General features: G+C 40.8%; 1 protein-coding gene across 2 annotated transcripts; it reads left to right on the top strand.

Annotated features, from left to right (window-relative positions):
- The first annotated feature begins 378 nt into the window (after positions 1–378).
- Positions 379–80743, top strand: PRELID2 (PRELI domain containing 2). Of its 2 annotated transcripts, XM_069592327.1 has the most exons (7): positions 379–730; positions 15668–15725; positions 18087–18160; positions 19693–19853; positions 43046–43151; positions 75862–75931; positions 80283–80743. In XM_069592327.1, the coding sequence occupies exons 1-6, from the start codon at positions 656–658 to the stop codon at positions 75919–75921; spliced, it is 534 nt and encodes a 177-aa protein (XP_069448428.1). In that variant the 5' UTR covers positions 379–655; the 3' UTR covers positions 75922–75931; positions 80283–80743. The 2 variants fall into 2 exon arrangements, with proteins under 2 accessions (XP_069448428.1, XP_069448429.1); XM_069592328.1 differs by lacking the exons at positions 75862–75931; positions 80283–80743 and adding an exon at positions 63028–63796 and having other exon boundaries at positions 456–730.
- Positions 80744–121896: the final 41153 nt, after the last annotated feature.

Genomic DNA, 121896 nt, shown 5'->3' with positions numbered 1-121896 from the left:
TTTTTAAGTACTTGAGACGCAACCTAGAGCCTCAGAGGCAACTGCCCAGGTCCTGTGAGGAATGCAGTCGTTGGCCTCTGCCACACTGAGCTGGGCAACACTGAGGAGGGTTATATCACAGTCCCTAAACTCGGAGGGAGGGTAGTTTATGTATTTATTACATCTTTTTAGTGCTGCCAGTAGCGGCTTAAGTAAGGCTCCAGGCGAGGTGATGACAAAAACCCCAGCTGCAAGGTTCAAGACTCCCCAGCTCTGAGGTGGAACCTTGGGTCCGCAGAGGTGCGCGGGCGAGGCCGTGGGGGCGTGGCGAGGCCATGGGGCGTGGCGTGGGGTGGGCGAGGTGTGATCGGACCGGGGAAGGGCGGAGCCGGAGCCAGGGCGGGGCGGGGCCGCTTCTGACGCCTCCAGTCGACACCGCCCGGGGGCCCAGCACCTCCCTCGCCAGCAGCCCAGACTGGCGGAAGTGGACGGGGAAGGGAAAGTGGGTGTGCCAACTGTCTGTTTTTCCGAGTGGACAATAAAGTTTCGAAAGTTTGAAAAAGGAAGAGAAAAAATCCCCACGCCCCTTAGGCTTCCCGGGCTTGGACGCCTGCGGCCGGGCTCAGACGGAGCTCTAGCGGTAGTGTGCTGGCGGAGGCGTGGTTGGCGCGCCGGGATGGGGGTCACCGTGGACGTGCACGAGGTGTTCAAGTACCCCTTCGAGCAGGTGGTCGCCAGCTTCCTTCGAAAGGTATTCCGCCCGCTCGGTCTCGGCCGGGGCTCGCGTCTTCCCGCGCTGCCCCTGTGGCCAGGCCGTCTGCACTCCAGGCAGCATCGTCCGAAGTTCCCCTCCTCCGTTCGGCTCCCTGCTGCCCGCGCGGAGGTCCGGATCCAGCTGCGGGCTTTGCCTCTGGGATGTGCCAGGCGAGGGCGGGGGTGGATTTCCTCAAAGGCTCCCCCTCCAGGATGAGGGAAAGGCTCGGTGCTTGGCATCACGTTCACACCCTGCCGCAGCTGGAGGGAGAGACGCGGGGAGCCCAGATTCTTGACCCCGTTGAAGTTGCACAGGGCTTTTCGATGTCTCCAGTAAATACATCATTTACTGAGTCAAAGCTAGTGGGGGCCGTTGATGCCGCCATCCTAGTTTACTCAGCACTGTCGTTCTACCACGTCACCCCTTTCTCTTTTATTAACAGCTGTGGGACTTTGGGCGCCTCCATGCCTTAGTTTTGTAATCTGTAAAATGGGAAAAATAATAGTACCAACTTAGGAGTGGTGAGTATTCAAGTGAAATACTTCCTACAGAGTGCTTATCACAGTGACTGATACTTGCCTAGTAAATTCTTTGAAAGGTTATGGTTATTCGCGCTACTGTAACTGTCCCCTCTAGTCTCAGTAGTCAGTGGCCCTCTTTATCTCAAGGGCTTTTCTTGGAACTGTGGCTTGTAACGGTGGAATAGGAAATTCTTTGAAAAATCAAGCATCCAGACCTAGGATATGGGACCCCTGGGTTCTAGTCTGGTTTTACTTTTAGTTAGTTCGCTTGATGACGTTGGTCAAGGGTCCTCTTCTCTCTTGAGGCTTCAGTTTCTTCGTCTATTAAAAGAGAAAAGCACAGCCTAAGAGTTGAGAATTAGATTTTTATTGGACAGACTTGCTGAGTACTTAAGCCTGGATATAGTCGCTCAGATAGCTCTGAGGGATTGGCCAGAAGAGGTTAGGGAGGAGCCAGAATATATAAGTTCAAACAAAGAAAAAGATAGTTGACTGTCCAAAGATTACTGCTATTGAAAGAAAACCAGACATCTAAAGTTAATGGAATTAATGCTTTTCTGTGTATGGAATAATTCAAGAATCTGGACTCAATTGAAATTCCTTTGATAGGCTCCTTAACTGTCTAGGGTCTTTATCCTGTTTTTTCTCTGTCCTGAATGCCCTCAGGGAGTACCCTCAGGGATGGCCTCAGAGGCTGAAGGATTTTTATGCCACAACATTGTGTGTTTACTGAAATGGCAGGTGACATTCTTTGTCCACAGATGAGAGTGTTATATCAGAAGATCTTTCAGCTTACACATCTTAAGGAAGATTTGCAAGAATTGTATTTTATCTTGGGCAGCCGCCACTGACACTACTCTCTGGAAGCCTGGAGATGGGTTTTTAAATATTAAAAAAAAAAAATTACTTGACTGCATCCAGTCATAGTTGTGGCCTGTGGGATCCTTTTCTTTTTAGTTGCGGCATGTGAGGTCTAGTTCCCTGACCAGGGAAGGAACCCAGGGCCCCTGCATTGGGAGCCTAGAGTCTGAGCCACTGGACCACTAGGGAAGTTCCTGGAGATGTATATTTTTTTAAAAGAGATAAGACCTGACCTCCATTAGAAGAGGTCATACTGTTGGGGGCCCAGATCACAGAGGAGTGAGTGGGACCCTGGTTATGATGGGGTTGCTATGGAGGCCTTTTGGGGGTGGAATGCCAGCTTGTTGACATTGTTAATTGATCTCATATCTAAAATAGTACCTGGCACTTCCTAGGTTCTCAGTATACATCTGATGAGTGATGAATGAATAAACAAATATTTATTGATCTGATGTAGACTTTGCCTTAGACTAGGATTCTGGGCCCTAAAGAGAAAAAGCCACCACCCATTTTTTGTTAGGACTGGCGGTTTGAAATGTGAGTTCTCCAATGCCACTGCTCCTTTGGAAAGCCTTTCTGGGTTGTCCCCATCACAAGGTAATCTCTGCTTTGTCAGAGCTGGAGGGACAGGTTGGGCCTCAGTGACCATCTTTGACAGTGTTGGATAGTTCTGCATGTGTCTTTTTCCTCATTAGACTCTAATAAGCTTCCTCGGGGTAGGAAGCTTATTAGTGGAAGGAAGCTTACTGCAGAAGCACTTAGCACAGGGCCAGACTCATTTAGAGAATACTTGGCATGAGTCAGGCTTCTGGGCTAAATGCTTCTCTTGCATTCAGCAGGTGTTTAAAGACACTTTTCTTCTGGGTGGCAGGCTCTGTTCTGGGTATGGGGCACCATAGACAGACCCTCTTCTCAGGGAGCTGATGGTCTCTAGTGGGTGTGACTAACACGAATAAATGATTAACAAGCGAACAGATAACTCCAGCTGATGATGTGTGTTTACACAGGGAAAGTACACCGGTGTTGTGAAGTTTGGAGAGTGCCATTAGGGAAGGCTTCCTCGAGAAAGTGGCGTTTGTGAAGTTATGGCCAAGGCATGAGAGGAGTTTCCTAGTTTCCTAGGGGTAGGGGGAGAAAGTGCTTCCCTACATTACCCTGTTTATTCCTCCCAGCAGCTTCTGGAAGTAGTTATGGTTGACTTCCATTCCATTGTCTGGAAAAGGTGAGGTTCAGAAGAGTTTAAGTAACTTTTTCAAGTTCTTGTAGCTAGCAAGTGGGAGAACCAGGATTTCAACACATCTGAATCCAAGCCCATACCGCTAATCACTAGACTGAGCTACCTTGCACATAGTAGGTACTCAGATAATCATTGAGGGAATACAGTGTTGCAGACTCAGCTTTGCTGTGCCCTGTATCCAGTCACAGTTTCTCTTTGCCTGCAATCTGCACTCAGGGTTTATTCATCTCTGTGGACCCCTTATGCTTGGTTTAAGGGTATAGCTTTGAAGATAAGAGGGGGAGAAAATACATTGTTTCAGTTATCTCTTTGTTGTTGTTTGGTCAAATATGTCCTAGTCCTACTCTTTGTGACCCCATGGACTGCAGCACGCCAGGCTTCCATGTCCCTCACCATCTCCCAGAGTTTGCTCAAACTTATGTCCATCAAGTCAGTGATGTCATCCAACCATCTCATCCCCTTCTCCTGCTGCCCTCAATCGTTCCCAGCATCAGGGTCTCTTCCAGTGAGTCAGCTCTTCTAATCAGATGGCCAAAGTATTGGAGCTTCAGCTTCAGCATCAGTGAATATTCAGGGTTGCTTTCTTTTAGATTGACTGGTTTGATCTCCTTGCTGTCCAAGGGACTCTCAAGAGTCTTCTCCAGCACCACAGGTTGAAAGCATCAATTCTTTGGTGGTCTGCCTTCTTTATGGTCTGACGTTCACATCTGTACATGACACTGGAAAAAACATAGCTTTGACCATATGCACTTTTAGTGGCAAAGTGATGTCTCTGCTTTTTAATATGCTGTCTAGGTTTGTCATAGCTTTTCTTCCAAGGAGCAAGCATCTTTTAATTTCATGGCTGCAGTCATCATTCGCAGTGATTTGGGAGCCCACAAAAATAAAATCTGTCACTGCATTTTTTTCCCCATCTGTTTGCCATGAAGTGATGGGACTGGATGCCATGATCTTAGTTTTTTGAATTTTGAGTTTTAAACTGGCTTTTTTACTCTCCTCTTTTACTTTCAAGAGGCTCTTTAGTTTCTCATTACTTTCTGCCATTAGAATGGTATCACCTGCATATCTGAGGTTGTTGATATTCCTCCTGGCAATCTTGATTCCAGCTTGTGCTTCATCCAGCCTGGCATTTTGCATGCTGTACTCTGCATAGATTTTAAACAAGCAGGGTGACGATATACAGCCTTGTTGTACTTCTTTCCCAATTTTGAACCAGTCAGTTGTTCCATGTCTGGTTTTAACTGTTGCTTCTTGCGATTATCTCTTGCTGTGTAACCAATCACCCTAAAATGTTTTATTGGCCTAAACCAATGGTAAGCTTTCAATTCTCACGTTTCTATGTTTTTGTGGATTGACTGGGCTCAGGTGGGTGGTTTCTAGGTGCCTTGTGTTGTAGCTGTGGTCACTTAATCTAGCTGGGTTCAGTTAAGATCTGGAAGGATTCTGTTTTAAAATTAATTAATTTGTTTATTTTTGGCTGTGCGGGGTTTTCATTGCTGTGCTCAGACTTTCTCTAGTTGCATTGATGGGCTTCTCATTTGGGCTTCTCTTGTTTCGGAGGACAACTCAGAGTCTTAACCACTGGACCCCCAGGCGAGTCCTGGAAAGAATTCTTATAAAATACTTAGCAAAGTGCCTGGCACATAGTAAATAAAGACTGAGGAAGATATTTGAAAGGTAAGGCCAGGCGAAGAGGAGAAGAGCACCTGTAGAAAAGAACACCCATCTAGAGATGGGTCAGTGCGCTTCTAGCACAGTGGACACTACATTCTTCTAGTCACAAAGCAGTCCTTCCAGAGATCCCTGGATGGGGTTATGTGACTGTCTCTAGGAAGTAGGAAATTCGTTTGCTGTGAGAATTTTTACCTTCATTTAAAGTCATGAGCTGGAAGTCAGTAGACCTGGATTCCAGTCATTGTGCTTCCTTCAATACGAGCAGTTTTGGGGTGGCCTTGGGAAAGAGTTTCCACCATTCTATACTGTGCCCTTGTGCAAATTAGAAAGAGGCATCATTGCAGTGGTTTACCCCATAAGCTCGCAGTAAATGGGACTAGTGGGAAGTATATGGGGCTGTTAATGCACGTTAGAAAAAAGTGCTCCTTCTTCTGTGTGGTTGTAGCCCTGTGCTCACTGGCCTGCTTGGCTGGAAAACCTTGTGCAGTGAGCAACATGCACAACTGTGTGAGTCAACCCTACTGTCTTAATTTCTTATATGTGAAATGTTATGCTATGTACCCCACCAATCTCCCAGTATTTTTGTGAGAATCAAATGTCTAACAGTTGACAAGAATTTTTTTTAAGCATAAGGTAGTAAGAATGATCCTTTTGGTGTAATACAGTTTTCTTTTTCTTTTAGTCTTTATGTATTTTTTGATTCAAAAGAAAGTGCTTGGCAGAAGGGACAATCATCTGAGGATCTCTGGGAAGCATTTAATCTGATTTTGCACAATGGTATGTTTGAAGGCGCTACCGCAGTGAGGAAATTCTATTTTAAACGGAGTTGACTGATCTCTGGCTTTTGGTATGTTAGAGCTTGCTTTCCAAGTTATAATATCCTACTATTTTTAAAACCTTAGGAATGTTTGCTCTTCTTGCACCTGCCTGTTGGATACCACAGGCAATATATTAGCTACATGCTTTCAAAGTTAAGTGGCACCTTGAAAACAAACACCTCGATACTCTTTGTTTGTGGAGTGTAATATGTCTCAATGAACTCTTCATGGAGGAATGCTGTGAAAACCAAAATGGTTTATTCATCAGATGCTAAACTGTGCTTTCTGTGAACTACAGTGTCAATGCTCTTGACAGTGTGTTTTGGTTTGTTTCTTTGTATGACTCTCAGCTTTGCACTTCTCATCATTTACAGCTGCTTCCTTTCTTTTACTTAAAACACCCAGTAACAGCACACTACTGTATAGGCAGATATGGCAGCTGCTAGGCTGCCCCAGCTTTGAAACCTCATGTGGGCTCTTTCATGGGCTTGCCTTGCATGGTGAACTGGATTCCTATATTTTTTAAAAGTTTTTTTCTAAAAGATGTCCTAAATTTTGTCTACTTGGAATTGAAAGTCATAAAGAAGGACTCAGAGAGCATTGATTGTGCCTGGATTTTTCTTGTTTATTCTCAAATGAAAGCAGAGAAGTTATGGTTTTTCTCGCCATCTAGTTGTTCAGGTTCATTGTCTGTGTTTCTTTTCTGTTTAATTGTTTGGCCATGTGGCATATGGGATCTTAATAGTTCCTGGACCAGGGGTGGAACCTTCACCCCTCTGAATCGGAAGTGTGGAGTCTTAACCACTGAACTGCCAAGGAAGCCCTTCAGGTTGATTTTCTTGTTACGCTATAGGCAAAAAAGAGCCATTGTGAATAGAGTATAAGCTTCATGCGTGGAGGTTTTATCATCTGTTCTTGATGTATCTCAAATATCCAAAGAGATCCTGCAACATAGTAGATAGTCAGCAAATCCTTACTGAATGAATGAGAGAAATATTCTCTTCTGGGATTTAGCCTTATGCAATTTCAGGCTGAAGTTGGTGTGCGATTCAGTAGCATGTCCTTACTTTGGGAACTGTAACAAAATGGACAGAGTAAAATAATTTCTTTGCTTCAACACAGTGGCTTCAGGTTTTATTTATTCTAGCCAGGATCCTGATGTTCTGAACAAAATGGTTTGAATGTTTACCCTTAAACTCATAAAGGAGATTTATGAATGGCTATTTCCATTTAGAGTAGAAAGTTGATTGGGTAATTAATAATGTTTCCATTTCTGATCCTGTCTTTTCTCCCTTGCAAATCTGGCACTTAAATGTGTGGAACATCTCTCTGTGCAGAGTTCCTGAAATATTTGAGGTGGACCTGTATTTCCAAAATAAGTGATCTGACAAATGACAGGCCTGGGTTAACATGTGGTTATTTATCTTTTGGTTCACACTGTGATAGTCCTTCTTCGCTTTTAACTTCCTCTCCTCAATTCTGTTAGAAAAGTAAGCACAACAGGAAGGAGAAGTTACAGAAAGGAAGAGCATGGGCTCTGACATCAGCTGGGGTCCGCGAGCTTGTAGTCGTGAATTTGGTTAAGTAAGTTCACTTTTCTATGCCTCAGTTTCCTCATCTGCAAAATAATAATAATAATATCTTCTGGAGTCATTGGGAGGAAGTAAGTTAGATAATGAACACAGTGCATACAATATTCATAGTTTAAAGTAGCCACATGGTAGGTGCCACACAGTATCTCTGCAGAGATATTTACTAACTTGGAATAATAAAAGGGAGAAAGTGGAAGTGTTCAGTCATTCAGTCATGTCCGACTTTTTGTGACCCCATGGACTGGAGCCCACCAGGTTCCTCTGTCCATGAAATTCTCCAGGCAAGAATACTGGAGTGGGTTGCCATTTCCTTCTCCAGGAGATCTTCACAACGCAAGGATTGAGCCTGGGTCTCCCACATTGCAGGCAGACTCTTTACTGAGTGAGCCACCAGGGAAGTCAGTAGTGAGCATGAATAAAGGTGTGCACTTGAATTATGATTAATTTTTAAATTGGCATTTAAATGGTATCAAAGCATACTTGGTAAGTCACCTAGTAGAGATTATGGCTTAATCAGTGCCTGAAAGATAGGAGATTTTTAACTGTCAACTAATAGTTAAACATTCTTTATATGTTTTCTAATAGAAATTCACAATGGATCTGTGTATCATTTGGCTTCTGGGAGATGAAAAGCTAAGTAAAACATAGCCCTGGCCTCAAGGAGCTTACTGTTACAGGGGATAAAGGGAGATAAGTTATTTTGTATTTTTTGTGATAAGTGCCTTCTTAAGGGCATATCACAGACATACCCTGTAGGGCAAGATTGATGTTTAATTACAAATCTACAAGAGCTTTTAGAGTACAGAGTACTCTCTGCTCCACTGTGGTGCTTTCCTTCATGCTTGTGGGCAGGAAATTATCTGGGAGTACTCATACAAATTATGAATTTGTTAAAACATGAGCTTGTAAGGTTTTACTAATCTAGAAATATAAGAAACATCTTCTATTAATTTTTGAACAATCTTTTAAATATATCTGGATTGCAAATGGATACTAATAATATACTTAATATCACACCACAGTAAATTACAAGATAAAGACTGAAGTCTTGAAAGGAAGTTTTCAGAAATATTGATTCTTTTTGTAGTAGCAAACCAGTAAGGTGCCCAGTGTTACACTTTACATAAAGTTATTTCCTTGAATTCCTATAACAGCTCTTTGAGGTATGGACTTTTTGTTTTGTTTCATTTTTTAATTTCACAGATGAAGAAACGAAGGCAGACTGAGATAAAATAATTTTTCTGAGATTCCCATAGGTGGGCTTCAACTCAGGTCTCTTGGATTCTAAAATCCTTTCTGTTTTCCAGAGTGTCTTTATTTTAATTTTGTTTGTTTCTTAAGCTTTCATCAGCTTACAAAATGTTGCAGAACCAGAAATTTCCAGTATCCTTAACTTCCCCAAACTACTGTATAGTTTATAAATTGAGGGAATTATCACTGATACCATGTTAACTCTTATAACAGACATTATTCAAATATTGGCACTTGTTTACTAATATTTTTTTTTCAGTATAGGATTCAATCCTACGCTGTGGGATCTAGGATCCCACATTGCGTTTAGTTGTGTCTTTGACTCCTCCTCAGTTCCTGAGTGCTTTCCTGAATCATGGTTGCTTTCGAACAGTACCTATCATTTTGTAGACATTGTATCTCTAAATGCGCTGGGTTTGTGTATGCCTCTAATGTTTAGGGAAGAGGATTTTCCTTTGTACAATTGTATAAACGATTCTTTCTAAAGAATTTCACTATGTCGTTGCCCATCACTGGGACATTTTGGCATGAATGAGGGTGGCTGGCCATTGTTTAGAATCAGAACTTGTCCTACCAGGAGGGCCTTTGAGGATCATCTGGTGGTCCATCGGCCGGTGTTCACAGGTGACAGCATCGCGGTCTGCAGGTCCTGGCTTCTTGTCCTTTGTTCTTTCTACTTCATCCTCCTACTGAAAAGGCCAGTGAACAACCATTTGAAATGTCTGTTGACTTCACTATGTGTAGTCTTTGATATTGACGTTTTGATTAATCACTTGATCTTGGTATTTTATGATATTTTGTTTTACAATCAACTGTGCTTTTCTTCTAAGATAGACTGTTGCATGTAGCTCGTAAAGGGAGTTTGGCACAGCCCATGGTGATTTCTTTGTGTAACTAAACGCCAAATCTCTTTCAGCAGCTCTATCCCTCTGCATGCATGCATTTGGCAGCAGCCTGGGTAGTAAAGATTCCCTTAATGCTTATAAAAGTAATATGTTAACATCCCAGACTGATTTTAGGTCCCTATGGCCTTCTTTGCAGGACTAATACAGATATATCAGCTAACTGCTTCCTTGTGCTTGTGCTATCTTGGATAATGCTGTTTGCAAGTTGGTAAACAATGGCTCCTTTGGAGGTCATTGACTTTTTTTGGTGTGAGTTTTATAAAAGGCAGGCACTGACTTCTGACTTTTGGGGGAAGTTGGCATTTTATTTAGATATTTATTAAGAAAATTTTTTGGCTGAGCTGAGTCTTTGTTGCAGCATGTAGGCTCCCTCTAGCTATGGCCTGCCGGCTTACTTGCCTGGTGCCATGTGGGATCTTAGTCCCCTGGCAAGGGATCGAACTCATGTTCCCTGCATTGGAAGGCAGATTCTTAATTTGGACCACTAGGGAAGTCCCGAAAGTTGATATTGTAATAGCTCCACTCTCTTAAGAGTGAGCTTTATGGAAGCTTATTATATTTCTCCCTCATGTAAATAAGAAAGGTAAATATACCCTATCTTCATGAATCTACTCCCAGAAGTATATTGACTGTTGTTCCTGTAGTTAGATACTCTTTCTTTGCCTCTCACTCTTTATAGTTAAGTGTTTGTTTTAATGTTTGTTGTGTTTTTTACCTCTTATTTTGCAGTTTTTGGCTTCTTGCCTTTTAATATGTAAAAACAAATGAAAGCAAAGTATATGACAATGTAGGAGAAGTCTGCATTTTACCCTTGTTAGACTTCAGTTCAGTTCAGTTCAGTCGCTCAGTTGTGTCCGACTCTTTGTGACCCCATGAACTGCAGCACGCCAGGCCTCCCTGTCCATCACCATCTTGCGGAGTTCACTCAGACTCATGTCCATCGAGTCCGTGATGCTATCCAGCCATCTCATCCTCTGTCGTCCCCTTCTCCTCCTCCCCCGATCCCTCCCAGCATCAGAGTCTTGACTTACATACATATAATATAAGCAATGATATTTGCAATACATTTATATCTTAAGAAAAAGTAAGGACTAGTTTATATATTCTGTGAAGAAAGTAAAAATTGTAAGGAAATTCAAAATGATCTCAAATATACCTTGAAAAATCCCTCGTGTCACCCAGAGAGTTTGGCAAATGTGCAAATCTCTGTGTGGTAGTTCTTAGCCACTGCAGTCTGTGGTCCATTGGATGTACCAGGTCCAAGGACGGTAAGGGTTCTTGGCTGATATCTGGGTCATCAGACCGCTTTGCTTCCATGAATGTCAGTGTGAAGTAGAAACCGGAAGATCCCAGGGTTGCCCCGCACATGTTCAGGCTTTATGCCGTTATGGTTTTTTGTTTGTTTGTTTCTGTTTTATTTTAAAGATTCTTTTTTTTTTTAAATGTGAACCACTTATTTTCAAGCCTTTATTGAATTTGTAACAATACTGCTTCTGTTTTTTGGCTGTGAATCATGTGGGATCTTAGTTCCCTGACCGGGGATCGAACAAGCACCCCCTGCCTTGGAGAGCAAAGTCTTTGCCGTTGGACTTTCAGAGAAGTCCCATATGCCATTATGTTTTCAACATGAGACTCCTTATCTTAATGCATTTTAATAGATCTACTTGTTTTGAGGAGGATGAAATGAGGTATAATACATATGGCAACCTCTGCATAGATAAGAGATGCTCAGTAAGTCTTTGGTGCGCTCGGTCACGAGCTAGCTTGATCCTTTCCACTGTCACACCGTGCTTGTAGAGGTGTCCAGAGAAACCTGGTCACCTGCTTCCTGTCTTCCCAAATTGGTATTCCTGGTGGTGACCTGCTCTGAGCTGGCTTCCCTCTCTGGGTCCTTTGTTATCTGACTTCAGATAAATGTTTGTGAGTTAAATCATGAATGTTCAAGTTACCACAAGATAGTGTCAGATCATTTCAAGTGATGCCAGGTAGGGGGAGCCTCAGCACAATAAATCTTTAAAGAAACTTAAAATATATGCCTTTCATGTCACAGTATTTAGCTTTTGTCAATAGACCTCTGATTTCTTTTCCCATTCTCCTATGAAAGGGAACTTGAGGCTCCATATCTATTCAACTGCAAAAGTAGTTGCACAGGAAAATGACCTGAGACTTGTAAATGAGTTTACTGAAGTGAATAGTCTGGGGCTTCTTGTGTTTGACTGAGACAACTTCCATATTACTTTGTAATTTATAAGAATTGTCTAGTTAGTGACCCTTAAGCATTTTACCTAGGGGAGGGCGTGGCTACCTACTCCAGTGTTCTTGCCTGGAGAATCCCTATGGACAGAGGAACCTGGTGGGCTACAGTCCATGGGGTAGTATAGAGTTGGACATGACCCGAAGTGACTAAGCATAAATATTTTACAATGGCCCCTCTTCATAATTCCCATCCTATTATCCCTTAGTCTGATTTATTTTCTCATTATTTTATTTATTTTTCTAACATGTAAATTTTCTAAGAATCTACGGTTTTGTTTGTTTTATTCCTTTATCCTTAGTTCATGGAAGAGTGCCTGCATAGTCAAGAAAATTGTTAAATGAAGAATATTTTTGCTATTATTTAAATTGAGAAGGCAATGGCAACCCACTCCAGTATTCTTGCCTGGAGAATCCCAGGGACGGGGGAGCCTGGTGGGCTGCCGTCTCGGGTCGCACAGAGTTGGACACAACCGAAGTGACTTAGCAGCAGCAAACCGATACCCTTTACCTTAGGGGATTCCCTGGTGGCTCAGACAGTAAAGCGTCTGCCTGCAGTGCAAGAGACCTGGGTTCGATCCCTGGGTTGGGAAGATCCCCTGGAGAAGGAAATGGCAACCCACTCCAGTACTCTCGCCTAGAAAATTCCATGGATGGAGGAGCCTGGTGGGCTACAGTCCATGGGGTCGCAAAGAGTCAGACACGACTGAGCAACTTCACCTTTACCTTAATAAGCAAATATTAAAGTTATAGAAAAGCATAAATAGAGCATTTGAGTTTGTTGTTGTTCATTCGCTCAGTCGTGTCTGACTCTTTGCAACCCCACGGATTGCAGCACAGCAGGCTTCCCTGTCCTCCACTATCTCCTGGAATTTGCTCAGACTCATGTCTGTTGAGTCAGTGATGCTGTCTAACCCTCTCATCGTCTTCTGCCCCTTCTGCTTTTACCTTTAATCTTTCCTAGCATCAGGGTCTCAAAAAGTCGGCTCTTCTTTGAGTTTGTAGTCTTTAGGAATTTCATTGCTAATTTTGTGCAGTAACCAGAACTTGGGAAATTTTTATCATGAGCCTTCTCTGGTGATTACATTTACAGCTTCTTTTGTAATTTAGTTCAGCCCTCTTCCTGCTATTTACAGTGTATTTCTAATATTCATCAGTCAGGGTATATTGATGAATATAAGACAATGTGTAAACTAGAATTAGAATAGAGGCAGTATTCTCATGCTTTGATTTTACCTTAGTAGAAAAGTTCTGATGTATACATACACACACACTTAAAAATTAAGGGCATCTGTGTGAGTCTCAGATATCTTGCTAACTTCAAGGGTGTTGGTGAGGCCCCCTTCCTGAGAAACACAATAGTTAAACCTGATCCCTGTGGTGAACATTATCTTCAAAAAAACACTGAAAGTTAAACTTCAAGGAAACAGGCATCGTAGTTTTGAGCATTTTTTTTTTCCTGTGGCAAACATGAATGAATGAATGAATAGATAAATATTTAAAAAGCCATGTTGGGGAATTCCTTGGTTGTCCAGTGGTTAGAACTTGATGCTTTCAGTGCCAGGGTTGGGTTTGATCCTTGGTCACAGAACTAAGATACTGAAAGTCTTGCGGTGTGGCCTCCCCCTAACCCTCCCAACCCCCCCTCCCCCGGCCCAGAAAAAGTGTTGTTGATTAGTTCTCAAGATTGCAGTTCTCCGGATGGAAGTGTGACTGGCAGAGTTTACGGCCTGAGGTCTGGTTTGGCTCTGAGGATGCTGAGAATGGAGCCCACTGCCCTCTTCATAAACTGGTGCCCTTGGTCCCTGAAGGGGGTAAGGTTTAGTTTCCACATCGATCCTGAAGGTCAGTGAGGTTTATCTTCTAGATGGTTCGTTCATTCAGCAGATATTCATTGAGTGCCTACTGCGTGCCAGGCACTGCTAGGTGGTGGAGGTAGAGAAGCCCTGCTCTTTCAGAGTCTGTATTCTAACCCCTCGTCTTTTGGGGCCACAGATATCTTTAAGAACGTGTGAAAGTGATGGACCCTTTTCCCTGAAAATCAGTCAACCTCTTATATGCACATACATACACACATGGATGCTCACAGGCACACAGCTGCTGCAGGGTTGGGGAGAACCCTGCTCACTGAATTTCCTTTATCATTTCCTGGGTTTAGAAGGCTTACAGCTCAAGCTTACCAAGTGGAGGGCCCTGTCTCCTACCCATGCCCGCACCTGTCTGCTGCTCTGGTCTCCCCCTCAGCACCTTATGCTGCTTTGGGTGAGACTTGCATGTGATTTTCCTTTTGGATTAGATCTCACGATGAAGCAGTATGCCTCTGGGAACAGAACCTGAGAGGCGCTTAGCAGGCCTGGTGGACAGCCTGCTTGTCCTACAGCTTTGAGGACTTCTACAGTCCGAGTCTCTTTTTTTGCATCTGAGGCATGGAAAGGGTGGGATTTGAGTGACTGAGATATTTGAAAATAGGTTAGGTGGGCAGGCCTTGAAGGCAAAGGAAAGTATCTGCGGCTAAATTAGAGTCTTGACGCTCATTAACTGATTTTAAGCAAATTACCTAGTTTATCCAAGTCTTACTTCTCACGGGTGGAAGGGAGAAAAAGAAAAATACCCCAGCATGTAACTCAAGGAATAGTTTTGAAAATTAAACTGAAATAATGTATTAAGCTGCTTAGGACAAAAATGGTAGCTATTATCAGCTCTTTTAACATCCACATTGTGTTTCAGGGGAATTTAATCCATGAATAAGGTATCCATTTTGCATTTTTTTCTTTATTGAAATATAGTTGATTTACAGTGCTGTGCCAGTTTCTGCTGTGCAGCACACTGATTCAGCCGTGCACATGTATACACTTATTTGTTGAGGACCTGGCATAGAATCCTGTGATTACATTCCTGTGATGCTGACCCAGCCCACCAGGCGACAGTAAAGGACAGTAGTGAAGGAACGCACTGTGTTTCAGGCCAGGTTTAATTCTGTGGCTCTGCTGTTAACCAGCTGGGTGACCTTAAGTTTTCTGATTTTCTTTAGCTTCCATTTAGTTTCCGAAAGACAGTGATATTCTGTGACCCAGTCACAACAGAGAGGCTGATTTTAAAAAAGATCATGCAAGTAAAGCGTTTAGCACAGTGCCTCATGCAAGGAATGCTCCTGAGTTATGTAAGGCTGGTTCAAGATCATAGTATTATTATTGTTGCTGTTTAGTGCTCAGTCATGTCTGACTCTTTGCGACCCCTTGGTCTGTCCACGGAATTCTCTAGGCAAGAGTACTGGAGTGGGTTGCCATTCCCTTCTCCAGGGGATGCCAGACTCTTTACCGTCTGCGCTACTAGGGAAGCCCAGTATTATTAAGCTTAACCTAACCTAACCTTCCCTTCAAAGACAGTTTCTCTAGATTTCATACAGGTACAATCGATAACAGCATCTCACTTATCTATTCTGAAATAGTAAAATTAAGAAATTTGATTGCAAACTGGCCTTAGAGATTGCTTGTGCATGTATGTGAAGTCACTTCAGTTGCATCAGACTCTGTGGCCCCATGGACTGTAGCCCACCAGGTTCTTCTGTCCATGGAATTCTTCAGACAAGAATACTGGAATGGGTATCCATTCACTTCTCCAGGTGATCTTCCCAACCCAGGGATCGAACTTGAGTCTCCTGGGTCTCCTGCATTGGCAAGCAGGTTCTATATCACTAGCGCCACCTGGGAAGGCCCTAGAGATTGCTTGGAAAAGATTTACAGTTCGTGCAAATAAGTGGTTGCTATAAAGTAATTCATTTTGCCAAAAAATGAATGGTAATTTTTGTGTGTTTTTATTTAGTATCCAAACCCCATGGATAAAAATGTCATCTCCGTAAAAATTGTGGAGGAAAGAAAAGGTAAGTATTACTGAGTTTTGTAAAGATGTGTGTCTGTGTGTGTGTCGCCTGTGATATTTTAAATATCTATTAACAGGTATAGCTCTGTATTCAAGGTGGCTGATCGGAAAGAGCACCCAGCCTTTCCAGCAACAGAAGACTTGCCGTTTATTCTTGTCATCTTCTCCATTAAGAGTTGATGACAAGCTGTGACAGTTAACATTTTTCAATACTTAATGTGTACCAGGCACTCTTATTTTTATTAACTTCATCCTCAGAACGATATAATTCCTTTTTAATGAATGAAGAAACCAAGGTATAGAGAGAGTAAGTAACTTAACTGAGGTTACATGGCTACGTCCTTTATATATTCACATATCATTTTATGACAAAATAGGTGTGACTAATAGCACACATATGAGATGTGACTGTAAAGTGATTGGATTATGGAGTCAGAACTGTGCTTAACAATATGGTTCAATATTGACTGGCTTGACAAATTATCTTTGTGTTGCCTGTTGTAAATAAAGTTTTATTGGCACCCAGCTATGCCCATTTTTTAATGTGTTATCTGTGCCTCTTTCCTTATCATAACAGTAGATTTGTAACAGACTGTATGGCTCACAAAACCTAACATATTTATTTATTATCTGGCACTTTACAGAAGGTGTTTATTGACTGCTGGACTGGAGTGTAGGGGTCTTTCCTGTTCTGTCATTCACATCTCTGGCAGAAGTGTTTTCACTCTCAGTGTTTGAACTCGAGAGTTGGGCAATGAAGGAAGCTATAATGGTACTCATTGTCAAAGTATAAACCTTTGGAGACAGCCAGGTCCGGTCTACCAGGGCTCTTGAACCTCTTCTAGGAAAACATGAGATGCTACTCTTCATTTCGTGACTCTGAGGCCTTCTCTCTGCTTGGTGAAGAGAGAACTATCTTTGTGAGGGTCTTTTCTGCATTTCTATAGCTCTATAAATACGATGGAAAATGATTTTCTCATGTACCTGCACTCATGGGAGAAAGGTTTTACATGGTATTAGAGAAGTTTGATTTCAGGTCCTGATTTCATTCCTATCTACATGACTTAACTTCTTGGAGGCTCTATGTCTTCATCTTTCAAATGGGAAAGTAATAACAAACAGTCTGTCTTTAGGTTGTTGAGAAGAATCAAGCAATAGAACAGCATGCATATTCCAAAGTGGTTAATTATAATTTCTGCCATTGACAGGGACATCTTCGCCTCCAGGAGTGGCTCATCCATTTTCTCTATGTGTGCTGCAGACTTTGGATGAGATGGCCAGAGGGTGCCAGTGGGCAGAGGAGATGAACCAGGGTCATCCTCCCAACAACTTCAGTGTTCAGGGTGTTTGCACCAAGGTTCAGGGCTGTTATAGTGTTATAGTCCAAGCTTTGAGAAACCATGAAGGAACTTGGCTGAGTTGTGTAATTCACAGAGCAAAAGACAACACTTCAGAGTTTATATTTTTCTCTGATTCGCTTTCCCTTTTTTCAACTCAAATTATCACATTTTTTTTAATGCCCTTAATGCTACTCGGTAAACTTTTTCCCAGAACAGAGTAGTTCCAGCCACAGAGAGTCTGCTTCCCTATGACAGAAGAGTGTGCCCAGTGTAATTAATAATAGGTTTAGATTCGTAGCCAGAAATTGGTGCTTGAAAACTCATTTGGTGCAGAAGGTGGCAGAATTAGATCCTCCATTGTTCTGTTAAAACATGTTAAACATTGGCTGTTGCTGAGCAGAAGGCTCATTGGCCGTGGCCACTGGAGTGTTGACATTGATAGCCCAGAGCAGTGAACAATTTGTGTCTTTTTAAAAGTCTCATTGGAGACTTCAGAAATGGACTTTCTTATTTTATTATTTTAAAACCTTTCTTTTGGCTGTACCCTGCAGCATGTTGGGCCTTAGTTTCCAGACCAGGGATGGAACCCGCACCGCCTGCATTGGCAGGAGTCATAGCCACTGGACTGCTGGGGAAGTCCCCATTTGCAGTTCTTTTGTCCTTGACTTTAGAATGTGCTTCGCTGGTGGCTCAGATGGGAAACAATCCGCCTGCAATGCAGGAGACCTGGGTTCGATCCCTGGGTCGGGGAGATTCCCTTGGAGGAGAGCATGGCAACCCATTCCAGTGTTCTTGCTTGGAGAACCCCATGGACAGAGGAGCCGGGTGGGTTCACAGATATTTGGAGGGATTTGGTCAAGGAAAGTGGTCAGGGAAGCTGGGTTTTGAGTTAAACATTTTCTTTAGGAATTCTCCATATAGAAAATTGAGATTGACATTAAACATTTTATTGACATTAAAATAAGAATACATTTCCTTCAGCTTTTTTTTTTTTTTTGAGTGTAAACATTTTCTGTTTCTAGATGTGTCAACAGGGATCATCTATAGAAAGAGGATTGCAGTCTGTCAGAATGTGGTTCCAGAAATTTTAAGGAAGGTAAACGCATTTCAAAATTTAATCAGATTTCGTGTAACACTGGGTGATTTTCAAACAGTCATGAAAAGAAATAGCATTTTCTGATGTAAAGAAGTGTTAGAAATTTCCCAGTTCTCCTGTTTCCTAGCCTTTCAAAGGAAGACATCTGTCTCCTCTCCAACCTCAGTTTTGATAGGTGCTACCAGAGATAGTGTTTTTTCCTGTATATTTTGCCTCTCTTTTGTGGAGGGCGCTTAGTGTACATAGAGATGGACTGCAATTATTTTAAAAGATACTTTGGCTATTTTGCATGAAGTGACCATCTTTTCTGATCTGTCCATGGTTAGATAACGACTCTTAGGTAAGAATGATCAGAACTGGGCAGGTGGTAAATATTTCATCTGATCTTCAATAAGGAAGAGAAAAGCTTCAGTTTCCATTTCACTGTCAGAGAGCATGGTTTTGGTAGTATAATGTTCTCAGCACCCTCTGTAAGTCTTTTTGTGTGTGTTTCTATAAAGTAATGGTGTTGATGATGAAATCTTCATGATAGCAAATTGTTTTTTCTCTTTGAAATCCTTAAGCACTCTGATGATTGCTGGAAAAAGGTGAGTGGAAAGTTTTAATCACATTGCTTTAACCATAGAGTGATTATGACAAAAATCCTTAGAATCATTAGGGAATACGAGGAGAACGTCTTGATGCACATTTTAAAACATGTTTCATGTGATCTTTTCAACCCGGAAGTGATTGTATGTGTGATGTAAAACCCAAGACTCCTGCCAGGTAGCTTGCAAATTGTTTAGCTGTGCTGTATATAGAAAACATGGCAGCTTCCATCACTTTCTAAACATGGATGAAGACTGTCACTTTCTTTACTGGAAAGAAGACTGATGTTACGGTGAAAATGAACTTTTATTTTCCGGATAGCAGTATATTGCAGTATATGCAGCAAATTATTGCTGGCTTTTTTCACAGAGTGTGCACCCTCCCTTTGCCCTGTATACACGCTTTGAATCTATTATTTAAAAAGGCATTCAACTTTGTCTTGTGTCTCTATTCTTAAATAATTTAAGGACACCTCTGACTTGTACGATTCTGCCTTTGTAGTTTTCCATGTTTCCTCCACCCAGGAAAGCATACATTTCTAGATATTGGACAGAGTTTAAAATGAAGAAAATATTTTATCCTGCATGTGAGTCCGTAAGTGGGCCCAGTTAGAATCCGTCAATTTAAGAAGGCCATAACCAGCCCTAGAGGAGACATGAGGGAGGCTGATAATTTGCTTAGTGTTTAGCTGTTAGGGAAATTCGGCCAGAGACTGTATAGCCTGCATAAATTCTAGGCCATTTGCATGTCCCTACCAGCCTTTAGTAAGGTCATTGTATGTTTGATTATCAGGGACTTATAGCCATTGGTGAACCATCATCCATATATCAGGATCGCTTGTCCTCTTAATTCCCCAAGATTGGAAGCAACTCTGGACAGAGTCTTTATACATTAATAGCTTGCTCTTCCTAAATTCAGAAAGCCGTTCTCCCTCTTTTGGACAGGTGAACATTTTAAAGGTACCTAATATCCAGTTAGAAGAGGAATCATGGTTCAATCCTCAGGAAAGAAACATGGCTATAAGGAGTCACTGCCTTACATGGACACAATATGCATCCATGAAAGAAGAGTCTGTCTTCAGGGAAAGTATGGAAAATCCAAATTGGTAAGATCACGTGTGTGTGTGCTCACGTGTGTGTGCACTTGCATATGTGTGCGTGCATTTGTGTATGTGTAGGTAGGGTGCAGGGAAGCACAAATGAGCACACATATTAAAGAGCTGTGATTTTATTCTTACAACCTTTGCTTAAAACTCACATAAATTATATAGTATTGATTTTTAATCACACAAGTAATCAGTAAATAGATTTCCCTTTGGGGGGAAAAATGACAGCTCAACTCCTTTCTGATTGTCCTGTCTAATCCTGGTGCCCTTTTGCCTTCTCCAGAGGAAGTGAATGTTTTCAATGCATTGAGTATTCTAGACCCTTAAGAGATAACTTTAGATACTCATAAAACCTGTATAATATAGTTTTGTTTATCCTTTTTACATACATGCATTCATTCTGCTCAAATCATTTTGTACTTATCTTTTTCATTTTGTAGAACGTTTCTAAGCCTTATCAATTTGATGTCTGTAAAATCCAGATTTTTTTCCTTTAGACTGTTGCATAATGTTCAATCCTATCATTATACTACATTCTCTTTAGCTTTTCTCCTTTTTGACAGATGTTCAGATGATTTCTAATTACTCTTGATTATAAGCAGTACTACTCTTTATTATAAACAGTACTATAATATTTGTGAAGTGTATGATCCTTGAATATGCTATATGTGAATGTTTCTCTGAAGGAAAATTGATTTCTTTATTGAAATATAGTTGACATACAGTATTATGTTAAAGGAGAATTTTTAATTGTCAGGTTTATTGAATTATTATTTACAAACAATGAAGTTCTTAGCATACAGTTCAATGAGTTTTAGCAAACACACACGTATAGAGTTGTGTAACCACTGTCACAATCAAGCTTCAGGTAGATTTTAAAGAGCTACATGCCAGGATAATTTGATGCGGACAGAGTATTCTTGCACAACTGGATATCCACCTTCAAAAGAAAAAAGATGGACCTTTGCCTCATGTCAAATACAGAATTAACTCAAAATGGATCAAAGACCTAAATCAAAGAGTTAAGACTATAAAACTCTTAGAAAAAAAATAGGGGTAAATCTTTGTGATCTTGCATTAGGCAATCGTTTTTTAGTATGGCGCCAAAAGCCCGAGGAACAAAAGAAAAAAAAAGATAAATTTGACTTCATCAAAATCGAAACTTTTCTGCTTCAAAGGACACCAAGAAGGTGAAAAGACAGTCCAGAGAATGGGAGAAAGTATTTGCAAAATCTGATAAGCGTTTCAGTTCAGTTTGTATCCAGAATATATAAAGGACTGTTATAACTCAGTAATAAAAAGACAACTCACTTAAAAAATGGCTAAGACATTTGAGTCGATATTTATCCAAAAAGGTATACAGATGGCCAATAAGCATATGAAAAGATATTCAGCATCTTTAGTGTTTAGGAAAATGCAAGTTAAAACCACAGTGAGATCCCATTTTGAGCCTACTACGATGGCTTTAATAAAAAAGACACAATAGCAAGTGCTGGAAAGGGTGTAGAGGAACTGGAAGCCACACACACTGCTGAAAGGAATGTCAGTGGCATAGCTGCCGTGGAAGATGGTTTTTCAGTGCCTCAAATAGTTAAACAGAGTTATCACTTGACCCAGCAGTTCTACACTGTATTGTCCACAAAGATTTGCAGGAATGTTCGTAGCACCATTATTCCTAATAGGCAGAATGTAGAAACAAGTCAAACGTCCACCATCTGATGAATATATAACCAAAAATGATATATCCATACAATGGAATATTATTCAGCCTTAAAAAGAAATGGAGTAATGATTCATATTACATGGATAAAGCTTGAACACACTATTTTCAGTGAAAGAAGCCAGTTACAAAAGGCCATATATTGTTTGAGTCAGTTTATTTTAAAAGTCCGCAACAGGCAGATTCATAGAGACAGAAAGTAGTTTTAGTGTTTGCCATAGGCAAGGAGGGCAGGAGATGGAATTTTCTGGGGGATGATAAAAATATTCTGGAACTAGTGTTGCTGGTTGTGTAACTCTTGAGTATACTAAACCCACTGAACTATATACCTTAAAGGGGTACATTATGGTATATGAATTATTCCTCAATAAAAGAAAGTTATGTGATGGGTTCTCAGGGTATGCATATTTTAGGTTTATGTAGATTATGTCACCAATATGGCTTTTAAAAAATATTTATTTGGCTGAGCTGGGTCTTGGTTGCAGAGTCTTTGTTGAGTTGTGAGGACTCTAGTTGTGACATGGGCTTAGTTTCCCTGCAGCATGTGGAGTCTTAGTTCCTTGATCAGGGTTTGAACCTGCATCTCCTGCATTGCAAAGTGGGTTCTTAGTACTGGACCACAGGGGAAGTTCCTATGACCAATATGTTAATGTGTTTACACTCACATCAACAGCACATGAAAGCTCATTTCCTATAACATTGCCAGGACTTAACATACTTTTTTATTTTTTGCCAGTATAACAGGTGAGAAATGATTAATTCCTTTGAGGTAGGTTTACAAACAAAAACAAACTATAACAAGCACCAAATGTTAATAGTGATGATTGCTGTGCACTGATTTCAGAGGATAATTTACTGCATGTTTTGCTATTCTGTATCGTTGGCAAATAAAGCCTCCAAACCCAAATAACTATTAAAAACAGAAGTCTAAGATCCATCTGAAACCCCATCACTTGTGCACATCATTTCTGCTCCCCATAATTTTGGTCCTGTAGTGACAATTCTAGAATGCTCCAGCAGCACACTGATTATGAATGCTAAGTCTTATTAGCATCTCAGGTGGGTTTACTCTGAACCACCCACTGGCTTTTTTGCTTTTTTTCCTGTCAGTCTCCTGCATGCCAGGAACTTCATGCAAGTCATAGATGTTTGGGACTAACTATAAAAATTATAGATAAAGAATAGAGCTCCCCCACTTTTTTTTTTTTGGTAGAAGTAGTAAAAGGACAGAGTAGGCTGATTTTATGTAAAAAATACAGAAGTCTTTCATTTCATATATTAGTATCTCAGCCTCATGTTATCAGCTCTCTGGGCTACTGAGTCTGAAAATCTTTACTAAAGCTTCATCAATTCTTTATAAAATGAAAATTGGCCCAGATAATCCAGGGAGAACATCCTTCAGGACCTTTTTCCTTTGTGTGTTTTTAAAAATTGTTTTTTATTTTATTTTAAATAGTCTGATTCTGGAAAAAAATGATACATGTGTCTTGTAAAAAATACTAAGCAATTCAAGAGAAAAAGAAGCAGTTTTCATCATCTAACAGTTGTGCCTATTTGCATAATTTTCTTTGTCCAATCCTAATTGGCATTTAGATTGTTTCTGAATTTTTTGCTGTTATAAACAGTGGTGTGATAAAATTACTTTGTTGTTGTTTCCTTGCTAAATCTTGTCCAACTCTTTGCAACCTTATGGACTGTAGCCTGCCAGGCTCCTCTGTCTATGGCCTTTCCAGGCAGGAATACTGGAATTAGTTACCATTTCCTCCTCCAGGGGATCTTCCTGACACAGGGATCGAACCCGAGTTGAGTCTCCTGCATCTTCTGCATTGCAGGGAGATTTTTTTTTTAACCACTGAGCCACCTAGGAAGCCCTGATGAATTCATTGTACTTACATATTTCTGCACTTGTTCAATGACCTTTTAGAGTAGATGGAGCAAGTGGAATTTCTGGGTTAAAGATTATGTACATTTTATATTTTGATACATATTATCAGATTCCTCTCTAAAAAAGCTTTGGCCAACTATACTTTCTCCTTTCTTTGGTTTTTTATGCTCTTGTCCTCTGCAAAACACTCCCCTTTTGGTTACTGACTCTGACTATGTCAAGGTCAGAGCTAGATCCTTCGCCTGTAGTGTTTTGGAGCTCAGGTTAAATAACTTACCCAAAGTGATAGCATCACTAAGTCACGGAGGTAAGATACGACCCCAAGTGGTGAGGCAGGAATATGGATAATTATAAAAGGATGGACTTAATCTCAAACTGTAGGTTGCTTTAGGTTCCAGGTTATGGAGAATGGGTTTTGTTCCTTTGGCAACAAGTGGTCACACAAAGGTTTCTGAGCAGGGCTGATGATAGCTGTGATCCAGGCTCTGGGAAACTTACATTTTCTTAGGTCTTGATGTGGATTTAGAAGGGTGTTTTAGGCAAACATTCTGAATGACTGGATAATCTTGGCGGGGGCAGGGGGGCACATCAAAGAAGGAAGGACCCAGTATTACTTCCATTCCCCTCCTTGGCAGAGTGTGTGAGTAGTGACTAGTCAGTGCGCCCAGAGGATGAAATGTGGACAGTCCTTTTATAAAGAAAAAAAGAGGCTGTCACGGCTGCTGAGTCTAAAATTAGACCTTCAAGCTGTGTGTTAGGTAGCAGGTGTGGGCGTGTGATGGGAAACCAGATGTCATTCTGTCCTGTGCATGGCCTGTCGGCTCAATTCAGAGACGGCGCACAGTGAGTCTCCCGTAGACTCTGGCTAAGCCTTGCTCCGTGTCTCTCTACGTAAATCCAGTTTTGGCCTCCTGCTGATGTCTCTGCAGTTGTGGCATCTTCTGGGGCAGAGCTCTATCAGTCTTTCCCTGTCTGTGTATCACACAACTGGGTATTTCTAATATGCTTTCTTCCTTTGTTAACTTTGTAAGACATTTTCTTCCTGCAGTTTTTATGGAATGAAATTGGCATCCTTTCCAGAGCCTGGAGTGATGTGATATTTTGCATTCATCTCAGTTTTTCCAGAGTCCAGCTTAGCACTGCAGGCTTCAGAGATGTCCTCTTATACTTACTCTTTACTTATTCTGTCCCCTCTTCTAACCAGGGTGCCTTCCACAGTAAATTACAGACACCCTGACTCATTCAGCCATCACTTGTATACTTTTGTTATATGCCAGGCTCTGTTTTAAGTGCTTGATGTATGTATGTATTTATGAATTTATATATGTTAATTCACTTAATCCTCAGAGAAACTCCATGAGGTTAGAACTATTCTTATCCCCCTTTACAACCTGAGGCTTAGAGAAGTTAAGTAACTTATACTAGCTAATATGACCAGTAAGTGTCAGAATCAGCTTCAAATCCAGGCGGTTTGGCTCTCGAATTTATGCTGCTGGCAATGACACTACCCTTCCTCTCAGTAAGGAGCTCTGTTATCTTGTAACCAGATGGGCTGCAGTTTCATAGTTGTTCTTGGGCTCCACCTTTCCCTGTATATCTAATTTTTTTCCAAGTTGGGTTAGCTCTTAGCTGTCAGGAGCAACTAGGGTCACACACTTATTTGTCCTCATTTTTTTTTTCTTTTTTGTGGGTGCTTCTGACTCATGTCTTAATTTATTTTTATTTTTTTAAAAAATTATTTATTTTATTATTATTATTATTTTACTTTACAATATTGTGTTGTGTGTATCTGCCACACATCAACATGAATCCACCACAGGCGTACATTTGTTCTCATTTAAGTGAGGGAAAGAGACCTGTAAACGCAAGAGAACCCATCCCAACCATGGGGAAAACAGCCTTTCTCTGAGTCTCTGAGTCAGCCTCGATCACCCGCTCCTTCCTGGACCAATAAGAGTGGTCAGAGGCTGATACGGGCTGACTGTCCCTCGCCAGTCAGCATCTGCCCCTAGAGCTGCAGTGCGGGAGTTGGGGAGGGGGTGTCCTCCTCCCTCTGAAACACATGAGCTGCGTAGAAGACGGAAGGGCGCCTGCACGCACACCACTGGATGTAGTAAGAAAGACCACAGCACACCTTTTCTCCTCTTCACGTTTCCTCGTCAGCATGGTACTCATCATCTCCGTTAGGCTTTGGGAAGTGATGGAAACATGCTTCAGTAAGTGAATACAGAGGTAGCTCTGTACCAGTCATCAGGCCTCCCAAGAGACAGGAACCAGGAGCTGGAAAGCAAGCCCTAAGGCACCCTCACAGCCTCTCATCTTTCCATACCTGTCTCCTTTGTTCATACTATAGATCTGCTTCATTGCACAACCAGCCTGGCTCCTCCAGGCCTGTGCAGGGTCTTTCCTGTCCTGTGTCACAGTGAATGACTAGATTCTGGGGTTAGAAACAACCTTGGAAACAAAATATATGTCCTTGCAAAATGTACTTCGCTGCTCTAAGCCTCAGTTTCTTCATCTGTATGTTGGGGATAATATCCTTATCTCAGAGGGCTGCTGTGAGGATCAAATGAGATTATACACACAGAGAGCTAGAGTAATGCTTGCCTATAAAAGTGAAGTGAAAGTGAAAGTGTTACTTGCTAAGTCATGTCTGACTCTTTGTGACCCCATGGACTGTAGCCCTCTGGGCTGCTCTGTCTGAGAGACTTTTCAGGCAAGAATACTAGAGTGGGTCTTCGTTCTGGCATGAGGACTCCAGAGCACATGCTCAGTAGCCCCACAGCATGTGGGATCTTAGTCCTCTGATCAGGGATGGAACCTGCATCCTCTACAGTGAAGGCAGATTCTTTACCACTGGAGCACCAGGAAAGTTCCTCCTGGGCAATAATCCTGGAGTGGGTTACCATTTCCTCCTCCAGGGGATCTTCCTGACCCAGGGATTCAACCTGTGTCTCCTGCATTGCAAGCTGATTCTTTACCGTCTGAGATAGCAGGGAAACCCAAGCCTGCCAATAATGGTCAGTAAATATTAGTGCTCAACATCATGACTTTTATTGCTGCCATTATCCTCATCTTAAAAATTCATGAAACTTTTGATTCTAATCCTGAGCGTGTACTGTTTTAATGTTGAAACATTATGGTTGTTTCCCATTATGTTTCGGGGAGGTATTTCATGTTGTGATTTTGCATTCTGCAGGCTCACCATCTCTGGGGCTATAAGTCCCTCAATTCGAGAGCCATGGGAGTAGGAACCCTTCTCTTTTAGCTCCAGTGTGAGATTGAAGCAGTGAAGAGCATAGCATGCAGGGGTCGGTGCAGGTGTTTGTACGTGTGTGTGCATGCTCTGTCACTTCACGCATGTCCAACTCTCTGTGACCCTGTGGATGCCAGCCCGCCAGGCTCCTCTGTCCGTGGGATTCTCCAGGCAAGAATACTGGAGTAAGTTGCCATGCCCTCCTCCAGGGGATCTTCCTGACCCAGGAATCAAACCTGTGTGTTCTGCATCGCCTGCATTGCAGGCAGATTCTTTATCCACTGAGCCATCTGGGAAGCCCACAGGCGTTTGACTCTAACTGAATTGCCCTGGATTTGGGGTTCTCTTCTTGGCTTATGCTGTGACCCCATCTGCTGTAGATCCAAGGCCGCATCGTGCTCTAAGGAACTGCCCGGATTTTCAGAGTCAGGGATACTGGGGGCAATGCACTGCACAGCTTGTGACACTTGGGCCGCATCAGAGAATGGAAAAATGAATCCACCCAAGATAAAAAAGTCAACTTTTGTGGGAATGTACTTTATTATATAAAGTAGGATACAGGCATTTACTGGCTTCCCAGGTGGCACTAGTGGTAAAGAACCCACCTGCCAGTGTAGGAGAAATGAGAGATGTGAGTTTGACCCCTGGGTTGGGATGATCCCGTGTAGGAGGGCATGGCAGCCCACTCTAGTATTCTTACCTGGAGAATGCCATGGACAGAAGATCCTGGTGGACTATACAGTTCATGGGGTTGCAAAAGAGTTGGACATGACTGAAGTGACCCAGCAAGCAGGCACAGGCATTTATTTACTCTTGGAAGTGGAGAATGAAGTGTTTTGCTTTAGATTTTTTTTTAACTTAAAGTGTTATTGGCGTATAATTGCTTTGCAGTGCTGTATAGTTTCTGCTGTGCAGAATAGTGAATCAGCTGTACATACACATGTATCCCTCTGTTTCGTATTTCTGTCCCGTTTGGAAGACCCCAGAGCACTGAGTAGCATTCCCTGCGCTGTACAGTAGGTTCTCACTAGTTGGCTGCTTTGTACACGGTAGTGTATCTGATTCAATCCCAGTTCACCCCACCCTTTCTTTCACCTCCTTGGTGTCCATACTGTACCATTTTTCTAGCTTCCGCATTGCGTTAATATACAGTATTTGTTTTTCTCTTTCTGACTTACTTCACTCTGTATGATTTTTCAGAATGAAAGGTCATGGTTTCTGCCCTCTGAAACCTTCCATTCCAGGATAAACTTATTAATTTCTTGCTAATTTGTGTTTGCTTCTAGACTTTAAAATGTATTTCTGTCAATTTCTGGTTCTTATTATTAACAGGTTTTTATTGTACCATGTGGAAATGTATTTGATATGCACAAGATTTGGTTTTAATAACATTTACTTTATCCAAGTAATGTAATTCTAAAAGAATCATCTTGTAAAACTATTTTCTTGGGCTTTGCGCTTTCAGCGTAACGGTGTGTGTTGGGTGGTAAATAAAAAGTCCCTGTTATCGTGAAGCAGAATTTAAGTTATCACTGTCAGTGGAGACTCATGCTGTTCCTGATAGTATAGAGCTGGGTTTCTTTTGCTTTTGAGTGACAAGACCATAATCCCATACTCAGCATCAAGCATCGTGATGGCCCATGTCTTCACCTGTCCATGTCTAAGAACTTTGGCTTGTCCACTGATGCTTGCAAACCTTATTTCTGAGATACGGAGATTTCAGCCTAATAGCATGTGTGTTAATAACATTGGTTATGTTGACTCACCATTTATAAAATATCCAAAATTTCACTCCTGGAATATAGTAAAAGAAACAAAAAAGCCCAAATCAAAATTTTAAACACAGATTAAATGACTGAGATGACTAGCATTCTTAGTTCAATAAGTTTTTGTTACTATTGAAGTTACTCTTCATGCTGTTAAATAAGGTATATAATATTTTTACTTTTTAAGTTTCTGGATTAAAACATCCCAAGTCTCAAGTATTCATTTGGTAATTCAAATGAATAATTATACAAATAGTATAATTAATTTGCATGTTTCTAGGGACTAATTGTTGGGCACTTCTTGTTGTGTATCTATTTTTTCCCTACTCAGATGTATTTCGCCCCTCCCCCCCAGGAGAAAATTTGACAGGTAACTTCCTTGTGTTTGTTTGACAGTGGCCTTTTTAGTTGACCTCCAAACTTGTTTTCACTGAAATATATTAAAATATTCTGATTTTGTCAACTTTACTTAGAAATTATTTCTAAGCCTTGATTGTGATGATAAAGGGCTTGAGGGTATTGTTATCTAATAAACAATAAAACAAAAAAACCCACTGTATTCATGCTCCCAAGCAAGATGCCTCTGATTATATTGATCTTAATTTCCCATGTATCAGTGAGTGATGAGACAATTAGCAGAATGAGCTGCTAGTTATTGAACATGGAAAACCAAGGCCTTTTCTGTAAATATAGCATCTGGACAGGAGCCTTATTTTTCACTCAGTAAGAATCCCCTGCAATAGATATAATTGTCATCCATATAATCAGGGTCTTCTCTACTTTCCCATCCTGCTGAACCCCCACCTCTGGCACAGTGCAGGGCTCACAGAGATGGCTCTGTAGCCATTTGTTGAATGAATGCCAGATAATCCTTCTTATGAGCTGAAAAGGGGACATGAGGAGGAGTGAAAAGGGCACTGGCAGGAGGGACACGTGCAGATCAGGGAAGCCTCAAAGGGTTTGTTGGGAAATTCGGTGTAGAGGGAATGTTGAGCTCAGTAATACAGAATGCCTCTCTTCCGCTTTTTCCTGCTTAGTCATTTGCTTGCCGTTGGACTCCAGGAAAAGGGCTCAAGCTGGGCTGAGCTCCCTCACAAGAGTGAATCAAAGTCGCTCAGTCGTGTCCGACTCTTTGCGACCCCATGGACCGTACAGTCCATAGCATTCTCCAGACCAGAATACTGGAGTGGGTAGCCTTTCCCTTCTCCAGGGGGTCTTCCCAACCCAAGGATCAAACCCAGGTCTCCTGCATTGAAGGTGATTCTTTACCAGCTGAGCCACCAGGGATGCCCTCACAAGAGTAATGTGGAGATTTAATAAGATAATAAATGGGAATGCTCTTCACTTGGAGAGTATAAAGCACTAGATAATATAGGTTGTAATGGTGAATAAATGCTGTTTTCAGAGTGGTGTGGTGCCTTAAAGGTACTAACTTTGACAAGTGCAGTAAGTGTTTTATTGAAAATGGAGGTGATGACTGAACTGGAAACAATGGTGTTTAGCCAGGAGAGCACTCTATGCCATTTACAAGTAAGGGCTTTTGAAATATCTTAGTGAAGGCCTATTGATTATTTTTCCTCCCCTCCTCCTTTGCCCTTTGGTTTTGTGTTGTATATTAGTGCAGCATTGAGGGGTGTTTAAACATGTGGATTCATTGTGATCTTGTTTTGCTGGCCTGGGCTGGCTCCTGGGAATTAGTATATTTAATGTTTTCCAGGTAAGTCTGTGGAGCCTCTAGATTTAAGAACCTATAGTAACTCATCAGTGTCCTGTGGTTCCAGTGGAAAGCAGACATACAGCTGGCACTCGTTTTGCAGCTCTGTTTTCTGCATAGTCCCTGTTAATCTTATACAGCAGGACCAGTTGATAATCTGGCTCTCCAGCAGACAGTTAACACTTTTTGGCAGAAACACCCTGTTGAAAAGTTTAGCGAAATTTAAATGAACTCCTCTGAAATCTCTTATGGAACAGAGGTGCCAGTTTAATTTCCTTCCTCCTCCCTCCCTCTCCCTTCCTTCATCTCTTTCTCTTCTTTTTATCTTTATCCCTTTCCTTCCTTTCCCTTCCTTTCTTTTCCTTTCTTTCCTCCTTTCCCTTCCTCCATTCTCCTCTAGTAAATAAAAAAGTTTGGGTGTTAAAAATTACAGTGTTTCATTAATATCAACCAAGAATTGATGCCATGCAGAACCACCTAAAGGTCTTTTGGGGCTGTAGCCAGGAACCTGATGGCAGTCCACCTGGTAGACTTTAGGGATCAGCAGTTTGTGCTTTTCCCATTACTCTGGACCATTCTGTGGTAGGAGAGTACTGCAGTTGCTATAATTCATTTACTTATTCTGCAGAACAAATCATTTTTACAGACATGTCACATGCTGTACGTGGTATTCTGACTTTTACATTAATTTAACATTACCTTTGGGACTGCCTTTCCTTATTAAATGTGTCACTTTAAAATGATTTTTTAAAATGGCTTGTTCAGTTTATTGGATAAAATTATTCTAATGTGTTTAATTATTGGGAATTACGTTATTTGCTCTTGTAGATAATCATGTGATGAGAATCTTTGTAGGCTGGTCTCTACCCTCATCTAAGATTTTTTTTGCTCAAAGCCCATTGTTAGAGGTAGATATTATGGGTCCAAAGGTTTACATATGTTTGAGGGTTTTATTAGGTATTGCTAAACTAAAGTATGTATGTCTAAGCATCTCAGAAAACTTCCCAGGGACTTGGTAGTGCTGTACAGACCAATATTTGAAATGGGATCAGGAACGGCTACATAATTTGCAGGAGCCAGTCCAAAATGAAAAGGCAGAGTCCCCTGTTAAAAAAGAGTTAGGAACTTTGAAACAGCGACAGTGGCGCATTCAGCTAAATGCGTAGCCCTTCTGATGGCGGAGGACTGTGCCACCCTGTAGAGCACACAGCCTTGACGCCAGCCTGAGTGGGATGCACGTGATGGTGGGCCCAGTATTCCAAGACAAGCCTCCAGTAGACCAGTCCACAAACTTGTATATTGTCAAGCTTTGCCCATCACTCAGGATGCCAGTCAACTTGCACTGAATAGGCACCTTCCTAGGTCGCATGGTTGTGGGAAGGGATGTGTGGATTCAAAAAGTGGCCATGTACTTACTTTTGTGTCACCTTAGCCAGTTCACCTCTCTGAGCCTCAGTGTTTTCGTCTGTAAAATGGGGTTAATATTATCTATGTCCTAAGATAGATGGTGAGAATTGAAAGACATGTGTATCGAAGTTTTAATACAATTCTTCTCCACAGCAGGCTAATAATAAGACAGATTGTGAAAATTAATGCTGTATTTTAAGAGGCTGAGTCACCCTGCCTGTAATATAGACCCACTCCTGCAATCCACTGTTACTTACTCCCTGCTGCTGCTCATGGCTAATCACTTAGATAGCAACCCATTGATTCCTAGAACAGGTTAAAAGAGAGCAGCTCAGGGGGAAAGACTTTAGGAGTGGAGGTTATAGAGGCCAGCAGACTGTTTGGTCTCTGTGACCACTGAGCTGGCATTTGATATGTGATAAGAGGGCTTCCCTGTGGCTCAGTGGTAAAGAATCTGACCGTAATGCAGAAGACCCAGGTTCGATCCCTGGGTTGAGAAGATCTCCTGGAGGAGGGCATGGCGATCCACTCCAGCATTCTTGCTGGGAGAATTCCACGGACAGAGGAACTTGGTGGGCTACAGTCCATAGCATCACACAGAGCTGGACACGAATGAAGTGACTCAGCAGCAGCAGCAGCATGGGAGAAAAGGCTGGAAAGATGGAGGGTCTGGAGCTCTGAGGGCCTTGAATGCCAGCACAGGGAGGGAGGGAGTCCCTGCCAGGTAGTTTATGAGGATTGAGTGCCACCTAGATGCTAATGGACTGGAAATACTTTGGAGTTTACTGGCGCTGGATTTCTTCTGTGGGCATTTACTTTCCAAGACATTGTACCCCTCTTTTTGCAAATGTGGTAGCAGGTTAATAGCATTATTACTACCAGTGTTAGTGTGATTAACTAACTTGTATTGAATGTTTACCATATTGCCTTGAGTATTACCTTACATATTATCTTATTCACCTTTGGAACAACCTCTGAGTAGGTGTGATTAACCCCATTTTACAGAGGAGACGGTGCTTCAGGAACTTACCTATGTGGACGAGTCCCATTCTGTGATAGAGAGGAGATATGAATCCAAGCCATCTGACTGAAGGAGCCACATGCCTCATCCATGTCCTGTATAAATATATATAAATATACATGTATATATGTATTTAATACACATACAGATATAAAATGTAAGCAATGTGTATAAAATTATGTGGGTTGTGGTAAGGTTAAAAACTGCTTAGTACTTACTGAGAACCCTGTAAGTTGAACTGGGGCCCTGAGGAAGCACGGTTTTGTTGGTGGATTTGGTAAGACTTTGAGGGGACCACGTGTCCTCGTGTGGTGGAATGCAGGACAGTCTCTGCAGCAGTGTTGGGCCCAGGGGGTTAGGAGGGCATGGGCAGGCAACCTGACCCTCAGACTCTGCTTGTCCCTTGGGCCACCCCTCTGTGTTGGTTACAGAATGTCACAAGCATCTCAGTTAGAACTGAGATGTCATCACAAGCATATCCATGGAATCTTTTTTTCTCATCAAAGACACTTCAATTAAATTCCCATTGTGAAAATAATTAGGCCAGATTTGCCATACCCAGCCAGTCAGTAACTCAGGGACAAGATCTCATTATGAGCTTTTGCTTTCCTGGAAACAGCCATTTTGTATATTCCTTGCTGGTGGCTGCACACCCTGGGGATTAATTCCTGATCCATATTTCCTCTGAACTATTTCATTTTCTCCAGTTCAGAAGGAACCACATTTTTATATGACCCCAACCTTGGAGACTGATGGTATATACTGTCATTCACTGTCACAGAGGAGTTGTGACCTTTGAGCTGTGTGCTCCCTGTCATGATTCCAGTGTGCTCTGTGTAGAATTCTGTTTGCCAGTGGACAAAGCAATAGATGGGACTCAGGTTCGTGCGTGCTCAGTTTCTTAAGTCGTGTTTGAGTCTTTATGACCCCATGGACAGTAGCCCACCAGGGTCCTCTGTCCATGGGATTTTCCAGGCAAGAATGCTGGAGTGGGTTGCCATTTCATTCTCCAGTGTGTCTTCCAGACCCAGGGGTCCAACCGCGTCACCTGCGTTAGCAGGCGGCTTCTTTACTGCTCAGTTATATATGGCACCCCGCTCCATTACTCTTGCCTGGAAAATCCCAGGGACGGCAGAGCCTGGTGGGCTGCCGTTTTTGGGTTCCACAGAGTTGTATGCGACTGAAGCGACTTAGCATAGCATATGTTTGTCATATGAGTGAGTGAGCCTCCTTTTTAAACAAGTTTCCAGATATCGGGCTAGCTGATCTCTCAGCCAGGTAAAGGCTGCCTCCTCCTGACAACTACGAGTGAGCTCCTGAGACATTTGATTCAATTTCCCTGACCAAGGTATTGAGATGTACTATAAATTTCTCCTTCTTTTGCTTCTTCCCTACTTCTTCCTTACCCTCCCTCCTCCTCTCCATTCTTCTGTTCCTAATGCATTATTGATTTCCTACCATGTGCTAGTCATTGCAATTGGAAATGATACAATAAAGAAAAAAATATATATAGATATTGGGTTGGCCAAAAAGTTCATTTGGATTTTGCCATATCATCATGCAGAAAACCCTGAATGGACTTTTTGACCAACCCAGTCCAACCATTTAGAAAACCATGGTATTTTTTTAAAAAAATTGAAACTGTACATGTCCAGTGACCCAGGTATTTGACCACTAGGCAAATAGATGGGAAATCAATGGAAACAGTGACAGACTTTATTTTCTTGGGCTCCAAAATCACTGTGGACAGTGACTGTAGCCATGAAATTAAAAGACACTTACGCCTTGGAAGAAAAGCTATGGTAACATATTAAAAGCTAGATAACATATTAAAAAGCAGAGAGATTACTTTGCTGATAAAGATCTGTATAGTCAAAGCTATGGTTTTTATAGTAGTCATGTATGGATGTGAGAGTTGGATCATAAAGAAGGCTGAGTACCAAAGAATTGATGCTTTCCCACTGTGGTGTTGGAGAAGACTCCTGACAGTTCCTTGGACTGCAAGGAGATCAAACCAGTCAATCCTAAATAAAATCAGACCTGGCGGTTTCCAGGTACTCGGCCTTGCTCTAGTATGTTCAGCTCGGCCTCCAGCTGCTCCTGGTGGGCTGCCCATAGCTGGTGCAGCTGTTTCATGGGAAAGGGGTTCATGTTGTTGAAGGCGATGTGCATCAGCTTCCTGGGGGAAGAGTGAAGTCAGAGTCAGCGGGCATCCTGGAAGGACTGATTGGACGGACTGATGCTGAGGCTAAAGCTCCAATATTTTGGCCATCTGATGTGAGGAGCCAACTCATTGGAAAGGATCCTGATGCTGGAAAAGTTCTGAAGGCGGGAGGAGAAAGGAATGAACCGAGGCTAAGATAGTTGGATGGCATCACTGGCTCAATGGACATCAGTTTGAGTAAGCTCCAGGAGATGGTGAAGGACAGGGAAGCCTGGCATGTTGTAGTCCACGGAGTCACAAAGTGTCAGACATAACTGAGCGACTGAACAACAGCAAAGACACTCTAGAGACCCTTGTGTACGTGTGTAACTGGATATGTTATAAGTGATTCCTTTACAAAACTCCAAACTGAGTCCATATTATATGTCCATCTTTGGGAGAGCGGATAGATAATCTGGAGTATTTTCAAGCAATAGAACAGTATACAGCAGTGAAAACTAACAACAGCTTCATGTAACAGTATGGGTGCATCTCCGCTAAGCAAGTAAGTTTTATTCTCTGTGCCTTGGTGAACAGAGATAAGATCAGGATGTGCTTAGGAAGCTGACGGGGCAGTGTGAATTATGGGGACCCCATGCTGGAGGCAGGAACCCCATCAGGAGGCAGTTGTGGTCCTGAAGAGACAGTGCTGTGCTAAACTCAGGCAGTAGCAGCAGCAAGAGAGAGAATGGAATGGACTGTTGAGGAACTTGAGAAGTAAAATAAACACAGTCTGGGGACTGAGTGCATGTTTGGATGGATTAGAAAAAAGAGCCATGTAACCTGTTGCTGAGATTTCTAATCTCATAGCCTGGGACGATGGTTGTCTCCTTCACTGAGATAGGGGCAAGGCTAGGGTTTTGAGCCTGTATATGTGTGTCTACATGATGCCAGGCTATGACCTCAGGCAAGTTATTTAACTTCTACCACCGTTTCCTCATGTGTAAAAGAAAGAAAACATATTAAGAGTGACAACCTTAGAAGATAATACTGTGTCTGATATATAATACACAATTTTACTGTACAGTTTTTTGAAGAGTGCATGTGACCCTGAGTATATAACATTGTGAATGGATGCAGTCATTCCTTTAGGCTGAACAGAGACAGGTGTAGGAAAACTTGAATCATCTTTATATCTCTTGAGTCAAACATCAGATGCTTTAAGCTTGGGGTCAAGGAGAAAGTCATAGGACAAAAAGCACAAAGAACTGGAGTTATATAGTGTGGGAAAAGGAAAGCTGAGAGTTGACTTCATGAGACTTTAAATGAAGGAGTTAAGTCAGAAGTTAGCATGTCCCTGTGCTGAAAATGGTTCATGGTTGCACAGAGCCTGTTAAAGATGACTGTTTATATGAAAATGATGCTTAAGAATTTATTAGTAATATTTTTGTTGATTGCCGAGTAATACATCTTTATTACAGAAAATTAGTAAAAAGAACAAAGTAAATACATAGCACCTATAATTCTAATGCCCAGAGAGTCTGTTCATATTTTAGCTCTGTCCACTTGTCTGTTCACATGCTCATCCATCCATCTTATCTTTCTCTCTCTCTCTCTCTTTTTAAAGAGCTGAAATTAAACCATAAGTTGTTGTGTAAGCTACTGTGTTTTGTGTTGGAACTTAAATGGAGGCTTACCTAGCGTGAGGGATTTAGATTAGCTATGTGTATTAAGAAGAATATATCTGATATGCTTTGCCAATGGGTTATTGAGAGAAAATACAGCAGTTCCTTCTATGAAAGTCTTAAAATATAATAGGATAAGCTTGCATCTCACTGATGGCAAGGGCATGACCCTGCTTTACTGCCCTGTTATTCTCTGATATGTGGATAAGCCTGAGAGTGCTTTTCTGAGCATTTACTTCTCCCAAAAGTGGTGGAAAGAAATATTGGTTAGAATATGATGTAAGTGAGACTTATATTAATCCCTCACCTACATTTTCCTTGCAGACTGAAGAGTACATTTCTCCCTAGAGTGTAGGACTGCTCAACTTTTCATTTTTAAATATTAAAATCACTAAAATTCTACTCTGACTTAATCTGGAACAAAGACAGGAAAGATTAATGTCACTAGGATATAGTTTTACATGGGCAAATCATTCTAAATAGGCTTAGATCTAACAGGTGGAAGCTGCTTTGCCTAGAATATTTGTGAGATTGGCTAGGATAGCTGTGCATGTATGTGAGAGAGAGGAGGAGGGAGAGACGGAGGGCGGGACGGGGAGAGAAGTGTTCTGAAGGTTTCCTTTTAGTCTGTATCATCTAAATGTGGAGGCTACTGCTATTAGACATTTAGAGAGATCTAATTAAGGGTTATAGTAACTATTTTTACCCAAATCACAGCTTTTTGGTTTCATAATTTTCTTAATATGTTTCTTAGTGAATGTGCTCATATATACATATACACACAGTCCCAAGTATACCTATGGGAGATCCGGCTCCCATTTCCTTTTCTTAGAGATATAAGAACGTAGGGGCAATATTTTTTTAGTATTTATTTTTGTTTATTTATTTGCCTGCCTGGTCTTAGTTGTGACACACGAAATCTTTGATCTTTGTTGCAACATATGGGATCTAGTTCCCTGACCAGGGATTGGGAAGCATGGAATCGTACCCACTGGACCACCAGGGAAACCCTTGAATAGTTTTGATTGTAAAAAAATTAAATGTTTATCCATCTAGCAAATACTCATTGAACTCACTGAGTGTAGGCAGTGTGCTGAAAATGGAGGATATGGGCTCATCTAAAAGCATTAAGCAAAGGCATCAAGCCTTTTATTTAATGGTGCACATGTAACTGTTAATCTGTACCTATTATTTGGTAGCCTCAGATAAATTCCTTGTCTTCAATGTAAAGTCTAAACTCCTCAATCTGGGAAGACCATTTGCAATCTGGTCTCCATCTGCCCTGATAGCCTTATCTCCTAGCGTCTCCCATGCCTACCTTATACTTTTTTACGGAAAGAATTTATCAGCCTCTCACTAAGTACTGGGTATTTTCTGATAACTAGCTCTTCAGATATTCTCTGCTCCTTCACACCTTGTCTGGATCTTTGTAGTTTTCTGCTGGTGGAACTCTTTGCCTCCATTTGCTGGGTGACACTCACCATCTTGTCTCTCTTTCCCACTAGTCAGCGGGATTCTGGAGGACAGATCCTGTCCTTCCCTGTGTGACTCTTGCACCCAGTAAGGTGCTCAGCGTATTGTAACCACACTGTCAGTGTGTGTTGAACAAATGAATGAATGAGGCAGAGTCCAGTCTCTTGTGGTGGTGAACTCCCTCAGCTTTTGTTTATGTGGGAAACCTTAATTTCGCCTTTCCTTTTGAAGGATAATTTTACCAAATATGATATCCTTGGTTTTCAGGTGTTTTTGTTTTTTCTTTTTCTTTTTTTTCTTTAGCCCTTTGTATCTTTCTCCCTGTAGTCGTTAAGTCATGTCTGACTCTTGAGACCCCATGGACTGTAACCTGCCAGGCTCCTCCATCCATGGGATTCTCTAGGCAAGAATACTGGAGTGGGGTGGCATTTCCTTTACCAGGGAGCCCTTTGAATATATCATCCCAATTTCTTCTGGCCTTCTTAGTTTCTCCTAAGAAATCATTGAAAACTTTATGGGGGCTCCTTTGTTTTATTTTTCTCGCTGCTTTTAAGATTCTCTCTCATTTTCTGTGACTTGATAATTTGGTTATAAAAGTCTTGATGTGAGTCTCTTTAGGATTTATCCTATTTGGAATCACTGAGTTTCCTAAATTTGGATATCCATTTTCTCCCTCAGATTTGGAAAGTTTTCTGCCATTGTTTCTTTAAATAGGCCCTTTGCTCCTTTCTCTCTTTCTTCTCCTTCTGGCACTTCCATAATGTATACGTTGACCACTCAATGGTGTTCCATAAGTCCACAAGGCTGTCTTCACTTCCTTTTTCCCCCCGTTCTTTCTCTTCTGATTTAGTAATTTCAAATGACATATCCTCAAGTTCGCTAATTCTTTCTTCTGCTTGATCAAATCTGGTGTTAACTGTGCTAGTGAAGTTTTCAAGTATTTTATTCTTTAGCTCCTGATTGCTGACCTCCTGCCCCCTTATTTTTCTTTTCTAGTTTCTATCGTTTTTTGGATAGTCTCATTTTGTCCATGCCTCATTTCCTGATTTCATTTAGTTGTCCACTTCTATTCTCTTTTAGCTTATCAAGCATCTTTAAGGTGATTGTTTTGAATTTGTCAGGTAATTCATAATTTCTGTTTTTTTTAGGATTGGTTTCTAGAGATTTATTTTGTTATTTTGGTTACGCCTATTTCCTTGTTTGTTTACTTTGTGACCTTTTGTTGAGACTTGGGCATTTGAAGAGACAGCCAACTCTCCCAACCCCTGCATGTTTGCTTTGCACAGGGGAACACTTTCACTCATCAACCTGAACAGGGATTTGGGGTGGGGGGCCCTCTCAAGTCTTAGGATGTTTCTTTTTTAGGCTTGTGTGTTTAATTCCCTAGTTAGAAGGTCTGCTCCTGTTTTCAAGAGCTCATATTCTCTTGGTGAATATGTGCTCACAGTGTCTGTCTGTGGTACTACAGATTCTCTGGTGCTATAAGAAGCCACCTTGGTTTTATTCTTAGCAGCCCCCTGATATCCAGAATATGCTGCTGTTCCCTTCAGCATTCTGAGTCAGGCAAGACAGAAACCAGTTCTTCAGACAGCACACCCATAAAGCCAGAATGTTCGCCATACATTCCACTCTTTCCTTTTCTCCCAGAGGAGCCAGGAGTTAAGAGCTTTCTCCTGATTGTGCTGCACTGTGCTGGATGCATGGGGCTACGAGTAGGTCAGTGCAGCACATTATTATTCACTCTGATGTGGCTCTGCTTGGCTTTATATTCACATGGGTGCTGTAGTCTTTTCACTGGTCTGTGGACTTCTTACAAAGGAGAATTCGCTCATATGTTGTTAAGTTGGGTTCTTGATGAGGAAATGGGGGCCTGGGGCTTACCATTCTGTCATCTTTCTGATATGACTCTCAAGTGTTGTTTAGATCTTTATTTTATGAAATGGAGATAATATTGGTAAGACTTTAAATAGATCAGTGGCATATATAATCTGTCTCACCTCCTTTTTTTATAATTTTTTTTTGGCTCTGCTGAGTCTTAGTTGTGGCATGTGGGATCTTTAGGTGCAGTGTGGGTGATCTAGTTCCCTGACCAGGGATTGAACCTAGGCCTCCTGCATGGGAGCACAGAATGTTAGCTGCTGACCTCCAGGGAAGTCCCTCACCTCCTTTTCTAATCAAAGATTAAAGAAGTCATTCCAGGCTCTTTTCCTATTTCTGTCTGTTAGGAATGGTGGCTGCCTAACATTTAATAAGTTATTTACTGTGTGTCAGGAGCTGTTCCTGTTCCTGTTGTATGTATGTGTTTATTTATTTCTGGCACTGGTTGTAAATGTAAGATGCTATAATTATTTCCAGTTTATATGGGGAGGATACTGAGTTAAGAGAATCTAAGTGATCTACTCAAGCTAATAATTGTCTCAGACTTAATTTTTGCAAGACATTTTGTAGCATGGGATGAGGATATGTATATATATTTACTTCAGTCAGTTCAGTTTAGTCGCTTAGTTGTGTCAGACTCTTTGTGACCCCATGAACCGCAACACACCAGGCCTCTCCTGTCCATCACCAACTCCTGGAGTTTACTCAGACTCACGTCCATTGAGTCAGTGATGCCGTCCAACAATCTCATCCTCTGTCGTCCCTTTCTCCTCCCACCTTCAATCTTTCCCAGCATCAGGGTCTTTTTCAATGAGTCAGTTATTTGCATCAGGTGGCCAGAGTATTGGAGTTTCACCGTCAGCATCAGTCATTCCAATGAATATTTAGGACTGATTTCCTTTGGGATGGCCTGGTTGGGTCTCCTTGCAGTCCAGAGGACTCTCAAGAGTCTTCTCCAACACCACAATTCAAAAGCATCAATTCTTCGGAGCTCAGCTTTCTTTATAGTCCAACTCTCACATCCACACATGACCACTGGAAAAACCATAGCCTTGACTAGATGGACCTTTGTTGGCAAAGTAACGTCTCTGCTTTTGAATAAGCTGTCTAGGTTAGTTACAACTTTTCTCCCAAGGAGCAAGTCTTTTAATTTCATGGCTCCAGTCACCATCTGCAGTGATTTTGGAGCCCCCCAAAATAAAAGTCTGACACTGTTTCCATTGTTTCCCCATCTATTTGCCATGAAGTGTTGGGACTGGATGCCATGATCTTAGTTTTCTGAATGTTGAGTTCTAAGCCAACTTTTTCACTCTCCTCTTTCACTTTCATCAAGGGGCTTTTTAGTTTTTCTTTGCTTTCTGCCATAAGAGTGGTGTCATTTGCATATCTGAGGTTATTGTTATTTCTCCCGGCAATCTTGATTCCAGCTTGTGCTTCATCCAGCTCAGCATTTCACATGATGTACTCTGCATAGAAGTTAAATAAACAGGGTGACAATATACAGCCTTAATGTACTCCTTTCCCAATTTAGAACCAGTCTGTTTTTTCCATGTCCTATTCTAACCGTTGCTTCTTGACCTGCATACAGATTTCTCAGGAGGCAGGTCAGGTGGTCTGGTATTCCCATCTCTCTCAGAATTTTCCACAGTTTATTATGATCCACACAGTCAAAGGCTTTGGCCTAGTCAATAAAACAGAGGTAAATGTTTTTCTGAAACTCTCTTGCTTTTTCGATGATTCAACAGATGTTGGCAATTTGATCTCTGGTTCCTCTGCCTTTTCTAAATCCAGATTGAACATCTGGAAGTTCACGGTTCACGTATTGCTGAAGCCTGGCTTGGAGAGTTTTGAGCATTACTTTGTTAGCATGTGAGATGAGTACAATTGTGTGATAGTTTGAGCATTCTTTGGCACTGCCTTTCTTTGGGATTGGAATGAAAACTGACCTTTTCCAGTTCTGTGAACACTGCTGAGTTTTCCAAATTTTCTGGCATTTTGGGTGCAGCACTTTCACAGCAGCATCTTTTAGGATTTGAAATAGCTCAACTGGAATTCCATCACCTCCACTAGCTTTGTTCGTAGTGATGCTTCCTAAGGCCCACTTGACTTCACATTCCATGATATATTTACTTAGAATCAGTCAAATTTATTGTAATAGAGATTCTTAAAGCTTTCTGACTGTCCTGTCAGATTTTAATCATCATGATTTGTTCAGTTTAGTTCAGTTCAGTTGCTCAGTCGTGTCCAACTCTTTGCGACCCCATGTATCACAGCACACCAGGTCTCCCTGTCCATCACCAACTCCTGGAGTTCACTCAGACTCACGTCCATCGAGTCAGTGATGCCATCCAGCCATCTCATCTTCTGTCGTCCCCTTCTCCTCCTGCCCCCAATCCCTCCCAGCATCAGAGTCTTTTCCAATGAGTCAACTCTTCTCATGAGGTGGCCAAAGTACTGGAGTTTCAGCTTTAGCATCATTCCTTCCAAAGAAATCCCAGGGCTGATCTCTTTCAGAATGGACTGGCTGGATCTCCTTGCAGTCCAAGGGACTCTCAAGAGTCTTCTCCAACACCACAGTTCAAACGCATGAATTCTTCGGTGCTCAGCCTTCTTCACAGTCCAACTCTCACATCCATACATGACCACTGGAAAAACCATAGCCTTGACTAGATGGACCTTAATTGGCAAAGTAATGTCTCTGCTTTTGAATATACTATCTAGGTTGGTCATAAGTTTTCTTCCAGGTAAGCATCATTTGATTTGTTAGGTATAAATAAAACTTATGTTTTATATAGATTTTATAATCAGAATAATGTACCCATTTATTTTCTCTTCTTTCCAGCTTTATTGAGATGCAATTGGCATGTAATATTGTGTAAGTTTAAAATGTATGGTGTAATGATTTGAAATATGTATATATTACAAAATAATCACAATAAGGTTAGTTAACACATCCATTACCTCACATAGTGACAGTTTTTTTTCTGTGCATGGTGAAGACTTTAAAGATATACTTTCTTAGCGATTTGAAATGAATAGTTTTTGAGTATAATACATTGCTTATGTTATATAAACTGGAAGTCTCTTTTTAATAAGATCTTTTGTCCTAATAGGCAATTATTGAATTACTATGGATATTATTTTGTGTTGATTATAAATGGTAATTATGCTGTTGGAAATACCTGTAATTTAAATATTCAAATATAGAAACGACACCAAGGGTTTATATTTTTGTTTTTTGCAGGACAGAGTTCATTCAGAAAGGCAGGATTTCAATCACAGGGGCTGGTTTTCTCAACTGCGTTTTGGAGTCTTTTGCTAGTGCATTTTTAAGACAGGGTGTCCAGAAGGTAAGCTTCCTTTCACTCTTAATCAATATTAATTTTAAGAAATTATGCAGTTTCCCATTGGGTTCTTTAACAAGATTCCTGAACAGACATAACAAGAAAGAATATAGTTAATAAATAAATATATACAAAGATAATTACCCTCACTAATTATTACACGAATCCAAATCAAAGTGAAACTAAAGTGCCATTTGTGTCTCATTAAATTAAAAATATGCCAATGAAGAATATGTAATAATATGGGAATACTTACAGTCTAATGAAGAGAAATAAATCAAAGTGAATAATTATGTTTACAGTATATATAATATGATGACAACTGTTTAGTAAAAAAGAAAATAATACCTAATATTTATGGGGTGCTTACCATGTGCTACTCACTAAAAAGAATATTTAATCATTAATTCACTTAATGCTTTCAAATTTTGGAAATAGCTGTTATTCTTGTCCTGATGTTGTGGATGAAGAAGATGTACCTCTGGAGCTCCTGATTATCTTTTATTATGGTTTTCAAGCCCTATACCTGTGTGAGCTTAGGTGTCCATGAATGGTGTTCAGAGGCCACCTTGGAGATCTGCGGTCCTGTGTTACCCTGTTTTAAGTAGAACAATTCTGTTTTTAATTTTCTTGTTTGATTTACAATGTTGTATTCATATATTTATTTATATTTTAATTTTTGGCCACACCCTGCTGCATGTGGGATCTCAGTTCCCCAGCCGGGGATCGAATCCACACCCCCTGCATTGGAAGGCAAAGTCTTAACCACTGGCCCACCAGGGAAGTCCTGAACTATTGTGTTTTTCACCTGTTCTGTATAGCATTACAGCTAAGATTGCTGTATCCTATTTTCTTGCCTAGGAAAGTCCATTTCTCATGCACCTTTACATGCCTACTGCAGGTATAAATAGTTTAGAATTCCTTTATTATTATTTAGCCCACCAGGCTCCTCTGTCCATGAAATTTTCCAGGCAGGGATATTGGGGTGGGTAGCTATTCCCTCCTCCAGGGAATCTTCCTGACCCAGGGGTTGAACCTGGGTCTCCTGCATTGCAAGTGTCTCTGCCATCTGAAGCCCTTATTATATTAAAAATTGTTTAATTGTCATTATTATTATTAATTATGATGATGGACATAATTACTTATTTCCAGGGTTTGCTCAGGTCTGACGCATGTTGCCTAGTTTTGTTTTTGGGGCAGACTTAATGGCTGGTCTACAGATCTATCATTATGACCCCAGAGAATTTCTGGGTAATGAACCTTGTTTCGTTTTGCAGATCCAGGTTCAGTAATGAACCTGGACCACAACGTGTTAGTCTGAGAGGCTGAGGGTGATGAATGAGTATTTGGTACTGTACTGTACTACACAGACATACTGTTGAGATTAATGATGTGTTCCTGACCCTGGTGAGCACATGGCCAGACTGGCCCTGCCTTTTTAAGCCTGGGCTTGAAGCAAGTAGTTGAGCTTCTGGAAGGGCTGTTGTGATTACTATGACATTATGGCATTTTGGCAGACATTATGGCAGATTTTTCCTGCTATACTGCAAAATAATGCATTTGTAAACAGCTCCCTGTTCTCCAAAATTGCTCTCTAAGAATAATAGTGCTGATGAGAAAAATAACTTTGTTGCCGTGTCTCTGGCTGAGTTGACTTCTTGGACACTGTTTAGATTAGAAGTGGCAGACTTTTTCTGTAAAGTGCATGTGTGCTGAGTCCTGTCCAACTCTATGCGACCCTATGCACTATAGCCTGCCAAGCTCCTCTGGCCATGGAATTTTCCAGGCAAGAGGACTAGAGTGGGTCACCTTTTCCTAATTCATTTCTGTAAAGAGCCAGATAGTCAACATGTTAAGACTTTATGGGCCATGAGGTAACATCAAAATACTGTGTAGGTGCTTTGTAACAAGAGAAATAAATTTGCACGTATTTTTAATTGAAAACATTAAAATATAATGATGGTAATTGAGTATAGTTTTTATAATACAAGTCTACTAAGCATATAATTCTTAAAAAAATGGAACTATTTTTTGGGAGAGATAATATTTACCTGTTTCGTTCAGTTGCTCAGTTGTGTCTGACTCTTTGCAACCCCATGGATTGCAGCATGCCAGCTTCCCTGTCCAACACCAGCTCCCGGAGCTTACTCAACCTCATGTCTATCGAGTCGGTGATGCCATCCAACCATCACATCCTCTGTTATCCCCTTCTCCTCCTGCCTTCAGTCTTTCCCAGCATCAGGGTCTTTTCCAATGAATCAGTTCTTCGCTTCAAGTGGCCAAAGTATTGGAGTTTCAGCTTCAGCATCAGTCCTTCCAATGAATATTCAAGACTGATTTCCTTTACGATCGACTGGTTGGATCTTCTTGCTATCCAAGGGACTCTCAAGAGTCTTCTTCAACACCACAATTCAAAAGCATCAATTCTTCGGAGTTGCAGCTTTCTTTATAGTCCAACTCTCACATCTGTACATGACTACTGGAAAACCATAGCTTTAACTAGACAGACCTTTGTAGGCAAAGTAATGTCTCTGCTTTTTAATATGCTGCCTAGGTTTGTCTTAGCTTTTCTTCCAAAGAGCAAGTGTCTTTTAATTTCATGGCTGCAATCACCATCTGCAGTGATTTTGGAGCCCCCCAAAATAAAGTCTGACACTGTTTCCACTGTTACCGCATCTATTTCCGATGAAATGATGGGACCAGTTTTTCACTCTCCTCTTTTGCTTTCATCAAGGGTCTCTTTAGTTCTTCTTTGCTTTCTGCCATAAGGGTGGTGTCATCTGCATTTCGGAGGTTATTGATATTTCTCCCAGCAATATTGATTCCAGTTTGTGTTTTACCCAACCTGGCATTTCACACAGTGTACTCTGCATATATGGAGAAGGAAATGGCAACCCACTCCAGTGATTGTGCCTAGAGAATTCCATGGACAGAGGAGCCTGGCAGGCTATAGTCCATGGGGTTGTAAAGAGTCAGGCATGACTGAACAACTCACTCACTCTGCATATAAGTTAAATAAGCAGGGTGACAATATACAGCCTTGACATACTTCTTTCCCTATTTGGATCCAGTCTGTTTACCTGTTCAGTTCAGTTCAGTTCAGTCACTCAGTCGTGTCTGACTCTTTGCGACCCCATGAATCGCAGCACACCAGGCCTCCCTGTTCATCACCATCTCCTGGAGTTCACTCAGACTCACGTCCATTGAGTCCGTGATGCCATCCAGCCATCTCGTCCTCTGTCGTCCCCTTTTTCTCCTGCCCCCAATCCCTCCCAGCATCAGAGTCTTTTCCAATGAGTCAACTCTTCGCATGAGGTGGCCAAAGTACTGGAGTTTCAGCTTTAGCATCATTCCTTCCAAAGAAATCCCAGGGCTGATCTCCTTTAGAATGGACTGGTTGGATCTTCTTGCAGTCCAAGGGACTCTCAAGAGTCTTCTCCAACACCACAGTTCAAAAGCATGAATTCTTTGGCACTCATCCTTCTTCACAGTCCAACTCTCACATCCATACATGACCACAGGAAAAATCATAGCCTTAACTAGATGGACCTTAGTCAGCAAAATAATGTCTCTGCTTTTGAATATACTATCTAGGTTGGTCATAACTTTTCTTCAAAGGAGTAAGCGTCTTTTAATTTCATGGCTGCAGTCACCATCTGCAGTGATTTTGGAGCCCAAAAAAATAAAGTCTGACACTGTTTCCACTGTTTTCCCATCTATTTCCCATGAAGTGATGGGACCGGATGCCATGATCTTCGTTTTCTGAATGTTGAGCTTTAAGCCAACTTTTTCACTCTCCTCTTTCACTTTCATCAAGAGGCTTTTTAGCTCCTCTTCACTTTCTGCCATAAGGGTGGTGTCATCTGCATATCTGAGGTTATTGATATTTCTCCCAGAAACCTTGATTCCAGCTTGTGTTTCTTCCAGTCCAGCGTTTCTCATGATATACTCTGCATATAAGTTAAATAAGCAGGGTGACAATATACAGACTTGACGTACTCCTTTTCCTATTTGGAACCAGTCTGTTGTTCCATGTCCAGTTCTCACTGTTACTTCCTGACCTGCATACAGATTTCTTAAGAGGCAAGTTAGGTGGTTTGGTATTCCCATCTCTTTCAGAATTTTCCAGTTTATTGTGATCCACACAGTCAAAGGCTTTGGCATAGTCAATAAAGCAGAAATAGATGTTTTTCTGGAACTCTCTTGCTTTTTCCATGATTGAGCGGATGTTGGCAATTTGATCTCTGGTTCCTCTGCCTTTTCTAAAACCGGCTTGAACATCAGGGAGTTCACGGTTCACGTATTGCTGAAGGCTGGCTTGGAGAATTTTGAGCATTACTTTACTAATGTGTGAGATGAGTGCAATTGTGTGGTAGTTTGAGCATTCTTTGGCATTGCCTTTCTTTGGAACTGGAATGAAAACTGACCTTTTCCAGTCCTGTGGCCACTGCTGAGTTTTCCAAATTTGCTGGCAAACTTGCTGTTTACCTGAGTTGAGGTTAAAAATTAGTGTTCCCCACAATGAAATTGGTTTCAAATGTTCATTTATAAAAACCGTTCTTACTTTTGTGGACCATGCAAGCACAGGTCATGACTGGATTTGGCCTGTGGGCTATAGTTTACCAGCCCTTGCTTTAGATAAATAAATACTGTTTGGTTATTCTAAGTGAGTCTCAATTTGACCCACCCATCATTCTGAGCCTATTAAAAACCTAATCATACAGTGAGGAGAGTGAAAAGGTTGGCTTAAAACTCAACATTCAGAAAACAGAGATCATGACATCTGGTCCCATCACTTCATGGCAAATAGATCGGAAAACAGTGACAGACTTTTTTTTTTTTTTTGGCTCCAAAATCACTGTAGATGGTGACTGCAGCCATGAAATTAAAAGATTCTTGCTCCTTAGAAGAAAAGCTAAGACTAACTTAGACAGCATATTAAAAAGCAGAGACATTACTTTGCCAGCAAAGTTCCATATCGTCAAAGCTATGGTTTTTCCAGTAGTCATGTACAGATGTGAGAGTTGGACTATAAAGAAAGCTAAGCTCCGAAGAATTGATGCTTTTGAATTGTGGTGTTGAAGAAGACTCTTGAGAGTCCCTTGGACAGCAAGAAATCCAACGTCAGTCCTACAGGAAATCAGTCCTGAATAGTCATTGGAAGTACTGATGCTGAAGGTGAAACTCCAATACTTTGGCCACCTGATGCAAAGAACTGACTGATTGGAAAAGACCCTGATGCTGGGAAAGACTGAAGGCAGGAGGAGAAGGGGGCAACAGAGGATGTAGTGGTTGGATGGTATCACCAACTTGATGGACATGAATTTGAGCAGGCTTTGGGAGTTGGTGATGGACTGGGAAGCCTGGCATGCTGCAGTCCATGTGGTCCCAAAGAGTCAGACGCAACTGAGCAACTAAACTGACTGATAGAGTGATTGCATATATTGTAATCCTGTGAGACACATAAAGTAGACATTATTATCCCACTTTATTGATGAGAATTATTTTGAAGAGGTAAGTGCACCTAGAGTGTAGGTGGCTGCTTGCCCATGTTCCTTACTTTTGCATATATACATATATATGTATATGTGTGTGTATATATATATATGTATATATATATACACACACACACATTCGGAGAAGGCAATGGCACCCCAGTCCAGTACTCTTGCCTGGAAAATCCAATGGATGGAGGAGCCTGGTGGGCAGGAGGCCATGGGGTCACTAAGAGTCGGACACAACTGAGTGACTTCACTTTCACTTTTCGCTTTCACGCATTGGAGAAGGAAATGGCAACCCACTCCAGTATTCTTGCCTGGAGAATCCCAGGGATGGGGGAGCCCGGTGGGCTGCCATCTATGGGGTCGCACAGAGTCGGACACGACTGAAGCGACTTAGCAGCAGCAGCAGCAGCATATATACGTTGAGCACCTGTTTTGTGGCAGAAACTGTGTTGAATATGGGTTGAATGAACTTACTCAAGATCACAGAACTAGCAAAGGGTGGAGTGTGCTATGCTCAGTTGATCAGTCATGTCCAACTCTTTGAGACACCATGGACTGTGGCCCACCAGGCTCCTCTGTCCGTGGAATTTTCCAGGCAGAAATTCTCTAGCAGGTTGCCATTTCCTCCTCAAGGGGATCTTCCCAACCCAGGGATCGAACCTGTGTCTCATGCATCTCCTTCATTGGCAAGCAGATTGTTTACCACTGTACCGCCTGACTGGGACTCAAATTTCCACCTTGTATCAACAAGTCTTACCCCTTGCCACTTACTATACAAAATGTGTTCAGATGAATGGAGCAGAATATGGCCTCCTCAACACTGTGTTGTGTATTAGATAAATTTGTGTTGTTGTTCTATTCCCTGTGTATTTATTAGAGCCCCTTGGTTTTGAATAATAGAAACTTATGTTAGGCTAGCTCAATACAGAGCAACAAGGGTGGTGAGGCTGGCAGCGTTCAGAATGGTCTGCGCTGGAACTGAGAGCTGCCAGGAACCAGGTGATATTCCTTCTTTAGCTCTTGCCCTTAAGTCTGTGCATCTGTTTGATTCTCTTCCTTTGTAGTCTGGCTTTCTCTGCTTCATCGGCTGTATAGGGTGACATGGGCCTCCACAGTCCAAGTGTACCTCTTATGTAGATTTCTGGCTTGATAGAAAGGCTATCTGCTTATTTCTTCATTTCCAGATTCTCTGGAAGACACTCTCATTGGCCTTTCATGGGTCATGCATGGCCAGGAGGGTAGAAGCCAGGTTGGGTAACTATGGCTAATCCTCTGTCATGACTACATGGATCATGGTTGGAGAGTCATTTCCCAGGGAAGGGGATGGTAGAATGGGTGAATACCCCCAAGGCTTCTGCCATTTGATGGCAGTGCTCACAGTAGTACTAGACACTTGGCAGAGCGACTCTTTCATTCACCTGAAACCCAGTCCTCCCTGACCGTGGTACCTTGGCCAGTGCTCAGTGCATCTGTACGTAAATGAGTGAAAAGGCAATAGAATGCATTGGGAGGTCCACAGCTGGCTTCTGGACTGTTATCTAGAAGTCAAGTGACTTTACATTTTTAAAGTGAGGAACCAAGTGGTTCCTCTGAATTCCCTCTCATTATGCCCAAAAGTAAAAAATGTATTTTTCCTGCTGGCTTTTGCCTTTTTGGACTTTTTAAAAGAGGCTTAGTTTAATTAGTTAGCTTTTCAGTTCTAAGATCCACTCATGGTTAAATGTCTTTTATCCAAGTAGTGATGTTTTCTTATATCAGCCTGTCTTCCTGATAAAACCTTCACAGCTGAGCCAGCATAAAAGGCTTCTGTAGAAGTCACCATTAGAGTGTTTTAGGTAACTAATTTTCCCTTTATAACTTTATTCCTGAGGCTGTTTTGTGGTGGTGTTTGCAAATTGGTTGTATGGACTCCCTGTTGGACCCTAGCTTGTTGGAAATCCCCTGCCTCAGTGGTGAAGGGTCTTTTTCCATTTGGATTCACACAGCCAATAACAAAACTGATGCTGAGACTGAAACAGCACAAACTCTTTGATGGCCAGAGAATGGAGAAGCGGGAAATTAGTTCACAAATCAACTTCTGGGAGTGGAGGATGATCAAAGCAAGATTTTTAAAGGCAGGGTTAATGGTAGAGGGAGTACATGCGTTGGTTTTTTGGGAAAGGGTGAGTTTCTTCCTGCAACTGGGGTGTCACTTCTTTTTCTTCCTTCTGTGGTCTGGTAATCCCTGTCGTGGCATGAGTAGGTGTGTCGTTGAGCATGCTGATGTTACCACGAGCATATCATGAGGCTTGGGGTCTACTGGAGGGCTGGTCTTCTGCCATCTTGGGTTTGGCTGATTCTAACCAGTTCTGTTGGCCTCTTGTTTTTCTGTTCTGGTGGTTTCCTGTAAGACAAAGATAGCATTTATCTTTCTTCAAGGAAGAGGGTGGGTTAGAGCTTGAGGCTAACAGACATGGTAACAGTGGTGAAGGTGGGATTTTTTTTTTTTCCTCCAGAAAGAGAAAAACTAGGTGCTCATGAAGTATATATCTCTGTGTATATAAATTAAAACCTAGTACTAGATATGCACCCCCAAGATGAGGTCTCTTTTTTTTTTTTATTTCTGCCTCTGGGCACTTGTTTGATAGCTTTTCTCTCTTCCCTTCACCACCTTGAGATCTGAAATTGGGGGGTGCCTTTCTGACACAAATGCTGCTGTGAACAAAGGCAAGTGAATATTTGTTCAAATCTCTGCTTTCAGTTCTTTGCCAGAGTATATGGTAATTCTGGGTTTAATTTGTTGAGAAACTGCTTGAAAGTTTCTTTTTGAGATAGCAGTCTATCTTTTTTTTTACTTAATTAATTTATTTAAAAGTTTTGTTTCTTTTAACTATTTATTTATTTATTTTTATTTTTTTATTTTACTTTATAATACTGTATTGGTTTTGCCATACGTCTTCATCCATGACAGCAGTAGCCTGCACCATTACTGTGTTTCTCTCAGGAAAGTGAGTGCTCTTTATACTACACTCTTGGCCAATGACACTAGCAAGCATGCCATGCAGGTACCTCCTTCATTCTGGAGGGCGCTCACCTGTCTCTTGGCTCTGCCGTTGTTTCTGTCTCTTCGTCCTGATTTCATGTTCTGGTGGAGAATTTTGGCCCAAGATGGCCAACAGAGGATGGGCCGGAAGTGTTGAAAAAGTGCCACGGACAGGCAGTATGCTGCATGCCAAATACATATGCCTCCAGGGAAGCAAGCACACTCAAAAAACCAAGGAAACAGGAAGATCTGAGGGAAAATAGGGGCTGGTGGAAATCTGGGACACTTGTAAGTCTTCATACATTTCTGCTGCCTAGGGGAATGGCCAGCAACTGTGACACAGAGCTGGATGTAACCCAGGCCAGTCAAGTTCAACCTCAGGAATCCTCAGAACAGGAAGCAGAGATAAGGGTATTCCCTGGGGCAGGCATGGCTCTGCAGGTGATCCTCAGCCCTGAGAAGGCATCCCTCCGCCAGAGTTGCTCAGTCTTCATTCTGTTGTCAGCCCCATCTAATCCTTTTCAGGCATTTTTTTCCTAGTTGTCCCTCACTTCATGAAATGTTACTACCATGGGTATCCTAATGATCTGTGTATGTACTGTATTATATCTTTGCTAGATATTTAATAAGTGTAAGATATTTTTTATTCACTCCCATGAACAAATTATTTCAGTATTGTCCCCATTGAGAAAGCATACTTTGTACTGCAATGAGTATAACTACCTTTTGTAGTTTTTGCCTCCATCTCTCCAAATCAAAACAAAACAATCACCAGTTCTCCCCCACTCCCACCCTCTGAACGCCCCCTCCCCACAAACCCCTCCAATTCCAAACAAAAATCAAAGGGACTTTTCAGTGAACTCCCACGTGGTTCTTGTAAATCCCACTCTTTTCTGGGAGAGGCGCAGGAGATAATACAGGAGATGACGGTGTTGTCATGCACATTCTTTTTTAGTCCAGTCGTCTGAGTACTTTAGGATAATACAAATGCTGTGAAATGCAGGGCCTTCATTATGCACCCGCTCAGAGGTGTTTTTTTTTTTTTTAAGTTTGTGAAATACATTTTCACTATGTGATAAAATATTAGTTATTTTAGCCACTCTCCTGGCAAGGCCCCTTATTGGTTCCATCATTATTCTTATTGTGTTGATCGGGAGGCTGAAGCAGAGAGAGGTAGAATACAAAAGCCTGTGAAATATTTGCCACTGAAACAATGTAGGCAAGTCAAACAATTTGTGCATCTTTTTGAAGAAGGTCTGGATTAGGAATGCTACAGCTGAAGAGATCTGAATATGTGGCTTCCTCAGGGTGTGAGCTTATTTGAGCCTTACAAAATCCATTTCAGTAGTGGAAAATAATTCTCTGAGACCACAGATCTGGTATACTGTATACACTGGTGTGTATATATATATTTTGTTTTATATATGGATACATACACAATCTATATATACACTCACACTATATACTGTCCTCAGATATGCAGATGACACCACCCTTATGGCAGAAAGTGAAGAGAAGCTAAAAAACCTCTTGATGAAAGTGAAAGAGGAGAGCGAAAAAGTTGGCTTAAAGCTCAACATTCAGAAAACTAAGATCATGGCATCCGGTCCCATCACTTCATGGGAAATAGATGGGGAAACAGTGGAAACAGTGTCAGACTTTATTTTTTTGGGGCTCCAAAATCACTGCAGATGGTGATTGCAGCCATGAAATTAAAAGACGCTTACTCCTTGGGAGAAAAGTTATGACCAACCTAGATAGCATATTCAAAAGCAGAGACATTACTTTGCCGACTAAGGTCCGTCTAGTCAAGGCTATGGTTTTTCCAGTAGTCATGTATGGATGTGAGAGTTGGACTGTGAAGAAGGCTGAGCGCCGAAGAATTGATGCTTTTGAACTGTGGTGTTGGAGAAGACTCTTGAGAGTCCCTTGGACTGCAAGGAGATCCAGCCAGTCCATTCTCAAGGAGATCAGCCCTGGGATTTCTTTGGAAGGAATGATGCCGAAGCTGAAACTCCAGTACTTTGGCCACCTCATGCGAAGAGTTAACTCATTGGAAAAGACTCTGATGCTGGGAGGGATTGGGGGCAGTAGGAGAAAGGGACGACCGAGGATAAGATGGCTGGATGGCATCACGGACTCGATGGACATGAGTCTGAGTGAACTCCGGGGAATGGTGATGAACAGGGAGGCCTGGCGTGCTGCAATTCATGGGGTCGCAAAGAGTCGGACATGACTGAGCGACTGAACTGAACTGATACACCGTCCACTATGTGGGTGTGGTTAGTCACTCAGTCCTGTCCGACTCTCTGCAGCCCCATGGACTGGAGCCCACCAAGCTTCTCTGTCCAGGGAATTTTCCAGGCAAGAATACTGGAGCAGGTTGCTATTTCCTACTCCAGGGGATCTTCCCAACCCAGCAATTGAACTTGCATCTCTTTTGTCTCCTGCACTGGCAGACGGATTCTTTATCTCTTGTGCCACCTGGAAAGACCGTTGTATGCTATATAATTGTGTGTATGTGTGTGTATGTGTATATATATATATATATATATATGTATATGTATATGTGTCTGTGTGTGTGTGTATATATATATACACACATATATACAGATACAAACCACACACATATGTATGTGTGTGTGTGTGTGTGTATGTATATAGTATAGTATACTGAGGTACTATATATGCAGTCCAGATGGGCATTTGAAAAGTCATTTCAATGATTTGTATGTACAATTAAGGTCTCTTTGGTACCTATTGGAAATAGATGATTGGTGAGGGTCAGCTGCACCCTCACAGTTGTGCTACCAGCTAATAAAAAAGTTCTGTAATACGTGCAGACCCTTTGTTAATCATTTACAAGTAAGCTCCAAGTAACTTTACCTGTTCTGTAAGTTTTATTACATCTCTGTCCTTCTGGGTGCTTCGTTCCCTGAAGACGGAGCTGATGATATTCCTAAGGCAAGATGCAGCTGTTTTACAGATAACATCAGGTAGCCAGAATCTTTAACCTGGTGTCTGGCTACAGGGCCATTTAGACATAAACTGTGGGTGCCATCCCTAAGGTTGGCTGGTGAAGGCCTTGCTAAATAGTCTCAAATCCTCATTGCAACATTGAGTGTCTCTCTAGAGTTTTGAGCTAATCCCCACATCTCAAGTTCTATTAATTGAGTTAATGAAGTCCGTTTCTAACATCCATCATGCTAGTTAGTAAGCCACTAATGTTAACAGTGAAAATTCTCAGATGTAACATTTCTTTTGCTAATTATCAAAGTCTCTGGTATTTTCAGATAAAGGTAACTGAGGTTTCTGTAGAGTGAGATTGCTGATTAGAACACTCATAGCCAACGCCTGGAGGGTGAAGCCTGAGATAGGGCAACTTATTACCTGGTGTGTAACTTGAATAACACATGCACCATAATCTTATGCTGCACATGCCGAAATATTTTGAAGCAAATTATAGACATCCTAATAATCGTGTTCAGGATGCCAACTCCTGAACTAAAAACCTAGTGTGTTCTGCCTTTAGAAAGATTATTTGCGTGAAACAAGGTTTTGTGTGTGTATGTAACAAATGTTAAGCTTTAGAGAATTGCCCCTTAGTAAATGGTTTTCTTATTTCTCAGATGTCACATTTGACATCTTGGATGTTCAATTTTCTCACCTCTAAAATGGAGTGATAATAGTTCTACATGGGGTTATTTCAAGGTTTGAGTGCTTATATATGAAACATACCTGCCACATAGAAAAGCTTAAATAATTACTAGCATTAAGAGAAATTCTCTGATAAGAAGTATATTTTTATAAGTAAATAGCCTTTTACATATTTTTTAGAATTTTATTTATGTGTTTTTGGCTGCACTGGATGTTCATTTTGGGCATGGGCTTTCTCAAGTTGCAGCGAGTGGAGGCTACTCTTTGTTGCAATTCAAGGGCTTCTCATTGCAGTGGCGTCTTTTGTTGAGGAACCTGGGCTGTAGGGCCTGCATGGCTCGATAGTTACAGCTCTTGGGTTCTAGAGCACGAGCTGAGTTGTGGTGCACCGACTTAGTTGCTTCACAGCATGTGAAACCTTCCCAGACTAGGGATCGAACCCATGTCCCCTGCATTGGCAAGTAGACTCCTATCCACTGTACCACCAGGAAAGTCCTTAAAATATTTATCCAAACAAAAATTTTAGATAGCAGCAGTATGGGTAAGGTTTTGTTTCTTTAAATACTATTTTGCAATCATTTTTTTGGTATGTAAATTTATTTATTTTTTATGGTAAACTCCCAGGAAAGTTTTTCATTATGTGTGTCTTCATTTGAGTTTTTAAAATTTTTATTTTATAATGGAGTATAGTTGATTTACAGTGTTTTGTTAGTTTCAAGTATACAGCAAAGTGATTCAGTTACTCATTGCAAGGCTGTGATTTCTCTTCTTCAAATTCTTTTCCCTTTTATGTTATTACAAAATATTGAATAGAGTTCCCTGTGCTATTCAGTTGGTCCTTGTTGGTTATCTATTTTATTTATTTTTAATTAATTTATTTTACTTGGAGAATAATTACTTTACAATATTGTGATGGTTTTTGCCATACCTCAACATGAATCAGCCTCAGGTACACACGTGCCCCACCTGCCCTGAAACCCCGCTACCACCTTTCTCCCCACCCTATCCTTCTGGGTTGTCACAGAGCACCAGCTTTGAGTTCCCTGGTTCATGCATCAAACTTGCACTGGTCATTGTTTTACATATGGTAATGCACATATTTCAATGATGTTAAAATTCATAATTATATTTCTCAGTGTATCTACATGTAACTTTTGATATGGATCCTTCCATGTGTCTTTGTGTATATTTACATATGTATGTGTATGTGTTTCTTTGAGAAACAAAATTGAGATTCTGACCTTGGAGATACTGTGAACATTTCTCTATATCATGACACATTTTCCATATTCTGTGAAAACATGATTTTTGATGCTTTCATAATATGTCACTGGCATAATATTATGCCCTTATTGTTGGTTTCTGTTTTTTTCAGTGTTGTCAATAATATTGTAATGAATCCATAAATGTAAATGCTTATATTTATTTCTGATCACTTTCTATGCTAACGAGTATGCACAGCTTAAAGACTTTTGATGTGTATCACCGATTTGCTTCCAGAAGAACTCTGCCTATTTTTAGCTTCCACTATGAGCTGGCTCTGGGTATTATCATTTTTCTTTCTGTATGACTTGAATGAAGGACAGCTTCTTAGAAGTTCCATTTGTTAGTAGGAAAGCAGGGCTAATTGGTCCACCCTCATAGGATTGTTGTGAAGAAGAAATGAAATTGTTAGTTCCAGTCTTTTAATTCTTACTCTAAAGACAGTGAGAGTTAATGCTTCTGTCACTAACTAGTTGTGTGAGCTCAGTTCTCCAAGGTTTGAATTGTGTCTTTGGGCGAATTGCCCTGAACTGCTCAATTCCTATCCACACATGCATGGTAGTCACAGTCCTAAAAAAGAATGACCATTTCCAAACCCAGTAATGATTCCAAGATAGAAGAGAGCAAATAAAACTGTCATTCTAAAGTATAAACTAACAAATAAAACAAGAACCCTAGTGTAATGTTCTGCTGACTCTATGGGAGACATGTATTTCCCACTTGGTTATGTGAACTCTTTTAAGATTCTTTGCATTATTGGAATCACTTGAAGAACTGATGAAATATATTCTGACCATCTTATTTCCCAGCTTTCAATTTAAATCTGTTGATAATACTTTTTAATCCCACTCTTGAGTGCTCAGATAGATTGATTTACTTGATATTTATTCATTAGATGGTGTGAGAATATTGCCAGGATTCTGATTTTTAGCCACTTATTTCTAGATCAGTTAAATAATGGTAACTGCACTCTCCTTGTATACCCCCTCCCCACCAACTCCTCTCAGCCTGCTCTTACCTTTGGTGTTTTAGTTCCAAGAAATGTAACCTTCTCAGTGAAAACATCTTAGTGAAAATGAGTATTCTGTCAGTGATGCAGTTTTTGTTCCTTCTCTGGAGTTTAAATCCATTCCTCTACCTTGACTGTGAGACTAAGGAATTCAGAAATCCCTCCATGGCTCATTTGAATTCACTGGGGTTCTAATAGACTACTTAGTGGTAAAGCTTTTGGGAATCCCTTGAATCAGCCAGCCGGAATTCTGGGGTTTTACTGTCTGTGAAACTAAATGAAACCTGGGAAGTTAAGCTCTTTCCTGAAATGATAGAAAGTGGGTTCCTGAGCTCAGGATGCTTCACTGTGTCATTATTTGCATAGTGATTGGAAGTCATGTCTCTGCACAATGCAGTATGGAGCCCAGGGGCCAGGAATCAGGAACCTGGGCTTCAGCCCTGCTTTGACTGCTCTTTCTTGGCCATGTGCTTGGACTAGTTCCTCTGAACTTCACTATTGTATATATATCTATCTCTCTGTCTATCTATCTATCTATCTATATATATTTTTTGTAAAATCAGGGATTAGACTAGGAGGTTGTTTTCAGTTCTGACATTGTATGGTTTTTTGTTTGTTTGTTTTGAGCCCTCCCTCCTTTCCCCTGGTCTCCCTGGTAGCTCAGATGGTAAAGAATCGACTTGCAATGCAAGAGACCTGGCTTTGATCCCCGGGTCAGGAACATCCCTTGGAGAAGGGAATGGCAACCCACTCCAGTATTCTTGCCTGGAGAATTTCATGGACAGACCATGGGGTCACAGAGAGTTGGACATGACTGAGTGCCTAACAGTTTCACACTTCCTTTTCCCCGCAGTGTGTAAATACCAAGAATTTAAAATTTGTCTGGCAAATAGTCCTGAAGTCTGCATAAAAATTCAGGAGTTGAAGCCAAGTAGAGACCCAAGAACATCAGAGATGATTCATGCAATGAGAGTTGAGGGTTGAGGTGACAGCAATAAAATATTTAAAGATAAAACACTTTTTAATTTTTTTAACATTTTTATTTATTGATTTTATTTTTGGCTGTGCTGGGTCCTCGTTGCTGCACAGGCTTTTCTGTAGTTGTGAGCAGGGGCTACTGGTGCGTGGGCCATGATCGAGTGGCTTCTCTTGTTGCTGAGCACAGGCTCTAGGCTACACAGGCTTCAGGATGTGGCATGTGGGCTCAGTAGTTGCAGCTCTAGAGCTCTAGAGCGCAGGCTTAATTGTTGGAGTGCACAGACTCAGTTCTGCAGCATGTGGGGTCTTCTTGGACCAGGGATCGAACCTGTGTCTCCTGTGTGACGGGCAGGTTCTTATACTACTGAGCCATCAGGGAAGGCCTAAAAATAAGGCACTTTTTAGAAATACTAATTGGCAAGAGAGGGTGGTAAGCTTGTGGTAGGGATGTTGCAATGTCATTTTATAATCTTATTCATGTGAGCTAAATGCACTGCATATTATAAATATTTATCTTTTTAAGAATATTTATTTGGTTGTGTCAGGTCTTAGTTGCAGCATGCAAGATGTTTGTTGTGTCTGTCATGTGGGATCTTTTGTTGCAGGGCATGGACTCTTTAGTTGTGGCACACTTGCTCAGTAGTTGCAGCGCTTGGATTTAATTGCTGTACAGCATGTGGGATCTTAGTTCCCTATCCAGGGATCAAACTCATGTCCCCTGCATTGCAAGGGACCCCCTTAAACCGCTGGACCCCCAGGAAAGTCCCCTTGTATCTGTCTTTGAGTATTGGTATCTAGGGATAGATATGCTGGCTTGTGTTCAGTCCATGCCTCTATAAACACAGACTTTTCTGGAAAATTTGGAGAAAGCCAGATACAATAATAATACTAGTAACTGTAATTAGTTGAGTGTTCATCAGGAGGCAGGTCCTACCCTGTCTTATGAACATTGAGTTCTCCCAATAATCCTCTAAGAGAGAGGGGTTGTTATTGCCAGTTATCCAGTTTACAGATGAAGGAACAGAGGCACATGGAGATTAAATTGCATGCACAGTGCCATCAGCCAGTATCCAGAGCTTGGTACACACCTGACTCTGAACTAGAAACTTAAACCTTAAACTGTGCACGATGGCACTTGTTTTTCTGTTGCTCTTTTATGCTCACACCCAACCAGAATCTTTGGAGATTTTGAAGTCTTTCTCTCGTCGCTGTTCTGGTTGGAATTTCCAACCAATCTATTAGTTTTCTGAGTCTGTTCTCTGTTGTGGTGAGTTCAGAGACAGTGAGAAAATAGGAATTGGTGGCCACTGTCAATCTCTACATACACTGTGTACACCTAAGATAGGGGCAGAATTGAAAACTGAAACAGCCCTGACCAGGCTGTGTTGAAATACCGGAAACTAGGGGCTGCCCCCACAGCATGTGTGGACTGAGTGCATTTTAGTTGCCGACCTTTGGTGGATCAAGTCTGTTGTAGAATTGGGAATGGATTCAGCCAGATTTTTGGTGCTAAATTAAGCCTCTCTAACCAACAAGGCCAGGAAAAGGTCACTCAGGCATCTCAGATCAGGGGTTAATACAGAATTCTCTGTAGAATAACTTGAATTGCAAAGATAAGTTAATTTCTTGAAGGTACATCTAATAGTGAAACTTTTTTTGTGCTCAGGTCCTGGAGTGTGATAATTAAATGCCCCTTGAGTGCTCCAATGTGTCCAGCTGTTCGTCTTGATCATTCTCTATCCCCCTGTCGGTGGTCATTTCTTATTTTATCTTACTCTGCAGTAGAATGTCATCTCTTGCTGACGGCTCCTTGTGGTGTGCCCACCCTTTGTGGGCCTGGGGACATCAGGCAGAACCCGAGGTAGATGTTGGGGGACAGGCTGGGGTGTCTGCCTGTTAAGGAGAAAAGGAACCTTGTATCTCAGAAACCCAGGTTTGTTGTGGTGATATTTCTTTCAATTGCCTTGGCATTGCATTTGCTGCTTGGGATTTGCTGCCTTATTCTTTGTCTAGCTTTCTTTCTTAGATTCTAGCTAAACAGCTTTTCTCTGAATTTTCTTGGTAAAGAAAAATGGTGGGTTTTTGAGAGTTAATTAACTCCTTTCATGTTGACACCCGGTTTAAGAAATTTAAAAGACTATAATTAAAATTTCTCTCGATCACTCACCTTTGGTGAGGATGTAGCTTTTATTACTTTTAAGACATGAATGTTTGTGAAAGCCCACTAGTTTCTATACTCTCTGCACTTCTTGATATGTTTGAAATATTTCATAATTTAAAAAGCTGCTGCACTCCCTCCAGAAGACACTTTCAGTTTTTAAACAAAATTTTAAAAAACATTTTATGTAAAATGTTTTGAGTAAGTATTACCTGCGCACAAATGTTTTAAACCGTATTTCCAGCAGAGGCATTTATGTTCTTTTGCCCTGGCTTTCTTTGAAAGCAGCAGCATACCTTATATTGACCAGCTGTGTGACCTTAGGCACACCACTTCATTTTCTGAGTCTTATTTTTGTCATCTGTAAAATGAGGATAATGTAGGAACCTACTTCAGATAGTACTTGTGAAAGGTGAATAAGTTACGTACATAAAATGCTTAGGAGAGGACTTGGAATACAGTAGACGATCAGTTGTTACTACTATTTAAAAAGAAAAATGCAAGGATTTTATAGGCAAAAACTGAAATTTTCATTATGACATGATAGACAAATGTTTAGTGGTTACAATGAGCCTGTTTTTGCTCAGCTCAACCTGTGTTTAAATGTCTGTGCCCTCCCTTATAGGGTGGTTACGAATTTAACCTCTAGGTAAAGTATCAAAGTAGTACCTACCTTGTGAGTAGGAGGATTAAGGGAAATAGCATAAACAGGTGCTCAAAATACCTTCCCACACAATAAATACTCCATAAATGATAACTGTTATCTTTCCATTATAACCCAAATTGGCATATTTCCTTCCAGTCTTTTATGTGCAGATTTCAAGCACTCATAATTATAAGTACAATTTATGTCTTGCTTTTTTTCAAGTACTATTTTATCACAAATGCTTTTCACAGTAACTACACAAACTTTGAAGCCATCATTTTTTAATATATGTTTTGCTTATGGCAATTTTAATATAGCCTCTGACCTTTAACAGAAACATTTCTTTTCAATGAATTCTAGAGTATTACATTTCATGGTCTCATAACATAGCCTCATTGGAAAATATAACTCATTCCTTATATCTTATAGGCTGATTTGTTTACTTTATTTTTGGCTACTCTGAGTCTTTGTTACTTTGCGTGGGCTTTCTCTAGTTGCGGCGAGCAGTGGCTATTTTCCAGTTGCAGTGTGCAGGCTTCTCAACGAGGTGGCTTCTCTTGTGAAGCACGGGCTCTGGGTTGCCAGGGCTTCAGTAGTTGCAGTGCACAGCTTAGAGCTCTCAGTGAAGCCATCATTTTAACGACTGTATTCAGTTCAGTTCAGTTGCTCAGTCGTGTCCTATTCTTTGTGACCCCATGGACTGCAGCACACCAGGCCTCCCTGTCCATCATCAACTCCCGGAGTTTATTCAAACTCACATCCATTGAGTCATCCAACCAATGGATGGTTGATGCCATCCAACCGTCTCATCCTCTGTCGTCTCCTTCTCCCGCCTTCAATCTTTCCCAGCATCAGGGTCTTTTCAGACAGTATTGAAGTGTCAGCTTCAGCATCAGTCCTTCCAGTGAATATTCAGGACTGATTCCCTTTAGGATGGACTGGTTGGATCTCCTTGCAGTCCGAGGGACTCTCAAGAGTCTTCTCCAACGCTACAGTTCCAAAGCATCAGTTCATCGGCACTCAGCTTTCTTTATAGTCCAGCTCTCACATCCATACATGACTACTGGAAAAACCATAGCTTTGACTAGATGGACCTTTGTTAGCAAAGTAATGTCACTGCTTTTTAATATGCTATCTAGGTTGGTCATAACTTTTCTTCCAAGGAGCAAGATTTTTTTAAATTCACGGCTACAGTCACCATCTGCAGTGATTTTGGAGCCCCCCAAAATAACTGCATAATATTTCATTAAGTAGTTGTATAACAGTTGATTTCACCGTTTCTTTAGTATTGAGCACTAAAGTTCTTTCTGCGTCCTACCATTGTAAACAAGGCCATGTGAAACATCTTTATACAGAGTCCTTCCTATTTTATGTCATTACCTTAGAAAAATTCCCTAAATGTTACTGGTATATAAGTATTTTCTTTTTTTTTTCTTTTTTATGAAACCATTAGAATAAGGTTTATTATTGAATTGTACAGTTGAAAGATGAGGGTATCATCTCTTGCATTCACTTTTTTTTTTAAGCTAATTTTTATTGGTGTATAGTTGCTTTACAGTGTTGTGTTAATGTCTGCTGAACAGCAAAGTGAATCAGATATGTTTACATTTATCACCTGTTTTTTGGATTTCCTTCCCATATCCAGGGAGAAGGAAATGGCAACCCACTCCACTATACTTTCCTTGAAAAGTCCCTGGACAGAAGAGCCTGGCGGGCTACAGTCCATGGGGTCTCAAAAGAGACCATGAGAGGTCCACGACTCAGTGATTACACGAACAACAAAACAGCTGCTTTACAGTGTTGCGCTAGTTTCTGCTGTACAGCACAGTGAATCAATGTGTTTACATGTATCGCCCCTTTTTGGATTTCTTTCCCATTTAGGTCACCACAAGCACTGAGTAGAGTTCTCTGTGCCATACAGCAGGTTCTCATTAGTCATCTACTTTAGACATAGCGTCAATAGTCTATGTCTATATACGTCAGTCCAAGTCTCTCAGTTCATCCCAGGCCCTCCTCTTCCCCCTTCGTGTCCATATGTTTGTTCTCTGTGTGTCTGCGTCTCTATTTCTGCTTTTGCAAATAGGTTCATCCATAGTATTTTTCTAATTCTATATATATATGCTAATATTTGTTTTTCTGACTTAATTCACTCTGTATAATAGTCTCTGGGTCCCTCCATATCTCTGCAAGTGGCACAATTTCATTCCCTTTTTATGGCTGAGTAATATCCCACTGTATATATGTGCCATATTTTTTTTAATCCATATTGGTTTGTGAGTATTTTCATGACTCTTTGAATATATTTTTTGTCTCCCTCACTGAACGATAGGCTTCTGAGTGGATCTTACCACATTATCTTCAGTATCTAGCACACAGTGAGTGCCCAATAAATATTTAGTGAATTAGTGAACAAATGTATATCCTAGTGTATTATTTTCCAAAAGTAGTAAGACTGCTTAATATTTCCATTGTATTATCTTTTAAAAAATCTTAAAAGCAGAGAAGCTTTTTATCTCTTAGGGCAACAGGAAAGAAAACAGTAGCAAGTAATATTTTGTTGAACATGTTCTTGCCCCGGCCATCATACTTAATACATTACATGCATTGGCTCCCCCCAATTGCTCAACGATTCTCTGAGATAAGTATGATTTTTATAGATGAGCAGGCTCAGAGAAGTGAGTTGACTTGCTGAAGATCACACAGCTAGTGAGTGGTAGAATCCTTGTTCAAAGCAGGCAGTTGGACCCTGAGCCCGAACACTGGATGACTAGGTTGCTGCTGCTGCTGCTAAGTTGCTTCAATTGTGTTTGACTCTGTGCGACCCCATAGATGGCAGCCCACCAGGCTCCCCCATCCCTGGGATTCTCCAGGCATATTCCTGCTAATCTTACTTTTTCTACAGTATACCGTTTCACACTCTAGCCAGTCTAACAAATGATTTCCCAAGGAGCCTGACTTTGCTGACCAAATCTCAAACAAGGTGTGAATCAGAGTTGTCCCTCAGCCCTGAGCATTTTGCATCAGCCTCAGAACAAGAAGCAGAATTACTTACCACCCTGCTTATTTAAGAGGAATACTACCCTTGCAGTTCACCGAGTGAAGGGTGTTTGAATATATTTTTTTACAAGCCTCAGATTTTTTAATTGAAGGGAAGAATTTTATTAGATTTTATTAACATTCAAGACAGCTGTTAGAGTTAGAACATTATCCACATGGGGGTTATTAATCCACACAGGAGTATCTGGGACCCAACAGTAAAAAGGGTATGAGCCTAAGGATTAACCAATAATGGAGAAGGCAATGGCACCCCACTCCAGTACTCTTGCCTGGAAAATCCTATGGGTGGAGGAGCCTGGTAGGCTGCAGTCCATGGGGTCTTGAAGAGTCAGACGCGACTTAGTGACTTCACTTTCACTTTTCACTTTCATGCATTGGAGAAGGAAATGGCAACCCACTCCAGTGTTCTTGCCTGGAGAATCCCAGGGACGGGGGAGCCTGGTGGGCTGCTGTCTATGGGGTCGCACAGAGTCAGACATGACTGAAGCGACTGAGCAGCAGCAGCAGCCCTGTTTAGTTAGCAGTTGAAATATTAGAGCAACTTTTAAAAGTATCAGCTATGTTATTACTTCCATTTCTTAAGTCTCTCTTTCCCCCACATCATTTCATTGCAGGGCTTGGGAATTTTAAAGAACTTTTGCATCTGTAAGTGCTACCCAGTATTTTTCCCCCCACCTCTGCAAATGATTGATGCTTAAAAAACAGCAGGTGGTTTATCTTTAGATTTTTTTGTGTGTGTATAGAGATTTTTCTCTTTTAGGGTTGTATATGTAGCTTTTGTCCTGGCTGCTCTTGTTTTGTGAAATTAAATGCTTTTAAAAAAAGCATCTGTGTTGTCACTCCCCAGGCCATGTGAAGGATGGGCAGTGAAGGTGAGCTGTTACATCTCTGTTGCTCATGTTCCCTTGGACGCTGGCCAAGCTGTAACTTGATTCCTCATTCGCCCTCCTCCGGTTTTGTCCCCAAGAAGCAATGATCATGATTAGCACTGAAAGGCCTTTCAGGGGAAGTAAGGGCTCTCCGGATTGACATTTGACAATCAAGCAAGGAGTTCTAATCAGCAAATGCTGTGCTGAAACAGAAGCGCTTCCAGTGCCCAAGTGTGTCCTCTGATTTCTGCAGGGTGCATGAAGGAGCTTCACTTGCTATCAACAGAACACGAAATGGATTTGGAGCTGTGGTGAGGTGCTTTTATTCTTAGGACAGTTCCAAGAACTGTATGTAATTTGTTTTCACCTGCCTCCCCTAAATTTGTAAGATTAAAACCACCCAGATACAGATAGAAATAACTCTGTGATGGCAGGAAGGACTATGCCCAAGGTGAAAAGAGGATAAACAGGAAAGCTAACAAATCTCTCTAGGGAGGTGGTGTGTTTAGGGCTTAGAGTCACAACCTGGCTGTGACTCTGGACTCTGCACTTACTAGCTGGGAGCCTTTGATCAAGTTTCTGCCCCCGTCTGAATTTCGCTTTCCTCAGGGCTTCCCAGGTGGCTCAGCAGTGAAGAATCTGCCTGCCAATGCAGGTGATGTGGGTTCGATCCCTGGTTCAGGAAGATGCCCTGAAAAGGAAATGGCAACCCACTCCAGTATTCATACCTGAAAAATCACATGGACAGAGGAGCCTGGTGGGCTACATTCCATGGGGTCAAAAAGAGTCGGTCGTGACGGAGCAACTGAGCACAAGTACACACATTTCTGTTTCATAGGTTGGGTTTGAGGGCTAAATAAGACAAGGCCTGTGAAGTGCTCGGCACAGCCCGCTGGGCCCAAGCCTCTCAGAGATAAGTTCTGTCAAAAGGCTTAGATTCTACCTAGTTCTGTCTCTATTGCAGATGACTTCTGTGACCTAGGAAGGCTGGTTTGCCCTGCTGAGCTCAGTATTATCAGGCAGCAGTATTACTAACTCTTAGAGGTGATGTTGGGAGCAAGTGAAATATGCTCTGTGTTCATAAAATATGAACAGGCACCAGGTGAGCCCCTGCTTACGGTTCCTCCAGGTCACTGACCACCAACTGAAGGAGGGTCCCTTGTCGCGGGCGTCCCACAGCACCAGGTAGCACATAGAGATGCGAAAGTCCTCTAAGTCTGTGAGGCCCTCCAGTCAGACTTAGGTCCATAAAGAGATCGGTAGCTACTTTCCAGGCCATAGGGAGAATGGAAAGTAATGCTTAATGACACTGTCATGTGTCAGCAGCTTTGAGTCTTGCCTCTTTGAATCCTCACAGCGATCCTACAAGGTTGTGTGTGTGTGTGTGTGTGTGTGTGTGTGTGTGTGTGTGTGTTCTCTTCCCTCCTCCCATTTCACAGACACAGATGCACTGTGAGTACCCACTGTGGAAAAAGTGGGAGAGATCCAGGTTTAAATCCCGGGGTGGCTGCTTACTACCCATGTGACCTTGAGCAACCTGTTCAGGCCTAGTTTCCTTACCTGTAATGATGAGAGTAAAAATATCACCTTGTAGGACTGTTGAGAGGATTAAATGTGATAATGTAGGCAAAGCCCCGCAGCATTGAGTATGCCCCAGATAAATTGTTAGCCTCAGTATTGTTGAGGTCTGGTGGGATGGGTTGATAGGTTTATTATTATTTTTTATTTTGGCTGTGTCAAATCTTAGCTGCAGCACAAGGGGTCTTCATTATGTCATGGGGATCTTCCATTGGGGTGCACGGGTTCAGTAGTTGCAGTGAGTGGGCTTAGTCACTCCACAGTTTGTGGGATCTTAGTTACCCAACCAGAGGTGGAACCCATGTCCCCTGCATTGCAAGGTGGATTCTTAACCATAGGACCACCAGGGAAGTCACAGGCTTCGGTGGGATATAGTTTTGACCAAAATAAGGCTTTGGAAAATTATATTTTGTTCAAAGAAAATACATAATTCAAAGTCAACAGACTGGCCCTGCTTGTAAAGAAGGCTATTATAGAAATTTGAGAATTTAGGGGAAGTAGAAGGGTGAGATAAAAGATTAAAAGAAAATTGTCTGGGCATCCATTGGATTTATCTATTATCTAGGCGACAGATTTATTTATTCTTTTAGGGACAGTTCACTGATTAAATGTACAAGCATGTTGTTAGCCATTGTCTCTCTCAGAATGGGGGAAAAACAAGAGGAAATTATGACTGAGCAAAAAACCTGATGAATAGCAAAAAAAAAAAAAAGCTAATAAAGGGAATTGATAGGAACCCTGTTGTCTTTTAGTTTGGTAGGATAAAAGTTGGCACAAGACTTGGTACTGGGACCCTTTGGTGCCAGGCACCAAGCCAGTGCTGCTTCAGTGTAAGGAAGATTGTGTTGTAATGAGGCCTGAGACAGAAGGAATAAGGAGTACAGAGCATCCCATCAGTGGAGGTTTCTAAGCAAGATGATCAGTTGTCAGAAACGTCATAGGTGGATGTGGCACTGGATGGGAGGGTAGCCTGATGTTTGAAAAAATCACTGGGCTTCCCTGATGTCTCAGCAGGTAAAGAATCCACCTGCAGTGCTGGAGACACAGGAGATGCAGGTTTGATCCCTGGGTGTGGAAAATCCCCTAGAGGAGGAAATGGAAACCCACTCCAGTATTCTTGCCTGAAAAATCCTGTGGACAGAGGACCCTGGTGGGCTACAGTCCACGGGGTCTCAAAGAGTCGAACACAACTAAGTAAAAATTTACTGCTACAAGTCACATTTAAAAAAATTAAAAAAGAAAATACACTTACTGAGTCACGTTGGATTGTGGAAGACCAGTGACTAAAGGCCTTTAGCCGCTAAAAGGTTGATTTCAAGTCAAGGATCATTTCAAATTGGCAATATGGAATAGGTTCTGTCATCTTTCATTGTGATATTTGATCCCAGGACAACTCCCTAAACTGGATGGGCCACTTTCATTCTTTCCTGAGAGTTTCTTATCTGGACTAAATAATATAGTGTCTTTTGCAAGTTTTTAGATTTTTGTTATTTGGGGATATATTCTTTTCCTTTACAAATCTGAGATTAAATATTCTCCTGAAGAAGAGAGGAAGATTTATAATGTGAAGCAGAGACATCTGAATTATTGAATCAATTTAATGTTCTGCAGTTACACCTAAGAATTTTGAGTTACTTATCAAAATAAAAATGAATCTTACTCAAGAGTTTATTAGCCCCTGTGGGAAAATGATACTGAAGTCATACAGTCTGTTAGGATATTCCTACTTGAAAAGTGTTGTATTTAAAATAATTTGTAGATGTGATTAAATATTGATTTGTGTATTAAGAATCTTGTCACTTAGTTCGGGTGCAGGGCTGAAATATCTGATTTATATATATATCAGGCTTTTTGAGCAGATCAATACGGAAAGGAAGAAAAACTCTTGCTGTGTACCCAACGTCACACTAGGTGCTTTAATACATGCAGTCTCATTAAAACTCTACCGCCCTCCCGTGTTCTAGGGACCTGAATCCTGGACTCTTAATCCTGACTGTTGTTGTAGTTTAGTCACTAAATCGTGTCTGACTCTTTGCATCCCAATGGACTGCAGCTCACCAGGTTTCCCTGTCCTTCGCTATCTCTCGGAGTTTACTCAAACTCATGTCCATTGAAGCAGTGATGCCATCCAACCATCTCATCCTCTGTCACCCCCTTCTACTGCCCTCAACCTTTCCCAGCATCAGGGTCTTTCCAGTGAGTCAGTTCTTTGCGGCAGGTGGCCAAAGTATTGCACTGAAGCTGAAGCATCAGTGTCAGTCCTTCTAATGAATATTCAGAGTTAATCCTGATTGTCTTGGGTGAAATCAAGATGAGCCTTGGGGCTCATCCAAAAAAAATCATCTCTAAGGCAGATAGGAGGGTAAAATAAGCCAATGCAGATAGAACACTCAGCACAGTGCCTGGCACACAGTTATGTGCCAGGACAGTTTAACTCTTACTGTAGTCTGGTGTTATCCCAGTTTAATAAATGAGAGATGCCAAATATAAAAGCCTCAGAATAAAAGACACTTTATTGTGGAAAAGATCTTTTCCTCGAGAAGCATTGAGCAGTGTTTCTCTTCCTGAGTGTGGATTCCTCCCTTTCTGTCTCTCCCTCCCTCCCCGTCCCCCTTCCTCATTCCTTCCTTCCATTCTACAGTTGAAGTGGGCTAGAGGCAGGTCACTTGGAGCCTTCTAACCATGGTAAAGAAGGTGAATTTTACTATAAAAGCAGTGGAACACTGAAGCAGGGAAAGCAACATTTTCTTATTCTGCCTCTTATGGGTACTGTTACGATTCTACATAAAGTAAATAAAAAGATTCTGGGGAAGTTTTCTGTAAACCAACTTAGAACAGTTGAGAATCAAAAGAAGTGAGGTTTTTAAAGTAAACTTGCTGCATACGTTCTTATCAGGAGGTGAGTGGTTTTATAATGTACACTCGGCACCTGGGACGACCTCGCTTTCTAGCTCCTCTTGGCTGATCCGGATGGTTTTGGTCCCATTTTCAGTCCCCTGACTCTACTGTCAGCTCTTTCCACAACATTCCCTCCCTTTCATCGTTCATACTTCTGTTCTTTCTTTGCTTTTTTCATTTCCTATGGCAACTTGTATTATCCTGACCTTTTACCACACTTTCTAGGTTGCTAACTACTGGGCCGATCGCACTGTAATTCCAAAACTAACACTCATCAGCCTGGCATTCAGAACTAATCAGTTGATCAGCCTTATGTTTCATAAATATTGAGCATGTGTTTTGTGCCAAATTCTGCACTAGAGAGTAAAAATTCAAATGTAGTTAACTGTTGTTCCCTGTCTCTGAGCACCTTCTCATCTAATGTGGTAGCCTTGTAAACCGATGATTAATTGGTTGAATGATAGATTCATTCATTCAGTAGACATTCACTGCAGGCCTTCTGTGTACTGGACATTGTTCTTCTAGGGGTCACAACTTGTACAAGACAGACAAGGCTCCCAGCCTTATGGAATTTGCATTCTAGTGAGATTAGATGATCAGGAAAGAGATTTAGATGTACGACTATTTATTTACTGAGTATTTACCAGAAGCTGGGTACTCTGGTAACCAGATAAAACATTATTTGGACTGATTCTTACGAAAGGCCTATGTTACTACATCATCTCCCTTCAAAGATGAGATAGTTGATGATTAGAGAATCTAAGTAAAAAGCCCAAACTTTCACAGTTAAATTGGACTCGGCCCTAAATCTGAGTGTTGTTGCATAATTACAGGGCTATTTGTGGGATGTTGTATGTGCTTTTGTCTCTTCTAGGAAAGAGCAGAGCTGAGGTGGGAGGAAGGGTGTGTGTGAGCAGGTGGCGGTGGGGGGCGTGGAAACATGGGAAGTGTAATACTCTCATTCCTGCTGCATCCAGTCCACTTCCTCCCCCTTCAGGAAGGCGCCGCTTAACCACACAAGCACTGATGTTCCCACCCCCATGCCTGTTGTTAGTCCCCGCTCTGCTTGACATTCCCCTCGCTCTTTATGTCACATTCACAGCCAGGCTTGGGTCTTGTTCAAACCATTCATCTTCCAGCAGCTTCCCTAGGTCCTCCCTTCATGCAGGATCAGTCTGTACTTCCCTTCTTCCATTGAACTTTTTTTTTTTCCAAACATGATAATGCTTCTCAGAGGCTGTCTTGTTTTTCAGTTTTTATTTTGCATTCCTTGTAATTCCTCCCAAGAAATCGACGACCCCTTGAACAGAAGCATCATGCCTTACATGCATCTTGTTCCTCACAGCATCAGTGCAGTCTTTTATACACAGTGGGCGCTAATATTGTCTCTGGTACTTATTCCAAAGCCATGATGCACAAGAAAGCTTTCTTTTCCACAGTAGGAGAAGTCTTCCAGTGCTTAAGCTGGTTATCACAATACCTAGCTTCTGGTTAAACACTAAGTACTCAAGTAGTTATTCTTCATCTAATTATGACCAATCTTGTATTATTGTGATAATTAGGTGAGCAGCTCTTTTGTTAAGAGCGCTCTACAGATGTGTCTTTTAGAACTGCTTTGGAACTTTGTAATTTTTTTTTAGCTGGTGTGATCTTAGTTCCCTGACCAGGGATCACACCCAGGCCTCTGTCAATGGAAGTGCAGAATCCTAAACACTGGACCACCAGGGAATTCCCTAAGGACTTTGTAATTTTTGTAAGGTCTGATATTCCTCTCTCTGTATGTCATACTCACAGCCAGGCTTGGGTCTTACTCAAACTGCAGCTTCTACAGTCTTCCTTCATGCCAGGCTCCTCAGGACTTCCTGGATTTAAGTCAGAGCTTCTTAAGGAAGCATCTGTTTGATAATAAAATAAATATACTGTCTGGATCTAGCCACCTTTAATAACTTTCTCTGCCTCCTTTTCAGGCAAGCTTTTCATTTTCTGTAATAATTAGCTTTCTCATATGCTCTGAGAATGGGGGAATTTGTGAAGTGTTTTGAATTTGAAAAATGCGACTCTGGGTCTCCTCATTGGGGACCCATCTGGCCAGCTTAGCCCTGGAATGAAGGAGATGAGAGTGGGAGGGCTCCCATGTCTGTACATTGGCAAATAGAGAAAGATGACTTGGAAACCGGGGGAAAAATGCTCAGAGGGAAGGAAATAATAAAATCCAGCTGCTTTATGGCTTCTCAGTCCAGAAAGCTTTTGAGTTAAGCTCCGTCTATAAAGGTGGATCCAAGTAATGTTTGTTTTGCATTTCAGGCATCATTGTGTGATAAGTGGTGTAAATTTAGCCCCTTTAAGCCTGATCTCTTGGGAGTTGGATTTTAAGAGACTTTATTTGAAAGGACTCCATCGATTGGGTTTTGATTTGGTCCCTCCTTACCAAAGAGAGTACTAAATAATGGCTGGGCCTCCCTGGTAGGCCTTTTTTTTTGTTTTTAATTCATTTTATGGGTCTCTGTATTTGCCCTTGTTCTCCACCTTCTATTTCTAACTGTTCTACTTAAAAAGACTGAAGTGATGTGAAAGAGGGGGTAAAAGGGAAAGAAAATCAACTGTCACATTGTAAGCTTAATTGATTCAATAAATAATGTCTTTCAATTCCCAAGGCAAACCCCAAAGTCTTCACTTACGTCAGCTAGCTCTCGGCTCAGTAAATGGTGGCGTTCTTAATTTAGACAGATGGAAAGAGTTCACTGGTGCTCACTTCTAAGGAAGGAGTCTGCTTTTCTGGTTTTAAAGACATACTGACTAGAGTTTGGGGCCCACTCTATAAAAAGAAGCTTGCAACAGAATTAACATGGCTGTTTTTATTCATTCTGAAAAGAGAAGGAAGGCATTTAATTATTGCCCAGGGATTAGTTGAACCAAAGGGAAAAGAAGAAGAAGAAGAAGAAAAAAAAATGAGACAAGGGGAATGAAATCTACTAGTCCATATGTTCCACGCAGGCAAGGATTTAGATTTGTTCACCATTTACTCTCCAGTGCACATGGGCAGGTGCCCAGTAAATATTTGTGAACTGGTTCTGTTGTTGAATGAGTGAGAGCAGAATTAGTTTAAATGTCATTCCACTTGTTTCATTCCCAACTCCTCCTTTCCTGTCTAATTAAAATGGTAAATAGCTCTAAGAGTATGTGCTGTATCTTCCGAAATGATTAAGGACAGTTGTTTCATCAGTGTCCGGAGGTGGTATCCAGCTGCTTTTTTTTTTAAAACAAATTCTCATACTTGAACACGTCGTGCTTCAGAACCACTAGAGGGCTGTCTGCAGACTCCACGCTCCAGCCTTGGAAGTTCCGATTGTAGGGGTCCGGGTAGGGCTGGGAATCTATTTGCTTTTGTGGGTTCCCCTAGTAATTCTGGTGTGCAGTTGCACTGTTTAGTCAGCCTCCGGGTGCCCTGAACTCTCTGGTCTAAGTGATGCCTTGGTAAAAGTGAGGAGCCTGAGGTACCCAGCAGGATACTCAGCAGGGCGCCTGGCCCTATAGTCTGATGTTTTGGTTCGCCCCATAGTCCATGCTTCTTGGCATCAACAAGATCCTTTAGTTAATATTTCTTCCTTTCGAGATAGTGGCTATATTTGTGGTGCTGGAGAAGACTCCAGAGAGTCCCTTGGACAGTAAGGAGATCAAACCAATCTTAAGGGAACTCAACCCTGAATACTCATTGGAAGGACTGATGCTGAAGCTGAAACTCCAGTATTTTGGTCATCTGATGCAAACAGCTGAGTCATTGGAGAAGTCCCTGATGCTGGGAAAGATTGAGGGCAGAAGGAGAAGAGGGCATCAGAGGACGAGAAGGCTGGATAGCATCACTGAAGCAATGAACGTGAACTTGGGCAAACTCTGGGAGATGGTGAGGGACAGGGAGGCCTGGCTTGCTGCAGTCCACGGAATTGCAAAGAGTTGAACATGACTGGGTGACTGAACAACAGCAACAGCTGGAAATCTGAAGGACCTTTGGAAACCTCAAGGAGCCTCAAGGAAATGTTAACTTTTGTTTAGTGTGCTTTGGTGGTGGTGTTTAGTTATTAAGTTGTGTCCTACTCTTTTGCGACCCAATGGACTGTAGCCCACCAGGTTCCTCTGTCCATGGGATTCTCCAGGCAAGAATACTGGAGTAGGTTGCCATTTCCTTCTCCAGGGGATCTTCTCGACCTGAGGATTGAACTCATGTCTCTTTCATTGCAGGTGGGTTCTTTACTGCTGAGCCACCAGGGAAGCCCTCAGTGTACTTTAGTACTCAGTATAGTGTGCTGTCTTCTCTAGAGATGCATTCCCCTCCTGTGGCTCAGAACAAACCCCGGGTAGGAAGTCCCTACTGTCTCCTGTAGGTCCACTCAGGACCTGCTTGACTGTGGGAAGCACCAGTTAAAAATACAGCACTGTGGGGTCCACTAGAGTCCTCCAAAATCAAAGCCTTACTGCGTGGGGCCTGAGGCCTGCAATTTAAGTTAGCGTTGTTATCCTCTGTCCTGTCCCCGAGTGCAGTGTGTCCCATTTCTGATAACCCAGTTTTGAATTCCTTGACACTCCATTTCATACATCAAAACCCTGCCTTTCCATCTAAGGTTTAGCCTCTGATCTATAGAACTTGTCCTTCAAGAATGAAAGAGGGAGTACCTGCTCTCTTCTTTCCTTCAGGGTAGAACTTGACCAGCTGAGGTGGGTGGGCTGGCAACTTGATGTGTTCAGCCTTGGTGTGAGCCTTGTGATGTTAAGGGGTGCCCCTGAAACCAGAATTCAGCGTCTGTGTTCTTCCTCTGGCTTTATTATTTAATAGCTGTATAATGTGGGGGGAATTACTAAACCCTCTTTGAATTTCTGTTTTCTTCATCTGTAAAATGAGGGTGTCTGTTCAGGAATTTTGTGTGTATTAAACAAGGCTGGGCTCTCTGACACAGGCTCGGATGGGGATTTGTGTGCAGAGGGTTGCTTTAGTGGGCTCTTGGGAACAATGCTTGTGAGGGAGTGAGGGAAGCAGGCAGAAAGAAGGTAACCGTGAACTGCAGGTGTGATGAAGGCCTCAGCCCAGGGGGAACTGTGGCAATGGGATGCCCTTCCGAGTTGTCCCAAATTGACACAGGGGACTGGGTCTTTCTACCTTATACTGGCCAGCCATCCGATGTGGGCCACTCCTGGAGAGGGGCATGACCTCGGGTACCGCAGCTCCCTTTGGCTGAAGGTGGCTGTGTGCTGGCAGCAGCCTGTGGTGCTGGCAGAGGGGGAGGATCTCTGTAATGCACCTTGTACCCACCGCCAGATAACGGTGGACCAGATAACACCCATGCAGACCTTAGCAGCGAGTCTAGCACTTGTGTGAGTAAACACAGGCATAGCTCCTTTAATCACACCTCACAGATATTGCACATTTTACAGACTGAAGGCTCGTGGCCACCCTACATCAAGCAAGTTTATTTTTTTGGCCGTGCTGGGTCTTTGTTGTGGCATGTCAGCTTCTCTGGTTGTGGCTTGTGGGATCTTAGTTCTCTGACCAGGGATCAAACCCATGTCCCCTGCATTGGAAGGCAAATTCTTAATCACTGGACCACTAGGGAAATCCCCAGGCAAGTCTTTTGGCATCATTTTCCCAACAGCATCTGTTCATTCCGTGTCTCTGTGTCACATTTCAGTAATTTCTGACTTGTTCGTCGTCATTATACCTGTTACGGTGATCTGTGATCTCTGATGTCACTAGTGTAGTGTTAACTATCACCATGATTATTCCAGCTCTGGCACTGCCACTTAGTAGCTGGATCACAGTAAGTCGCTTGAATTGCTTTCTTATGTTTAAAATGGAAGATTCACAGCTCTGCTCTGTTTCCCCAAGTAGTTCTGAGCACATGTGGAGATAATGTATATAAAATTGCTGAATGGAATATTATAAAAATGTGAGATATGACTACAAGCCTACTTTTCTGAAATGAATACATGGCCATTGCTTGGATTCCTTGAAGCGAAAGGTTGTGATAAATGTAAAAGTGCTTGTCCATGAAATGTGGCATTTTGATGTTTCTTTCTTCTCTCCATAGGGAATTAGAATAATGGAGATGCTGCTAGAGGAACAGTGTGGTGCCCCCTTAGCCGAATAAAGAATCACCAGTGAGTACCAAAAGCAAAATCAGAATTATTTACTCAAGCCATGTCTTCATGCTTCTAAGCCCAAGTATTATGCTTCAGCCTCCCTGGGCTATTCTTGCCGTATGTTTCCCAGTTATACTCACAGGATGCTTCTTGCAAGTGTTTTTGTTATCTGTTCTATATACCTTTATTTGCTTGGTTCTTTGATTTTCAGAGCAGTTTTGTACTACGTGCTGGGTTACAACTGCTCTTAGATTGTTTAAACTGCTCAATACAATCCGCTGTGATTGCCACCCTCAAGATAGCATAGGTTGTAGAGACTGCAGTTCACAATTAACTGACGCTTAATTTTATTGTCCCAAGAACAGTGAAAGCAGGGGTTTAAAGCTGTATTTGGAGTAGGAAAAAAATAAGAAAGGGGCATGCTGATTGATCAGTAAAATACAGATATTTCATCAGTCATGTATACTCCTGCCGATTGGGGGTGGCTATCTGAGATGCTATTGAGGAGGATTCCAAGGCCTGGAGAATAACCTCGGGCTCTGGATGAGAGTGTTGTGATTGATTAGCAATGCCTGCCGTGGGCAGAGGATGGAAGAGATAGTACTTGTGCTGGAGCGCACGCCACTTTCAGGGCAAGTGATGTTGGGTTAACAGATAAGCAGGGGGATTCCAGAAGCATTTCCTTTTCAGTTCCTTAAGTTTTTATTAGCTACATCAAGGAGAATGACATGCTTGCTGGGAAGGGCAGAACAAAGTTATCTGAGAGACTAAAAGCCTAATATAAGTTAGTGGATTTGCATGTTACACACTTTATCTGACTTCAGTTTTTAACATCTAAGAGAAGGTAAAACCTTTGAGTAGAACAAACATTGTCATGGGTAATTCAGAATTACCTCAAAGCTCCTTATTATATTGGCTTTAAACTAGAGTATACATGGTCTTGTATAAATGACCTGGTCTCTAACTTTGATATCCAATAAAGTTTGAGAACAGTTAACCAAAGAAGAAGCAAAATGAATATTTGTATACAAGAACCTCAGCATTCAAAGCATGCTGGCCAGGCCTGGGCATGAGGATTGGAGAATTATAAAGGGTTTCTGCTTGTTAGCAAGTTTGACTCCATTCTGATGAATATTAAACCTCTGTATACTTAACACATACTGATACATCTGTTTATTACTGGAAGGGCTAAGCAAGATAATTTCATCTAGTGAAAGCCTGGCACATGGCAGGTGCTCAAAAAATGTTGGCAAGGAATCAACATGTGGTGTGCTCCCACATCTGCTCTGTTCTTGGGAACGTTGTGGAGAGTAACTCAGCCACATCCCCCTGTTTTTGCAGACTGGCCTCTTTGTGAGGCTTACCAAGGACCTCTTGTGCTTGTGCACTTGGCACAGAGCCCATCTTACCCTGCAGGGTGGAATCTAAAGTCAGGTTAATTAGAGAATGAGGAACTCCTCTTACAAGTATATATCGGTTTTCAGACTTTAAACCAGCGATTTGGAAACTTTAGTGAGTGTCAGCATCAGGTGGAGAATTTGGTAAACGCAGAGTGGTGAGTCCCACTCTGAGTTCCTGATTCAGGAGGTCTGGGTGGAGCCTGGGGCTTTGTGCTTCTGACCAGAGTCCAGGGGATGCTGGTGAGGCTGGTCCAGGGACCACACTTTTAAGAATGATTGCTTTAAATAAGTTCTCATCTTGGAGTTGGAGACAGCTGAAATGCAAGGATCCTGCAAAAGCTGATAGCTGGCATTTTGAAATTATTGTGTAGATCTTCCATCAACTTTAATCAGAGGAGTAATCTTTTGTGTGTGGCTTTTCCCTGATTTTAGCATCTCAGCCTCTTCCTGTTTGCCACTTTTATCTTTCCTTCCCCTTCCTTAAAGGTTGACAGGCTTCACAGTGGAGCAAAGATGACTGAAAAGGGTTGAGACTCAACAACACCTCGTGTTTGAAATCATCAGCTTGTGGTTTTAATTTAAAGGGTTATAGTGAAAAAGCGGAAATTTAATAAGCATTACCTCCCATCTTAAATGATCCATGTTCTTGTTTTTTGGTTTTGGTTTTACTGTGGTGGAAAGCTAAGTCATGATCCCGAGGCTTTTTGTTGTTTCTAAAAAGCAACCAGTTCTCCTCCCTGAAGTGAAGAATTTGAGGTCTGGATGCCATGAGGAGTTGGGTGCAAGAGAGCTGCATTTAATGCCTTTAATGCAACAGAGTTCCTGAAGGATTTACATAGTTCAGACTGTCATCATTTATGACCAGTTCTCTCAGGAGCAAATATGAATTAAGGACTGTATACTCTTACCACAGGGGTCTACAGTCACTGCAAATTAGGGGCTATGGCCAAGGCTTTATGCTTTTTTCAAAATTGGCTTCATTGCTCAGTTAAATTGCCTTCATCAGCACAATTAAATTGACTAATTTCAGTGTATGACTCCATAAGTTTTGACAAATGTGTAAGGCCAGACCGCGGGGCCATGACGGGCCGCCCCTCCTTTCCCTCCCGCCAGCTAACGGAAGGCGCCTCCCGGATCCGGGGGACCAATGGCAGCACACTTCCCCGGCTAAAACCGCCCCACCCCAGCCACTTAGAAGGACCTGTCAGCCCGCGACGCCTTGGCCTGGCGACCTATCTGAACCCCCGTCCATCTAGCCTGACCATCCCTCGCAAGGAACGTATAAAAGCCTCCCCCAACACGGTCCGTCTGGGCGCGGACTTCCGCCACCTGCCTCATTCGGGTCTGGGAACCCCGCCCGGGAGCGCTTCCCCATTAAAAGCCCGTTAGACACTCTTTTTGGTGTCTTGGTCGTCTTTACCTAACAAAATGTATACAGCTATGTAAGCATCATGAAAAACACGATATGGAACATTCTGAGGCATTGCTGTTCCTGTAGTGCTGTTGCCAGCTTATTGCTCCCACCTTTTAGCTCATTTTTTGGACTATTTTTACAAAATTTTGGCAAGTTTGAAATATGCCTATCTTAATGGAACTTTTTATTTTCTCAAAATGACATTTGCCAGAGTGGGAGAATGTAGGTAGGGAAACTTCCTTTTATGTGCAATAAAATGCTACATTAAAAGAAAGGGCTGAGGGGAGGTGAGGGGTAGGGATTAGCTCCATAGCTAAAGAGTAGAAGTCAGCCAACTGTAACCCAGAGGTCAAATCTAACCTGTGGCCTCTTTTATAAATAGTTTCATTGAAATACAGCTTTGTTCCTGGTCATGTTCCAGCTACAGCAGAAGCATAGAGCTGTGACATATCTTTTACTATCTGGCCCTTTAAGAAAAGTTGTCGCTCCCCTGGATTAGAGTTTGATGGCTCCTATGTTAACACGAGGTGGCCTCCTGGTGGTGGTATGGTCTTTGTTTTGTTTTAAATGTATCGTTTGATCACATCTTGCCTCTAGTCCAAAGTTAATAATAGCATGAGCGTTAACTCTGACCACCATTTGGAGAGTGTTATTTTAAGGCATGAAAAAGCATTAGAATGATCACAATGATGAAGCTAAGACACCAGCAATAGTGATCATTAAAATTGCTTCATAAAGTTCTAGTGCACATACATAGTGGGGTAGAAATATAGGCATTTTGTTTAGCAGATGCAGTAGCCCTCTGATGGGGCGATACTTTAGGTGCCATGTACAGTGTACTCAGATTTTGAGCTTTGGAATGTTGCAGTTCTTAACAGTGTTTTAAAAAAGCATTCCATGGGGTCTGTACAAATGTGTCCAAGGAGGTGTTGCTTAATATTTTTATATGCTACTATACATTTCGAATGTGCATAATTTAAAATCACACATAGAACCTGACCACATTGTGCAGGGTTACCACCTCACACTAACGATGCTTCCATATCTCAGTGGCATGTGTATTCTAGTTGGTGTTAATAGTTAGAAGGTGATTTTGTCCTGAGCCAAGAGGGAGGTGCATAAATCTCACTAACCAGTCTGCTTGCGGTGTGCTGCTGACACATCCATCTGATAGATTTTTGATTTCCTGTCATTTTTGAAGAAGACAAATAGCCCTGACATCTGTTTGTTCTTGCTGCTGGCAGTTGGGAGGCCGGGCCTGGTGAGGTTTGATAACATAGTCACCTTCTTTCACATCGAAATGAATAAGACCTCAGTTTTCGCTATATCTTAACTTCCTTTGAACCAGCTCCTCTGGGTAGCTGGACTTAATAAAATGAGGTGCTTGCTTTGTTCGAAGATCATTAGGAGGCAGAAATGCAATTTCTTCAAGAATTATCCATAGTGATAGAATTCAAGTGACTCTTAAGAGTTGCTTCAGAAAAAGCGGGCAAATAAGTATTGACTGTTGAGACATGTTTATTAGGTGATAAAGCCTGTTTGCTTTCTCTTGCAGGGAAGCTGTGTTGTGTCAACTTCTGCTCGAGAATCTTTCCTTGGACACAACACATCCAAAGACATGGGTTTATAGATACAGGTTTAAGGATGTGGTGTTGGCAGCTTACAGAAGAGGAGACTTTCCTGCTGGCACTTGACGTGATCCATGCCCCTGAAAGTCAGCCCCAGAGACAGGCTCTTGTGGGGCTGACATCTTCTGGCTGATTCTTACGGCACAAGCTCTGCAATTTTACAAATAAAGAAAAAATCCCGGAGAAGGTGATGTCCAAAGAAAAAATCCTGGAGAAGCTGATGTCCGTCCTTCATCAGGACATCCTGCTGATTGCCTAGTGATGGTGTCAGGGCAGCCAGGGATGGGCCAGAGGCCTGGAAAATAATGTGTGTTTCTGCTTGTTCTCTGCATCATGGCTCATAGAATTCACAAGAGGATGCTGAGGCAAATAAAGGAGTTAAACCCGATACCTGACTCTTGGGTGGCCTGAAACAGAAAGAAATACACCAGACCTGTGTTGAGGTTAAGCCATAGTCATAGTAATGTTGAAGAGTCTCAGAAGTCAGGAGCACTTGGTTTTTTCTACCCAGCAATACAACGTACCTGCCACCAGCATAGCTTTTATAATGTGAACTGTGATTGGTCCTTAACACAACCTGGAGCAGGCAGGGGGGCTGTGGGTTGTCATCTTGGCCCCTTCAAACGCATTCTGGGATGTGGAGCAGATCACGTGACCTCTTGGTTCTTTTCACTGGGCAAATAGGGATAATCGGGCACAGATCTTTCTACTTGTGATGATTAAACCAGGGTGTTTGGTGTAAAAAGCGCAGGTCTGGGAGCCAAACAGACAGAACTGGGTTTGAACGTATGTGCGGCTCCCAGCAGCTCCATGATCATGTATGTAGTTTAAAGTCTTTCTGATACTCATTTTTAAAATTGTAAAATGGGGTTATAGAGTTAACCTTACGAGGTTGTTGTAACAATTGGACATGTGATTAAGTGCCTAGCATGCTTTTGGTACACAGAAGTAAATAGAAGCCATTATTATTATTATGTGATACTGTTTTGGAAATGTGCTTTTCCAGTGTAATGTAATGTAGTATTAGTGTTTGAAAATTAGATGATGGTAGTTTGCATTTCCTATGATCAGAAGCCAAAAAGTTAGTATGCACTACCTAAATGAAAGCTTGAAGAGAGGCAATAATTTGCAATTCATTTGAAGATAAAAATTGGGCCATTTCTGGAAAGTCTTGGGCAAATCATTTTTAAAAAAATATTAAAAAATTTTCCATTTAGTGCACTGATGAATTTCAGAGGAATTGTATTTTTCTTCTTCTTTTTTTTAAATACAAGCCAGCCACTGTGAGCTCCTCTTATGGTATTTGAGCTGTTTGTGCTGCCTGAGTTTTGTATCTCAGGAAAATTTCCCTTCATTTCCTTAGTGTTTCATCCTTTGGTTGGGTTCAGAGGGAAAATGAATGGTGGAAATCTGAACATGCTTTGACCTCCTTTTCCAGTTTGTAAATGTAGGTTTTTGGAATAATGGCACATTTCCAAAAGTAAAAGGTAATGTGAGTTATCATGGAGGTGAGAGGTGGGAAACCAGTATTTGGAAGCTGATGTTAGAATAATCATTACTTTGGGAGTTCCCTAGTGGCCTGGTGGTTAGTGTTCCACGCTTTGACTGCCATGGCTTGGGTTCAGGCCCTGGTCAGGGAACTGAGGTCCTGCAAGCTGCATGGTTTGGCCAGAAAAAAAAGAATAAATCTAACCCTTCACATTCAACAACTTGCATTCCCTGAAGGCAGGAGTTCTCAACCTTGGCTGTCCATTAGAACCACATGGGAGCTTTCTGCAATCCTATTGCGGGGGTTTCATCCCAGACCAATAAGTCAGAGTCTCCAGGGTAGATCCTAAACATCAGCTTTTTTTTTTTTTTTTTTAATAAAGCTCCCTAGGTGGTTCCAATGAACAGCTAAGGACACGAACTCTACAGGGATTTCTAGGTGATTTGCAGGTATTATCTGATTCCTTTTTTAACACCTCCAAGGTAGGAAAGCATCTTTGTAGCAGGAATTACTGTTAGAGTAAAGCACAGAGAGACTGACTTTTGGGCTTAATTGCTTAAAGCTGGGGCAGCTGATGCAAATACCTGCAGGGTCTGGCAAGTGATCTGGTGCATGAAGCAGGCTGGTAGACCCTAGGGAGACCCCAGGAATATGTGGTTTGCCAAAGGTGGGCAGCTGCCACCCAGCTCAGCACAGTGCTGCCGAGTGGCTGGTTTTTCTTGTTCTTCCAATTTCCAGGGAAAGGATAAAATTAAAAAAAAAACAAAAAACAAAAAACCAAAACAACAAACTTCCAATTTTTATGTATTGGCAACGAATTCAGAATTGTTTAAAACATTGTGCCAGCCAAACAAAACATGTTTGCTGGTAGTTTCCAGCCTTTGCTTCAAAAGTGTTAAGGACCAGCGTAAACATCTCAGCCAATTTTTGAGAGATTTGCATTTCCTGATTCTGGATGTAAGCTGCTCTCTGCCTCTCCTCCAAGACTGCTTTCACATGTATTTTCCTCCCCTTTCCCGAGCAGTGCTCTGAACTCACATCAGACATTTTTCTTCACTGTTTTTTCCTCTGTGGGCATCCATTACTTCAAGCTTACATATATGGCTTAGAAATCTTATGCTCTTTTTAAAATTAATTAGGGCTTGTTAATTTTTTTAAAATTATATGTCAGAACCCTTTTCCTGTGATACAACATTTAGAAGTCCACATCTAACCTGACTATCTATTAAATGTCAAAACCAGGAGTATAGCCTTGTGGGCACATTAGGAACATGAGCGGGCAGGGTTAACTCCCAGACCTGGCCAGTCTGCTCCTGGCCTGGTTGCTGAACCTACAAGTGAAGGTGAGGCTGGATCAGAGTGATTCTCAGGCTTCTGCTTATGCCAGAAATCCTTGAGGAGGTGGGCTCAACAGCAGGTTCTGAGGGTCTGCCCCAGTGATTCATGAAGTTTCAACTGGGACTCAGGGATCTGCATTTTAAAACAAGTTCACCAAGAGATTTGGTTGTGCTGTTCCACAGACCAGATTTTGAGAAACAGTGATATAGGGGAAGTGTTTGTGGCTTGTGTGTCTATCATGTAAGAAGGCTGTATAGTCGATTGGGCCCACTGATTAATACAGGTGATCACTCAGGACACAGTGTCAAGCTCTCATGCACAGAGAGGCTGACTTAGGCTATCCCTACATGATTGAGGTGCTTTCACCAAGAGTGAGCTTTTGTGGTTTCAGGTTTTATGTGGATACAAAAGGTGCTATATTCTTTTGATATAAATTGCTTTGTGTATTTTATAAGCAGTATTGTGTAGTAATGTCTTATTTATCAGACATCATGGGCACATGGTATAGCCGACTCAAGGTTATCCTTTGTTTTTTATTGACTATGATTGCTTTACAACGTTGCGTGAGTTTCTGCTGTACAGCATTGTAAGTCAGCTGTATGTATGCGTATATCCCCTCCCTTTGAGCCGCCCTCCCATCCCACCCCTTTAGGGCATCACAGCACTTAGTTGAGCGCCTTGTGTGTAGCACTTTCAGCTGGCTGGCTGTTTCACATGTGGTAGTGTTTATATGTCAATGCCACTCTCTCAGTAAGGTTATTCTTTTAAGTCGCACATCTTTTTTGCTCTAATTCAGCCATTTACGCGGAACTCTTAATTTAGTATCGATTTCCCTGCTTTTGTAAACAGACTCTGTTGAAGATAGGAATTTCATTTCTGGGTGGTCATTTATGTTTTGACTTCTTTCAGGTTCTGTTCAGGTTTGTTAAAACCCCTCTGCTGAACAGCTCTGCTCCTTGAGTTTTACCATGGTTTTCCAAGTTTCTTCTTTTCTGTCACTGTTCCCTGTCATGTCTTGCTGCCTTAACTCTGCGTATCTCTATGAACTTCCCTGTCCATTGCTACCTGGGGTTGGCTAATGCTGTTAATTTGCATACTGTGTCAAGTAACAGTAAACAGGCGCCAAGCAAGTCTTTGGGAGGCGTTTCTAACAGTGAAGTGGATCAGTGCTGCTATGTTATTTTAGTGGTTCTGCTACTTCCTCTGACTTACTTCCTGATCCTCAACTGCAGTTGTCGATCTGTGACCATAAGATAACTGAAATATTGGTACCAATATCCTTAGATCTGTACTCTGTTGTCTCCCCAACTGTGTTAGTGTTCTTAGATATACAGTTTTATAATGTTAAACGTAAGTAGATTACAAATGAACTTTTCTGTGCCAACTGTCTGTTTGGGATAAAGTGTTTTTGATTCAGTGTTACCGTGATTTAGAGCTACAAATTAGTTGTATCCCTTTGAAATTTGATCCTGTCATCCTCCTGAAATAAAGGTGTCACAACTAATATTTATGTGTGAATTTTAATTTCTTGAGGGAATCACACCACCCGGCAGAGCTTGTGTGTATCATTTGTAGCAATGATAATCTAATGTAGTAATCTAGTCCTTTTTAGCAATCACAGAGAAGAGTTTTAGGCCAGTCAGATATGTTAGTTCCCTGCCTCTCCCAAGCTGAGCCATTGTTTCTCCCAGAAACAAGCAGAGGCTGCTCTTACCAGATGAGAAAATGGGTCCTGTGCTAATGGAACAAAGGGCAAGGTTCTGCAGGGCAAGAAGGCATGAGAAGCAGACATGAAGTCATGTGGTCCTAAAGGGGAGGCAGAGACAGAGCAGCTGCTTGTTGACCTGTTTGTGAGGCTCAGCTATACTTTCTGTACTTTGTTTATGAGATTGGCTTTTGTCCTTGTATTTGTCCACCTTTTACTTGAATGTATGCAAGTAGATTTCGGTGCTTTGTTTCCAAAGTGCCCTGTCCAAGTCTTCCTTTGTTAAAGCCTGGGGCTCTTGTGGGGTAGAGTCCTTGATTGGTTCATCCAGCACTTATTGAACACCTACTGTGTGCAATAGAAGGGCGGGATTTGTCTTCTCTTTTGACTTGTTCAGTGGATTTCCAAGAGGCTTACCACTTCCTTCTACTAAGAGAGGACAATGGGGGGGGGGCACTAATTGATGGTAAGACCAGATACACTTATCACTTGGGTTAATCACGGCATGATTGCTTATTTAATTAAAAGATGCAGAAAATAGCACAGGATGCATTGTGGAGAGCTCAGCACAAAATGTGTAGCTCGATGGTCCCGCAGCCTCACCAGCAGCTTGCACGGTAGTGTAATCGTGTCTGAATTGGTGCAGGGCACATCATATGTTTTGGAAGATGAGTTCTCTCCAGGCTCAGCCTTATACACAGAAAGGCGGAGCTGCCCTGTGTGGGACCACTTCCTACCCTGGTCAGGAGTGCACCATAACTGCAGGGAGCAATATGAAGCACGGAAGGCTTTTGCTTTCAGACCTTTCTAACTACTACAGCCTGCTCTGAGGACATCCCTGAATTCAGGGCTGCAGTTCCAGTATTTGGTTTCCCTGATGTCTGGGCAGGTCATACTAACTAATTCTGGCTCATCTTGAAAACCCTGGAGCCTTCACATAAGCCTTGGAGAGACTGAGGCAGGTAAAGGGGTAGAGTCCTAAGAAGGACAGACCCAGTGTGATGAGGACTCCAAATAAAAATTAACTTATAGAAACACTTGAGAGATTTAACTTAAAATGCAATATTTCTTACATTCCTCGACTGTCAATTGGATTCCCCTTGGAGATTCAAAAATTCTGATGCCTGGATCCCACCCCCAGAGATTCTAGGCTGCAGTGCCTGCCTCAGGGTGGCATCAAGCTCCCCAGCTGATCATGAACAGCTGCAGCGATTCTATCAGGATTCTAAGTAATGTGGTTATCCTTAAGCTGGCTGGGAGAAGGAGTTTGCAATATGAAAACTTTTTTTTCCTAATATTTTGCCTGTGTGTGTGCTTGGTTACGTCTGACTCTTTGCAATCCCGTGGACTTTATAGCCCACCAGGCTTCTCTGTCCATTGAATTTTCCAGGCAAGAAACTGGATTTGGTTACCATTTCCTCCTCTAGGGCATTTTCCCTACCCAGGGATTGAGCCCGTGTCTCTTGTGTCTCCTGCATGGGCAGGCAGATTCTTTACCACTGTGCCACCCGGGATTTTAGTCCTTCAGAAAAATGTAATTCATTGTCTAAGAAAAAGATGATCTAGTGTCTCTTAAATGCTAATAGAAGAAAAGAGAGCCTAAAAATATGCCAACATGCACAGCCTGCTTTGTTAACTCAAAACTTTGGGTTGTATTTGGTGGAACAGAATCCCATGCAGAAAAAGGATCCCCTAACAACTCAAGATCCTTACTTGTCCTAAAGGGTTAAACTGAGTGACTGCACTGCCGGACCTTAAGATGTATCTCTCTAAGCTATGGACAGTCATGCTGTGCAGGAGACAGCAGAGAGAAAATAGCAGTCACCATCCTGTTAAATTAAACTCCATGGAGCTATTCTCCAGCATTCTACGAGAAGGTTAGAGCCATTTAGTGCCTGCCATCTGTTAAGCTGCTGATGGAATCATTACTGCTTTGTGTCGGTGCCAGGATGAACTTTTAGATCCGATGACAAAGGAGAAAATGCTAACTGTTCAGTTGTATGCTTTTGTTTTCCTGTTTTGAGTTTAGGTGTCTCCTTAAATTCAGGAGTCCATCAGTTATTCAGACTTTGAAATGATTGCATTGCCAGTTCCTTTAGAGGTTTAGGGGAAATTATTTTTTGGGCTGAAGCTCCTCTGTTATTTGTGTAGTTTAAGGATGGAGTAATTAGTCAAAACCAAAGTCATTCTTGTCAATCGGTCAAAAATTTTTTTTCTGTGGTCCTCAGGACATGAAGTCTCCAAAAAGCAGCCAGAAAAAATTCAATAAATGAATGATCCCAGTGTAACATTACAGCAAATGGAAACAGGATTTGGGGCAAGGAGGGGAGAAATGTACAAGGTCATACCAGTCACTGATTAGGTTAGGGTGACTACAAGGAAAGTTTTACTGTCTTAATTTCTTTCCCAAATGACATTTTAAAGCTGGGGAATATAGCGTGGAGGTTTAGAGCCTTAATTCATTTGTTTAAAAATATTTCTGAACGTATCCTCAGATACAGCAGAAAAAAGTTCAGTACAGCTCTTCTGGTGTCTTGGTGGTTGGATCTAAAGCTTTGAAACTAGATGGCTACGATTTTTAATTACAGTTTTAAATTGGATTAAACTATGCATCAGATTACAGTTGGAACCATTCCAGTATGGAGAGTAGTCTTTTTGTATGTGTGAAGTTCAGTTCAGTTGTGTGAAGTTAGAGCCAGCATTATAACTTGTTTCCTTAGGTGTTAATTGTTCTGTCAAGAGAACCATTTTGTCCTGAAACAATAAATGGTAACAATGGTTTGGGGGCCTTATTAAAGGCAAAGATTTTGCAGCGAAGAAATGGGAAATAGCAAAGTGCCAGCCAGTCCCTCTGATCTACCTCTGAAACCTCTTCCTAGGGGTATCACCAGCAATTCTCAAAGCAGTGTATGTATTTCTACTGGGAAAATATGGCCATCTCTCTGAAGGATGTGTGGAGCTGAAAGATAGATGGGCAAAATGCTCCTCTTAGCAAATTGCTCTCAAAGATTTGCAGGAAAAACGTTTTTCTTGAATGTATAACTTCATGGAGTGTGAGATTGCAATGGATTCTTAATTTTAACAAAAGGAGACATAAAAGACGTCTTGCTTGGGACCCTGCTTCGCAAGCTGCATTGTACATAGCAGGTGTTATGTTAGGTTGAACATAATGGAAATACTGAAGGATGGCAGCTATATATGCTCAGTCATATAGAAACACTTGCAATTAGTACATCCTCAAAGCTTGGTGGCCCAGTGGTAAAGAAACCGCTTGCGAATACAGGAGATGCGGATTTGATCTCTGACTCTGGCAGATCCCCTAGAGAAGGAAGTGGCTACTCACTCCAGTATTCTTGCCTGGGAAATCCCATGGACACAGGAGCCTGGTGGGCTATAGTCCATGAAGTGGCAATAGAGTTGGACACGACTTAGCGACTAAACAACAACAAATCCTGCAGGGCCCTGTTCTGCTGGTTAGAGGTCCCTTTCTGGAAAAGTTGGAGAAACCTGATGGGAGCCACCTCCGACCCCCAAAACTGCCAGAACCGCTGTGCCCCTGAGTCGGCCTCCCTCCCGGCAGCATGGCCTTTGCCTGCCAATGTCTTGTAATAGAAAACGTGTCAAATACCCAGGAAACTGGGGCAAGGCTTGCCTTCAGGGGCACCACAGATTGTTTTGAGGACTGAGTTAATGTAGAGCTCTTGGTTGTTGAGAAGGAAGTACATAAGTGGAAAGAGCCTTTACTGACTATTAAAATTTAAATTATTTTTCTCTACATTTTTTTTTGAGGGGAGCAGTCATGTTTCCACTTTTATTCAGAGAAAACATAAGTCAAGAAAATTTTATTTGTCAATATAATGCTTTAAGCATACTGTTTTCTTCTAAACAGAGGCAGTTCAGATGCAGCTATAAACCACAGCTTTCTCTAACTGGGCTGTCTATAGTGTTTAACCCAGGGTGCTTGTTAAAATCAATGGGAAGGGGTGTAATTAGTCTTGATGGGGTAAAATAACAAACACAGGGAAAAACTAATGAAGCAGTGTTTTGATTCTTGTAATTATAGTGGTGCGACTGTTTCTGCTATCATGAAGCTCTTATCATTTTCAATAAGAAAGCTCTTTTCTGGTTTACAGATATATTTTAACTGTCATGTAGATGGAAATTGTATGGCAGCTGCTAGCAGGAATAACCTTTATTTTTGTTTAAAAAACACATGTTTCTATTGAGAATGCCAGCTTTGCTATTACCCTAACGTCTTTGTTGAAATAACACATCCTGGTCAGATCTGAATTTCCCTTCACAAAAGTGAAATTTGACAATAAATTTGGCATTAGATTAAAATACAAGAAATCTGATTGGCTTCAAATAGACCCCAGAGGTTTTAACTAGAATCCTAGTTATGCTCTGTGCTAGCTGTGTGCCTAATAAGCACTCCGGGCTTCATTTTCCTCATATAGGATGGAGTAGTAATAGTGCCTATTTTATAGGGTTGTTGAAAGGATTAGATAAGTTCAAGACATGTAAAAACAGTTGGAATGGAAGAGTGCCTGGCACATAGTAAACACTCAAGCAATCTCTAGAAGAGACTGTGGTATTAATTCTTTAAATATTTGGTAGAATTTGCCAGTGGAAGTATCCAAGCCTGAAGATCTTTGTTGTAGGGAGATTTTCAATTACAAATGTGATCTATGTTATGGAGCTCTTCAAATGTTCTATTTCATACTGGGTGAGTTGTTGTAGCTTGTGTTTTTTGAGGAATTGCTGCATATTTGTATAAATTGTCAAATTTTTGTGTGTAGAGTTGTTCATAGCATTTTCATATTATCTTTTTGATGTCTGCCTGGTATTTAATCATATGCTCTGTTTGTCAATTTTATTGATCTTTCCAGCTCTTTGTTTCACTGATTTTTCCGTATTGCTTTTCTGGTGTGTTTCATGGACTTCTATTTTTATTATTTCTGTCTCCTGCTTGCTTTGGGATTATTTTGCTTTTCTTTTGTAGGTCTTAAGGTAGGAATTTTAGATTCTTCATTTGAGACTTTTTCTCTTTTCTGTTGTATACATTTAGTGCTATAAATTTCCCTCCAAGCATTGCTTTAACTACGTTCCACAAATTTTAATATGGTGTATTTTCATTTTTATTCAGTTCAATATATTAAAAAAATATATCTCTCAAGACTTTTTTTTGACCCATTCATTATTTAGAAGTGTGTTGTTTAGTCTTCCAGTTGGAAATTTTGTAGATATCTTTTTGCTTTTGATTTTAACTTCATTACCCTATGGTTGGAGAACACACTCAAATGGTTTCAACTCTTTACGTTTACTGTTTTTTTTTTTTTTCTGGCCCAGAATGTATAAACTATCTTGGTATATGTTTCATGTTATTGTTGGGGGAAGTGAAGTGAAGTGAAGTCGCTCAGTCGTGTCCAACTCTTTGCGACCAGGCTCCTCCATCCATGGGATTTTCCAGGCAAGAATACTGGAGTAGGTTGCCATTTCCTTCTCCAGGGGATCTTCCCAACCCAGGGGTTGAACCTTGCAGGCAGGAGAAGTGTTCTACAAACGCTGATTATATCCTAATGGTTGATGGTGGTGTTGAATTGTTCTATATTCTATCTGATGCTCCATGTAGCTGTACTCTCAACTGTTGAGAGAAGGGTATTGAGCTCTTCAACTACAATTGTGGATTTGTCTGTTCCTCATTTTATGTCTGTAGATTTTTGCTTTACATGTTTTATAGCTCTGTTCTTTTGTACGTATACTTTTAGGGTTGCTATGTCTTCTTTTTGGATTACTCTTTTATCATTTTATAATTTTCTTTGCCCTAAGTTTCTTTTAGTTAGAGTACCTCTAATAGGAGTGCCTACATTTCTTTTTTATTAATGTTACATTTTAAGTGCATTTCTTATAAATAACATATAGTTGGGTCATGTTTTTAAATCTATTTTGCATGCTCTGACTTTTAATTGGTGATTTAGATCACTTATATTTAATACAATTATTGACTTACTAGGGCTTAAGTCTTCCTTTTTTTTAAAAAAAAATTCTGTTTGTTCTGTTTTGGGGATGCCTTCTTTGGGGTCATTCAAACACATTTTGGAAAATTTGTTTGGTTTATCATGTGGCGTTTCTGAGTGACTCTCTGGGTAACATCTTCTTTTAGTGATTACTAGGCTGCCCCTTTCCTTGTCCGCTGCCTAGAGAGAGAGGGCTTTTGTTGTTTTGGTTTGCTTTTTTTCGGTCTGTGCCTGTTGGCATTTCCAGGTTGCTGGTTTCTTCAGCACTCAGCCTGAAACATGTGAGTTACAAGGAAACTCTTTGTCATATTGTTGTTTGGGCCTCAAGTTTCCCAGTTGATTTATCTTCTTTCCTTCACTTGTCATAGTATTCTTGCTTTGTTTTTTCTGTAATGTTCGGGGATTTAAGTTTAGTACCACTGACTTTTTTTTTTTTAAGTCCAAAGTCATTGCGCTCCTTCCTTTGCTTCAAACCTTCCTATCTTTCAAGTCTCAGCTGAAGTGTCATTTCTGGGAAGCTCCTTCAGAGCCTAAGCTAGCTCTGTGAGGGAGCCGAAGCTCACTAGGCGGGATCTCCATTACCCTTTCACGTAGCACACTGCACTTCCTCCGATAACTTGTTCAGGTCTATCTCTTCCATTTGACAGCTCTGAGGGAAAGGACTTGGTCCCATTGGAATAAATGAGTGACATCATCATTTGTAAAATGAAGGAGTTGGAATAAATGAACTTGGAGATCCTCCATCTCTCCTTTTCTCTCCCTATTTTCTCTCTTTCTCTCTCCTTTTCCCCGACTCCTCCTCCCAAATTGTTTCCAAAATAGAATCACACCTGAAAGCTTCTCCTTCTGTGCTTTGTCAACATTGTTTTGTTTTTCATGAAATGCAAAATGAAAATTTTGGTCATCTGTTAGGTGAATAATGACATCTTCCTATGGTTTTAGGTTGCACGCACTTATTTGGATACCAGGGAAGTTCATCCATCCTGTCAGTAAATGTCAACCATCTCCTGTGTTCCACACTTGGTGGAAGAAGGTGTTGGAGGTAGAATAGTTCACAAAATAAAGACTTTGCTCTCATGGAGCTTGCAGTTGAAATTTTTCATATTATTATTATTTACATATCTTTTGTGAATTACATCTCCAGATTAGTTGGTCATCCACATGCTGCCCTCTCCTCTTTTTCAGCATTCACTTAACAAATATTTTGCTCAGGAGTATGAGAAATGTAAAGTTAAGATAGTCCATTTCACAATTCACTTAGCGTCTGTTCTGCCTCACCAGTTCATACATTGAAACAAAAGTGTTTTTCTCAAAATACAGGTCTGAGCAGCTGACTTGTCACTATATTGTACACTCAGTAAAAGAATTTTTTTTTGAAAAATAAAGGCCAAAATGGTTGTGATTTTTGGCATTTTATTTTTATAATAAATGTGTGGCCTCACTGTGTAGCAGCAATTTAATACTATACATTGCAAGAGGGAATTGTGCAGTTGGATTTAATGAAACCATTTTAAACAAGGGCCAATTGCAGTAGTAGGTTGTAATTGCAAAGGACCCTGCCTGGATTTTAATTTGTCATCTTACTTTACTTAAGGATGATTATTCGATTTGGCATTTCTCAGATGTCAGAGGCAGTGATGAAAGGTCCTGGATGACAAAGCCTGTAACATCAACAAGGTTTTAAACAAAACCCAGCATTTCTCTGAGCTAAAGTTCTACTCTTTTCAGAGGGAGCCTGAGTTGGCACGCGTTAGTCTAATGACACAGTTTGTCACGCTGATCATCCACTGCATTTATTTCACATGTTGTAATCATCTCTCATATCTGTAGAGGCCATGTCAGTTTATTTACTAAGCACTTCCGTATCCATTATCATGCATAATCCCTGAAGCAGCCTTGTGGAGGTGGTAGGAGGTAACATTCAGATAAGAACCGGAGGCTCTCGGTGGGTAAGTGACTTGTCTGAGAGCCCATAGATAGTAAGCGGCTCAATTGGATTCATTGTTTGGCTACATATTTATCATATTGCAAATGAAATTTCTTGATAATGCCATGTGATGCTAGAAACATCAAAGAGAAATGTCTATATATCCCTTGATATTTCCTGATCACAAACTCTTATTTGCATTTTGTCATGTCATTTTCATGTGAATTTTATTTGCCTTCTTTCCTTGATGTGGAATAAACTTCCACTTTGCCTCAGTGATGGTTTCTGAGTGTGTATAAAAACACATCTTGTGAAAAGGCCTTTTTTTAGTTCCTTTCAAATTACCCTGTGTGACTATTGTTTCTTGCTGTGATTTTGACTACTATGGTGATAGAGCCAGACTTACTTATACTAATTGTAGTTTTTTCACCAGTAAAATAAGCTGTTTGGGTTAGAATCTGGGGAATGTAGAAACTCATGTTTAGAAGGGGCTTTTAGAGCCTAAACTGTCAAACTGGATGGATCATGGATCAAGTGTTAGTAAGTCTTCCATTTACTAACTGTGTAGTCTGAGACAAGTTATTTAAGCACTCTGAATTTTTTCTCATTGGTGAAATGTAATTGGAAGCTATATTTACTGACAGAAATGTTGTAAAGTAATTAGCACAGTGCCTGGCATTTAGCAACCAATCAAAAAAAGTGAGCTTTCTTTCTAGATTAGGAGGTTGGTTGGCTGGATTAATGAACACTCTGTTTTCCCCTGAAACATGGTGACTGATGTCTGCAGTATCCTGAATAATTACTGCTAGCATACCTCAATCATTTACTTCAATAATCCTGTTCTCAAAAATTGAACTACATGTTTTGTAAGACTTGTTTTATCCCAAAGCAGTTTATGTTCATTGCAGTTATGACTATTTAATTACCTATGTAAATAGGTGTATTCATTTCCCATTCCTGCTTTAACAAATAACCATAGACCTAGTGGCTTCAGTTCAGTTCCGTCACTCAGTCGTGTCCGACTCTTTGTGACTCCATGGACTGCAGCACGCCAGGCCTCCCTGTCCATCACCAACTCCTGGAGTTTACTCAAACTCATGTCCATTGAGTCAGTGATGCCATCCAACCATCTCATCCTTTGTCATCCCCTTCTCTCGCCTTCAATCTTTCCCAGTATCAGGGTCTTTTCCAATAAGTCAGTTTTTTGCATCAAGTGGCCAAAGTATTGGAGTTTCAGCTTCAGCATCAGTCCTTCCAATGAATATTCAGGACTGATTTCCTTTAGGATGGACCGGTTGGATCTCCTTGCAGTCCAAAGGACTCTCAAGAATCTCCAACACCACAGTTCAAAAGCATCAATATTTTGGCGCTCACCCTTCTTTATAGTCCAGCTCTCATATCCATACATGACTACTGGAAAAACCATAGCTTTGTCTAGATGGACCTTTGTTGGCAAAGTAAAACAATACAAATTTATTATCTCATTAGAGGTCAATCTGAAATGAGTTTCACTGGCTTGTCAGCAGGACTCCATTCCTTCCTGAGGCCCAAAGGGAGAGCCTGTTCCCTTGCCTTTTCCAATTTCCAAATGCCTCCTACATTCCTTGACTTGTGACTGGCTCCTTCCTCCATAGTAGCTACCAGTACAGTATTTTCAAATTTCTCTCTGCCTCATCACCTCTCTCTTTCACAAGGAACATTATGATTACACTGGGTTCACTGGGTAAGCTGACATAATCTCCCCAGCTCAAGAACTTTGATTTAATCACATCTGCTATCATCTTTTGCCAAACAGTATTATATTCATGGGTTCTGAGGATTAGAGCATGGTCACTTTTGTTGTTGTTGTTGTTTAGTTGCCAACTCACGTCATACTCTTTTGCTACCCTATGGTACCCTGCCAGGCTCCTCTGGCCATGGGACTTCCCAGGCAAGAATACTGGAATGGGTTGCCATTTCTTACTTCAGGGCGTCATCCCCATGCAGGGACCGAACCCACATATCCTGCATTGGCAGGCAGGTTCTTTACCACTCAGCCACCAGAGAAGCTCATGTTCATCTTTGGTGGATCATTATTCTGCATCCCATAGCTATCAACATTAGGGAGCAGAGAGGGGGTGTTTTTATGAAACCTACTTTTTTCCATTGGAAAGACTAATTGCATTAAATTGAAAAAAGATTGCTTTTGAGTTAGATGTGGGCTAGATACTATAGGGAGAAGGCAATGGCACCCCACTCCAGTACTCTTGCCTGGAAAAATCCCATGGGTGGAGGAGCCTGGTAGGCTACTGTCCATGGGGTCGCACAGAGTTGGACACGACTGAGGGACTTCACTTTCACTTTTCACTTTCATGTATTGGAGAAGGAAATGACAACCCACTCCAGTGTTCTTGCCTGGAGAATCCTAGGGACGGGGGAGCCTAGTGGGCTGCCATCTATGGGGTCACACAGAGTCGGACACGACTGAAGTGACTTAGCAGCTTAGCAGCAGCAGATACTATAGAAAGTCAAGAAGGATTCTGGACTCAGGTTGCTTCTGAAGAGTCCCTATGCTCTTGCTTCATTTAGAGAAAGAGTGGGAATCAGAAAATGCATTATGTTTATTTATGGGAGAAATGTAATATAGAAATCTAGTCAATGGATGCATTCACGAAAAGTCCTTGGTTCCATGCAAGAAGACTGGCAAAGGCACTTACATGTAATTTATATAAGTTGAAGTGAGATACTTAAAATGTTTGTTGCTGCTGCTGCTATGTCACTTCATTCGTGTCTAACTCTTAGCGACTCCATGGACTGCAGCCTACCAGGCTCCTCTGTCCATGGGATTTTCCAGGTGAGAGTACTGGAGTGGGGTGCCATTGCCTTCTCCTTAAAATGTTTGAGTACTATTTTTTAATGTTTTCCCACTGTAAGATAAAATGTCTCCCTTTGTTGGTTAACCAGAGAACTGTCAACCACATGGTCAGTTAAAAGATTGTCTTTTTATTATTAAATCAGTCCACATTCCATTCCTGTCCCATCTGTTTGGAGCTTATTCTCCCCTAGCTCAGAGATTCTTGGCATTTTGGTGGAAGTCTTCAGCCTTTTTGAGAATTTGGTGAATGCTAAGTCTAACCTTGAAAAACATCCACACAGACATTTTTTTTTTTTCCTTTCATTCTAGTACTTTGGGTACAGAGACTTACTAAATCCTTCAGTTTGTGTTCAACTATCATTTTTGTGTGCAAAGCTATCTTCTTGTTTTTACCTTCACCTCTTATCACCATTTTCATTCCCACCCCTATACCATCCTCCCTGTAGATACCCTTCCTAGTTTATTTAATACTTATTCTTGGATAACTATGTTACTGGAAGATAGTGTTGTTTTGCAAACTCAATATTTCACATATAATTTTAGAATAATTTATGCATCTTCTGAGGGCTGTTCTCAAAATTCAAATTTAAATTAAGATTATGTACGGTTGAAATTTCTCAGTTGTGCTAGCCACATTTTAAGTGCCTCATAGCCGTATGTGACTAGAGGCTGCACCTGTATTGCACAGTGCAGATATAGAGCATGCCCATCATTGTATAAAGTTCCATGGGACAACATTGTCCTAAATGATCTATAAGAACTCTCTCAGTTCGAATGCTGTGGATTATTCTAGTTGGAGACATTTTCTGTATCAAGTGTGCCTTTGTGCTTGTGTGGAATAACTCATTCCTCAAATGAGAGTCCTTGACAAAGAGAAGACAAAAGAAAGGCTCTGAATATGAAAACTTTAAGTAATGGTTCTAGATCCAGCATGTTAAAGGACTTCAAATATGCCTCTACCCAGTTCCCTCTGGAGGAATTCCATACTGACACACACTATAATCCTTGAGCTCAAAATGATCATCTCTCATATTTACATGTATGGGCTTCCCTGATAGCAGAGTTGGTAAAGAATCTGCCTGCAATGCAGGAGACCCCAGTTCAATTCCTAGGTTGGGAAGATCCACTGGAGAAGGGATAGGCTCCCCACTCCAGTATTCTTGTGCTTCCCTTGTAGCTCAGTGTTATATTTACATGCAACACTTTATAATTTGAAAGGCTGTTGATTTACAGCTGCCTTGAGTGACAGAGTTATTATTGTACCCATTGGTCATACATGGAATATCCACTCAGACATGCAGGTAAGAAAATAGAGAAGGTGGCGTACAATAGGTTTTGTATCTTTTCTACATCACTCAACCACCTTTCCTTCAGGTCATTCAGAGGCTTCTACTTTCTTGGATCTCCTTCTCTGTTTGCTCCTCTCCTGGGCTGTGGCTCCATCCTGGTAGCAGGGACCTGGGGTCCTCTGCTGAGATGGGGAAGGAAGACCCTTAGAACCTTTGCCTCCTTTCATAGAAGGAGGCTCAGGTATTTATAATCCAATGGAAACAAGCAAGCCCTTCTCTGCTAAATTTGACAGTTTCTCACAGCATAGTTTCAACAGGAGGGAGGGGTAGAAGGAAAAAAAGTGAGGCAAGGAAGAAAGTCATATTTTCTGTTTTATAGCCTCATTTTCTAATAAAGACAATGAAGTTAAGAATGATTCAATCACATGGCTGTGATTACACAGCTAGTGAGCCTCTGTGCTCCAAATCTTGTGCTCTTTCCAAAGTCCCATTCCACATTTTGGAATAAAAACTCCACTGTACCCAGTCCACTTTGAGGCATGACTGTCTCTCTCTGATAACACTGGACTCACTGAATTCCAGTCAGTATGCATCTTACTCACTGTGACTCTTATAAGTGGGGAGGCATTATGACCGAGAACAGTAGTTGACATGAACATTTGCTATGATTAATAGACACGATCGACAAATCAGTGAGTGGACCTGTCTCAAGCACTCTGTACATGTGTGCTAAGGCGCTTCAGTCAAGTGCAACTCTTTTTGACCCCATGGACTGTAGCCTGCCAGGATCCTCTGTCCATGGGATTCCCCAGGCAAGAATACTGGAGTGGGTTGCCATTTCCTTCTCCAGGGGATCTTCCTGAGGGTCAAACCTGCATCTCTTATATCTCCTGCACTGGCAAGTGGGTTCTTTACTACTACTGCCACCTGGGAAGCCCCTCAAGCACTTTGATAGTCCTCAAATGTATAGCAGTTAGATTCTCCTGTGAAACCTAAGTGTACGTTAAGCATTAGTGCATTTGCAACAACAGAACAATGAAGTTGCAGTGTGATTTGATATGAATGGTGGGAAGTTAGCTTGATTCATTTGCGGATAAGAGACTTGCTTTGGTACTCTCTCCAACCAACCTCCAACCCTCATTAACATGTGATTCAAATCATGGCTCAGTAAAACTGCAAATGACTGCTTGTCATGGATCTTTATGTCATACAATAAGAGTCAAAACCAAAAAAAAAAAAAAAAAAAGAGTAGCCAAAACCACCTCAGTTGGGCATTTTGAGAGTGTGCTAGTCCTTAGTTCTACTCATAGGTGTTACTTGCTCTCTACCTTTGGGGGATATGGTAGAATTGTACTTCTCTTCCCCTCTTTGAAATTGATCATGACCAAGTGAATTTCTTTGGCCAGAGGAATATAATTGGAAGAGACCTGAGTCACTTCCACACAAACGCCAATGCATACTATGTTCAGTTCAGTTGCTCAGTCGTGTCCGACTCCTTGCGACCCCATGAATCGCAGCACGCCAGGCCTCCCTGTCCATCACCATCTCTCGGAGTTCACTCAGACTCACGTCTATCGAGTCGGTGATGCCATCCAGCCATCTCATCCTGGGTCGTCCACTTCTCCTCCTGCCCCCAAATCCCTCCCAGCATCAGAGTATTTTCCAATGAGTCAAATCTTTGCATGAGGTGGCCAAAGTACTGGAGTTTCAGCTTTAGCACCATTCCTTCCAAAGAAATCCCAGGGCTGATCTCCTTCAGAATGGACTAGTTGGATCTCCTTGCAGTCCAAGGGACTCTCAAGAGTCTTCTCCATCACCACAGTTCAAAAGCATCAATTCTTCGGTGCTCAGCCTTCTTCACAGTCCAACTCTCACATCCATACATGACCACAGGAAAAACCATAGCCTTGACTAGACGGACCTTAATTGGCAAAGTAAGGTCTCTGCTCTTGAATATACTATCTAGGTTGGTCATAACTTTTCTTCCAAGGAGTAAGCATCTTTTAATTTCATGGCTGCAGTTACCATCTGCAGTGATTTTGGAGCCCCCCAAAATAAAGTCTGACACTGTTGTCACTGTTTCCCCGTCTATTTCCCATGAAGTGATGGGACCGGATGCCATGATCTTCGTTTTCTGAATGTTGAGCTTTAATCCAACTTTTTCGCTCTCCTCTTTCACTTTCATCAAGAGGCTTTTTAGTTCCTCTTCACTTTCTGCCATAAGGGTGGTATCATCTGCATATCTGAGGTTATTGATATTTCTTCCAGCAATCTTGATTCCAGCTTGTGTTTCTTCCAGTCCAGCGTTTCTCATGATGTACTCTGCATAGAAGTTAAATAAGCAGGGTGACAATATACAGCCTTGATGTACTCCTTTTCCTATTTGGAACCAGTCTGTTGTTCCATGTCCAGTTCTCACTGTTACTTCCTGACCTGCATACAGATTTCTCAAGAGGCAGGTCAGGTGGTCTGGTATTCCCTTCTCTTGAAGAATTTTCCATAGTTTATTGTGATCCACACAGTCAAAGGCTTTGGCATAGTCAATAAAGCAGAAATAGATGTTTTTCTGGAACTCTCTTGCTTTTTCCATGATTGAGCGGATGTTGGCAATTTGATCTCTGGTTCCTCTGCCTTTTCTAAAACCAGCTTGAACATCAGGGAGTTCACCGTTCACATATTGCTGAAGGCTGGCTTGGAGAATTTTGAGCATTACTTTGTTAGCATGTGAGATGAGTGCAATTGTGCGGTAGTTTGAGCATTCTTTGGCATTGCCTTTCTTTGGGATTGGAATGAAAACTGACCTTTTCCAGTCCTGTGGCCACTGCTGAGGTTTCCAAGTTTTCTGGCACATTGTGTGCAGCACTTACACAGCATCATCTTTCAGGATTTGAAACAGCTCAACCGGAATTCCATCACCTCCACTAGCTTTGTTCATAGTGATGCTTTCTAAGGCCAACTTGACTTCACATTCCAAGATGTCTGGCTCTAGATTAGCGATCACATCATCATGATTATCTGGGTCGTGAAGATCTTTTTTTGTACAGTTCTTCCATGTATTCTTGCCACCTCTTCTTAATATCTTCTGCTTCTGTTAGGTCCAGACCATTTCTGTCCTTTAACGAACCCATCTTTGCATGAAATATTCCCTTGGTATCTCTAATTTTCTTGAAGAGATCTCTAGTCTTTCCCATTCTGTTGTTTTCCTCTATTTCTTTGCATTGATCGCTGAAGAAGGCTTTCTTATCTCTTCTTGCTATTCTTTGGAACTCTGCATTCAGATGCTTATATCTTTCCTTTTCTCCTTTGCTTTTCGCCTCTCTTCTTTTCAGAGCTATTTGTAAGGCCTCCCCAGACAGCCATTTTGCTTTTTTGCATTTCTTTTCCATGGGGATGGTCTTGATCCCTGTCTCCTGTACAATGTCACAGACCTCATTCTGTAGTTCATCAGGCACTCTATCTATCAGATCTAGGCCCTTGAATCTATTTCTCACTTCCACTGTATAATCATAAGGGATTTGATTTAGGTCATACCTGAATGGTCTAGCGGTTTTCCCTATTTTCTTCAATTTGAGTCTGAATCTGGTAATAAGGAGTTCATGATCTGAGCCACAGTCAGCTCCTGGTCTTGTTTTTGTTGACTTTATAGAGCTTCTCCATCTTTGGCTGCAAAGAATATAATCAATCTGATTTTGGTGTTGACCATCTGGTGATGTCCATGTGTAGAGTCTTCTCTTGTGTTGCTGGAAGAGGGTGTTTGCTATGACCAGTGCATTTTCTTGGCAAAACTCTACTAGTCTTTGCCCTGCCTCATTCCGCATTCCAAGGCCAAATTCGCCTGTTACTCCAGGTGTTTCTTGACTTCCTACTTTTGCATTCCAGTCCCTGGACATTATGTGGGTAGAGTAATTCCTACTCTTTGGGAGAAAACCTGTCTAAAATAGGTGGAAGGGTGAGAGATGTCAGTGTGAAAAGCGATAGCCGATGTAAAAACTCGGCTAAGGGCATATGGTGCAGAATGATTGCTGAATATGTGTGTGTGTATGCCATAGCTGACCTATCTACTCTTGGGTATTATATTGGGTTCCAACTCCCTGATCCTAAATATAATCTCCAGTAGACATACTCATACATATCTGCTTGTCTGTCTGTCTGTTCATCTTTCTGTCAATGTGTCAGCTATCTGCTGGTGTGGAGTTGCTGATAGGTGTTGATCAAGACTGCCCAAATACTCCCTTTAGCTTCCCTAAAATTGAGGCAAGTTTGTTCATGATTGGAGGCCCCCTCCTCCCTTTCCTTAGGGCATCAATTTTAGAAAACTGATACTTGTAAAATTTCTACCACCCAGAAACATCTTTCTCTAGGACCTGAGAGTCATCTCTTTGAAATGTAATCATGGAAGGCTACCAGTGGGAGGGTAGAAGCCTAACTTTGAAAAGCGACAGGAAACATGGGTGGCCCAGTCACATCAACCAACCTCCCCATAATGTTCTTTAGTCCCTTTCCATTAATTCATGTCAGCATTTGAAGATTCTCCTGCCTTTTGTTTCAGCAGAGTTGAGTGCAGTCTCTCTCCTCTGTTGTAATAAAGTCAGCCTTGACATTTTTAACAAGTGTCCAGTAAAGTTTTAAGGAGTGCCATTCTATTCCAAGGGGTGGGATGACCATTTCATTTATATTTCCATATTTGTATCTGTAGCAATTCCTAAGGGTTCCTACATCCCCACATTTCTACCAACCCTTAAATTTGTTTAGAACTCTAACATTTGTGAATTGTTAGGGTTAAGTGATATCTCCTTGTTTTTTCTTAAATTTGCATATCTTAAACTATCCATGATTCTGGGGTTTTGGGGATTTCCTCCTCTGTGAATTATCTGTTCAGAAAGCCTTTGTATTGCTTTCTGTTGGAGTTTCTGGTTTTTCTTGTTGCTTTGCAGGAGTTCCTTTCATTCAGTCAAGGCCTTGTGAGTTTCAGACATTCCAAATATCTTTTCCCATGCTTGCAACCACAAGTGAACTTTGTCATTGTTGTCACTTACCGAACAGAATTCCAGATTTAAGACACTATTTTGAACTTCAATCTTGCAGAAAAGTTGCAAAAGTAATACATACGAACTTCAATATGTTATTTGCTCAGATGCACTAATTTTAATATTTTGCTCCATTAGCTTATTATTCTTATTCCTTTGTATGTTTTATGTATATATACGTATATGCACACATACAGAAACACAATCCATAGTTTGTTTTTAGTGAACCAGTTACAAGTAAATTGCAAGCATCTATTTCTTTACCTTAGTTATTTCCATGGCGCAGTGGTGAAGAACTCACCTACCAGTGTAGGAGATGCGAAAGATGTGGATTTGATCCCTGAGTCGGGGATATCCCCTGGAGGAGGGCACTCGAGTATTCTTGCCTGCAGAATCTCATGGACAGAGGAGCCTGGTGGGCTAGTCCATGGGTCTCAAACAGTCAGATAGGACTGAGCACACACGCATTCCTAAGAATGGGAATAAACTATAACCAGAGTACAATCATTACATCAGGAGGTTGAGCACTGACTAATCCACTCTCCAACTTCAAATTTTGCCAGTGTTCTCAAAGTTGAGCTTTATAACTATTTTCTCCCTCTAGTCCAGGATTCTGCCTGTTTTGTCTCTTATTTCCTATCTTTCTTTCTTCCTTTCCTTTTTCCTTCCTTCTTTTTCTCTTCTCCTCCTCTCCCTCCTTTCTTTCCTTCTCTGCCTCAGAATTCTTTATCTTTCTTGGCTTTAACATTTTATTTTATAGACTGTTGCCAAGTTTGTGTAATTTTTTCCATGATTATAATTATTTTTTGTAGAAATACTACAAAGGTAATATTGTGTCTCAGGGCATCATGTCAGAAGGTACATGATACTGATTTTTACCATTACTGAAAATGTTAACTCTGGTCACTTACTTAAGGTGACTCTATCAATGACCATTCTCCTCCTTTAAGTTTCATGTAGACACTTTGTGACTATGGATATATAAATATATGTGCACTGTGCCTTTGTTGCTGATCAAGTATGCTGAGCTCACTTCATGTAACTCATATAGGGATCTCTTTTATTTATTACAAAGCATGCCAGTGTGTGTATCATTTCTTCTACTGGTCTCCTATATATAGATACTTAGGTTGTTTCCAGTGATTTTGTATTTACAAATAATGCTGCAATGGATAACCTAATGTGGTTGTATTTTCTTGTTAGCTTCAGGCTAAATTCTTAGAACTGAGATTGCTAAATTAAAAGGAAATGCATATGTAATTTTGTTAGAGATTGCCAAATTCCCCAGCATAAGAGTTATATTATCTGCATTCCCATCAGCAGTGAAAGAGACTGCCTTGTAGCCTTGCCAGCAGAAAGTGTTGCCAAGATTTTTTAACTTTTTTGCCAACCTGATAGAAGAGAAATGGTATCCAGTGTAATTTTATTTGCTTTTATTCTTATTATGGGTAAAATTGAACTAGTTGTTTATGACTAAGAACCATTGTATATCTTTTTCATGAATTCTTTGCTTGGGCCTTTAATTCATTGTTCTTTTGAAGTTTTGGTCATTTCCCCCTTTATTTTAACAGTTTTAAAATATATTAAGAATATCTCCTTATCTGTGGTACATTTTGCAAAAATTTCCCCCCACTTTGTCTTCTGCCATTTTACTTTGATTGTGGTATTGTTTTCCCGTGAGAAACATTTACAATTTTTATATAGTAAAATTTGTCTTAAATTTTTTTCAACTTAATTTTGTCCTATTTAGAAATTCTCTTTTTATACCCATGTTATGGATTAATTCAACAATGTTTTCTTCTAGTATTTGTATAGTTTTATATTTCACATTTAAATCCCTGGATACATTTAGAGCTTATTTTTACATATGATGTGAATAATGCACTTAATTTTATCTTTTTCCAAAAGACTACCCAGTTATCTGAGTACCTTTTTAAAAAAATTGTTTGTCTTTGCCCAGGAGTTGGAACACCATCTTTATTATGTATTAAATTTCCATATGTACTTGGTTCTCTATCTGGGCATCTTACTCTATCCTATTGCACCAGTCTGTCTGCCTCTTCATGTGCCAGCATTGTACTGTTTTAATTATAGAAGCTTGCTACAATGTTTTAGTATCTGGTAGGATTAGTCCCTTTTCATAACTTTGCTTTTTCAGTGTTTTCCTAGCTATTCATGCATGTTTATTTTTTCAGATGAACTTCCATTACAACTTATCCAGCTTCATGAGAAAAAGCTTATTGGTATTTTTGTTATTGCCTTAAATTTATAAATTAGTGTAAGAAGAAGTGATCTTTCTTTTGACACTTAGTTTTCCTAAGAACAAGGGCTCTTCTTTGTTAGAATCTAACTTTTTGCCTTTTAGTGGTGTTTTTAAGGTTTCACATACACACAGTACTAGTTATCTACTGCTGCATAACAAATTACCTCTAAACTTAATAGCTTGAAACAATCATCATCATTTGTTATTGCACACATTTTCTATAGGTCAAGAATTCAGGAGTAGTCTAGCGGGGTGATGCTGGCTTGAGGGTCCCTCTTGAGGTAGTATTCAAGATGGTGGCTGTGGAGCTGCAGATTCCTGAGGCTTCATTGGTGTTTCTAAAATGGCTTGTTCATGTGGCTGACAAATTGGGGCTGGCTGTTCGCTGGAGGCCACAGCCTCTCACCACTCGGTGCTTTCCTCACAACATGGTAACTGGCTTCCACTGGACAAAAGATCCCACAGAGAGAATGAGGTAGAAACTATATTTTTTAAAATATAATTTAGTATTGGATATTATACATCATTTCCATAATTTGTATACTTCAAACAGATCAGTGTTATTCAATGTGGTGGGGTCTATTCAAAGAAGTGAATATGTGGAGATGGGGATTGTTGGGACCATCTCAGAAGTACATGTCCGAAGTGTTTTTACAGTTAGTAGGATTGGGGCTTCAGAATCATGGTGTGTGTGTGTGAATATACTGGGAATAGATGTTGAATTTTTAAAAAGTTTCTAGGATTCATCAAAGTAATAAAAGTATTTTTTTTCAGATTTATGGTATTTTATGGTAATGGATTTCCTATATTGAGTGCACATGGTATTCCTAGAACAAATCCTGCTTGGTTATTGTATATTATTTTCATAGCATAGTGATGAATAATAAATATATTTTGTGCAAGTTTTGATAAATTATATGTTTGTAATTTGATTTTTAAAAATTTTGAACTATATCATATTTGGGCATCAATATTATATTTTCTTTATAAAATTATTTAAAAGTTGTTTTGCTTCATTTTCTATGGTTTGGAGCAGTTTTTATAGCACTGGACCTATCTGGTTATTGACAGTTTGGTAAAATTTCTTTTTAAAACCATCTGGGCCTGGTGAACTTTTCTATGAGGTCTAGCTTTGACTAAATTTCTCTCTCTCTCTCTCTCTCTTTTTTTCTTCTATGAGCATTGGTCCATTTAAAATGCTTCCTGGGAATTTCCTGGTGGTTCAGTGGTTAGGGCTCAGCACTTACACTGCCAAGGCCCATGTTCAGTCCCTGGTTGGGAAACTAAGATCCTGCAAGCCACTCAGTGAGACAAAAAAAAAAAAGAAAAAAAAAAGTGCTTTCTAACTCTACTTAAGTCAGTTTTGATAAGCTTTAATCTCATCAAATGTTTTTCATTTAATACAGGTTTTCAAATTTATTTGCATAGAAATATGTAAATTAATCTCATGATTTGAAAGCTTTTTTTTGTCTCATTGGTAATTTCTCATCATTTCTTCATATATGTGTGCCTTCTTTTTTTTAATCAGGTGAATTAGTGATATGTCTAGTTTATTAATCATTTAAAAAACAGTTTTATTTATTAATCAGATTTCTTGTATTTTTCTTCTCTACTATATTAATTTTTACTTTTATCTATTTTCTTCTTGGTGCTTTATTTTTGTTAACTCTATTGTTCTTTTAAAAAATAATTTTTGAAAGTAAGCCTCAGAATATTGTAGAGGGTTCTGGGCTCACTTAAAGTTAAAAAGATGTATTTTTAGGTTGCAATAAGTGTATAAATTGATTATCCTTTCTCTGATTAGTGCTTGAATGTATCCTATAGATTTTAATCTGTAGTATTTCATCATTATTACATTTGAAATTTGGGGTTGTATTTCTTCTTTCACTTAGTATTTTTTTACAAGAAAAAAATTTAATTTCAGGAGTTTTCTTATTTTTAGATATTGTTATTTATTGCTTATTTTATTGCAAATATAATTAAGGAGTGTTGTTTGTAATATTTCTTCTCCATACCACTTACTCATGCTTTTTTTTGTAACTTAACAAGTTGATTAGTTTTGTAAATGTCCATGTTGCTTGAGGAGGAAAATGTATGTTCCATTATCAGGGTTTAATGTTTGATGATTCCATAAGATCTACTGTATTTTACTGAGAATGTTGTTTAGGTATTCTGTAGCCTTGATAATTTTTGTATACTTATTTCATAATTAGAGTGGTTTGATGAAATCTATTATCAGGGTGTTTTGTGTATTTCTACTTGCTTCTCCTGTAGTTTCTGCTGTATATAAAGAAGACTGCTGTGTTATTGGTGCATAGATATTTCTGAATGTTATATCTCTATTTTGAATTGCAGCTTTTAGCATTAATAGTGTCCTTTTTGTCACATTAATTTTTTTTTTTTTTTGGCTTGCATCCTAATTTGATGTCAGGTGCAAACACTGTTTTTATATTGATTTCATTTGCCTGTTATGCCTGGATCCAATCCTTTTATGTTTAGCCTTTCAGAATCGCCTTTTCCCCAGATGCGGCTCTTGTATAGCAAAGATTCGTTATTTCTTGGAATCACTTTGGAAATATTTTTAAAAGATAAGCTAACTCACATATATTAATGTACTTTTTATGTTGGTTCTCTGTCATTTCAAGTATAATTACTATCTCATTTTATTAAAATTTCTGTTTCTCTAGGAGATGCATTTGCTTTGGTCTTTAATTGAAAAAAATTTTGATATTAGGATTAGGTATCTATTGAAAACCTCTGTACTTACGCCTTTTAAACTGCCCTTCTCTGCTGTTTTCTTAGTTAACTTTATTAACTAGTATGTCAGTTTTTAATGTACATTTGACTCCTCCTTTTTATCTGTACAAAACATGTTCTCAAAGTGTGATCCACTGAAGGCTCTGAAACCTTCAGAGAGTCTGTGAAGTCAAAACCATTTTCATAATAGTACTAAGTAAGACTTTACATGACTTTTTCACTTTTACTTTCTTGTGAATGCACACAAACATTATCCAGAGGCTACATGATACTTGATGATGTTATCCCTTTGTTGTTAAGTTGCTGAGTCATGTCTGACTCTTTTACAACCCCATGGACTGTAGTCTGCCAGGGTCCTCTGTCCATGGAATTTTCTAGGCATGAGTACAGGAGTGGGTTGCCATTTCCTTCTCCGGGGAAATCTTCCTGATCCAGGGATTAAACCTGTGTTTCCTGCATTGGCAGATGAATTCTTCACCAATGAGCCACCAAGGAAGCCTGTTATCCCTTTGATAGCTACCAAAATGTGTGGAACATGTAAGGGAAGCCCAAGAATACTAGAGCAGGTAGCCTATCCCTTCGCCAGAGGATCTTCCCAACCCAGGAATTGAACCAGTGTTTCCTTCATTGCAGGTGGATTCTTATGAGGGAAGCCCTATGAAAGTCCAGGTGTCTGCTGTTAAGCCAGACCTTGGGATTTGCAAAAATGTGAAAGGTACCACTTTTCTCACTATATTTTTTGGGAAGATTATTGTTTTCATAAAAAAGTGTTATTTATGTTTCCATAATAGGCTTATTTTTATTATTTTTAAATAAATACCTTCTCAGTTTTAGTTTGTAAAGTAGAATAAATTGATTCCTATAACTTAATGAATAAAAGCTTTCTGAGATTCTCAAAAATTTTATAAGTGCAAGGACTTGGGAGGTCAAAAGATTTGAGGACTCCTTTGTGCCACATCAATGAATTTATTTTTTCCATTACCCCTCTCCATTCCCTTGTACTTTTTATTCATATATTTACTTTGTCAAAACATATAGCATTTTATATTATTCTGATTAAATTAAATATATTAAATCCTTACCATTACTCCTTTTGCCCAGATTTCCTCAGTCATTATTTGGCTGGATGAAATTTATCCTTTAGCAGATTAAGGACTTGTGAACACAGTATTCCCCAAGTTCTTAAATGTGTAAAGCTGTTTTATGTGTGTATGTGTGTGTTACTTTTTATTTATGTCTTGAAATTGAACAACAGTTTAGCCGGATATAAAATCCTTGGTTCACCTTTCCCTCCCTTGACTTTCTTGCACATCCTGTTTCCTTCTTGTCTTGATTTGTATGGCATGCTTGGAAATTTTGATACCAGCTTAATTTTCTTGCTGTTGAGATCTGAGATTTCTTTCTGTACCTGGAAAATCTAACACTTTTACTAGGATATATCTGAGAGTTGATGATTCTGGGTAAGTTTTCCCAGATTCATACTGAGCCTATTTAGTATATGGCTTTAGATATTCTATAATTTCCCGATCCTTTTCATGGATTATATTTTAAAATATTAGTTCTATTCCATTGCTTCCCACCCCCCACCAAAAGTCCAGTTCTGTGTAATTGGATCTCCCTTGTGTAGCTTCCATTTAAACTACTTTCTTTTTTACCCTTTTAAAAAATGTTCTTATCATCTTGGTTGTTTCTCTATTTCCTCTTATTAATTGTTCATTTGAATATAATCTTTCTAGGAAAACTGGTAATTTAATTGTTCATTTTTGAGACAATTATTTTTTCCCATTTCTTTCCATATTTCATCCAGCTTTATGGCCATTTCTCTTCCTTAGATTTTGGTTATCTGATTCAAGGTTTTTTTTTTTTTTTCATATTTCCACATGTTTGCTGGAAAATACTGGACTTAGTTTGATGCATTATGCTATAGTTTTTTTCTACTTGTTTACTGCTTTTAGAGTGGTGTGGGAGAATTTTCACCAGTCTGTTTCAATTTTAAGTTTCAGTTTTATTCTTCCAAGTTTGCAAAAGATGTACATCATTTTGGATTTTTTTAAATATTTTTAAGTTTTATTTTATATTGGAGTATAGTTGATTTATACTGTGTTAATTTTACATGTATAGTAAAGTAATTCAGTTATACAAGTACATATATTCATTTTGTCAGGTTCTTCTCCCATATAGGTTATTATAGAATATTGAGTAGAATTCCTGTGCTAATATAGTAGGTCTTTGTTGATTATCAATTTTATATACAGTGGTGTGTATTGAATCTTTATTTTGTATACCTACTTGGCAATTCAGATTGTATAAGTGTTTAATTCAAGAGCTTCCTCTTCTGTCTGTGAAGTGAGATACATTTTCTCTAATGTCTGTTTATCAAAGTGGCCAAGTTGCAGTGTATTTCCCTGCACTGCAATTTGAAATATTTTAAAATTTTCCTCTGTCAGGTAGGATGCCAAATTTCTTTGACATGCTTTTATCCTTACCACCCCAGACTGTAAAGTGATTTTTTCTTCCTCTTCAGATTTTGTGCCCTTCTGAGGCTGCTATCTTGGGTCCTTGTCACCTTTAAGTCTCTTCCCTGTAAGCATTCCTATTACTAAGTTTTGTCACAATTAGTACAGATTTTCTCTTTCTGGGACAGTGGTAAAGAATCTGCCTGCAATACAGGAGACCCAGAGTTTGATCCCTGACTCAGGAAGATCCCCTGGAGAAAGAAATGACAACCCACTCCAGTATTTTTGTCTGGAAAGTCCCATGAACAGAGGAGCATGGTGGGGCTACCCGTCCATGACATCGCAAAAGAGTCAGAAACGACTTAATGACTAAACAAAAACAACAAAATTCTCTTTCTGGTGATCTTCATTCGCTTTTAGAGAATTTCACCCTTGTAGGGGGATAAGAGGATGAGGCTGCCAACTGATCCTTGAGCTGGATCCAGACAACTGGAGGGGCCTTGCCCCTCCACTGTCCCTGGAATATACTCTTCACTATGGGGAGAACATCTGGATGGTACACATGACTGAACCCAGTTAAGCCTCTGTATACACTTCTAAGGTTCTGGAAGGTGAGTGTGCAGATCTTATCATGTCAACTGCCCAGGACAGCCTCATGTGTTAAGTTCTGTACCCAGACAGTTTTGAATTTCAGGGGAACTCTCAAGGATATGGAAAAACAACTCCTTTTCTCTCCCCCACAATTTCCCTGAACTTTTCTCTCTCTCCAGTAATGCTTTTTCCTTGGAAGGAAAGTTTGACCAACCTAGACAGAATATTAAAAAGGAGAGACTTTTGCTGACTTTGTCAACAAAGGTCCCTCTAGTCAAGGCTATGGTTTTTCCAGTAGTCACGTATAAATGTGAGAGCTGGACTATAAAGAAAGCTGAGTGCCAAAGAATTGATGCTTTTGAACTGTGGTGTTGGAGAAAACTCTTGAGAGTCTCTTGGATAGCAAGGAGATCCAACTAGTCCATCCTGGGAGATATCAGTCCTGGGTGTTCATTGGTAGGACTGATGTAAGCCGAAGCTCCAATACTTTGGCCACCTGATGCAAAGAGCTGACTCATTTGAAAAGAACTTGGTGTTGGGAAAGATTGAAGGTGGAAGGAGAAGGGGACAACAGAGGATGAGATGGCTGGATCGCATCACCGACTCAATGGACATGAGTTTGGGTAAACTCTGGGAGTTGGTGATGGACAGGGAGGCCTGGTGTGCTGTGGGTCAAGGGGTTGCAAAGAGTTGGACATGACTGAATGACTGAACTGAACTAATGTTTTCAGTGGGCACTTCTAGTTTTGCTGAAAGGATGGGTTTTCTGTGGTTGCACTTGTTCTTCTGGTGAATCTGTGTCATTTGTTCAGGGGAACTGCGGAGTGAGTGAGCTGTGCAGTTCAGTCATCCCTCTGTCGTCCCCTTCTGCCTTTAATCTTTCCCAGCATCAGGGTCTTTTCAAATGAGTCAGTTCTTCACATCAGGTGGCCAAAATATTAGTTTCAGCTTTAGCATCATTCCCTCCAAAGAACACCCAGGGCTGATCTCCTTTAGAATGGACTGGTTGGATCTCCTTGCAGTCCAAGGGACTCTCAGGAGTCTTCTCGAATACCACAGTTCAAAAGCATCAATTCCTCAGTGCTCAGCTTTCTTTATAGTTCAACTCTCACATCCATACATGACTACTGGAAAAACCATAGCTTTGACTAGATAGACCTTTGTTGGCAAAGTAATGTCTCTGCTTTTTAATATGCTGTCTAGCTTTTATTTCAAGGAGTAAGCATCTTTTAATTTCATGGCTGCAGTCACTGTCTGCAGTGATTCTGAAGCCCAGAAAAATAAAGTCAGCTACTGTTTCCGTTGTTTTCCTATCTATTTGCCATGAAGTGATGGGACCGGATGCCATGATCTTTGTTTTCTGAATGTTGAGCTTTAAGCCAACTTTTTCACTCTCCTCTTTCACTTTCATCAAGAGGTTGTTTAGTTTTTTGCTTTCTGCCATAGGGGTGGTGTCATCTGTGTATCTGAGGTTTTTAATATTTCTCCTGGCAATCTTGATTCCAGTTTGTGCTTCATCCAGCCCTGCATTTTGCATGATATGCTATGTATATAAGTTAAATAAGCAGAGTGACCATATACAACCTTGACATACCCCTTTTCCTATTTGGAACAAGTCTGTTGTTCCATGTCCAGTTTTAACTGTTGCTTCTTGACCTGCATACAGATTTCTCAGGAGGCAGGTCAGGTGATCTGGTATTCTCATCTCTTTAAGAATTTTCCATAATTTGTTGTGATCCACATAATCAAATGCTTTGGTGTAGTCAATAAAGCAGAAGTAGATGTTTTTCAGGAACTCTCTTGGTTTCTCAATGATCCAGCAGATATTGGCAATTTGAACTCTAGTTCCTCTGCCTTTTTAAAATCCAGCTTGAACACCTGGAAGTTCATGGTTCACATACTGTTGAAGCCTGGCTTGGAGATTTTTGAGCATTACTTTGCTAGCGTGTGAGATGAAGGCAATTGTATGGTAGTTTGAAAATTCTTTAGCATTGCATTTCTTTGGGATTAGAGTGAAAACTGACCTTTTCCAGTCCTGCAGCCACTGGTAGATTTTCCAAATTTGCTGGCATATTGAGTGCAGCACTTTCATAGCATCGTCTTTTAGGATTTGAAATGGCTCAACTGGAATTTCATCATCCCCACTAGCTTTGTTTGTAGTGATGCTTCCAAGGCCCACTTGACTTCATACTCCAGGATGTCTGGCTCTGGGTGAGTCATCACGCCATCATGGTTGTCTGGGTCATGAAAATCTTTTTTGTATAGTTCTTTGTATTCTTGCTACCTCTTCTTAATATCTTCTGCTTCTGTTAGGTCCATACCACTTCTGACCTTTATTGTGCCCATCTTTGCATGAAATGTTCCCTTGGTATCACTAATTTTCTTGAAGGATAGCTCTAGTCTTTCCCATTCTATTGTTTTCCTTTATTTCTTTGCGTTGATCACTGAGGAAGGCTTTCTTATCTCTCCATGATATTCTTTGGAACTCTTCATTTAAATGTGTATATCTTTCCTTTTCTCCTTTGCCGTTACCTCTTCTTCTTTTCTCAGCTATTTGTAAGCCCTTCTCACAAGACAACCATTTTGCCTTTTTCACATTTGTTTTTCCTGGGGATGCCCTTTTTCTCGGAGAGAACTCCTTGTGATTGAGTAAGGTGCCACTAATTTCCTCAGTCCACTCAGGAACAGAAATCCTTAAATGTGCAGCAACCAAAATAAATCACTTCCCCCCTCCATAATATAGCCCTTAATTTAATTTGTTATTAATTTGTAAAATCCAAGATATTTTCTTCAGTTAGTCTAATAGCTCTGTTGCTTTTATAGCTTTTAAAAACTGTGGTATAGTTGATTTACAATATTAGTTTCAGGCTTCCAGCTTAGTGATTCACTGTTTTTGCAGATTATACTCCATTTGTTGCCTTTTCTTCGTAAACCTATCAAGATTCTCCCTTTTTATATGGTGTTATGAAAGATTTTGGTTTTATTTTTCCCCATGTAGTGAATAAGTTTTCCTTATACTCTCTCTCTTTTTAAAAAAATTTTGATTCATTTATTTTACTCTTGGCTCTTCTGGGCCTTTGTTGCTTTGCATGGGCTTTCTCTAGATGTGGCAAGGAGGGCTGCTCTTTGCCGTGGTGTGTGGGCTTCTCATTTCGGGGGCTTCTGGTTGTGGAGCACAGGTTCCGGGGCTCGCAGGCTTCAGTAGCTGTGGCAGGCGGGCTCTATGGCGCTGGCTCAGAGGTTGAGGTGCATGGGTTTGCTTGCTCCTCAGCATGTGGGGTCTTCCCGCAGTCACAGAGCACACCTGTGTCCCCTGCATCCGCAGGCAGATTCCTATCCTTGTGCCGCCAGGGAAGTTCTCCTTATATTCTCTCTTGAGCAATCAATTTTTTCTTTTCTTCTTTTCTGCATTTTGTCATATACAAGGTATTCATGTACAGATGACTGTGTTTTTGAGATATATTTATTCTGTTCCACTGGTCTATTTTTCTGGTATCATAGCTTTATTTATAGTGGACAGCTTTTTAATTTTCTGTTTTATACTTGACTTAGCTATGAACTGACCTTTCCTGTTTTAGAGTAAATGTGATGAATTTCTCAAAGGTGTTTAAGTTGAAATTTTATTGGGAATTTATAGATTAGTGATGGGAGAGTTTAAATTTGAAGATTATTATAATTGTCATTTATTCCGACCACATTTTATGTTCTTTATTAGATTTTAAAATTATATTTTAGAGTGGTATTAAGAACTGTTGCTTAGCTGAATTCATGAATATTTAATGTTTCTTGCTTATCTCATTATATTCTCTGTTGGTTATTACTGATATTGGGAAATACTGTTGATTTTTGTAGGTCAATCAATATTAACAGCATGACTAAACTCTGATTTTTTTTCTAGTAGTTTGTCTTCAGGTTATGCTTGTTTTTCCAAGTTGAGAATTATATATAATCTACAAGTAGTGCTTCTGCTTTCTCACTGTTACATTTTCAGCATTTTATTTTGTACTTGCATGAAATAAAAATAAGAAAATATAGTAATGTCAGATTTATTCTTTGTTGTCCATGAACTTGAATTGTTCTTACTTGCACTGTGATATATATATATGTATGTGTATATAAATGTTTATAGGTGCTGCCCAACTCTCTTTCAATATACATATACATATATATGTGTAGTATTATGTTAAAACTCATTATGAATCCAAAAAAGTCATTCTTTGTGACACAGAAGAGAAAATATTCAGCCTCTGAAGGTCACATATACTGAGGAGCAGAAACATTTCTCTGAAATCCTTTCATTTGTATGATATCTGTTGATCTTTTTTAAAAATTAATTTTTTGGAGTATGGTTGATTTACCAAAAGGTCTAGTGGTTTTAAGTGTTGGAGAAGACTCTTGAGAGTCCCTTGGACTGCAAGGAGATCCAACCGGTCCATCCTAGAGGAAATCAGTCCTGAATATTCATTGGCAGGACTGATGTTGAAGCTGAAACTCCAATATTTTGGCCACCTGATGCGAGGAACTGACTCATTTGAAAAGACCCTGATGCTGGGAAAGATTGAGGCAGGAGGGGAAGGGGATGACAGAGGATGAGATGGTTGGATGGTATCACCGACTTAATGGACATGAGTTTGGGTAAACTCTGGGAGTTGGTGATGGACAGGGAGGGCTGGCGTGCTGCAGTCCACGGGGTCAGAAAGAATGAGACACGACTAAGCAACTGAACTGAACTGATAGTTGATTTACAATGTTGTGTTAGTTTTGATGTATAAAGTGATTCAGTTACACATATATATCCAGTTCAGTTCAGTCGCTCAGTCGTGTCTGAATCTTTTGAGACCCCATGAATCGCAGCACGCCAGGCCTCCCTGTCCATCACCAACTCCCGAAGTTCACTTAGACTCACGTCCATTGAGTCTGTGATGCCATCCAGCCATCTCATCCTCTGTCGTCCCCTTCTCCTCCTGCCCCCAGTCCCTCCCAGCATCAGTGTTTTCCAGTGAATCAACTCTTCACATGAGGTGGCCAAAGTACTGGAGTTTCAGCTTTAGCATCATTCCTTCCAAAGAAATCCCAGGGCTGATCTCCTTCAGAATGGACTGGTTGGATCTCTTTGCAGTCCAAGAGACTCTCAAGAGTCTTCTCCAACACCACAGTTAAAAAGCATCAATTCTTCGGCGCTCAGCCTTCTTCACAGTCCAACTCTCACATCCATACATGACTACTGGAAAAACCATAGTCTTGACTAGACGGACCTTAGTCGGCAAAGTAATGTCTCTGCTTTTGAATATACTATCTAGGTTGATCATAACTTTTCTTCCAAGGAGTAAGCATCCTTTTAGTTTCATGGCTTCAATCACCATCTGCAATGATTTTGGAGCCCCCCAAAATAAAGTCTGACACTGTTTCCATTGTTTCCCCATCTATTTCCCATGAAGAGATGGGACTGGATGCCATGATCTTCATTTTCTGAATGTTGAGCTTTAAGCCAACTTTTTCGCTCTCCTCTTTCACTTTCATCAGGAGGCTTTTTAGTTCCTCTTCACTTTCTGCCATGAGGGTGGTATCATCTGCATATCTGAGGTTATTGATATTCCTCCCGGCAATCTTGATTCCAGCTTGTGTTTCTTCCAGTCCAGCGTTTCTCATGATGTACTCTGCATAGAAGTTAAATAAGCAGGGTGACAATATACAGCCTTGATGTACTCCTTTTCCTATTTGGAACCAGTCTGTGGTTCCATGTCCTGTTCTAACTGTTGCTTCCTCACCTGCATACAGATTTCTCAAGAGGCAGGTCAGGTGGTCTGGTATTCCCTTCTCTTGAAGAATTTTCCACAGTTTATTGTGATCCACACAGTCAAAGGCTTTGGCATAGTCAATAAAGCAGAAATAGATGTTTTTCTGGAACTCTCTTGCTTTTTCCATGATCCAACGGATATTGGCAATTTGATCTCTGGTTCCTCTGCCTTTTCTAAAACCAGCTTGAACATCTGGAAGTTCACGGTTCATGTATTGCTGAAGCCAAGCTTGGAGAATTTTGAGCATTAGTTTACTAGTGTGTGAGATGAGTGCAATTGTGCGGTAGTTTGAGCCTTCTTTGGCATTGGCTTTCTTTGGAATTGGAATGAAAACTGACCTTTTCCAGTCCTGTGGCCACTGCTGAATTTTCCAAATTTGCTGGCATATCGAGAGCAGCACTTTCACAGCATCATCCTTCAGGATTTGAAACAGCTCAACTGGAATTCCATCACCTCCACTAGCTTTGTTCGTAGTGATGCCTCCTAAGGCCCACTTGACTTCCCATTCCAAGATGTCTGGCTCTAGGTGAGTGATCACACCATCGTGATTATCTGGCTCATGAAGATCTTTTTTTGTACAGTTCTTCCATGTATTCTTGCCACCTCTTCTTAATATCTTCTGCTTCTGTTAGGTTCATACCATTTCTGTCCTTTATCGAGCCTATCTTTGCATGAAATATTCCCTTGATATCTCTAATTTTCTTGAAGAGATCTCTAGTCTTTCCCATTCTGTTGTTTGCCTCTATTTCTTTGCATTGATTGCTGATGAAGGCTTTATCTCTTCTTGCTATTCTTTGGAACTCTGCATTCAGATGCTTATATCTTTCCTTTTCTCCTTTGCTTTTCGCCTCTCTTCTTTACAGAGCTATTTGTAAGGCCTCCCCAGACGGCCATTTTGCTTTTTTGCATTTCTTTTCCATGGGGATGGTCTTGATCCATGTCTCCTGTACAATGTCACAAACCTCATTCCATAGTTCATCAGGCACTTTATATCAGATCTAAGCAGTTCATTCTTTTTCAGTTTCTTTTCCCATATAGGTTACTATAGAATATTTAACATAGTTCACTGTGCTATGCAGTAGGTCCTTGTTGGTTATTCGTCTTAAATATAGTAGTATGTGTATGTTAATCCCAAGCTCCTAATTTGTCTCCCACACTCACATTTCCCCTTTAGTAACTATTAAGTTTGTTTTCAAAATCTGTGAGTCTGTTTCTGATTCGTAAGTTCATTTATATCATTTTTTAAAAATTTAGATTCCATAAACGAATGCTATCCTATGATATTTGTCTTTGTCTGACTTACTTCACTTAGTATGATAATCTTTAGATCCATCCACGTTGCTGCAAATGACATTATTTTGTTCCTTTTTATGGCTTAATGATACTCCATTGAGTATATATATGACATCTTTATCCATTCTTCTGTTGGTGGACATTTAGTTTGCTTCTATGTTTTGGCTAGTGTAATAGTGCTACAATGAACATGAGGTGCATATATCTTTTCAAATCATGTTTTTCTCCAGATATATGCCCATAAGTAGGATTGCTGGATAATATGGTAGTTTCATTTTTAGGTTTATTAGATATCTGTTGATCTCAACAACTTGGTGAGTTGACTAACAAAAGACAAACATTACTTTACTAACTTGACTTGAATTTTTAAATTTAATTATTGTTTTTATTATGCTATTTATTTAAAATTAAGTAATAAATTAAAACAATTATAAAATATTCAAATCGAATGATTCAAATGATGTAAATTAGACAGAAAGACCCTCCTTTTATTTTATTTCTATGTCTACCTGCCCTTCCTTTTACCATTATCAACAGTTTTCTATGCATTCTTCATCCCTTCTTTATATTTAAATGTTTATCTATTAAATAACACTTTCCTTCAGTTGCTTTTAAAATGTTTATTGAAACAAAATTCACATGCCGTAAAATCCACTAATTTAAAGTGTACAATGAAGTGGTTTTTAGTATATTCACAAAATCATGCAACTATTGTCACTATCTACTTCCAGATCACTTTTATCACCCCACAAGAAACCCCATACCTGCTAATAGCAACTTGCCATTTTTCTCTTTCCTCAGCCTTGCACAACCACTAATATATTTTCAGTCATTGGACTTGTGTAGTTTGATATTTCATGTATGTGGAATCAAACAGTATGTGATCTCCTTTTACTTAGCTACATATGACTTTTTAAAATAAGTATTCAGTTCAGTTCAGTTCAGTAGCTCAGTTGTGTCCGACTCTTTGCAACCCCATGAATCACAGCACGCCAGGCCTCCCTGTCCATCACCATCTCTCAGAGTTCACTCAGACTCATGTCCATCGAGTCCATGATGCCATCCAGCCATCTCATCCTGGGTTGTTCCCTTCTCCTCCTTCCCCAAATCTCTCCCAGCATCAGAGTCTTTTCCAATGAGTCAACTCTTCTCATGAGGTATCCAAAGTACTGGAGCTTCAGCTTTAGCATCATTCCTTCCAAAGAAATCTCAGGGTTGATCTCCTTCAGAATGGACTGGTTGGATCTCCTTGCAGTCCAAGGGACCCTCAAGTGTCTTCTCCAACACCACAGTTCAAACGCATCAATTCTTTTAATGGGATCATAATAAACATATCTTTCAGATTATTTTTTTCTTTTTATATTTCTTCCATATCATCTTACATATTTCTATGTAATTATTTTTAATAGCAATATAGCATTCACAGACCAGATGCATCTTAGTTTATTTAAGCGTTCCATTATTGATGGATATATGCGTTGCAGCCAATCAGTATTATCAACACTCTCAATCTGTTCATTCAGTAGATACTTGAGTGCCCACTGTGTGTTAGACACTGTTCTAGGTACTAGATGGACATTAGTGGACTATGGTGAGCACTGGTGCAGTTCTTGAGTTCTGTATTAAAAAACAAGGCTTAGACTTAGGCCAACAAATAAATAAGAAAATATCCATCGTAAGTGCTATCTAGATAATTACAATACAGTTTGTGGTGATCTTTGACACGGGGACTACTTTGAATTGATAGTGAAGAAAGATTTCTCTACAGAGAGGTTTACTATTGAGAACTAAATGATAGGAAGGAGCCGCCTGTGAGGAGACCCTGGAGAAGAACATTTCAGAAGAGTCAATGACAATGCCTGAAGGCTCTAGGGCAGAAAACATCTTGGTGGGTGGAAAGTATAGAAAATGAGCCAGTATGTGACTGGATAGTGATGCATGAAGTGGGAGAAGAATGAAGTAAGAGAGGAAGGCAGGCATCAGATTGCATGGAGCTTGGTAAGCTGGGCAGGGAGTTTGGATTTTATTCTAAGTGTGTGAAACACTTGATGGTTTTAAGTAGGAGAGTGACTTCCTTGGATCTATGTTTCAAAAAAATATATGACTGCCCTTTGGGAAATGGATTTTAGGGAGAATGGAATCAGGGTGATCAGTCGGGAGGTACAGCAACGGTCTAGACAAGAGATGCTAATGGCTCAGGGTAGGGTAGGAGCAGTGGAGAAGAAATGGTCATTGCGATTCTTTTGAAGATAGAATTACCTGGATCTGCCACTGAATTGTGGGGCATGAAGGAAGTAAACGAGCCAAGGATAACTCCTAGATTTTGTCTTGAATTAACTGGTGAATGGTGATGCTATGCACTTTGAAGAAAACTGAGGACTGTCTGGGGGGAAAAAACACTCTTTTTTGATTGTTGTAAAGATTCCTATTAAATATGCAAATAGAGATGACAAATGGAGACTTGATTATATGAGAGCAGATTCCCAGGAGAGATACAGAAGTTCTCAACACAGAGAAAGTGAAAGAAAGTGAAGTCACTCAGATGTGTCCGACTCTTTGCGACCCCATGGACTGTAGCCCACCAGGCTACTCCGTTCATGGGATTTTCCAGGCAAGAATACTGGAGTGGGTTGCCATTTCCTTCTCCAGAGGATCTTCCTGACCCAGGAGTCCAACCCGGGTCTCCTGCATTGTAGGCAGACGCTTTACCGTCTGAAACACCAGGGAAGTCAGTCCTCAATACAAATGTGGTATTTAAAACCAGGGGACTGGGGACTTCCCTGGTAGTCCAGTGGTTAAGAATCTGTCTTGCAATGCAGGGGACGTGAGTTCCCTGGTTGGGGAACTAAGATCCCACATGGTGTGGAGAAACTAGGTCCATGTGCCCCAACTAGAGAAAGATCCCACATGAAACAATGAAGATTTTGTGTGCGGCAACTGAGACCTGATGCAGCCAAATAAATAAATATTAAAACAACAACAACAATAACATACAAAAACCCAGGGGTTTGGATGGGCTCCACTAGAGTGAGTATGTAGCTAAAAAAGGAAAAGAAGGGACCCAGAAGCTCCTCCTGCTCCTGATGATGACAGGAAGACACATCATTTTATTTTTGAATGATGGTGACTAGGGTCCCTTCTGGAGTAAGATTTTAATGAGGAAGGAGGAGAGAGTGTTCACGATACATCCCTGGGGAAGCAGAACTGAGCACAGTAAAGGTTCACAGTTGGTGGGAAGGCAAGGGGGTGGAGTATTCTTGGGCCAGGAGAAGACACCCAAAACATGGAGACTGCAGGTATAAAATCAGACCTGTCCTACACTAGTTATGCTTAGGATGGTCTTGTAGTCCACTTGGAACATGTCAGCTATGTTTATTCCATGGGGCCCAAGACAGAGCAACTTTGTCACTCAGGCACTTGCCCCAGCAGAGCTTATAGCATCTCACTACCTTTGTGTGGTTTTCTGGCCATACCCAGAGGCAGCTTTAGGCAGTGTCCTTGATGCCAGTTTGCTGGGGAATTTTCCACAAAAGCACACAAGGATTTGTCCCACCCGACTGAGAGGGCTGTTTTTCTGGATGGATCTCTATTTATGCATGAGGAAACTTGGCAATGGTGAAGCAGTAGCTTATTTTTCTTTTTTGTTTGGTTTCATTTTGTGCTTCAGAAATAGAACAGATTAAGCATTACTTGCTTTTGAAGGCTCCAGCTCTCCCTGCAGCATGACTTTAAATTCTGTTCTCCCCAGGCGAAAATGTGGAAAATATCTCTTCTAGCTTTTGTTAAAAGCAAATGCAAATGCAGGGAAAACTGGGGAGGGATTTTTTTTTAAGTTTAATTTAATTTATATGTCTTTGAATATAAATCTTTTCTTCTGACAGAAGAATACATGCTCATTGTAAAGAAATTAGAACAGATCGGGAAAAATACAGAGAAAGAAAAAAAATTGGATCGTAATGAAAATGATGAACTAAGATTACATTAGAGCTGGAAGGTACCTCAGAAATAAAATAACCAAACTCAACAAACTATTTTATAAATGATGAAACTGGTGTTCATAAAAGTTAAGCCACATATTCAAGGTCACATGGCTAATAATGATAAGACTCAGAATCTCTTACTTTCTTGATTAATATGATTATTATACTGGGAATTTTCACATTTCTTTTTTTTCCCCCTTTTAGTCATGAGACTGTTAAGTCAGATCTTACTTAGAAGCCCAACATATAAAACACGAATGTCCTTGTCGGATGGGAGCATGTGGAGAGAGGGAGCTGCAGGTCTCTTCTCCCCATTTTCAATGACCCCCAGAATTCTTTGGAGACACCCCTAGAGAATGTCTCAGATCTTCTGACAACATTTGATACATGTCATAATCAAACTTTGATTATTATCATTCATTTATTTATTCATTCATCAACTATTTAGTGAATGTTTTCTATTAATACATGCCTGGCACCTTTTGAGGTGAAGGGAATGCTCACAGTCTTAAACATAACAGATAGAAGGAAGAGAGGATGTGTGCAGGGGAAACAGAGTGGTATAATGTGCAGCCATTTCTCCTGGGCTCCATCTCCTGCTGGCCCATGGCAGCCTTTTCTATTCCTCTGTGTAGTTTTAGATACCCCCAATCATTGAATCAGGGACAACACTTGATCTAAAACACCCTGAAAGTCATATGTTTTTTTCTGACTTGATTTGAATAACTGTTTGGTTTTTCTTCTAAGAATATCCAAC

The sequence above is a fragment of the Ovis canadensis genome, chromosome 5, assembly GCF_042477335.2.
Source record: "Ovis canadensis isolate MfBH-ARS-UI-01 breed Bighorn chromosome 5, ARS-UI_OviCan_v2, whole genome shotgun sequence".
NCBI lineage: Eukaryota > Metazoa > Chordata > Mammalia > Artiodactyla > Bovidae > Ovis > Ovis canadensis.
Note: the sequence above shows the minus strand (reverse complement) of the source record. Positions and strands in the feature narration are given on the sequence as shown.

What these genes read in the sequence shown, in the direction of transcription:
- PRELID2 (XM_069592328.1), top strand. Translation starts at nt 656, where the DNA reads ATGGGGGTCACCGTGGACGTGCACGAGGTGTTCAAGTACCCCTTCGAG. An exon ending in TCGCCAGCTTCCTTCGAAAG is followed by an intron (nt 731 to 15,667) that starts GTATTCCGCCCG and finishes GTTTTTATTTAG; the next exon opens with TATCCAAACCCCATGGATAA. An exon ending in TAAGACAGGGTGTCCAGAAG is followed by an intron (nt 43,152 to 63,027) that starts GTAAGCTTCCTT and finishes TCCCATATCCAG; the next exon opens with GGAGAAGGAAATGGCAACCC.